This window comes from Vulpes lagopus, chromosome 5 (genome assembly GCF_018345385.1).
Source record: "Vulpes lagopus strain Blue_001 chromosome 5, ASM1834538v1, whole genome shotgun sequence".
NCBI classification, from domain to species: Eukaryota; Metazoa; Chordata; class Mammalia; order Carnivora; family Canidae; genus Vulpes; species Vulpes lagopus.
Genome location: NC_054828.1, coordinates 99341375 through 99458378, shown reverse-complemented (window position 1 = coordinate 99458378; position 117004 = coordinate 99341375). Strand labels below are relative to the sequence as shown.

Here is a 117004-nt window from a genome sequence, read left to right as displayed (position 1 = left end):
AGATCAGCTAGCTAGCTACCTCAAAAGTCACAAAGTCACTGAGGAGCAGAGCTGCTGTAAGGACTCGACTGCCACTTGGAAGGCCCAGTTAGGCAAAAACAGGTGGGGGCTGCAAACTACAGGCTCACAGTGGCCGGGGATGAGAAGACAGGAGCAGTGGGAGGAACACATGTATCCTCTAAGGGCGTCAAGGTGCCGATTAGCACTGGGCAAGTAAGCCACGTAGGAATGTGGGTCTCTCTCATGCGGCCAGCATTCTGATTTCTCCGTAGAAGTCCAGATTTTTCCTGAACTATCCCAACTTGTAAATGAGGAGCCAATTGACAACCAACAAAACACCCCTGCGTCTTCCCTTTCATTCCTCTTCCAAAAGCGAACAGGCTCTGAGGTAACCATCCAGCTCTTCGTTGCCATTCCACAGGCGAGAACTGGTCAACTAGGGGTGCGAAGGCAGGGGCTTTGCCGCTGAGGAAGAAACCTTCCGGGAGCCGGTCCTGCCAAGAGGGCAGCTGCCAGGGGCTCTGCGAAGGAATGGGACAAGCATTTGGGTGCAAAGAGGGGGCCCCGGGCGGCCCAGAACGAGGGTCTTGTTGACACGCACGGGTTCTGGAGGAGACAGTTTTCCTTCAATTATGTTATACGCAGAACTGAAACCCAAAGTAAGATACTAGTAATTCACCCCCCCACACACACTCAAACCGCTAGCTGGGTGCTTCAGTTCCCTCAACCAGAAAAGGAGCTAATTAGCACCCGTCGCCAGCACAGCTCACAGGACGGTGGCCAGAGTCCGAAGAAGCGGGTAGAAAAGCGCTTGGGTTAGGATAAGGGGCCAAGCAGGCCTACGTATCGCTACGATGCGAAGGGTCCTGGAGGCCGAAGGCCGCACTACGAGGTAGGAAGCCTAGCGCCTGAGGCCCAGAAGTCGCGGGGGGGCGGTGGCCGGAACCCGAGTCCGCGGCCACGGGACTCGCGGCCCCGGGCGCGTCGGCCCCGCCCACTCCGCCCAGAAGGCGGAAGGTAAGCGACGCTTTTTCGTCGCCGGAGAGGCGCCCCCCCACTTCCGGCGCGCGACCCGGAAGCGGAAGCGAGCTCGTCTCTTTCCCTCTCCGGTGCGCCCAACCTGCGTTGTCGCGGCCGGGAGTGAGCGGAGTGCGAGGGCTCTTGGTAGCGTGCTGTGCGGGGAGCCGAGCTCTGAGATCTCCGAGCGGCCGCGGCCATGGCGGATGTGACCGCCCGTAGCCTGCAGTACGAGTACAAGGCGGTGCGTGTGGACCCGGGGGAGAACACAGGCTGGGGAGCCTGCTGGGGAGCGGGAGGCGGAGGAAGGGAGGTTTAGACTGAAGGCCTGCAGGTGAACCACTAAAGCGGAGAGGAAACCAGATCCAGGCGAAGGTGGGAGTACAGGACGATATGAATAACCCCACTAGGGTCGAGGCGGGCGGGATGGGCTACGCTCTGCTAGGAGTGTTCGTTCTGTCCCTCGGCGCCATACCCGCCCCCTTCTGTGTCACCCCCAGCGTGCCAACACTTTTCCTGGGTGTTGGTTAACCAGCAAGGATGGTTCATGGTTCAGCTGATCGCTCTTCCTGCCTGTGCAGTTGTGTGCACTCTTTCATCTTAAGAAAATCCTTATTCCAATTGCGTTTATCAGCACTTAGTCGCTCCAGTTCTTGCTAAGTTTGATATTATCAGGTGGCATTCCTGTGATGCAGGAAGTGGCCCTACTCCTGTCAGAGGTTTGATAACGTTGTGATCTTTTCAGAACTCGAATCTTGTCCTCCAAGCTGACCGCTCTCTCATTGACCGGACCCGCCGGGATGAACCCACGGGAGAGGTGCTGTCCCTGGTTGGGAAGTTGGAGGGCACCCGGATGGGAGATAAGGCTCAACGGACCAAACCACAGATGCAGGAAGAAAGAAGAGCCAAGTGAGTACAAAGGAGAAAATGATTTTTCTTGAGATCCAAAATCTATCTTTCCTTGAGCATTTGAGCAGCGTTTTTGCTGAAATGTCTGGTGCAAGATGAGACATTAGTGTTAGGGATGGGAAAAACAGAACATGAGATTTAAAAGGTTCTTTGGCCTCAAAAAGTGTACTGAAGTGAGAAAACACTCCTCCCCCCCCCCCTGTTTTTTAAAGATTTTATTCATTTATTTGAGAGAGAGAGATACCACATGAGTGGAAAGAGGGACAGAGGGAGAGGGAGAAGCAGACTCCGCTGAGCAGGGAGTCGGATGGGGGGCTCCATCCCAGGACACTGAGATCATGACTTGAGCAGAAGGCAGACGCCCAATTGACTGAGCCACCCAGGTGCCCAGAAAACAACTTTCATAAAGATCCTATTTATTTATTTGGACAGTGAGAGCAGGGGGAGGAGCAGAGGGAGAGGGACAAGCAGACTCCATGCTGAGCACAAAGCCAGCTTAGGGCTTGATCTCAGGACTCTGAAATCATGACCTGAGACAAAATCAAGAGTTGGATGCTTAACCAACTGAGCCACCCAGACATCTGGAGAAAAGAATTTTTAGATCTTTTTCTAATGTATATGTTTCAGAGAGATTTTAATTTTCTCCACAGGATTTTCAAAACCCTTGCTATTCCCTGTCTCAGTAACTCTTTTTCTTCCATTACAAACTTCCCACTCCTACTTAATTATTACTCTGCTTTTGTCCACTTTGTACTTTGGTTGGTATGGAGTAACATTCAAGCATCTGTAGTATGAAAGAGGGTTTTGTTCTGTTTTGTTTCCTTTTGGGGGCTATATTTTAAAATTTAGAAGATCATTGAACTTTACTTCATCTTTATATTTTGAAATCCCTGACATTTCTGTCTCTTTCTCTTCTCCCACAATGAAGTCCCCAAAATTTGTAGACCCAGGGCACCTGGTGGGTCAGTGGTTGAGTGTCTGCCTTTGGTTTAGGTCGTGATCCCAGGGTTCTGGGATCAAGTCCCTCATCAGACTCCCCACTGGAAGCCTGCTTCTCCCTCTGCCTATGTCTCTGCCTCTCTCTTTGTGTCTCATGAATAAATAAATAAAATCTTAAAAAAATTCATAGACCCAGTTTTGATTATATATATATATATATTTTTTTTTTTAATTTCATTTTTAAGTAATCTCTGCACCCAACATGGGGCTTGAACCTGCAACCCCAAGATCAAGAGTCACATGCTGTATCAACTGAGCCAGCCAGGCACCCCTTGATTAGTTATATTTGAAATGAGTTAATATATCATTGGTTCTCCACTTTGCAGAGTAGGGCTTCCTTTCCAAGTTTGTTATTTGTTGGGAATCAATGGCTGTAGATTCTTTTGGAGTCTTAGTTTCTCTGGCTAGAAAAAGAAAATATGTGTGAGAATGGCAACTCAAAATTTGTTTATATAGTGTTGTCATGCTAAGTAAAAAGCGTTGTCCTTTTACAAATGAGTGAGGAGGCTGTCTCATTGCAACATTTAGAGCATCTAGTGAGAGAATCACGAAGGATTCCCTTCCTGTTACTGTGTTCCCATAAAGATGGCCATATGGGAATTATTGAGGTACAGATTCACGTTTTTAAATATTATCTATGTACCATGAAGCGAGGAGAGGAGGGTAGGCTTGATTTAGTTTTGCCTTTTGAGGGAGTAGGTTTTGCCTCTTAAACATCATGTGTCCTTTAGGCGAAGAAAGCGTGATGAGGACCGACATGACATTAATAAGATGAAGGGTTATACTCTGCTGTCTGAGGGCATCGATGAGATGGTGGGCATCATCTATAAGCCCAAGACTAAAGAGACCCGAGAGACCTATGAGGTGCTGCTCAGCTTCATCCAGGCTGCCCTTGGGGACCAGGTGAGGAAGCCAGAGGGTGAAGCTGTGTTTTGGGGACAGGAGAGAGTCACAACTGGGAGGTACCAGAAGAATCTTGTCCATGAATTTTCCTGTGTGGGCCATAGCAGTTTGTAGAAGTGGCTGTATTTACTGAACACTCAGGTGATGTGGAGTAGTGTTTTACATGCTTTCCCTTTCACTCCTTACATTAGCTCTATGACTAGGTATTGTTTTGTTCCTTTTCCATTTTACAGATGAGAGATATGAGGCAAAGAATAGATAAGTAATTTTCCCAAATCACAGAGGTAGTGTTTGGCATGGGCCACCATATGAGCCTGGGTGTTCTGTATCTGGAATCATAATCTTGCCCATTACACATATGTGATTAGATTAAGGGCCTTTATGAGTATCAGAGGCTCTGGTGAGGACGAAGAATTACCTAAAGTTTGGTGGGCTAGAGGATCGCTGAGGAGTGTCTCTCTTGCCTGGAGAAATGCACCAGACTGTTGTAGAAGCCAGGTCCTACTTCCTAGGACCACCTGTCTAATCTTTAAAAACACATGGGTCTTCTTACAGTTGTGACGTTTTTTAGTTAATAGTAATGAAAATGATCAGAACCGGGTGGTCAGGTTTTAAAGAAGTGTGGCTCTTTACATTGTATTGTTACATAAATCTGGCCAGTGATGTTCTGTGGCTTGTTCTAAACTTTTTTTTTGGCCACCAGCCCCGTGATATTCTTTGTGGGGCAGCTGATGAAGTTCTAGCTGTCCTCAAGAATGAAAAACTTCGAGACAAGGAAAGAAGAAAGGAGATTGACCTGCTGTTGGGTCAGACAGATGATACCAGATACCATGTGCTAGTGAACTTGGGCAAAAAGATCACAGACTACGGCGGAGATAAGGAAATCCAGAATATGGGTAACTGACGTATTTATGTCCGTATCATGTTAAATGGTTGCTTTTGATCTCTAAACTTGATCTTCAAGCCTCAGTCGTTAAGACTTCTCAATGTGTCCATGAGTTCCCATAACCTGTTTGGTGTTTGAGGAGTTGTGATCAGTGCATCAGAGTCCTTGGATGACAGCAGCTATTTCTTATTCTTAAGACCATTTGTATAGAACCCAGGGGAAAACTTGGGCAGAACCTGTGTGGGGCAGGGTTGGGGGGATAATCAGGTGGTTGAGCAAGGAGCACAGGGCCGTGTCCAGGGTTGGCATTTTGGAGAAGGCTTCAGCAATGGCAGTGCAGATGACTCTTGCGTTGTCTTCGCCTGTGGGTCCTCAGACCATAGAGCTATGCTCTATGTCAGGCAGTTGGGAAGGAATTACCTCCATAGTGCCTTATTTCACTAATTTACTTTTGTCTTTTTCTAATCCCTATTGCTGCAGATGACAACATTGATGAGACATACGGTGTGAATGTTCAGTTTGAGTCTGATGAGGAGGTGGGTGATAAAGCAAACAGACCCAGTCTATTTTTGTTTTTTGAAATCTTTAAGGTGAGGGGAGCACTGTGATGTAAAGAAGCTGTCTAGCTTAGGCCAGATAAATTTTATGGTGTTGTACGGGTGTCAACCTTAGCGATAAATGTTATTTTGCTAAAAATTTGCTATGGTTATCTTTAGGGATTTATTTATTTATTTTTTTAAATGATGTTTTGTGGGTGCTATACAACTGAATGCTTTTGCATTCAGTCTGATATCTTTACCTATTTTTTTTTAAGATTTTATTTATTCATGAGAGAGAGAGAGAGGCAGAGATACAGGCAGAGGGAGAAGCAGGCCCCATGCAGGGACCCCAATGCGGGACCGATCCCGGGACTCCAGGATCACGCCCTAAGTCAAAGGCAGATGCTCAACTGCTGAGCCACCCAGGCGTCCCTCTTTAGGGATTTATAAAGCAAATTTATACTTGTAAATGGAAACATATAATAATTTAAAACAATCCAAGTGGATCACCAAAAAGACAAAAAGTACAGGATCTACCTTCATTGATGGTGTATGCCACCATGTTTTACTGCATTTTATTTTATTTATTTATTTTGTTTTGTTTTACTTCATTTTAATCTTATTGTAAGAATTTTCCACTTTTTAGTACTCTCTCCTGTTGCCAGTTTCTTTCTTTCTTTCTTTTTTTTTTTTTTTTTAAGATTTTATTTATTTATTCATGAGAGACACACAGAGAGAGAGAGAGAGAGAGAGAGAGAGGCAGAGACACAGGCAGAGGGAGAAGCAGGCTCCACGCAGGGAGCCCGATGTGGGACTCTATCCCAGGACTCCAGGGTCATGCCCTGGGCCGAAGGCAGGCACTAAACCATCGAGCCACCCAGGGATCCCCTATCGCCAGTTTCAAAACATGCACATTTGCCCAAGAGAATGGGCATATTTTGTACATGGTTGTCTAAGTAATAGTTGCAGCAGCCACTGAGGTTTAGCACCTCACCAGAATTCTTGAATATAACTAAATAGGATGTGAAAATTTTTCAGAGTTGCCTTAGAGTTCTCAGTGGGTGAGTTTGGCTCAGGTAAAGTGCTGGCCTCGAAATCTCATATACTAAGACAGAAAGCAGGAGTAGCAAAAGACAGTCAGGGGAGACTCCTCCCTCCCCTCTGCCCCCCTCCCCCAACTGGGAGCACTGAGATCTGAGTTTTAGTCCTGTGTTTCAGGCAGGTCATTTTGCTTGTTTCTCTCATCTACTAAATAAGATGCCTGAAGTTGATAACTACTAAGCCGCTTTCTGCAGTGGAGTTAATAGGATTTTTTTTAAAGATTTATTTATTTTATAGAGGGAGAGGGGGAGAGAATCTCAAGCAGACCCCACACTGAGCAAGGAACCTGACACGGGGCTCAATCCCAAGACCCCGAGAGTTGGGTCTTTGGTGATTGACTGCACCAGCTGGGTGCCCCAATAGGATTTTTTTTTTTAAGAGTTTCTTTTTACATAATCTCTGCACCCACCAAGGGGTTGAACTCACAACTGTGAGATCAAGAGTTGCATGCTCTACCCACTGAGCCAGCCAGATGCTCCAGGTTTGTTGCTACTTTAAATCATAAAATCCTATTAATTAGGGGGGGCCTGGCTGGCTCAGTCGATAGAGCATTTGACTCTTGATCTTGAAGTTGTAAGTTTGAGCCCCACGTTGGGTGCAGATTACTTAAAAATAAAATATTAAAAAAAAAAAAAAGGCACCAAACTATAGAAGAGTGCTTTGCTTATAGTATTCATTCATTTATCCAATGCTTTCTAATTAAATACCTGTTTGTAATAATGACCCTGTGCTAAGTCTTGATACAGTGTGAGTGAATGTGTGAGTAGAGACAGTGGAAAGCAAGCTAAGTGGTGTCTACATCTCTGGATCACCATGTGTTTTCCCAAACAGGGTTTCTGTATTGCTCTTCTCTCCTGCTAGCTGATAGCTCTGTTTTATCATTTATCAATTGTACACATATGAGAGAGACTGTGATCCAGTTGGTTGTCATTGTGGCAGCCTAAGAGGAGAAGCAGAAGAGAGAGTAAAAGCATCTAATGAATACTTGCCAAGTGGACTTAGAGTAATGAGGTCATTTATTACATGTACTCTGGATCTGTTGGTCTCCCTACCACCAGTACCAATAAGCTGTTGGTCCAGTAAGCTGTTGGTCTCCCCACCACCAGTACCAGAGCCATTGCTCTAACCATGGAACTAATTTTAAGGGACTCAGGGGAGAGGTTCTGTGTTGATGTTAGGATCACCTCCAAATCATGAGCTGGGGTTGGGTTGTTTCTGTAGGAAGGTGATGAAGATGTGTATGGGGAAGTTCGAGAAGAGGCATCTGATGATGACATGGAAGGGGATGAGGCTGTTGTGCGCTGCACTCTTTCGGCTAATGTAAGTACAGCTTGTTCTCGCCCATTGCTGCAAGGCTAGGGGATTTCTGGGTGTAGCATTTGTTTTCTCCTGCATAGGTCCTGTTGCATATTACTGAGCTGGCCTTTAATAGGAGTCATTAGACATTCAGCGTCTTGATTTTCTTACGATTTCAATCACTCATTTTCCTTCCCAAAGGCATGTGTTGAAATGTTAGTTTGGTATGCTCCTGAATTTATTATAAGGGTTTTTTAAATTCTGGAAAGTCCTCAAAGACTGGTAGACTTCGGTGGCAAGGGGAACTCTGTTGCAGGGTGATGAGTAAGCAGTTGGGGCCAATGGAGATGTGGCGTAAGCTAAGTACCTGGTTACTTCTGTAGCTTGTGGCCTCAGGGGAACTGATGAGTTCCAAGAAGAAGGATTTGCACCCTCGGGATATTGATGCATTTTGGCTACAGCGGCAGCTCAGTCGCTTCTATGATGATGCCATTGTGTCACAGAAGAAGGCAGATGAAGTGTTGGAGATTCTGAAGGTATGGCCAAGATGTTTTGTGTTCATCATATGTATCTTAGCAGTGGGGACAGCGTATGAAGCAGATGGCTGCATCCTTAATCATGGCATTACCTTCTCTCTGTAGACAGCCAGTGATGATCGGGAATGTGAAAACCAGCTGGTTCTGCTCCTTGGTTTCAACACTTTCGATTTTATTAAAGTGTTGCGACAGCACAGGATGATGAGTGAGTATATAGTCCCTTTGGGAGCTCATTTGTGGTATATGTGCTTGCTTGTATGTTGGGGACTCATTTTTATAGCTTCAGTGCCTGTTTTAGTGAGCTTGCTTTCTACACAAACCCCCTCCTTTTCATCTTCCCCTTCTTTTGCTGTTGTTAGTTTTATATTGCACCTTACTGGCCAGTGCACAGAGTGAGGCAGAAAAGGAAAGGATCATGGGAAAGATGGAAGCTGATCCAGAGCTCTCCAAGTTCCTCTACCAGCTCCATGAGACTGAGAAGGAGGATCTGATCCGGGTAAGGGCTGGGTTAGTTTATCTGTCTGATTCCCGAACTAGAATATTTGCTTTGGAAAAGAGACACCAGTTGTAAGAGTATAGCGTTGAGGCACTTGGGTGGCTCGGTTGAGTGTCCGACTCTTGATTTCAGCTCAGGTCATGATCCCCAGATTCGTGAGATTGAACTCCATGTCAGGCTCTAAACTGAGTATGGAGTCTGCTTGGGATTCTCTCTCTTCCTTGTCCCTCTCCCAATCATGCGCACTCTTGCCCTTTCTTAAGAAAATTGTAGCATAAAGCTGAATTCATAGAAGTGAAGGTTTGAAGAAGTAAAGTATTTCTCTGAATTCTTTGAGGTTTGTCCCTAGTACAGATTAGAGTTAACACGCTCAGAGTGATGTGGTCAAGAGACTGCTAGCCTGTTGCTGTCTTCACCAGCACCATGGGCCCATCAAATGGGCCCTTGACACAATAAGTAATGGTATGTACTGAAAATGCAGGGATAGAACACATATGTTGGCTGAACATAGAACCTACACTTCTACCCTTAGGGTTAGCCCTTGGTGCTGAATTGTTGAACATCTACTTTTGAAATCCCTGTGCTATGCATTGTCCTCTTTTTTCTTTTTTAAGAGGAAAGCTTTTTTTTTTTAAGATTTTATTCATTTGAGAGAATATGTATACATGTGGGGGGAGGGGCAGAGGGAGAAGGACAAGAGACTCCCTGCTGAGCGGGGAGCTTGATGCAGGCCCCTGTCTCAGGAACCTGAGACCATGACTTGACCCAAAGTCAGATGCCTAACTGACTGAGCCAGCCAGGTGCCCCTGCATTGCCCCTTTATTTTTTTTATTTTAATTAAAAAAAAAAGGGATCCCTGGGTGGCGCAGCGGTTTGGCGCCTGCCTTTGGCCCAGGGCGCGATCCCGGAGACCCGGGATTGAATCCCACGTTGGGCTCCCGGTGCATGGAGCCTGCTTCTTCCTCTGCCTGTGTCTCTGCCTCTCTCTCTCTCTCTGTGACTATCATAAATAAATAATAAAAAAAAAATTTATTAATGAGAGACACACAGAGAGAGGCAGAGACACAGGCAGAGGGAGAAGCAGGCTCCATGCAAGGAGCCTGTTGTGGGGCTCGAACCTGGGAATCCGGGATCACGCCCTGATCCAAAGGCAGGCGCTTAACTGCTGAGCCACTCAGGTGTCCCCGTTGCCCCTTTAAAACTGCTTGCTTCCATCATTCTGGTGGTCCCGATGGCAGATGTCTGAACATAAAGGACAGTCTTTCTAGTTTGGGACTTACTGGTTAGCACCCATGAGTCAAGCTTAGTTAAGCAGAGACCAAAAGGGACCAGAACCTGCAATGGCGATGGATTGTTATTCTTTGGGCCTTTCTCTGTTACAGGAGGAAAGGTCCCGGAGAGAGCGAGTGCGTCAGTCCCGGATGGACACAGACTTGGAAACCATGGATCTGGACCAGGGTGGAGAGGTAGGTCTTGGGGTCATTTCCAAGGTGGTACTAGATGGAAAAAGCTCATTTGTTCACCTTGCTCACTTTGGGTTTTTGTTTTTCATACTCCTAGGCACTGGCTCCACGGCAGGTTCTGGACTTGGAGGACCTGGTTTTTACCCAGGGGAGCCACTTCATGGCCAATAAACGTTGTCAGCTCCCTGATGGGTCCTTCCGGCGCCAGCGCAAGGGCTATGAAGAGGTGCATGTGCCTGCTCTGAAGCCCAAGCCCTTTGGTTCTGAAGAAGTGAGTGAATTGCTTTTCTCCGTTTTCTTTGTTTTCACTTCTCTTCCAGTTTGGATTTCAACCCATTGGCCAAAATGTGATCTTGCTTCATAGTTTTTCCCTGATGTGGAAGCTGTTTCAGAGTTTTCCCACTTTGTGAGCCCAGGGGACAGTGGAGAGTGACACAAGGAGGGTGCCAGGAAGTGCAGTCCTGGCTGTCCCACAAAAACAGCTTGCTCAAGGATGCTGCCAGCAGAATGTGAATGGCGTTTTTCTCTCTCTCGTTCATTCATTCATTTTTAAAGATTTTATTTATTTATTCATGAGAGACACAGAAGGAGAGAGGCAGAGAGAGAAGCAGGCTCCATGCAGGGAGCCCAATGTGGGACTCGATCCTGGAACTCCAGGATCATGCCCCGAGCTGAAGGCAGTCGCTCAACCGCTGAGCCACCCAGGCATCCTTGTTTCTCTCTTTTAGCAACTGCTTCCAGTGGAGAAGCTCCCGAAGTATGCCCAGGCTGGATTTGAGGGCTTCAAAACATTAAATCGGATCCAGAGTAAACTCTACCGTGCTGCTCTGGAGACAGATGAGAATCTGCTGCTGTGCGCCCCTACTGTAAGCACTGCCCTGGCTGCTTTGTTCTTGTGGAAAGTGGTGTATGTTTTTGGTGGCAAGATTGTTCATCTTCACCCATATGCTACCCCCTGCCCCCCCACCGGAGTTCTTTCTTTGATGGAAGAGATGTTAAATGGTAGGATAAATTTCCCAGGACATGCTCTAGTGTCTGTTTTGGTGATAAGCCTGTGGTAGTGAGGGCAGGTAAGCAGACCTTTTCATCCTCAACTTCTGTCTTAGGGTGCAGGAAAGACCAACGTGGCCCTGATGTGCATGCTCCGAGAGATAGGGAAGCACATTAACATGGATGGCACCATCAACGTGGATGACTTCAAGATTATCTACATTGCTCCCATGCGGTCTCTAGTGCAGGAGATGGTGGGCAGTTTTGGAAAGGTAAGGGGTAGAGAGATACTGGGAGTGGGGGTTAGATCATTCCTGGGATGCCTCATCCAGTGGTTTTCTTCCACTTCAAGGTGGAACTTGACCCGAGTTCAGAGTGTTACTGGAGCAAGAATGTCTTGCACCTGTCTTGGACTTTTACAAGGATTTAGCATCTTTTTTTAATTCTTTCCATAGCAGTATTCTGTAGTTGTAATCATTGATGTTATGAAGAATTTATGAAACACTCACAAGGTGTGGTTGATAATAGATCTGGTGGTATTATTCCAGGTCCTGTTATCTACAGGTTTCCATTCCCCCTTGTGTGCAGAAGTCCCAGACATCCTCTGTCTGCTTCATTTGCCTTAGTGTGAACTTGATGTGTTTTAGATATATGCGCTTGTATGATCAATCTAATTTGTTTGATATTTCTCTGTTGGGTTGATACCTCCTTCCAGTATCCTACTCTGAGACTTCCCAAAGTGCGATAGCAAGGCCCCTTTGCAGTGTTTTTGATTGATCTGCCTCTCCTTCACCTAGCGCCTGGCCACCTATGGCATCACTGTTGCAGAATTGACTGGTGACCACCAGCTGTGCAAGGAGGAGATCAGCGCCACTCAGATCATCGTTTGCACCCCCGAGAAGTGGGACATCATTACCCGCAAGGGTGGGGAGCGCACATACACCCAGCTTGTACGGCTTATCATTCTGGTGAGCAGGGAGTACTTGGGGACATAGAGGCCAGGCCTGGTTGAGAAGGGTTTGCTGGAATTTTTGTTTGTTTTTTTAAAGATTTATTTATTAGAGAGCAAGTGACGGGAGGAGGGGGGTGTTGGGGGTGAGTTGGGGGGAGGCAGGGGGCAGATGGAGAGAATCCATACACTCTTCACTGAGTGTGGAGCCTGCCATGGGGCCTGATCTCACCACATTCCCTGAGATCATGACCTGAGTCATCCACATGCCCCTGGTTTGCTGGCTTTTATTGGTGACCATTTTTTCAGTGCTCTCCTCCAGTCACTAGCCTGTATAATGACAGCCGTTTTCAGCATTGCTGTAATGATTAAATGAGAATCTGCATCTAATTGAAATAGTTCTGAGGAGGTGCATGGTGTTTTCCACATTTCTTGCTCTTCATAGCTTTTTTTTTTTTTTAAATATCTGAAATATTTTAAAACAAATGTAAACAGACATAACTAATTGTGTCTTCCCAGGACATTAAAGGGCTTTTTTTTTTTTTTTTTTTTTTTTAATTATTAAAGGGCTTTATAAATAAATAATCCATTCTCAGACAGAGTGAGTTAAGGAATCAGGATATTGTGTTCCATACATGCAGAAGCACCCAGGCAAAAATGACTTTGAGTCTGAGTGTAGTTTCTTTAAGTTGTCTAGAGAACAGGACGGAGGTCTTGTATGTAGATTTTTAGTATCCTAGAGCAGGAGTTGGCAATCTGCAGCTACTGGTTTTGGACTATAGCCATACCCATTTATTTATGTATTGGTTACAGTTGCTTTTGTGCTGCAGTTACAGAAGTAAGTACAGTGGACTGTTGAACAACACAGGCTTGAACTCCATGGGTCCACTTATATATGGATTTTTAAAAAATAAATATAGTGCCATACTGTAAACGTGTTATTCATACTTTTTTTTTTTTTAAGATTTTATTTTTTCAATCATGAGAGACACAGAGAGGGAGGCAGAGACACAGGCAGAGGGAGAAGCAGGCTCCATGCAGGGAGCCTGACATGGGACTCGATCCCAGGTCTCCAGGATTTGCCCTAGGCTGAAGGCGGCATTAAACCTCTGAGCCACCGGGGCTGCCCATATTTATACTTTTATACTTCTAATAACATTATTTTAGTTTACTTTATTGTAAGAATACAAGTATATAATATGTATATGGAATGTGTGTTTGCCAACTGTTTATGTTATTGTAAGACTTCTGGTAAAGAGTAGGCTATTTGTAGTTAAGTTTTGGGAGAATTGAAGTTATAAGCAGATCCTCGACTATGTAGGACACCCCTAACTCCTGCATTGTACAGGGGTCAGTTCTATTTGTAGCAGAGACTGTATGGCCCACAATCCTAAAATACTGATTGTCTGGCCCCCCCCCCTTTTTTTTAAGGTTTATTTACTCAAGAGAGACACAGAGGGGGCAGAGACATAGGAAGAGGGAGAAGCAGGCTCCCTGCAGGGAGCCTGATGCAGGACTTGATCCCAGGACCTCGGGATCACAACCTGAGCGAAAGGCTGAACCACTGAGCCACCCAGGTGTCCCTGATTGGCCCTTTATGAAGTTTGCCAACCCTTGCTTTGGAGCCTCACTATTCAAAGTCTTTTATAAGTGCAGAGTCCCTGGCCCCATCCCACACCTACTGAAATATAATCTTTTTATTGATTTATTTTAAGATATTAATTAATTGATTTATTGAGAAAGAGTGTGAGCCAGGGTAGGGGCAGAGGGAGAGAGAGAGAATCTCAGACTCCACACTGAGTGCAGAGCCCCACGTTGGGCTTGATCTCTGGACCCTGAGCTCATGACCTCAGCTGGAATCAAGAATTTGGTGCTTAACTAAGCTACTCAGGTACCCCACAATCTGCTTTTTAGTAAGATCCCATGCTGCATACTGAAATTTAAGAAGCATTACCTTAGGATATGCGAGCTCATCATTTGATTCATGATATCTTTTGCAAGTACAAAGTAGTAAGGATAACTGCCCAGAGGTGAAACCTTCTTTGATATAAATATGATCTGCCTAGAAGCTTCATTTTTATTTTTTTTATTTTTATTTATTTATTTATTTTTTTTAAAGATTTATTTTTATTTATTTATGATAGTCACAGAGAGAGAGAGGCAGAGACACAGGCAGAGGAAGAAGCAGGCTCCATGCACCGGGAGCCGGACGTGGGATTCGATCCCGGGTTTCCAGGATCGTGCCCTGGGCCAAAGGCAGGTGCCAAACCGCTGCGCCACCCAGGGATCCCAGAAGCTTCATTTTTAGTAAAGAAATGTCTTTTTTTTTTTTTTTTTTTGTAAGATTTTATTTATTCATGAAAGACATAGAGGCAAAGACGCAGGTAGAGTGAGGCTCCCTGTGGGGAGCCTGATAAGGGACTTGATCCCAGGACCCTGGAATCACAACCCAAGCCAAAGGCAGATGCTCAGCCACTGAGCTACCCAAGAAATTTGTCTTTGAGTGAAGTGATGAACTCATTTACCTGAAGTATTAGATTTTCTTGCCATTAAGCATATGTTTCACTAAATTAGCAATGAAGCTCTCAGTGGTCACAGGAGAATATTTTCCAGGGTATTTCACAGTGAATGTTGTCCCACCCTTTGGGTTTCTCTTGCCTGCTCTTTTCTTCTTTATTTGGTATATGAGGTATATACCACAAAATGGGACTATTTTCAGGAAAGAGGACCACATTTTTCTAGTCCTGGAGATAATTTGTGGCCCCTTCATTCCTTAGGATGAAATCCATCTCCTCCACGATGACAGAGGTCCTGTCTTAGAAGCTTTGGTGGCCAGGGCCATCCGAAACATTGAGATGACTCAGGAGGATGTCCGACTCATTGGTCTAAGTGCTACCCTCCCCAACTATGAAGACGTGGCTACCTTCCTGCGTGTGGATCCTGCCAAGGGCCTCTTTTACTTCGACAATAGGTATGAGAGAAGATGGGAGAAATTTAACCAGGGTGACCTTACTGCTGCCCTATCCCCCTTTCAGGGAGCTTTTTTGGATTGGGTATTAGAAGGGTCTTTGGTTTCTTTCCTTTCCTCTCCTTTCCTTCCCCTTCCCCTTCCCCTTCCCTTTCCCTTTCCCTTCCCTCTCCCTCTCCCTCTCCCTCTCCCTCTCCCTCTCCCTCTCCCTCTCCCTCTCCCTCTTCCTCTCCCTCTCCCTCTCCCTCCCTTCCTTTTTCTTTCTTTTCCAAGTCCCGTATTGGGCTCCCTGCGAGGAGCCTGCTTCTCCCTCTGCTTATGTCTCTGCCTCTCTCAGCCTATATCTTTCATGAATAAATAAGATTTATTAAAGATTTCTTTAAAAAAAAGATTTTATTTACTCATGAGAGAGAGAGAGAGAGAGGCAGAGACACAGGCAGAGGGAGAAGCAGGCTCCATGCAGGGAGCCCGATATGGGACTTGATCCTGGGACTCCAGGATCATGCCTTGGGCCGAAGGCAGGTGCTAAACCACTGAGCCACACAGGTGTCCCGGTCTTTGAGTTTTGATGTGATGTGAATCTAGAAAGGAATGTCATTCCTGGGCAGCAAATATGACTGTTTATTTCCTCAGTATTCTATGCTAGAAGCCTAATATTTTTAACTGTTGAACTTCTAGCTTCCGCCCAGTGCCCCTGGAACAGACTTATGTGGGTATCACAGAGAAAAAAGCTATCAAGCGTTTCCAGATCATGAATGAAATAGTCTATGAGAAGATTATGGAACATGCTGGAAAAAATCAGGTCTGTCAATGGTTTCTTGTTGAACTCTGTTCTTGACTTTTTGTAGTGTTTTGTTTTTAAAGATTTTATTTATTTATTCATGAGAGACAGAGACACAGGCAGAGGGAGAAGCAGGCTCCATGCAGGGAGACTGATGTGGGTCTCGATCCCGGATCCTGGGATCACGCCCTGAGCCGAAGGCAGACGCTCAACTGCTGAGCCACCCAGCTGTTCTTGACTTTTTGAGTTATAATCAGGCAATATCGACAAAAATAAAAAAGAGAAGATACAACACAGATCACCAGTATTAGGAATGAAATGGGATATTACAGTAGAATCTGTATCCAGGGGAAGGATAATAAAGGAATACTATGAAAAACTTCACACGTAAGTTTGCCAACCTAGGAGAAGAAATGGGCCAGTTCCTCAAAAAGCACCATCTACTAAAACTCAGTCTAGATGAAATAGATAACCTGAATAGTCTCATAACCACTAAAGGAAATTGAGTTTGTAATTTAAAAACTCCCAAAAATGAAATCCCCAGGTGTGGATAATCAGTCCGTCTCTCTACATTATCAGGGGTCCTCCTATAAAAGATTTGGGTGGTTGACACTAGAAATGTAACCCGTGAAAATACAGATGAAAATTAAAAACTAGTGAAAGAGGGCATTTTACTAGAAAATATGGTAACAATTTTTTAATCGAACACTGTTAAGTTCACCAAGACAAAAACTAAGGAAAAGTGAAAGGTGTATAGATTTTTGTCTGATAAAAAGCATTTGCATTTAAATAAAGAGACAAATCTTTTCTTGGCACTAAATACTTGAATGACTTTCCTACCAAATGGAGACTTACTTTCTCAGTCCTTTTATAAAGGCCAGTGCCCATCATTTAATACAACATTTCAGCTGTTAATTTACAGGCATATTCCTCAGGTGGCTTAGAATTGTGTCAGGTGCCTAAACACAAATTCGCAATGGAGATTCCTGAATTTGCATCCTTATTATATTTAAACTTGGTTTCAAAGGTAGAGTACTTAGAGCTTACTTTCCCAGCTATGGGACTCTGCCACTGTGCTTTGTGGTTTTGCTTACATAAGGTCTTGCCAGCTTCTGAATCAATATACATTCCTGCCATTGCTCTTCTTCTAGACCTCGGTTTCTCACCATCCAGTAGTGTAGCCGCTGCTTCCTGTTATTGGTACCTCAGAGCCATAGAAGTGACTGTGGTAGCTGTGTCTCTTGACCGCGGCAAACTGGTTTTTCCTTAGGTGCTGGTTTTTGTCCACTCCCGGAAGGAGACTGGGAAGACGGCCAGGGCCATCCGTGACATGTGCCTGGAGAAGGACACTCTGGGTCTGTTCCTGAGAGAGGGCTCAGCCTCCACAGAAGTTCTTCGGACAGAAGCTGAGCAGTGCAAGGTGAGGAGCAACTGGCCCAGTTCTCTGTTAACTACCTGGTAACTGGTTTAATCCAAGGTAGTCCATACAGTTCTCGACTGCATCATGATGGTACTGTTTCAGACAGGTTAAGACTGAATGGCTAGGTGTGGTTATGTGGATTCAGTAAGGGGCAGGGTCTCATGTGAAGAGATCTACTTAGTCTCCATAGAGTTCCTACAGTGAAGCTCACCTAATCATCTGTTCTTTTTCTGTTCCACAGAACCTGGAGCTGAAGGATCTTCTGCCGTATGGCTTTGCTATTCATCATGCAGGCATGACCAGAGTTGACCGGACACTTGTAGAGGATCTTTTTGCTGATAAACACATTCAGGTGAGGGGGAGTAAAATGTAGGCTTTAGAAGACCTGCCTGTCAAATGCCAGATGTTTGTGCCAGTACTTTGTTTGTGGCTCAGGGAAACCAGGTCATAAGGTTGTGGTAGTACAGTGGATACAATGTTGTGCCACGTCTTCCAGGTCTTTACCTACTGCGTGAAGGAAGGTGAGTGATTTGAGAAAAGTGTCTAAGCATAACAAAGGAGGCATGTTAGTGACTGCAGGTACCTCCAAGCAGGCCTTGTAAGATTGGGACCTTGTTTTCTGTCTCAGGATAGGGTGTATTATTAATTGTCTAGTAATCTTAATGTTTAGGTTTACACTTTTGCCTTGCAAGTATCTCTAGAACCTTGAAATGTTCATTGTTGGGTAGATGAGGGGAACCCAAGGACTCTTTCCCTCTTTTTTTTTTTTTTTTTTTTTTAAGATTTTATTGATTTATTCATGAGAAATACACAGAGAGAGGCAGAGACTTAGGCAGTGGGAGAAGCAGGCTCCCTGTCGGGAGCTGGATGTGGGACTTGATCCCAGGACCCCAGGATCATGACCTGAGCCAAAGGCAGATGCTCAACCACTGAGCCACCCAGGTGTCCTGACTCTTTCTCCCTTTATTCTAGTGTTACCTTGACAAGTATGGGGCCTACCTCGGTCCTGCTAGAAGCTCTGAGGCCCTGTTTCCTAGAGGACTTGAGGATACTAACCCTCTAGTGGTAACATATGTCTGTTTTCTTTATTACTTTTCTTGTTTCTGTAGGTTTTAGTTTCCACAGCAACACTGGCTTGGGGTGTGAATCTCCCTGCCCATACAGTCATCATCAAAGGCACCCAGGTGTACAGTCCAGAGAAGGGGCGCTGGACAGAGCTAGGGGCGCTGGACATTCTGCAGGTATAGAGCCTTTGAGGTTATTTTCAGTAGAGAAAAGTATCCTGTATATAAAATGCAAGGAGGCCACAAAAGGTGGCACATGGAAGGTGGGGTTCTATGAAGTAGAGGCCTGGGAACAAATCCATAAACTCTGTGGCCACGGCCCTCTTGGTTTCCCATCTCTGACCTAGATGCTGGGACGTGCTGGAAGACCCCAATATGACACCAAAGGTGAAGGCATACTCATCACATCTCATGGGGAGCTACAGTACTACCTGTCCCTCCTCAATCAGCAACTTCCTATTGAGAGCCAGATGGTTTCAAAGTTGCCTGACATGCTTAATGCAGAAATCGTGCTGGGGAACGTCCAGAATGCCAAGGTAGGGAAGGGCTCTGCTTTTGGCACTTCTCGCTTTCTCTAGAGGAGCCAAGGTATCAGGGGGTGGATGGTCTCCGTCGGGCTATGGGCCACCAGCATCTAGGGTCCTCCAATCCTGCACCCCATATCTTCGATGTGAGCTGTCTCTCAGAAGTCTGTTAAGTCTATGGCAGACAATTCCCCTTATTAACTAAGATCTTAGGACTGTCTTTTTAATAAGGAGATGTTGAAAACCTTCAGAAGACAATGTAATACACGTTTTCATAGTCAGGAACTAATTTTTAAGTGATCTATGGGAGCTCTTCATTTGGACATCATTTCTCCATACTAAGATCCACGAGCTCTCACTTCTTGTAGGATGCAGTGAACTGGCTCGGCTATGCCTACTTGTATATCAGAATGCTCCGATCCCCAACCCTTTATGGCATCTCTCACGATGACCTCAAGGGGGATCCCCTCTTGGACCAACGCCGACTGGATCTGGTTCATACTGCTGCCTTGATGCTGGATAAGAACAATCTGGTCAAGTATGACAAGAAGACAGGTAACTTCCAGGTGAGTGGGCTGAGGGATTAAGGTAGAGGTCTCAGTAAAAGTGGCAGCCCCAGAAGATGATTTTTCAAATTGCATTCTTGATTTGGATATTGCCTGTCAATTGCCTATTGCTTGGAACAGGAGAAAAACAGATGGGATTGGACTGTGGTCTTTGAATTTAGGAACTTCTAAAATGGCAAACTAGGTCTTGCTGATGCCTGCTTTATGCACTTGTGTCGAGGTGGAAAATTCAGTTGTCTTTTCTGTGTGGGCATCAGTTCACTGGTGGCCAGTGTATTGTGCCATCTTTCTTCAGTGTGTGGGCTGGGTTCTTGTGTTGACATTGATCTGGTGGGCACCCGTTGTGCACAGTGACAGATTGCCACTTGTTAATGATACCATTGCATTGAGCGTTTCTCCATTGTAGGTGACAGAACTGGGCCGTATAGCCAGCCACTACTATATTACCAATGACACAGTACAGACCTACAACCAGCTGCTGAAGCCCACTCTGAGTGAAATTGAGCTTTTCAGAGTCTTCTCCTTGTCCTCAGAGTTTAAGAACATCACTGTGAGAGAGGTGAGTCCATGTAGCATGTTGGGACAGGTGATTGGTACTCACCATTGAGTCATCAGATGGATTCTCTCTTTGGTCACCTGGCTTTTCCTTGACCTGTTTCCTTCTTTTGGCAGGAGGAGAAGCTGGAGCTGCAAAAATTGCTGGAGAGAGTGCCCATTCCTGTGAAGGAGAGCATTGAGGAACCCAGTGCAAAGGTGAGCCCACTCCTCTGCTTGGGAGAAGGAGTGAGTGGTTTTACAATTTTCTAAAAGGTGAACCTTGAATTCAAGTATATGTTTGGTGACCTGCTCAGTTCTCCCCATTTTTGCATTCTTCTCATATGTTCAGTTTATGTGGAGTAATGATTTTTTAATGGTTGTAAATCAAGATCTGGCATGGATCCCAGAGCAAATATGATTCACTTTTTTGGATTGGACTATTCAGTGATTGGCCACCGTCTGCCCAACCTTGCTTTTTTCCAGATCAATGTGTTGCTCCAGGCCTTCATCTCGCAGCTGAAATTGGAGGGCTTTGCACTGATGGCGGACATGGTGTATGTTACACAGGTGAGAGCAGAGTGGTGCTGCCAGAGGAGACCTGAACAGCTCCCTGCCCTGTGCTTTTGTGTATTTTGGAGAAAGTAGGCCTGACTCTAGTGAGGGGGAAGGAAAGCCAAGTTTTTGCCCTTCTTGGCTCAATGGTTGATGTGTGTCTGGTATAGCCAGTCTGTTCCACTGATCATGAGCATGCAGAGAGGTGCCTCTCTTGAGAAGGCTGTAAGACAATGCTGGGGAAAGCCACAAGACATGGTATCTGCTTTCCTACAGAGAATGACTTCTCACTATGGCTGCTGGGCTCTTAATGTAAAGGAGCAAAGGGCTCTATTAGCTGTGCTTTGTCTTTACCTCTAAGGGCAAGTCACTGGCATCCTTGCTTTTGCTAGACCACTATGTGCTAAGCAAGCTGAAGCTTTAAAAAATCATGCAATGAATATTAGGTTAAGATGTACAGTGAGCTTGAGCCATACTTCTCTAACTATTCTGTGTTCAGCAAGCATCTGCTATTCAAAAGATGAAAAGTAAGTACAAACGGACTTGGTTTTTGAGTGGTGTGACTAATTGCATGAGAGTTTGAGGTGATTGAGCCACTTGTTGGGTGGCTTCATTAGGTCTGGGAATAGTGGGGACTTAACAGAGGGAATGTTTTATCTTCCTTCAGTCGGCTGGCCGGTTGATGCGTGCTATCTTTGAAATTGTCCTGAACCGAGGTTGGGCACAGCTGACAGATAAGACGCTGAACCTCTGCAAGATGATTGATAAACGCATGTAAGGGCATAGGGAGCTGGAAAGCTGGTCACCATTAATTAAGGTCTCCAGACTGAGGGTGCGGTGGGGAAGCCTTGTAGTGCTCTTATCTCTGGCCCTCACTCATGAAGAGGGAACTTTCACTTGGGTGAATGTTGAGAAGAGGGAGGGCCCTTTGGGTAGAGCCCAGGAGTGGGGAGTGGTGGCTTTCAAGTCCCATTGCGGGTGCAGTTCTGGATGCCTTCCATTAAACTACTGTGTTTGTGTGGTCCTGGCTAACCTATTGGAAGCCATGGCAAGGGCTGTCATTTGTTTCCTTCCTGGCTAGGTGGCAGTCCATGTGTCCTCTGCGCCAGTTCCGGAAACTCCCTGAGGAAGTAGTGAAGAAGATTGAGAAGAAAAACTTCCCCTTTGAACGTCTATATGACTTGAATCATAATGAAATAGGTGTGTGGGAAGCTGTCCTCCTTATCCTTACCATTCAGACATCTTTTTGAGACTTCTTGCCAGTTCTGAGGCCTTCCTCTTGTCCTGTGTTCACTGCTCACATCCCACTGAAGTAACGAGGCTAGCTTTTAGTCTTGGGGCTCTGAATCCTCTGGGCTGTACTGGGAGTGGAGGGATTGTGCCACCTGTCCTCAGGGTCTGGTCTGCAGCTGTGCCTGGCAGGCTGGGCTGCAGCCCCAGTGCTCTGCTTTCCTTCTAGGGGAGCTTATCCGCATGCCGAAGATGGGAAAGACTATCCACAAATACGTCCACCTCTTCCCCAAGTTGGAGTTGTCGGTGCATCTACAGCCAATCACACGCTCCACCCTGAAAGTGGAGCTGACCATCACGCCAGACTTCCAGTGGGATGAAAAGGTGAGACTTTGCTTGGCAGAGGGACTACTTGCAGAGTGCTCCTGAGGAGAACTGGGTTGGAGTTGTGAGTCCACGCTGGCTCATGTTCCTGTTCCTTGTGTTGCTGTTGACAGGTTCATGGGTCATCAGAAGCATTTTGGATTCTGGTGGAGGATGTGGATAGTGAGGTGATACTCCACCATGAGTATTTTCTACTCAAGGCCAAGTATGCCCAGGATGAGCACCTCATCACGTTCTTCGTGCCTGTATTTGAACCACTGCCTCCTCAGTACTTCATCCGAGTGGTGTCTGACCGCTGGCTCTGTGAGTGTGTCTCTCTGTAGTTCCATAAAGGGAGATCTTCTGGGGGAATTCTAAGGGTGTCTTGCACTTTGTGCTGGGCTGGATTTTGTGGGGTTAGAGTGATAACTGCTGTTGCCTTGGTGTTTCCAGTGTGTAGGGAGGAGCTCTGAGGGGCCATTAGGTAAAGGGGAGGACTGCTCATGCCCCCACTCATTTCTGTTCTGCAGCTTGTGAGACCCAGCTGCCGGTCTCCTTCCGGCACCTGATCCTACCAGAGAAGTACCCACCTCCAACTGAGCTTCTGGACCTGCAGCCCTTGCCCGTGTCTGCCCTGAGAAACAGTGCCTTTGAGAGCCTTTACCAGGATAAGTTTCCTTTCTTCAACCCCATCCAGACCCAAGGTAGGTGTTTCCGTCCCCAGGTGGTTGTTTCCTTTGGGGGCCTTTTAAGGTTCCCTAGAGATAGAGGTGTTCTGTGGCAGGAATGGAAGTAGAGCACTCAGGTAGATGGAGCTCATCAGTGCCTACTGTTGGAGCACAACAGGACTTCATCCTTTCTCAGTCCTTGGTTACCATTAGATTTCCTTTGCTTTTTTGCGACGTGTCATGGGAGAGGGCCAGTAGAACAAGATCTTATCTGGTGCATTGCTGTTTCTCAGGAGCTCAGATTCAGGAGGCTGGATTCGTGCCCCTGTTGCTCAAGTATTGAACCAGTGTGTGCAGCATTGACTGAGGCCCCTTTCTCCCTCATTGGTTATTTTTTTCTTCAAAGATTTGATTTATTTGACAGAGAGCCAGGGAGCACAAGCAGGGAGGAAGGACAGCGGAAGAGAGAAGCAGATTCCCCAGTGAATAGGGAGCCTGACTTGGGGCTCAATCCCAGGAGCCCCGGGATCATGACCTGTGCTGAAGGCAGATGCTTAACCAACTGAGCCACCCCGGCTCCCTACCCCCTGCCCCGCATGGTTTTAAATAACAGCCAGGTTCACAGGGTATGCAGTGATTTCTAAGTTCTTTTGGCTGAGCACATCTGGGTGTTTTCTCTTTTATGTTTTTCACCATTCCGAGGGATTTGCCATTTGTGATACTACTATTAGTATCCTGGCAACTAGGCAGGGAGAGGCACCTTGACTGAACCAGATAATAAACAGAACTTGGACTTCAACTAGTCTGAATAGCAGGATTTAGGCTTTACCTTCTTTCTTTATTAGACCATTTCTAGGGAGCATAAGAGAGGGTTGGAGACCCTCCAGAGAAAGGTAGCCAGTTCTTTTTGTTCTACATCCTGGTCCCTGAGAAGAACTGCATAGAAGCATGGGATACTTGGCCTCCTTCCATCTGCCATCCTGCCGTCGTCTCCATGCTCCCTGAACTCTTGGTCCAGGCTCTTGCTCTGTTGCTTGTGTGTGAGGGGGGAAAAAATGAGGGGAGAGGTGTGATAGGCCGACTGCTGTGAGAGGCCTAATGCCGTTCGATTGGCTGGTGGCACTTGATGGCTGACTGGCTGGCTGAGTTTCTCTGAGGAGTGGTCTGAGTCTCTTCTCTCCTCTGCTCCTGCTGCTGTACCGGCTTCCAGTGTTCAACACTGTCTACAACAGTGACGACAACGTGTTTGTGGGGGCGCCCACGGGCAGCGGAAAGACCATCTGTGCAGAATTTGCCATCCTGCGGATGCTGCTGCAGAACTCGGAGGGACGCTGTGTCTATATCACCCCCATGGAGGCGCTGGCAGAGCAGGTAGGTGGCACGGTGTTGTGTCACACGTGAATTTTTCTGGAAGCTATTTTCATCTGAGCCTGGATCAAGATTTTCTAAATCCTTGAAATGCTTGAGGTCAGTTGGGGCAAGACTCTTTGCTTTCTTTTGTTCATGTCCTCAGTGTGTCATCTTTTAAGGGTTAATGTGGGATTGTAAAGTAGTTTGAGATCGACAGATCATCAAGGCTCTCTGTTAGGCTTTTTAGCTTGTCTTGTTAGAAATGAAACGAGACCTACCCTGGCCTCATGTTTCTCTGCCCTTCCTCTCTCTGCATGCTAGGTTTACATGGACTGGTACGAGAAGTTCCAGGACAGGCTCAACAAGAAGGTGGTGCTCCTGACGGGGGAGACTAGCACAGACCTGAAGCTTCTGGGCAAGGGCAATATCATCATCAGCACCCCTGAGAAGTGGGACATCCTCTCCCGGCGGTGGAAGCAGCGCAAGAATGTCCAGAACATCAACCTCTTCGTGGTGGATGAAGTCCACCTTATCGGGGGCGAGAATGGGGTATGGCACAGGCTCAGAGCTGTGACTGCCTGAGAGGCCTTGGCATTGGGACTTAGCCTGGGGTCTGAGGCCAGAGACCAGGTGCCGCTGCTTAGAAAATTCTGCTTGTCACTTTATTCCAAAGGTACAATGTGAGACTTTTTTGGTAGTCCTCTTGAAAAGTAGTATCGCTTAGTGGAGATTGGCTGCTATGGAGGAGATGGACCCAGAGATAGGAGAGCTCCTAATTAGAAGGAAGAGTGAGGCGACCGTTTCGAGGTGGTCGGCTGTACAGGAAGGCTTACTCTGGGTGCAGGCTTGGGATGGGGGTGCTCTGTGCCTATAGTGACTCCCTCCCTGTGTTCCAGCCTGTCTTAGAAGTGATCTGCTCCCGGATGCGCTACATCTCCTCCCAGATTGAGCGACCCATTCGCATCGTGGCCCTTAGCTCCTCGCTCTCGAATGCTAAGGATGTGGCCCACTGGCTGGGGTGCAGTGCCACCTCTACCTTCAACTTCCACCCGAACGTGCGTCCCGTGCCCTTGGAGCTGCATATCCAGGTAGGACCCGTCCTCCCCGCTCCTATGTGGCCTTGTTGCAGAGGACCAGGTCTGATGCCTGTCCCTTTGTTTTCCTCGGTCTCCAGGGCTTCAACATTAGCCACACACAGACTCGCCTGCTCTCCATGGCCAAGCCCGTGTACCATGCTATCACCAAACATTCTCCCAAGAAGCCTGTCATTGTTTTTGTTCCGTCCCGAAAGCAGACCCGCCTCACTGCGATTGACATCCTCACTACGTGTGCAGCTGACATCCAGCGGCAGAGGTGGGGCGGGGAGGGGCAGGGAGGGTTGGGTCACTGAGGTTGGCTCACCATGAAGAGCCTCCTGTTCGTGAGGGTGGGGATTAGCCCCATCGGGCTAGGGGCTGGCCAGCTGCAACGGTTGGAAGGGTCTTGCCAGGGTTGGGAAGCGCTCTGAGCCGATTCAGTGTCTGTGCTGCCTAGGTTCTTGCACTGCACCGAGAAGGATCTAATCCCGTACCTGGAGAAACTAAGTGACAGCACTCTCAAGGAAACGCTGTTAAATGGGGTGGGCTACCTGCACGAGGGCCTCAGCCCCATGGAGCGACGCCTGGTGGAACAGCTCTTCAGCTCAGGTGAAGAAAATTCTTGTGGCCAGAAGGAGGTCAGATGTAAGGGTATCACAGGCGATAGATATGAAATTTTAGGACGTAGGTGATACTTTCCTCCAGCAGACTCATCATCCTCAAAATTCTTTTCTGATGAGTTTATCTATTACCTCATTTGATCCTCCCGGTAACTTTGGAATATGGGTAGAATATCATGCCTACTTGCTAGATGAGAAAACAGGCATTGTAGAGGTGGTATTACTTCAGAATCTGGTTTTCTAGACCAGGACCTCTGACTGGTAGACCTGGCTTTCCACAGATACCACTCTCACCAAGTTTGTTAGATCTTAGAGGTGTAATAAACGCTCGAGCTGAGTCTCATTTGGGTGGTCTGTGTACCACTGTCCCTTGTTGACCTATGGCATTTCACGCAGAGTATTAGCACTCTGACGCTATTTGGTGGCACTGCAGTGGAGATGCTGGCACTCTTTGATGCTTGAATCTGTGGTTTGAGGCATGCTCACAGCTCAGTCTTGCTGTACGTACTGAGCCAGCCTATGACTGAGTTGGTGTTACCACGTTCCAGTCAGCAAGGCCAGTCTGTCAAGCAGATAGCTAAGCCTAGCTTTCCCTGAGCTTGGGATTCTATTCTAGGATTATCTCATTTCCTACAAGATAGTCTCCCAAGCAGGGCAGCAGCAGCATGGAGCCACCTCTTACAGTATTGCGTTAGCCCTTGTCATGATTAGGGCTCATTCCCAGCAAACTTTGCTCTGACTTCTCAAACGAAGCACAGGATAAGGCCCTACCTGCAAAGGAGACAGATCCTCCCAGGGAGCTGGCCTGCACTCAGTCATCCTCTCCCCTCTGCCTCTCAGGGGCTATCCAGGTGGTCGTAGCTTCTCGAAGTCTCTGCTGGGGCATGAATGTGGCCGCCCACCTGGTGATCATCATGGACACCCAGTACTACAATGGCAAGATCCATGCGTGAGTCTCACTGTGCTCTGCATTAATGGGAACCTTCTCCTAAAATGAACATAACAGGGCAGCCCGGGTGGCTCAGCGGTTTAGCGCCACCTTCAGCCCAGGGCCTGGTCCTGGAGACCTGGGATCGAGTCACACATCGGGCTCCCTGCATGGAGCCTACTTCTCCCTCTGCTTGTGTCTTTCATTAATAAATAAAATCTTAAAAAAAAAAACCAAAACATAAAATGAACATAACATCTGCAGATACAGAAATTATGAAGGAAAGGTGTTAGGGAGATGAAGAGCCAGCTGAGATTCCCCCACAGCCACATACATGTCTGAGAGAGTGTTTAGTCTTAGGCCCTAGGTTCACTTTTTTTTATTTTTTTAAAGATTTTTTTTATTTATTCATGAGAGACACACAGAGAGAGAGGGGCAGAGACACAGGCAAAGGGAGAAGCAGGCTCCATGTGGGGAGTCCGATGTGGGACTCAATCCCAGGACTCCAGGATCACATCCTGGGCCGAAGGCAGGCACTAAACCTCTGAGCCACCAGGGATACCCTGTAGGCTCACTTTTGCTTCTGTGGTCATCCTGTCACATTGCAGCAAGTTGGAGAACCAGGAAGTTTGAGGTGGAGATTAGGTAGTTGTTTATCTTACAGATGGGGAAAGTGACATGATCCAAGTCACACATCTGTGTGGTAACAAGAAGTAGAAGGTTCGGTTTTCCTCAGAAAGCTTGAATGATTTAATTCTTAATTTTTTCTCAAAATGTAGATTTTTTTTTTTTCCTGGAATATTCGCTGTGGGCTTATTTTTAACATCTGAAATTCATTCTAGGTTTGGATTTAAGTCAGGTGAGTGTCTAACTCCTGAGACACAGCTGTTTGGAAAGCTTGATCTACATATTTGATCCTTTCTTAGGGAGTTACTTGCTTTTGGCATTCACTGGGTTTGTAGCTTTGGTTCAAGGACCCTGATTTGCATTCTCAACTCTTACAGTCTCAACTCTTACACTTGAAAATCACAATGATATAGAGAGAAACAAGTGAAACTAGTAACTGAGCACAGGAAGTGCTCGGGGGATAGCTGTAATTGTCCACTGTCTCCCACATTTGCGTTTTATTCTTTGGCATTGAGGGAGTCTGAGCTGCCTGAGTGCGGTCTCCATGTGGATGCCTCTTTGCCACCTTTCTTCTCCTCTGTCCCCAGGTACGTGGATTACCCCATCTACGATGTGCTTCAGATGGTGGGCCATGCCAACCGCCCACTGCAGGATGACGAGGGGCGCTGTGTCATCATGTGCCAGGGCTCTAAAAAGGTCATTCCTGGTCTCAGAGCAGATTCTTTCTTAGGTGTATTTCCTTGTTTACATTCTTCTGTTAGCTTCTGTTTCTTTTATTTTCCACATTGCTTTTATGATAAGCCTCTCGGCACATGGAATTTTGTACCCTTTGTTTTTGCTGCTGCTGACTCCACATGTTGAGGTCTTTACTTTCTGGCTGGTTCTTCATATACTGTTAGGCCTGTTTGACTTGCTCTATCCATGTTCCCATTGTAGAATGGCCAATGAGGCCAGTGGGACCAGGCATACACACCTAGTCAGTACAGTGAGTTCTTCCATTGTTGTGTTAGCTGGGTCTGTAACACAGGGCCATTCCCTGTTGATTTGCCCTTAGCCCTTTTTTGTGACCGTGTTGTCATTGACTCTTTATTGCCATCTCTCCTTTTCCAATCTACAGGATTTCTTCAAGAAGTTTTTATATGAGCCTTTGCCAGTAGAGTCCCACCTGGACCACTGTATGCATGACCACTTCAATGCCGAGATTGTTACCAAGACCATAGAGAATAAGCAGGATGCCGTGGACTACCTGACCTGGACCTTTCTGTACCGCCGCATGACACAGAACCCCAATTACTACAACCTGCAGGGTCAGTGGACTGTGGAGTGCACAGTATCCTTCTGTGGTTCTCATGGCCCTTGCCGGCCATCTCCTGGTGACTCCCTACTTCTCTCTCACCTTCACAGGCATCTCCCATCGTCACCTGTCTGACCACTTGTCAGAACTTGTGGAGCAGACCCTGAGTGACTTGGAGCAGTCCAAGTGCATCAGCATTGAAGACGAGATGGATGTGGCACCCCTGAACCTGGGCATGATTGCTGCTTACTATTACATCAACTACACCACCATTGGTGAGGGGCTGGCAGGGGCTGGTGTCTGGGGAGCCCAAGCTAAAGGAGTCTCATGCAGGGGCCTGCAGCCCAGTGGGTGAGAGGGCACAGGGCTTCTAGCATCCTGTGTGTTCATTAGAGGGATGTATCGTGGGGTAGTACAGGGGTAGGGTAGCCCAGGCAGTTAACTCTCCTCCCTGCTCCTTTTCTGCCTGCTTCTGACTCCTCCCCTTTCTCCTTATCTTTGGCTGTCAGAGCTCTTCAGCATGTCCCTGAATGCCAAGACCAAGGTGCGAGGGCTTATCGAGATCATCTCCAATGCGGCAGAGTATGAGAACATTCCCATCCGGCACCATGAAGATAACCTCCTGCGACAGGTGAGGAGGACATCGTGGATTCGGGACCACATCTTTAGAGTTGAAACTTGGCCTGTGTGCCCGGAGCATGCGGTGTTTCTGCCACCACAGGAAGACCCCAACACATCACTCACACTTCTCTGTTTTTAAGGGTTGTAGGCTTCCGGCAGCGGGTGGTACTTTGGGCCTGAGAGCTGTTCTTGGGGAGGGTCACTTGTCCATTATCAGCTCTTTATTTTTCTTCCACTCTCCAGTTGGCTCAGAAGGTCCCCCACAAGCTGAATAACCCTAAGTTCAATGACCCACATGTCAAGACCAACCTGCTTCTGCAAGCTCACCTGTCCCGCATGCAGCTGAGTGCTGAGCTGCAGTCAGATACAGAGGAAATTCTTAGCAAGGTATGGTGTGGGTGCAGGTGTGGGTATGGAGTGGAGGGGCTGGTGGTGGCCTGTGAAGTAGCAGTTCCAACCTTTCCTTCTCTTGCACTCCTATCCTGGTTCAGGCAATCAGGCTCATTCAGGCCTGTGTGGATGTCCTCTCCAGCAATGGGTGGCTTAGCCCTGCTTTGGCAGCTATGGAACTGGCCCAGATGGTAACCCAAGCCATGTGGTCCAAGGACTCCTACCTGAAACAGCTGCCACACTTCACTTCAGAGCATATTAAACGTTGCACAGACAAGGTGAGTTGGGTCTGGACCTGCATGGTTGGATGGCTGAGCCAGGTGTCCTGGGATTTGGGGGGTGGGAGGGTTGTGTTTGGGGAAGGGTGAGTCAGAGCAGGGGGGAGTTCTAATTTCTCTGAGGGTGTTACATATTGAGATGCTAGAGAGCCTGACAGTTGTACAGTTGTGAGCTGTGTTCTTTCTGAAGCTGTGTATGGATGCTCTGATGGTATAGGAAGTAAGATTAGCAGCTGTCGAGCCAAATTCCATTTGCTGTTACTCTGTGTTCTCCTTCCCTGACCTCTGAATACCCCTGCAGGGAGTGGAGAGTGTTTTTGACATCATGGAGATGGAAGATGAAGAGCGAAATGCACTGCTTCAGCTGTCTGACAGCCAGATCGCTGATGTGGCCCGCTTCTGCAACCGCTACCCTAATATTGAGCTTTCTTACGAAGTGGTGGATAAGGATAGCATCCGCAGGTGAGCCAGGGCTGGCCGGGCGCCCTGCCCCAGGGTCCCTGCTGGGCACACAGTGACAGGGCCATCCCACTGCACTACCTCGGTGCTGATGTGCTCCCCCCTCTTGTCCCCTACAGTGGTGGGCCGGTTGTGGTGCTGGTACAGCTGGAGCGGGAAGAGGAGGTCACAGGCCCTGTGATCGCACCTCTCTTTCCACAGGTAGGTCCTAGGAGCTGGACAGAAAGAAAAACCGGATGGAAAACTTCCTGAAATTTCCTTCTAGAAGATAGTTTGACAGAGCTAGCTAATTTATTTATTGATTTAGTTTTTAATTTTTATTTTATTTAAGGATTTTATTTATTTATTCATGAGAGACACACAGAGAGAGGCAGAGACACAGGCAGAGGGAGAAGCAGGCTCCATGCAGGGAGCCTGATGTGGGACTCGATCCTGGGTCTCCAGGATCAGGGCCTGGGTTGAATGCTGGCACTAAACCACTGAGCCACCTGGGGATCCCTAGCTAGCTAATTGAAACTAAATTGTCAAAAGGCATCTCAAAAATAAACAAACAAACAAAACAAAACAAAAAACCACAAAAGGCATCTCAAATGAACTCCATGTTTAAGTACTAGGATGAAGTTTCTTTTGGAAGACTTATCCATCCACTAGATCCAGAGTTCAAGGTTACATTGTCACTTGGGGAGGGAAATTTAGAGTAATGATAAGACACAAGGCTGAGAGTTTAATCTTGGGGCTATTGGTGGTTTTTTTTTTTTTTTTTTTTTTGCTTTAAAACAATTTAGGGGGCAGCTCCAGTGGCACAGTGGTTTAGCGCCATCTGCAGCCCGGGGTGTGATCCTGGAGACCCAGGATTGAGTCCCACATCAGGCTTTCTGCATGGAGCCTGCTTCTCCCTCTTCCTGTGTCTCTGCCCTCTGTCTTTGCTCTCTGAATGAATAAATAAATAAATCTTAAAAAAACAAAACAAAAAAAGAAAGCCAGGAAGTTTTTTAAAAAAATAAAAAAATTTAGGAAAAAAATAAAATAAAAAAATAATTTAGGTGAGTGGTCATTGTGGAAAACACCAGTTACACAGTATTGTCAACCCCTATGAATGTTAAGATGAATTTGTCTTTTTTTTTAAGATTTTTATAATTTATTTGAGAGAGCACCAGTGGTGTGGGGAGGGAGAGGGTGCCACCCTGCTGAGTAGGAAGCCCAATGTGGGGCTTGATCCCAGGACCCCAGGATCATGACCTGAGCAGAAGGTAAGGACTTAACTGAGCCACCCAGGTGCCTCATGAATTTGGTTTTTTGTTTTTTGTTTTTTTTTTTAGATTTTATTTATTCATGAGAAACAGAGAGAGGCAGAGACATAGGCAGAGGGAGCAGCAGGCTCCATGCAGAGAGCCTGATGCCGGAATCGAATCCAGAACTCCGGGATCATGCCCTGATTTAAAGGCAGATGCTCAACTGCTGAGCCACCTAAGCATCCCATGAATTTGTCTTTAAAGACAAATTCTCTTCCAAGATAGTTGGGCTTTTCTATGTGGTGGATCTTCTCCTTTCTCACTACCACTTAACTCCATTTCCAGTTACTTAGTACTTTATGACCAGAAAGAAAATCTGATCTTTATATGAGAATAATTGAGGACTGAAAGCAGAAACCAGAAACATTGTAATGTTTAATTTCACAAACTAGTGGTTTAAAAAATTCTGGGGAAAGAGTTCATTAAACTGGAACACCTCGACTTTCTGACCGGGGTGGCCAGTGCAAAGGCTTTTGATAGAGGCACGGCCTGCTTTGGATCCTCTTTGTTGGCAGGCTCATATCCAGGTTAACATGTTTTACTTACCTGGCACATGTGCTTTTTGCTTAAAACAGTCTCTGAGGGACTCAGCTGCCAGACCCTAGACTAGATCTCTAATAGTGGTATCTTGGACTCGTTGGCAAGCACAAATAGGAGAAGGTGTTTCGAAATAAATAAGGAGGGACACCTGGGTGGCTCAGTGGTTGAGCCGCTGCCTTTGGCTCAGGACTTGATCCCACAGTACCGGAGGGAGCCTGCCTCTCTCGGTGTCTCTCATGTCTTACATTTTTTAAAAAACAAAATAAATAAGGAAATGAGCCTAGATCAACAATAAGTTCATTAACTTAAAAACTGAGTTCATTTGACATAGCTTTTTGACAGTTTCAAAATCTACTGAATTGTCTTTCAGGAGGAAATTTTATTTCATTTTTGGGAAGAGGTTTTTTTTTAAAATATATATTTATTTTATTTTATTTATTCATAGAGACACAGAGAGAGAGAGAGGCAGAGATACAGGCAGAGGGAGAAGCAGGCTCCATGCAGGGAGCCTGACGTGGGACTCGATCCTGGGTCTGCAGGATCATGCCCTGGGCTGAAGGCAGCGCTAAACCGCTGAGCCATCGGGGCTGCCCAAGAGTTACTTATTTTAGAGCTTGTGTACAAATGGGAGAAGGGGCAGAGGGAGAGAATCTCAAGCAGACTCCTTGCTGAGTGAGGGGCCCAGTGGACACAGGTCTCAATCCCGGGGCCCTGGGATCATGACCTGAGCTGAAATCAAGAGGTGGCTGTTTAACAGACTAAGCCACCCAGCTACCCCCAAGAGGAAATTTCCTATGGCTTTCTGTATGGTTTTTTGTTTTCCTACTTTTATAACCATTTCCATGGTCTCAGGTCCGTCAAGTTTTACATGCTGAAATTCATGCCTTTTGTTCATTGCAGAAACGTGAAGAGGGCTGGTGGGTAGTGATTGGCGATGCCAAGTCCAATAGCCTCATCTCTATCAAGAGGCTGACCCTGCAGCAGAAGGCCAAGGTGAGTGAGTGCAGGCCCTAGCATTTCTTCTGATACTGGGTCAGGATGAGATTTTCCCACATGTCCATGCTCACCCTGATTTCTGCCTGCTTTCTCTAGGTGAAGCTTGACTTTGTAGCCCCAGCCACTGGTGCCCACAACTACACTCTGTATTTCATGAGTGATGCTTACATGGGCTGTGACCAGGAATACAAATTCAGCGTGGATGTGAAGGAAGCAGAGACAGACAGTGACTCAGACTGAGTCCAGAGCACATACTCTTACAAAGAGGAGAGTCGCCTCTGAATTAGGAGCATGTACCGTTTTGTGGAGACCAGGTCCTTTGGCATGAGGTCCAGCCAGTCAGTGCAGTGCTGTCCCAGCCCCTCCTGCTCCTCTGCCCTCTTACTACCTTGCCATCCAGATGTTGGATCCTTTGCTCGCTGGTCCCCTGTAGCTGTCAATCATCGACTATGTACAGCATTTTTAGGCTTGTTCTATGTAGTTCCTTTTGTTAGATCTTCTAATAAAATAACCTGGAAAAACCATTCGTCTTTGTAATGTTCCCAAATTAAAGTTTCTTTCCTCTACCTAAGGCCCTTGACTGAAAACATTTGTTTTTTTTTAGCCATTGAACTTGATTATCTGAATACTTCTAGAGGCTGGGCTGCTCTTTGGTTGGGTTCTCACCTGCAGCCTTTCCAGTCAGCGTGTAGGAAGGAGCAAGGTTAGACAGCTGTCAGATGCTTGCCCTTTTCTCCCACCCCTGCTGTTACCCAGATCTCAGCACTGCTGTAGGAACTAACGCTGAACTTGAGACTCCCAAGATCTGCAGTGTCCCCTCCAGTAAGGGGATTAAAATGCACCAGCTGGGTATGGCTCAGTGTTAGTAAACCAATTCTCTGATCTAGACCTACAAAATTTCCTCTTCAGATTCTTGCCTTCTGTTGTTTAGGAATAACCGGGCAGAAAACTGGAAGATAATTTTCAAGCGTAGTTTCTATAGGTCAGCAGTTTTCCAGTACTAGGATCTTAGGACCCCTTTTATGCCACAAAAAACTAACCGCAAAGATATTTTATCATCTTGGTTATGTCTTTTTTTTTTTTTTTTTTAAAGATTTTACTTATTTATTCATGAGAGACACAGAGAGAGAGGCAGAGACACAGACAGAGGGAGAAGCAGGCTCCATGCAGGGAGCCCTATGTGGGACTTGTTCCCAGGTCTCCAGGATCAGGCCCTGGGCTGAAGGTGGCACTAAACTGCTGAGCCACCCGGGCTGCCCATCTCGGTTATGTCTATCGATGTTTACTCTATTAAGGATTAAAATTAAAAGAATGCATTTAAAAATAACATGAAAAATACCTTCTAAAACAAATCCAGGGGGAAAACTGACCGCATTTTACAAATCTCATTAGACCATGTCTGCTCTAATGGAAGACATTCTCGGGCAACCTGGGTGGCTCAGCGGTTTAAGCACCTGCCTTCCACCCAGGGTGTGATCCTGGGGTCCCGGGATCAAGTCCCATGTCAGGCTCCCTGCATGGAGCCTGCTTCTCCCTCTGCCTGTGTATCTGCCTCTCAGGAATAAATAAATAAAATATTTAAAAAAACAAAAAAAGACGACGACGACATTCTCATAGCTGTAATTTTGCACATTATATGTTGAAGTGAAATGAAGTAAAACTATTTATACAGATACGAAGTCAGAAAAGGGTTTTTAAAGCCTTTTCAGATGATTAGCTATTTCATATTACACTACAAGTGGTAAGTTTTATTAAGGCAATGTGGAATCTGAAACTATCAAATAAGCTTGCTGTACTCTTGTGTTAAAACACTGGTCTTAGGGTACCTGGGTGGTGCAGGCACTTAAACATCTGACTTGATTTCAGAAGTTCAGGGCATGACCTCAAGGTTGTGAGATAGAGCCCCATTTTGGGCTCTACTTGGTGTGGAGTCTGTTTGAAAGTCTCTCCCTCTCCCCCCTCCCACTTGTGCTAATAAATCTTTAAAAAAACACCCTGCCTTATTCCTTTTTGAAGATTTTATTTGAGAAATAGAATGCATGATCAGGGGGGCGGGACAAGAGAGGGAGAAGCAGACTCCTTGCTGAATAAGGAGCCTGACACAACCAACTGAGCCACCCAGGAGCCCCCCACTTTATTTCTTAAGATTTTATTTATTTGGTCTTACACTTTTGACTGAATCTCTTCACCACGAATGATCTTGTAATATGCATTAGTCATTTTCCAAATGTTGCTTCACTGATTTAGGCAGATCTTCTAAATAATACATCATACAGATCACATCTGTTAATACCACCAATCTCATCAGAAGAGTCTAAGTGTTAGGAAGATGTCAAGCTCATGGTGGCAATACAAGTTTTCAAAAATTCTAATTTTTGCTTGAGGGCATTTTTTTATTGGTAACACCACCAGTTTCCCTTGAAGCAAAAGGCTCACTCCATCTATTCCTGAAAAAACCATCTGCCAATTAGCCAAGCCTAAGTAACAGAATTTGCCAGTTTTTTCACGTAAAAAAGGGGCCATCAAGACAGTTCAGCATGCAGTTCTACTACACATCTGCTTTTCGTCAAGACAGCCTAAATTCAGTGTATGGCAGAGGGCCTTATCCTGCTTCCAACTGTCGGCAGGTGAGCTGTCTTCTCAGGGGTCAAGATTTAACACAATTTTTAATTGTTCTATGCAAGACAACCCTAACCAAAGTTGCCACTGTTTTTACTGTGAGGGCCAAGCAGCGAAGACTATGAGCACTAGTATGGGGTGTCACTGCTTTGATTCCTGCCACAGCTGACTGCTGTCCCCTGACAGGCTCTCAAGACTGCACTCTGAGAGCCACTGCACTGGACATGGCCTCAGCAGTCTTTTCAAAACCTAAGGTCATGATTTCTGTGGTATATAAAATCAGGTGACGACTGTTGCTCTGGGGATGGTCTTCAAGTCAAAACCCATTTGGAAGGGACTTTCAGAAGACAACTTGAGAGACTGAAAGACTGATTAAGGAGTGATTCTCTACCTTTTAAATTATCATGCCCCTAATGAGTCTTACTAGACATCTTTTTTCTATTCGCCCAGACCACGGATGTTAATATTGGTGGTCCATTAGAGAGCCGCAAATTACGGTCTCTAAGATTTTTTTTGCTCCCCGACCTGAGAACCAATTTTCAGCCCCACTGAGAATGTATGGCCTATAGCCAATAGTAACTCCCTCTTAGGGTTCCTATCCTTCCCATTTATCTTTCAGCATTTCCAGTTGCCACTACAGCATAATGGCACAGAAGATACATGAGAGTTCCTAAGGGAAAGGAGAAACATTCTAAACCAGCCTACATTAAAAAAATTTCCTTCAATACTGACTGAATGTCTTAAATTTAAGGATTTACCCAGAAATCAGGAAGGCAGGACCTATTTCAGAAAAGGACTCACCATGGAATTCTTTTAAGTTGGGAATATCTTTATAAAATAGGATTTGGGACTCAGATGACCTATTTCTATAAAGCTTTCAATTTCTGAAAAGCTTAAGATGTATCCCCTGTACATAAAGATATGGTGACTATAAATACTATATTCACCACCACCCCTGCAAAATTTTTTAACACTGTGCTCTCAAGAAAGCAAAATCTGTGGTGTAACCACAACACACTGATGTTCCATAGCTCTTTACCATGGGCCCCATGTCAAAGGAGGGGAAGAGTGAGTGGTTCTGTGGCTCTGCACTTCTACCCAAGTCTGAATGGAAAAGAGCCAGGTTAAACAAAGGTCAAGGATGCTCCTCCAGGTCCTCTTGGGGCTGGGAAAGTCTTATGACATTTTCTGGGGAATCATAATTGTGTCCAAAGTCAAGTGGCTCAGATGCCTTCTGGTCGCTGATACTTCCAGAAGGCCACCTCCCCGTCATCACTGCAGGAGGCCAGGAGCCCCTGCTCCTTGGGGTTCCAGGCCACACAGTTGACATCCTGGGAATGGGCCTGAGGCAAGTGGGCTGTCAGGGAGAAGGTGGGCTGCTGTGGATCTGAGCTGGGATCCTCCTCAAACACACGGATGGCATCATCCCCACAAGCTGTAGCCAGGGCCCCTGTCAGCTGACACCTGGGAGGAACATGTGCATTGGTGAGTATGCAGGTGGCTCCTCCCTCTCCAATCTGGCAAATCAGGCAGAAGAGATTGGTTCTACAGTCCTTGGGCAGCTCTTCCCAACCTTCAGGCCTCAGCCACAGGTCTATTAGTGAAGAGCTTCCCTAACACAGCCACAAACACCATCCCCTAATTCTTCAAGTGCTGCCACCTAGTTTCCTCAGTCAACCCAAAAAACTCTATGATTCTGAACTGCACTTTTCTTACGTAGCGTAAGCAGCTTCTCTTATAAGTTATTCTTAACCATTTCTTTAAACAGTAACAGGTTGTTGAATTTTGCCATACTTAAGGTCACTTGTCATTCCCAAACATTTGCTAGTATAAAGCTTAGGTGCATATCAACTATTTTTATGGTTTGGATTATTTCCTATGGATAGATTCCTAGGGCCAGAATTGCCCTCTGACCACTCCTTTATGAATGGTATGGCTTCTCTACACTCCATAAGGGTAGAGTCAGGGTTACCAACCCATAAAAATCCTAACCATGAACCCAAATTCTACAATAACCTTGGATGTACGAGACTGTGTGACACCCCCCTCCCTCCAACACAAGGCTGATGCTGCCGTCACAGCCTGTGATCTTAAAGTAGGTACAGACCCGGTTCTGTAAGTCTGTTCCCTGCTCCTGAGACCCTTAGGCTGGCCAGCCCCAGGCCAGCATGGTACACAGTCTGCCTAATCTGAAGAAATGAAGGGGGCTGCTCTCTGTTTCCATGTATTCCTAAAGGTGGTAGGAGCACAGGGTTTTGTCTTCTCTAAAATCTCTCCAAACAGGTGGGTGTGGGGATGGAGGTCTTACCAAGCAACGTCGTAAATGGTCCTGGAGTGGAAGCCCGACAAAGTGCAGATACATTTCCAGCTGGGGTCAGAGCCGCTGCATGCCACCCCTGTACAACAGACTTCTCTGAGCCGAAGACAGGTCTGTGTCCGGGGGACCTCAGGGGAGGAGCTGCTAATCTGCCCTCCCTCACCCCCATCTTCAGTCATGAGTCCTCATCCTTACTGATCTGCCTTACATACTGCGGTCAGATGGATTTTTACAGCAGAATTCTAAGAAGGAAAGGTCCTGTTCCTTAAAAACTTTGCAGCAGACTATGTCTGACTAGTTAGCCTGCCTTTTAAGGCCACCAACCAGCCCACCCAGCCACCTGACCCACCTTATTACTCCCCAAATCCTTTATACCCTATGCTCCAACTAAAGGGATCATGATTCCTGGCATAAATCTAGGCTTTTGCACCTTCAATGCCTTTGCTCATGCTGGTCTGTTTCAACCCAGAATTATCTTCTCGTGTTAAAATCCTATACACACTTTCAAGTTCAGATGGAATGGCTCCTTTTCCACACAGCCATCCTTGATTCCGCCAGAACTCGCTTGGGAGCCCTCTCGTGGCACATCTCTCTTACTACTCCAGTTTGCTGTGATTTATCTCTAGGTCTTAGACCCTTAGTACACTGTAAACCTCATGAGAGAGGAGTCTCCTTTAGGTCTCAGACTGGCCACTCACCTTGCTCATTGTCTGGTAGATACTGGCGCCAGATACGCACAGTACGGTCATCACTGCAAGATGCCAAGCGCTGGCCACTGGGGTCAAAGGCCAAGCTCCACACAGTGGATTCATGGCCTTCAAGGGTGGCACAACATACCCAATCATCCTCTTCCTCCCGGTAGAGCTTTACTGTGTCGTCATAGCTGGCAGAGGCTAACAGCTGGGGGAAGGAAGGGAACTCAGCACTTGTCTATAGGGCTCAGGAAGTGCCTATAGTACCAGTGCCTCTCCCAGCTAGGACAGTCCCAGAGATCTGTCTCTATAGAGGGATTAATAACGTTTTTTCATCACAGACAGAGATCCCCATAGAAGCCAGGTTGAGGCTGAAAAGCAGAGAAAGGCTGGGTACAACTCTCCACACCAAAATTCCTTCCCACTAAGATAACTTCACCCCACTCTTACCTCCTGGCTTGGGTGCCAAACCACATGCTTGACATCCTGTGTGTGAGAGTTGAGGACGCTGACGCATTCATACTCATCTTCTTCATCAACTACGGGAAAGAAAAAGAAAGGAGCCCACGAGCTGACCTCGTCAGGGACACAGAGGGGGATGGCTGATTACTGGCTCCCAACTCCATCGAGATGGATTTAGACTCACCTTCCCAGACCCACACACTCTTATCTCGGCTGCAGGTGGCAAGAAGGTTGCCAGAAGGGGCCCAGGCCACTGACTTGACCTCATTTTCATGGCCCTCTAGAGTAGTTACACACTGTGAAAAGAGAAGAGGAACAAGAATCAAGCAACTAAGATCTCTGGTGTTCTTTGCATGGGTACAGCCCAGCTAGCCCAGATAGGCTCAGGTTCCTGAACCAGACCTGGGGAGCAAAAAGGCAACAATCCTGCTCCCATCCACCCTGGTTACCTCAAAGTCATCCTGGTTCTTTTTCCAAATGCAAGTGGTAGCATCGAAACTGGCAGAGGCCAGGTAATTGCCACACGGAGACCAGGCCACCTTCCGCACGGTGCGCTGGTGGCCTTCGGAAAGGACAGATTTGCAGATCCAGCTGTCACCTAAGAGCAAAGGACAGGCCAAGCTCTGGAGCTGGGTGCACAAGAAGGTAGAGAAGCACTATCAATCCGATGGGCAATGGGGGGATTATCTGGTCGGTGCATTTAAAAGCGGAAAGCTGTAACTACTACTTCCTCCACCTCCCCTGCAGGCATCCTTCTAAAACAACCGGAGGAGCCACCTACCTTATTTAAAACTGTCAATGGCTCCCAAATGCCCTCAGGATAAAATGTAAACTTCACATTGGGTCACAAATTACTCTGCAGATTACATTCCCACCACCCTTCTCTCCTTTTCCGGCCTCAGCAACTATCATAACTTCCTCAACAGTTCTGGCCTACTGACGTTTTTGCTTCCTCTACTCGCCAACTCCTTTACCCACAAAGTCTCTCCTAGAGTGAATAACGTCTAACTCAAGGCAGCTTCTCACTTAGCCCCTTGGCCTGTAACCTCATTCAGGGTGGGCTTGTCCCAAAGGCCGCGTACTCCCCGAGCCCAGCACCCACAGCACGCGCACGCTGAAGCCCCGGCAGCAGGGGTGGTGCAGCCAGACTGGGCCTGACCTTCGGTGCCCCAGATGCGGACTCTACGGTCACCACCGCACGACGCCAGCAGGGTTCCCGTGGGGTTCCAGGCCAAGAACCAGCACCGGGAGTCCGGGTGCGCCGGGACGCGGCCTAGCAGCACCAGCGAGTCCTTCATGGCGGCCCCCAGCAGGATGTGGAGGAGGTGGACAGAGGCGACCGCGCCGACGGCGAGTCCGGCAGTGCAAACCTCCGCGACGCCCACTCAGGCCTCGGACGGCCTTCAGTCTCCGCCGACTTCCGCCCGAGGGCCCGGGTCTTCCTGGGAACTGAAGTGCCCGCGGCTGCGACCGTGCTGCCCTCTGGGAGTTGTAGTCAATTTGCCAACCCACCCTCCACCCCGCCGGCAGCCAGTACCGTGGGACGGCCTCGAACTACCAGTCCCGTGAGGCCCTGCGCGGGGAATCGGCGGCGCGCCCAGGCTGTGACGCGCGCGGGGGACGGGGCGGGGAGCCGGAGGAGGCGGAGGCCGAGGTGAAGGAAGCCGGAAGTGGATCGGGCCCGGGTCGGCCCGGGCGTTGCGGGTTTAGGGCCTGGGATCGCTCTGCCCCAGGCAGCTGCGGAACCCGTGACGGAACGGAGCGGCGCCATACCGTCCCTGAGGCCTACTGACCGGTGAGGAACAGGGGTCGGTGTGGGGGAAGGTCCTTTCTGGCCAGAGGTCGCACCCCAGAGCACTGTTCCCAGATCCCGGATCCCGGATCCCCGCGGCCCAGCCTGCCCCCGACCCCTGGGCACTGTTTGGCCGAGATCGCGGAGCTGGGTCTCTCTCGCATCAGTAGCCGGTACCAGCCCCCCCACTCCGTTCTGCCCCCATCCTGGCCGGCTCGCAGCCCTCTCCGGGTCCCTATTCCGAACCTCCGCAGCCCCATTCCAGGGACCCCATCCCCGCCCCCCCCCCCGACTCCCTGCAGCCCTCCTGTCTGTGCTGGGCCCCAGGTCCCACCCTCTATCCTCCCGTGTGGGCCCTGACAGCGTTGTGTCGGCCTCCCCTTCTGTGAACCCAGCGCCTTGCTCTCCTCCCCGGGACAGGCAGGCTCAGCGCGCCCTGCGGAGGTCCGCGGCGACCAGCAGCGACCGCGGAGCGACGGCGGGCGGCCCCGGGCATGTACGCCCCCGGAGGCGCAGGGCTGCCCGGCGGGCGCCGGCGGAGGAGCCCGGGAGGCAGCGCTCTGCCCAAGCAGCCGGAGCGTAGCCTGGCCTCGGCTCTGCCGGGTGCCCTGTCCATCACGGCGCTGTGCACTGCCCTCGCCGAGCCTGCCTGGCTGCACATCCACGGTGGCACCTGTTCCCGCCAGGAGCTGGGGGTCTCCGACGTGCTGGGCTACGTGCACCCGGACCTGCTGAAAGGTGAGGGCGCTGCGCGCCGGCCCTCTTCTTTCTGAGCGATAGGGCCTCCTTGGCTGATAGCAGAATGTGGTGCGGGCTGGAGCAGAGATAGCCGGCCGCAGGCTCTTGGCTTGAAGGAAACAACCCCATTCCTGCCTGGTGTTCACGCCCACCAGGTGGCTCTCTTTGGGGTCTGGTCCCTCATTAATTCTGATGTTATTCAGCCAGGCACCTACTTCTCACGCCATGCTAATATGGACTGCTGCTATTTTAGGATACTGCTGGAGGAAGGGCGCTGTATGTGGGGAACAGATAAGGGTGCTAGGCATCACAATTAGCTGTCCCCCTTCTAAGGAGCGTATGGGATATAGGAAGGTTTCTTTGGGCAGCCTGATGGAGGGAGGAAGAAAACTTTTAATGTGGCTAGATTTTAAAAGATATTTTGGGAGATCCCTGGGTGGCTCGGCAGTTTAGCGCCTGCCTTCGGCCCAGGGCATGATCCTGGAGTCCTGGAATCGAGTCCCACATTCGGCTCCCTGCATGGAGCCTGCTTCTCCCTCTGCCTTTGTCTCTGCCTCTCTCTCTCTGTGTCTCTCATGAATAAATAAATAAAATATTTTAAAAAAAGATATTTTGGAGTTCTGCTATAATTGGGTTGTTGCTAGAGAAAAGGGAAGTCTGGCATTTTCAATAACCAGAAGTCAGTTCCGTTGCCACTCTCAGTAAAACAATTGGAATTTGGTTCTTGGAACCTTTCCAAGTGGGCTTGATGGAGCTAAGGTTGCTTTGTTCATCATAGTGCTTCCTAGGCAGGTAAGCAGAGGAAAGGAGAAAGGGACTGTTCTTTACTAGGCACAGAGGCAGCCGATCTAGGGGTGGGAGTGGGAGTAGGAGGCTGTCCGATGGCGTCCCATAGGTCATCTTGCCCAGCCCCATGTCCAGTAATGAAAGTAAAGGCTGTATGGTGTGAGGGCAGGACTGCACTTGCCTTGCTTCTACCAAAGAAATAGAGGACCCCAAAAAAGCCTTTAGTAACAGCAGGATTCATCACCCCCAACGTCTTTTGAATCATTTATGAAGGTCTTCATATTTCCTTCCTGAACCACCCCCTGGCTATGATGCATTCCAGATGTTTACTGCCCCACGTATCAGAAGCATTAGATATCTTCACATTGCCTCTTTAAGGATTCAGTCACAGGGATTTGGTGAAAAGGTCAAATTCCCTTCTGTGCTTTGGATTATATACCACTTTTGCAGGTCTAGTCTGATAAACCCTAACCTTGTAGCCTAATGTTACCTTTCTCTGTGAGTTATCTTGCTGTTTTGCATCTCGAGTTTTTAAGGCTTGAGGATAATTTTGTAGACAATAGGATGGGAGTGCCTGGTTTATTTCCAGATTTCACCATGATGGCCTTGGCTGGTTTGGTTCATTGAGACCCAAGTTATATACATAATGCTGGAGGCCTTGTGATGTGCAGCTTTTTGTCTGGCATGTAGCTGGTGGCAGAAAGGCCATCAAGCTTGCGTGGACTCTGGATGGTTTTTCCCTTAATACATTGCTTCTTTGGGGATCCCTGGGTGGCGCAGCGGTTTGGCGCCTGCCTTTGGCCCAGGGCGCGATCCTGGAGACCCGGGATCGAATCCCACGTCGGGCTCCCGGTACATGGAGCCTGCTTCTCCCTCTGCCTATGTCTCTGCCTCTCTCTCTCTCTCTGTATGACTATCATAAATAAATAATAAAAAAAAAAATTTAAAAAAATACATTGCTTCTTTGAAGCACAGCTGCTGCCTTTCCACCACTTCTTGCATGCAGGTGTTTGCCATCGAGCCTCTGCTGTTTCAGTGTTTCAAAAACTTGGTGTCACCTACAAACTGGGAGAGAGTTCACAGTGCTTCTCCCTTTCAAATCATTCCTGGGGAGGCTCACAAAATTTGTGTGATGGAGCGAGAGGCACTCTGATCCCATGTTCTTATTTCAGAGGTCCAGGAGGCTGTGGCTCAGAGAAGTGAAGCGATTTCTCCAGGGCCACACAGTTAGGGGCATAGCTGAGTCTACTTATATCTGTTGACTCCAGTATAAAATGATGCTTCTCACATGCTCTTTAACCTTTGTTTTACTTCAGTGTCATAGAGAATGATCTCATGAGTTTTCCACTTTGGAGTGCATCCTTGTCAAAGGCATTTGAAAAAAAAAATCTTTTTTTTTTTTTTTTTGAAAAAAAAAATCTTGATGTAGGTTCTCTTTTATTTATATATTTACCCTTTTTAAGAAGTTTTTAAAGCCAGATTTTGTCTTTTATAAAGCATGTTACTTTACCCTTTACATTACACGTACTTACGTGTTTAGGGATTTTAACCCATGGATAGTTGTGTGTGTATGTGTGTGTGTGTTTAAGATTTTATTTATGGGGGCAGTGAGGGGCAAAGGAAAGGCACAGGTGGGCTCCACACTGAGCATGGAGCCTAACACAGGGCTCAGGCCCACACCCTGAGATCATGACCTGAGCTGAAACCGAGAGTCAGACGCTCAACCGACTAAGCCACCCAGGAACCCCAACCAATAGATAGTTTCAACCTGATTTTCTGTAGCCATCTTTTTGGCTATTGCAAGCTAGGAACACGCTTAGGATGTCCATTAATAAGAGAGGTGACCGGGATCCCTGGGTGGCTCAGCGGTTTAGCGCCTGCCTTTGTCCCAGGATCGAGTCCCGCATCGGGCTCCCGGCATGGAGCCTGCTTCTCCCTCCTCTTGTGTCTCTGACTCTCTCTCTCTCTCTCTCTATGTCTATCATAAATGAATAAATAAATAAATCTTTAAAAAAAAATAGGAGAGGTGACAGTTGTACCTCACAAAGTATCACAGAAGAAGGCAAGGAATTAGGAGGTCCCTGGTTGCTTCTCTTCCTTTACTTTGTACCTGTTGGCTTTTTGCTACCCAGTGGGCCTTTAGATATGGGCTATCCTGTGCAATTATGTTGATCTTTAAGGCCTAACCCATGTCCTAACGTGGAAGCCTGGGATATTCTCTATCTCAGGAGGGAGCAGGGCTTCAGGGCACAGATCTGATGCCAGTAGATGCCACCAGAGGGAAAAACAGGCCCTACTGGGTCTCTGCGGGTTAAGGGGGGTGGGCAGGGCTGGCAGGCTTTGGAGCAGTGCCTTCTGTTTTCTCAGCCCCTGGCCTGAGTGCCAGGCATTGTGCTAAGCACACTCCACGTCTGGCTTTGGTTTCTCCTAAGTATCTTTATCTGGCAGGTATGTCCTCACCTCCACTTCACAAAGGTCTCAGGCTCAGGGTGGTCAGGTAACATGGGCTCGGAGGCACACAGCTGGTGTGCACGGTGGGGACCCCACTCTTTGCCATCACACCTTAGTGCACTCTAGGTTTCTTTTTCCTTCTGTCAGAGTTGTCCAAGGCTTATTATTTCCCCATTCTAGTGGAGATTTTCTCACAAGCCCAGCCAAAACTGCTGCTTATCCCTCATTGCCTCAATATTCCAGCTCAAGTTGGTGATCCTGAGGCAAAGCCACTCCCCCTCCTGCTGTCATCTGCAGAGCCCCAGAATGCAAATGCTGGCTGGCTCAAAAGATTTGGTCCTGAATTCTTGCCCTCCCCAGGAGGTGCCTGCTTCTCGCACAGCCCCTCACCCTGGGCCCAGGTTCAGAGATACATTCAGACTGCTGGTGGCCCTAAGCAGGGGGGGGGGCCACATAAGCGTTCCTTCTGAACCCCAATCCCTCTCTCTGATCTGCGGCCAGCAAAGGGCAGCTCTGACAACTTCAGGAAGCATCTTTGGAGAATGAGGAAGTTTGGGTTTTGAAGTCAATGAATCACAGTTGACAATAAGCCATTGGAAGTGCAAGGCCCTTCCAGGAAGGGCCAGTGTGCCTGCTGAGTGGTGACTAATGCAGCTGGCACTTCTGATGCCTGCCTTGTCAGGCCTGTCCCCAGAGTCAGGTCTGCTAGGACCATGGTAGCTGTGATGATTTCCCTCCAGGCACTAGAGGACCCTTTTGGAGTCTGATGTCAGAAGGCGGTCTGGAAGCCAGAAAGTCCCAGTGAGCTACGCAGGTGGGATGAATAAGCACTGAGAAGGATTCAGGCCATAGGGAAAGGGTCTCTAACTCACAGGGACTCCAGGGAGGGGTGAAGCGAGGGGAGATGAAAGAAAAAGAAGGGAACTGTCCAGAAGCCATTTTACCCTTCCTGCCTGCAGCCTGTTTGGGTTAGGAGTCTGTGAGGACAGTGGGCAGGTAGACAGGAAAAGCCAGGGCCTTCAAAACAAATCCAGCCCAGTGACTCACCAGTAACCTTGGGCAAAGTCAATTCCTTGGGATTCTATTACACAGCAGCTGCCTTCTTCTCTGGTGACTAGAGGGGACAGTCAGCGATCATTACCAAAATAAACAGCACAACTGGAGAATAGGATGTGTTCTCTGTCTTACCAGAGTATAGTACACTGTACCACTTGTTTGAACTTAAAATTAGGACTCTGCCCCATGTGCCATTTTTCTCCACAAATAAAATTATATATATATATATATATATATATATATAACATTTGGGCATTTCGTTTCCCTTTAGCAGCCCTCAAGGGAGTATGGATATTCAGTGCTTTCCCTGCCATACTGATGGCTGGCAGGGGGAGAGAGAAACAGACATTGAGTTCTTGACCCTAGAATAGCCTGAGCTGGGTTCTGAGCATGTCTGGGATAACTCTGCCTGGCTCCTCTGTGTGCTCTGAGACCCTTTGATGAGAGGCTGCCCAGGATGTGAGGCCGACTCCTGGTGTATCTATTATAAGCATCACTCCAAGAGAAGTTTATATTGGCTTTTCCACTAAGCCTGAGGGTTTACTCACAGCTTTGGAGTGGAGAAAGGCAGTCATGTTGAAACAAAACCCAGTTGAATTTTGGGTCAAAATCTTCTCTGTACTACATCATCACTCTGGCGGGGCAGATTCTCAGCCTGGCTTTAATGAGCTCTCTCCCTGGCCCGCACTGGCTGATGTGTGCAGACGAAGTACTGGCAGAAGGAGGAAAGGGACACCAGAGATGACACAGCTGTGGCCCAGCTGTAAGAGCCCAGTGCTGAGGGAGCATGTTAGTGGCAGTTAATATGGGCTCTTTCCTGGCATGGTGTGAGTTGACTATCAGCATACCCCTATGTACAGGGAGCAGGTGTTTGAACTTTCATTTGCTAGATGAGAGAGGAGGGCAGTTAAGTGACTTGCTCAAGGTAACACATAGTCTATGGTCCACCTAGAATTTGGTGCCGAGGCTGGTGCGTTTCTGGTGTCCCCAGTGCTTCTAAGAGCCAAACTCTAATGGCTGCAGAAGCCTAGAGCACACCAAGCAGGTTTTGTCCAGTAATTCCCAGTGTGAGTATCTTTCATGGCTTAATGATCCAAAGCTTTCTTGCCTAGAAGAGGTTTCATCCTTCCAGCTGTTCCCATAGTGAGCTCAGCAGCTGCTGGCTCCGAGGATGGCTCTGACAGCATTCATATTAACTTTTGACCCTTCATTCAAATACAGCTCTTTAGAACTTGATTGATTATCTCCATCAGGGAAAAATGAAACCACTAACTCTGGTGCTTGGTGATTCTGAGCATCATGATACAAGGGAGCCTGATGCAGGTTAGGAGGCTTCACTGTGCTGTGTGACCTGGAGGAAGTCACTTAACCTCCTGGAGCCTCTGAGTCCTGATCTGAGCTGTGTGATGAATCCCCCAGAGTGGAGTGAGGCTTAACTAAAATAACTTCTTTTTTTTTTTAAAAGTAGGCTCCATGCCCAACATGCGGCTTGAACTCACAACCCTGAGATCAAGAGTCACATGCCCCACTGACTAAGCCAGCTAGACACCCCAACTAAAATAACATTTGACCCATCTGTATGTACAGGCTATTCCTGGAGGGGTACAGCAGAAACCACCAACAATGTTTTTCTCTTGGGAGCGGCAGTTGGACATTTGGAAAGGGTGACATGTCTTCTCTGAAGTTTTTTATCATGTGCAAGTTTTCCTTAATATTGAAATAATTGTATTATGAAACATAAGAGAGGATCTCTGGGTGGCTTAGCGGTTTAGCGCCTGCCTTCGGCCCAGGGCGTGATCCTGGAGTCCTGCGATCGAGTCCCACATCTGGCTCCCTGCATGGAGCCTGCTTCTCCCTCTGCCTGTGTCTCTGCCTCTCTCTCTCTGTCTCTGTCTCTCATGAATAAATAATTAAAATCTTAAAAAAAAAAAACATAAGACACATAGGAGTGTATATAATAAACGTACATTTTTGAGGATGGTAATAAAATGAACATCCTGTACTCCCTATGCAGCTGAAGAAAGTGTCTGAAGCCCTGGTGTATTCTTTTTTTCAGTTAAAACTAATTGTTGGGGCACCTGGGTGGTACAGTTGGTTAACTTCCTACTCTTGGTTTTGGCTCAGTTTGTGATCTCAGCGTCCTGAGATTGGCCCCACATTGGGCTCCATGCTCAGTGCAGAGTCTCCTTGGGATTCTATCTCCCTCTGTCCCTCCCCACCACACTTGTGCGTTCGTGTGTGCTCCCCCCCCCCCCATAATAAGTCTTTGGAAAAAAAGTAATTGTTAAAATATAGTTGATTTTTAAGAACCACAGTTAAAGCACCACTCAGTGCCTGGCCTGAGTACTAAGTAGTACTGCTGGAATCAGAACACTGCCTACTGTAGCACAGAGTGTGATGTAAGCCATTACACCCTGCTGCTCTTAGGTTATTCTTGGAAGCACTAGAAGAACACTTTCGTCCTGCTACGTGCCCATGTGGAGCCCGAGATGAACTATCTCAGAGAGCTTTTAACAGTATTCAGCTATAGGGAGGAAACGGTGCCTACCTCTAGGAGCTTTTCTTTTAGTAAGGTCCGTGGGTTTCTAGACTTTCAGGCCACAACGCTGACTTAGGCAATGCAGGGCTGGGTTAAGTGAAGGCTGGCCCTGGTTGCTGGCAGGAAGCTTCTCGGCAGCAGATGGTTTCCCAGACTGGGTGACTGGGCCCAAAACAGATGGTTAGCTGACAAGGGAGTGACAGAGAGTTCTGGGGCAGCTTAATGGATGACCTGCAGCCAGATCGAGGCATAGGAGTCCTGTGTGGGCTCAGCCAGCATCTGCTTGGTGAATTCTAAGCCTGAGGCAGAGAATGCATGCTGTCATACAAGCCCAGAGTCTCTTGATATCTGGTCTGGTTCTTCAGTATGGGAGGCCAGACCCTCTGCCCAGGACCCAGAGATGTCAGTGTCGGTTGGTTTGAGTCTGCTTTGTGGGGTTCAGGTCCCCTCTCCAGGTTCTTGGACTTTCCAACGGTCTACCTTGCTCCAAGCCCAGAATCAGTGTTTCTTGGAATAGAAGGCTTGGCCCACCTGCATGGGAATTCACCTGGCCTGCTTGCTAAAATCCAGATTCCGAGGCCCTGCTCCAGGCCGAGAGCTCAGAATTTCTGGGGCCGGAGCACATGCTCTCAGTCAGCACCCCTGTGATTTCCATGCACCCTAGAGTGATGGCCATGACCCTACAGCCTCTCAGCCTGAGATCAGGACTCTGGAAAGGAGCCTATAGTCTAAGAACTCCCAGCCCTTTCCAAATTTTCCTAAATCAGTTGGCAACCCATGACCTAAATGAAAGAAGAACTTGCTCATGGCTTGAATAGCACCCAGGAACCCCAACCAATAGAATAGTTTCAACCTGATTTTCTGTAGCCATCTTTTTGGCTATTGCAAGCTAGGAACACGCTTAGGATGTCCATTAATAAGAGAGGTGACCGGGATCCCTGGGTGGCTCAGCGGTTTAGCGCCTGCCTTTGTCCCAGGATCGAGTCCCGCATCGGGCTCCCGGCATGGAGCCTGCTTCTCCCTCCTCTTGTGTCTCTGACTCTCTCTCTCTCTCTCTCTATGTCTATCATAAATGAATAAATAAATAAATCTTTAAAAAAAATAGGAGAGGTGACAGTTGTACCTCACAAAGTATCACAGAAGAAGGCAAGGAATTAGGAGGTCCCTGGTTGCTTCTCTTCCTTTACTTTGTACCTGTTGGCTTTTTGCTACCCAGTGGGCCTTTAGATATGGGCTATCCTGTGCAATTATGTTGATCTTTAAGGCCTAACCCATGTCCTAACGTGGAAGCCTGGGATATTCTCTATCTCAGGAGGGAGCAGGGCTTCAGGGCACAGATCTGATGCCAGTAGATGCCACCAGAGGGAAAAAACAGGCCCTACTGGGTCTCTGCGGGTTAAGGGGGGTGGGCAGGGCTGGCAGGCTTTGGAGCAGTGCCTTCTGTTTTCTCAGCCCCTGGCCTGAGTGCCAGGCATTGTGCTAAGCACACTCCACGTCTGGCTTTGGTTTCTCCTAAGTATCTTTATCTGGCAGGTATGTCCTCACCTCCACTTCACAAAGGTCTCAGGCTCAGGGTGGTCAGGTAACATGGGCTCGGAGGCACACAGCTGGTGTGCACGGTGGGGACCCCACTCTTTGCCATCACACCTTAGTGCACTCTAGGTTTCTTTTTCCTTCTGTCAGAGTTGTCCAAGGCTTATTATTTCCCCATTCTAGTGGAGATTTTCTCACAAGCCCAGCCAAAACTGCTGCTTATCCCTCAATATTCCAGCTCAAGTTGGTGATCCTGAGGCAAAGCCACTCCCCCTCCTGCTGTCATCTGCAGAGCCCCAGAATGCAAATGCTGGCTGGCTCAAAAGATTTGGTCCTGAATTCTTGCCCTCCCCAGGAGGTGCCTGCTTCTCGCACAGCCCCTCACCCTGGGCCCAGGTTCAGAGATACATTCAGACTGCTGGTGGCCCTAAGCAGGGGGGGGGCCACATAAGCGTTCCTTCTGAACCCCAATCCCTCTCTCTGATCTGCGGCCAGCAAAGGGCAGCTCTGACAACTTCAGGAAGCATCTTTGGAGAATGAGGAAGTTTGGGTTTTGAAGTCAATGAATCACAGTTGACAATAAGCCATTGGAAGTGCAAGGCCCTTCCAGGAAGGGCCAGTGTGCCTGCTGAGTGGTGACTAATGCAGCTGGCACTTCTTTTTTTTTTTTTTTTTTTTTTTTTTTTTTTTTTTTTATTTATTTATGATAGTCACAGAGAGATAGAGAGAGAGGCAGAGACACAGGCAGAGGGAGAAGCAGGCTCCATGCACCGGGAGCCCGACGTGGGATTCGATCCCGGGTCTCCAGGATCGCGCCCTGGGCCAAAGGCAGGCGCCAAACCGCTGCGCCACCCAGGGATCCCCTTTTTTTTTTTATTTTTTTTTATTTTTTTTATTTTTTTAGCAGCTGGCACTTCTGATGCCTGCCTTGTCAGGCCTGTCCCCAGAGTCAGGTCTGCTAGGACCATGGTAGCTGTGATGATTTCCCTCCAGGCACTAGAGGACCCTGTTGGAGTCTGATGTCAGAAGGCGGTCTGGAAGCCAGAAAGTCCCAGTGAGCTACGCAGGTGGGATGAATAAGCACTGAGAAGGATTCAGGCCATAGGGAAAGGGTCTCTAACTCACAGGGACTCCAGGGAGGGGTGAAGCGAGGGGAGATGAGAGAAAAAGAAGGGAACTGTCCAGAAGCCATTTTACCCTTCCTGCCTGCAGCCTGTTTGGGTTACGAGTCTGTGAGGACAGTGGGCAGGTAGACAGGAAAAGCCAGGGCCTTCAAAACAAATCCAGCCCAGTGACTCACCAGTAACCTTGGGCAAAGTCAATTCCTTGGGATTCTATTACACAGCAGCTGCCTTCTTCTCTGGTGACTAGAGGGGACAGTCAGCGATCATTACCAAAATAAACAGCACAACTGAAGAATAGGATGTGTTCTCTGTCTTACCAGAGTATAGTACACTGTACCACTTGTTTGAACTTAAAATTAGGACTCTGCCCCATGTGCCATTTTTCTCCACAAATAAAATATATATATATATATATATATATATATATATATATATATATATAACATTTGGGCATTTCGTTTCCCTTTAGCAGCCCTCAAGGGAGTGGATATTCAGTGCTTTCCCTGCCATACTGATGGCTGGCAGGGGGAGAGAGAAACAGACATTGAGTTCTTGACCCTAGAATAGCCTGAGCTGGGTTCTGAGCATGTCTGGGATAACTCTGCCTGGCTCCTCTGTGTGCTCTGAGACCCTTTGATGAGAGGCTGCCCAGGATGTGAGGCCGACTCCTGGTGTATCTATTATAAGCATCACTCCAAGAGAAGTTTATATTGGCTTTTCCACTAAGCCTGAGGGTTTACTCACAGCTTTGGAGTGGAGAAAGGCAGTCATGTTGAAACAAAACCCAGTTGAATTTTGGGTCAAAATCTTCTCTGTACTACATCATCACTCTGGCGGGGCAGATTCTCAGCCTGGCTTTAATGAGCTCTCTCCCTGGCCCGCACTGGCTGATGTGTGCAGACGAAGTACTGGCAGAAGGAGGAAAGGGACACCAGAGATGACACAGCTGTGGCCCAGCTGTAAGAGCCCAGTGCTGAGGGAGCATGTTAGTGGCAGTTAATATGGGCTCTTTCCTGGCATGGTGTGAGTTGACTATCAGCATACCCCTATGTACAGGGAGCAGGTGTTTGAACTTTCATTTGCTAGATGAGAGAGGAGGGCAGTTAAGTGACTTGCTCAAGGTAACACATAGTCTATGGTCCACCTAGAATTTGGTGCCGAGGCTGGTGCGTTTCTGGTGTCCCCAGTGCTTCTAAGAGCCAAACTCTAATGGCTGCAGAAGCCTAGAGCACACCAAGCAGGTTTTGTCCAGTAATTCCCAGTGTGAGTACCTTTCATGGCTTAATGATCCAAAGCTTTCTTGCCTAGAAGAGGTTTCATCCTTCCAGCTGTTCCCATAGTGAGCTCAGCAGCTGCTGGCTCCGAGGATGGCTCTGACAGCATTCATATTAACTTTTGACCCTTCATTCAAATACAGCTCTTTAGAACTTGATTGATTATCTCCATCAGGGAAAAATGAAACCACTAACTCTGGTGCTTGGTGATTCTGAGCATCATGATACAAGGGAGCCTGATGCAGGTTAGGAGGCTTCACTGTGCTGTGTGACCTGGAGGAAGTCACTTAACCTCCTGGAGCCTCTGAGTCCTGATCTGAGCTGTGTGATGAATCCCCCAGAGTGGAGTGAGGCTTAACTAAAATAACTTCTTTTTTTTTTTTAAAGTAGGCTCCATGCCCAACATGCGGCTTGAACTCACAACCCTGAGATCAAGAGTCACATGCCCCACTGACTAAGCCAGCTAGACACCCCAACTAAAATAACATTTGACCCATCTGTATGTACAGGCTATTCCTGGAGGGGTACAGCAGAAACCACCAACAATGTTTTTCTCTTGGGAGCGGCAGTTGGACATTTGGAAAGGGTGACATGTCTTCTCTGAAGTTTTTTATCATGTGCAAGTTTTCCTTAATATTGAAATAATTGTATTATGAAACATAAGAGAGGATCTCTGGGTGGCTTAGCGGTTTAGCGCCTGCCTTCGGCCCAGGGCGTGATCCTGGAGTCCTGCGATCGAGTCCCACATCTGGCTCCCTGCATGGAGCCTGCTTCTCCCTCTGCCTGTGTCTCTGCCTCTCTCTCTCTGTCTCTGTCTCTCATGAATAAATAATTAAAATCTTAAAAAAAAAAAACATAAGACACATAGGAGTGTATATAATAAACGTACATTTTTGAGGATGGTAATAAAATGAACATCCTGTACTCCCTATGCAGCTGAAGAAAGTGTCTGAAGCCCTGGTGTATTCTTTTTTTCAGTTAAAACTAATTGTTGGGGCACCTGGGTGGTACAGTGGTTAACTTCCTACTCTTGGTTTTGGCTCAGTTTGTGATCTCAGCGTCCTGAGATTGGCCCCACATTGGGCTCCATGCTCAGTGCAGAGTCTCCTTGGGATTCTATCTCCCTCTGTCCCTCCCCACCACACTTGTGCGTTCGTGTGTGCTCCCCCCCCCCCCCATAATAAGTCTTTGGAAAAAAAGTAATTGTTAAAATATAGTTGATTTTTAAGAACCACAGTTAAAGCACCACTCAGTGCCTGGCCTGAGTACTAAGTAGTACTGCTGGAATCAGAACACTGCCTACTGTAGCACAGAGTGTGATGTAAGCCATTACACCCTGCTGCTCTTAGGTTATTCTTGGAAGCACTAGAAGAACACTTTCGTCCTGCTACGTGCCCATGTGGAGCCCGAGATGAACTATCTCAGAGAGCTTTTAACAGTATTCAGCTATAGGGAGGAAACGGTGCCTACCTCTAGGAGCTTTTCTTTTAGTAAGGTCCGTGGGTTTCTAGACTTTCAGGCCACAACGCTGACTTAGGCAATGCAGGGCTGGGTTAAGTGAAGGCTGGCCCTGGTTGCTGGCAGGAAGCTTCTCGGCAGCAGATGGTTTCCCAGACTGGGTGACTGGGCCCAAAACAGATGGTTAGCTGACAAGGGAGTGACAGAGAGTTCTGGGGCAGCTTAATGGATGACCTGCAGCCAGATCGAGGCATAGGAGTCCTGTGTGGGCTCAGCCAGCATCTGCTTGGTGAATTCTAAGCCTGAGGCAGAGAATGCATGCTGTCATACAAGCCCAGAGTCTCTTGATATCTGGTCTGGTTCTTCAGTATGGGAGGCCAGACCCTCTGCCCAGGACCCAGAGATGTCAGTGTCGGTTGGTTTGAGTCTGCTTTGTGGGGTTCAGGTCCCCTCTCCAGGTTCTTGGACTTTCCAACGGTCTACCTTGCTCCAAGCCCAGAATCAGTGTTTCTTGGAATAGAAGGCTTGGCCCACCTGCATGGGAATTCACCTGGCCTGCTTGCTAAAATCCAGATTCCGAGGCCCTGCTCCAGGCCGAGAGCTCAGAATTTCTGGGGCCGGAGCACATGCTCTCAGTCAGCACCCCTGTGATTTCCATGCACCCTAGAGTGATGGCCATGACCCTACAGCCTCTCAGCCTGAGATCAGGACTCTGGAAAGGAGCCTATAGTCTAAGAACTCCCAGCCCTTTCCAAATTTTCCTAAATCAGTTGGCAACCCATGACCTAAATGAAAGAAGAACTTGCTCATGGCTTGAATAGACGAAGGAGAGAAAGTTAAGGCCCATTTCTTTTTATCAAAGCTTAAAATGGTTTCTTTTTGGATCAGCCTTTATTCTGTCTGTGTATCTCTGGGAGCTCTGGTAGTTTACATAGATATAGGGATCCCTGGGTGGCGCAGCGGTTTGGCGCCTGCCTTTGGCCCAGGGAGCGATCCTGGAGACCCGGGATCGAATCCCACGTCAGGCTCCCAGTGCATGGAGCCTGCTTCTCCCTCTGCCTGTGTCTCTGCCTCTCTCTCTCTCTCTCTCTCTGTGACTATCATTAAAAAAAAAAAAAAAAAAAAGTTTACATAGATATAAAACGAGACTCACAGTGTTGTCTAGATGATTTTTTTGTTGTTGTTGTTTTAAAGAAGAAAGTGTTAAAGTCTTAGAAGTTGGCTCTATATGTCTGATGTACAGTTGTCATCGGGGGTCCTCCCTTATCCACGACCCTGGGGACTCTGAATGTCGGGTCTCCTGTTTGAGCATCTTCCTTTTTCTTGATTTACTTCCTCATTTTGGTAGAGCAGGTACTCCTCGATGGCTTCACCCTCATTCTAGGAGGTATTGGGGGCTGTCAGTTTCCAAGTCTGTCAGGCTTTTGTGGTATAAACTAGTTGCTTCTTAGGTTTTTTTCTCCTTCTGGCTTACACTTGGGCGTATCTAGTCTGCTAAGTCCATTCCGAGGAAGTCTCACTCCTTTTAATTTCCAGTGTCCAGAATTTTGTTTTGCCCCTTTCCTCTTTGTGCAGATCCATGCCTTATTTTTTTTTTCTTTTGTTTTAGTAGTTTGCAGGGAGGGAGCAAACATCAATGTGAAGGTCTAGTCTACCATCTTTCCTAATTTACTTAGCAGTTTTAATTCTCTGTGGCTGTCTTGGCTCAAAAGTCAGTGGGCATTTCCTGCCAGCCTAAAGCACGCTTTAGCAGAATGTGTTAACACGTCAGGCTCATTGTCAGGGTCTTTACAAGTGGTCAGCAGAGTGTGGCAAGTCCAAGGAAATGGAGTCCTTAGAATGATTTTATTGGAAAGGGAAGAAAGACTTCAAACACATGGGAGCCTTTTTGCAGTTCACCTCCTCTGTAGGCTGGCTGGGAGCAGGAGCTGAGACTGCTCCCTCTAATACTCCTCCTGCTCCCCGGTACTGTGGTGGAGAGGGACAAACTCTTCTCAGCAGGAGGACTTCCTGTACCAGGGTGTCGCTTGGGGTCCTGAAGATTTGGTTCTTCCCCTACAGACTTCTGCATGAATCCCCAGACAGTACTGCTTCTGCGGGTCATCGCCGCCTTCTGCTTCCTGGGCATCCTGTGCAGCCTCTCTGCGTTCCTCCTAGATGTCTTTGGGCCCAAGCATCCCGCTCTGAAGATTACCCGTCGCTATGCCTTCGCCCACATCCTCACAGGTACGCTTGGGCCTGCTCACTGTGGGGAAGAAATGGCCACAGGGCCAAGGCATCCTGTCTGGAGTTGCAGATGGGGATGAAGGGGCTGCTGTGAGCAGACACATTCTAGATGCTCATTTCAGCTCTAGCCCAATGGACTGCGAGAGCAGCTTGCTTCTTTTGTTTGCATGTATGCCTGCCAGGACCACAAACCCACTCAGCCCAGCTGTAGAGAGGGAATGTTGTTAGTATTCCATAAGAAATCTTGGTGCTCTCTAAGAACTGGAGTTGAAGCTCAGCTGGGCTCAGGGGGCCCAGAATGAGCAGGGAAGGAGCCAGGGTGTTCACTATGTCTCCCCTGGAACGCATGGTCTCATCGGATTCTCTCCTTCCTGCTTCCCCGCACACCACCTTTCTGTGCTTAGATGCAGCTTCTCCCCTCCCTCATGACTGGACTGGTATGATGATTTGACTTGTGGTGGTACTGACTCCAGCCTCCACACTGTGTGACCTGGTCTATCCATTTCAAAGTACCCAGTGACTTCTAGCAGCCTGGTATCTCAATTCCAAATTCTTGAGACAGAAAGACTCTGACTGGCTCAGAAGGACTCAGGCATCTGGCCCTGGCCCTGGCCCAAGAATCTCACGGCCAGGAGAGCTCCCTATCACAGAGTCTGGGGCCAGGCAAGTTCTCTGAGAATGGGGTTTGGGGAGATAGACTACAGTTGGTTCTTTAAGCATCCTGGCTGCAGGGTGCCTACTTACTCCCCTTCTGTGCTATCTCTCTGTCCCCCAGTCCTGCAGTGTGCCACCGTCATCGGCTTTTCTTACTGGGCTTCTGAACTCATCCTGGCCCAGCAGCAGCAACATAAGAAGTACCACGGTTCCCAGGTCTATGTCACCTTTGCTGTCAGTTTCTACCTGGTGGCAGGAGCTGGTGGAGCTTCCATCCTGGCCACAGCAGCCAACCTTCTGCGCCACTACCCCACGGAGGAAGAGGAGCAGGCCCTGGAGCTGCTCTCAGAGATGGAGGAGAATGAGCCCTATCCAGCAGAGTATGAGGTCATCAACCAATTCCAGCCGCCCCCGGCCTACACACCCTAATACCAGCCAAGGGTATTCTTCTGCAGCAGCCCCTCCCCACTCTGCAGCGCCTCTCACACCCAGAGGAGCTCCTCTCCCCAGCAGGCCTCACTGGTAGGATCCTGACCATTTCACCAAACCTTCCCAGGAAAGACTCTGCGTGTAGGGTTGTTCATGTATCCCTACTCTCGAAACCTGGGATTCACTGATTTTATATAATGCACTGTTTTCCCTCTTGTCACCTTCCTGTCCCTTTGCGGTCACTAGTCGTTACCAACCAGGGATGGTCATAGAAGTTTTCTCCCTTCATGGGCCATAGCTTTGAAACTTGGACTTTCCCTGGGGAGCTGCTGACAGCGGGCACTCCCAGACAGAAGAAGCATCAGCAGATCCAAAGGGAAAGGGGACCGTGCCCTGTAGGCTCACTTCATAACAGCCAGCGTTTGTCCCCCCGCTGTAGCCCCGGCCTGATCCCCAACCCCCATTCCTTCTTGGAGCGCCACAGCAATGGGCTGCCCGCTCCATGGAATTCTCTGCACTTTAGTCTTTGGACTTCCCATCACGTGTGTTCTGGTTTTACCGGAAGAAGGAACTGCTGTGGGAAAGCAGAGCCAGTGCTCTCCCCGCCCTGCCCTCGCTTGGGTGGCTGCAGCCCAGGCCAGGAGAGCAGCAGCTGGCATGGGCCTGAGGCCCCATGGTGCCCATAAGGGATCAGCGTTGAGGGGGTGGGGCAAGTCTCCCTAGCCCCTTCACCTTTTAAAATGTGAGTGGTTTTAAAAGGAAAAAGCAAAACCAACCAACAGCAACAATACTCTTTTTAAACTAGTGACAAGACTGTTGTCAGTTTTTTTCAGACACTTAACCCATTCCTTTTGGCTCAGCAGCGTTTTGGGTCATACCTCCCCCTAAGCAGCTCCTCCCTGAACGTATCCCTGCAGAATGCAGCCTCTTCCCTTGCTCCCTTCCCCACAGTGACCCCGCTCCCTGAGCCCTTCCTGTGGAACCCAGAGCCCTGTCAGCCCTGAGGGGCTGAGGTCTGTGGCCTGGCTGGCTGGCCAGCGTGGTGCTCCTCAGGACTGTGGCACTGAGATATAACCTGGCCTCCGTGCAGGAACAGGGGCCACAGCAGGCAGGAAACTCACCACTCTCCACATAGGAACAGTAACCAGTGGGGTCCCATTGCGTGAGGTGTTAGAACCACCCTGTCAGACTAGCAGACCTGGCCATGTCCTTCAGGCTCAGTGTGTCCCCTAGACTGTGACTTGGGGCAGCAGCTTGCCGCATGCTCCTCTTCTCTTCTTGAATGTACTCTGGTGTTGCCATGTGCTACTGGCTCTTTCTTGCCCAGCCATCACTGGCTATCCCATTTGCCACACATGGCTCTGGGCCTGGCTGAATGCTCTGCCCCAAGATCTGGGGCACAAAGTGGGAGAAACTTGAGAGACCTTCAGTGTGGATCGAGATGGCCAAGCTTCTTTGGAATCAGTGTCCAGTGCTGAACTAAAAAGCAGATTGGATCCCAGTTTCCTTTCACAGGCAATAGACAGAGCAAGACTGGAGAATGGAGACCACTCTGGAATTGTGGCTAGAAAGGGACTGTCTTGTCCCTCATCCTTCTTCAGCTAGTCTGCCTGGGATGTCTGGACAGATGGCCTGTGTGGGAGGTGAAGACCATGTCTGTGCCTGAGTGAGCGGCTGCTTGGAGTTCACTGTGATGCCAAAGTGTGTCCCAGGGTGACTCTCACACTATTCCAGACTCTTCTATTAGGCAAGAAAGACTGAAGTATGATACCTGAGCACAAAGCCAAGGAGCTAAATTAAGTCTTATGTCTTTCTGTAAAATCCAAATTTGCCTTTGGCAGATCTCCAGGGTATGGCCAGCTCTCTCTGACCATGGGTATCTAAGTAGGCAGACCAAGAGACTGGGCACCAAACACGCATGCCAAAGTGACCAGTCATCTCAGACATGACCCTGTGGACTGTTCCTCGTGATTCAGAACCCACTTTTTATTAGCTCCCCATACCTCTGGCCTTTCTCTTTCCCCTGCCATCCTGACACTGATAGTTTGTCACATAAATTCCCCTGGTTGTGTTTTTTTTTTTCTAGAAAAAAAATTAAAAAGCAAAACAAATTACAAATAAGAATGTAAATGCCAACGGCTCCCTGTCATTTTTCTGTCACAATCTCCCTGATTTGGTTTGTTCCCTTCCTTTTAGAGAAGCAGGAGAAATTGATGAAGTGTGTAATTTTAAAAGGGGGGGAGGGACTTTGCATGTGCTTATTCCACCCAAGGCATTTTCACCTCTAAGACCCTCCCAATCCTGACAACTTCCACACCAGGGTCCCAAGGCTAGGAGCAGTAGATGCCTCCAGCCCAAGTCCCTGACTTCAAACCCTGAGCTCTTCTCTGCAGCTGCTGGTTAGTTGTGGAGAGAAAGCTGCTTCTGAACTCCAGCCATTGTATGAGAAGAAATATACTTCTTCAGAGCTAGGACCTGTAGAAGGAGCTATACTTTCTTTGAAACCCCAGAGAATGATTACTTACTCACAGAGAGAGGAATGTGAGTGGACACTGTAAGTTATAGAAGAGCTCTTGAGCATCCATGCCTCACATGGTCACCTACTTTCCCTTCACTCAGCCGACACACTGGGCCCCAGATAGCACAATAAAAGAGCTTAGGGCTCCCTTTGAAGAGCAGCCCATTCAGGTGTTCTTTTTTTCTTTGGAAGAGAATACATCTTTCTTGAGAGCTAGGAATGTGTTCTTTCATTTCATTTCAGACATTTACGAATGGCGCCTTGAGTTGTACATAAGGTACCATTAGGCACCACGAGAAGAAACGTGATGACCAGCGGCCCTGTCTCCAAGGATTTTATATTCTTAGTTCAGGAGATGGACTTGTTCACAAAAAGGCAGTGAAGTAAGTGGTCTAATGAACAGTCGGGGAAAGTGCGGTGCCCAGAGGGGAGGCTGGCTGTGACCTGAGTGATTATGAAAGGCTTCACGGAGGAGGAAGCATTGAGCCAGGCTTATTGTGAGAGTTTGGAGGTAGGGTGTGGAGAACTCACCCTGAAGGAATAGCTACAGCAGCACAACTAGAGGCCAGATTGTCGTGAGAGAAGAGGTTAGAAAGGTGAAAGGGGCCCATTTAAGGCACTATTAGTGGGGAATCCCGGATGGGGTTTTGAGAAGAGAAAGGGACCCAGGATTAAAGACTGCTGACAGTGTGAAGAAGGCTCAGCCTCACGCTAAGTGGAAGAGTCTGCGGGTATGGGAAACGGGAAGTGGTGTGGAGGCCTGGAAGCTGGCAGAAGGGGAAGAAGAGAGCAGTCCCTTTTGGCCCCACCAGGCCTGATGTCTCATGACATCAGGATGAGAAGATGCAGGGTGTGAAGAGCAGCATGGAGAGAATGCTGGGGAACGGAGGAAGAGGTGGTTGCATCTTGGGGAAGAGCAAGTTATTTTATTAAAATAACTAGAGAATCTTCAGCTGACCTCTTACCCACAGATGTCCACTCCATCAACCACTAAATTCACAGGTCTCAAGGTTCCGTGGGGGAGACAAAGAACTAATAAACATTTTGGTCCTTGGTTTCAAAAACCCTACAATCTTCTCCCCTGCATTTTTTTTTTTTTTTATGGGAGTGGCATTTTAATGGGCGATGGGAAGGGAGTGAATGTCTCCTCTTTGAATGGTGTACCTAAAGTAAAGGCACTTTGTTAGGAACATACTTGGAGAATTAAGATAGCAGTTCCTCACTTTGGGGAAAATGTTTGGCTTTGCTGCTGTGGCCAGGAGGAGGAGGCAGGTTCCTTGTGAGAGATTTCAGTGGTCTCAAAGCTGAAGGATTTATGTTGGCCTGTTCTGCCCACTCAGCTAAGTGGGAAAACACACAGCGGATGGTGAGGGGCTTCGTAAGATGGGTTCGAGAGATAGAAGCCCCTCACCTGGGATCCTGGGTGGCTAAGCAGTTTAGCGCCTGCCTTTGGCCCAGGGCATGATCCTGGAGACCTGGGATTGAGTCCCACATCGGGCTCCCTGCATGGAGCCTGCTTCTCCCTCTGCCTGTGTCTCTGCCTCTCTTTCTCTCTCTCTCTCTCTGTCTCTCATGAAAAAATAATAAAAAATCTTAAAAAAAAAAAAAAAAGCCCCTCATCCAAACCATATGTCTAGGTTTGGTAATGAAAAACCTTTAGAGACATCTGTGGTTCCATCTTTTTTAAGGGGTTGCATGGCTCTGAGAATGGGGCTGAAGGCACAGGGCCTACGGGCAGCCCTGTTTGGAAGCTTCCTGTTCTTTTTGTCTCTGTAGCAAAAATGGCAGCTATCCCTGTAAAGGACCTTCCCTTCATGGTTAGGTCTGACTAGACACTAGCTCAGCCCTTCATGTTGGTTTTACCATCCTCTTGGGGTTCTCCCACCTGGATTTCTAGTGCCATCATTATTGGCAGGGAGTTTCCTTCTGAAATAACCTTGGGGTGATGAGTGGTTTTGTTTTAAAAAAGGGGAAGGCTGTCCCTGATTGATTCTTTCCCACCAGTTTGCTGCGTTGTGCTCTAGTAGAGTGGTGAGAGAAATTTGTGCATATGTTCACTTGAACCCACTATTATGTAGACAGGCTTTGTCTTGTTTTTTACATTATAAATTTATTAGGGCCAGGGGGTCATATTTTTTTTTATGCAGTGTTCACTCACCAAATACAATGAACACAATGTGCTTTTGAAGGATGCAAATTTATTAACATATACAATCCTTGCCTTGAGGGCCTTCCAGTCCAGCTGTCAGGAAAGAGGAGATCTTTAAGGCAGAGACCTGAGAAGGGTACTTGATGCCCCTTGAGACTATAATGGTCTAGGAAGGCTTCATGAAGGGGAAGAGACTTAAAGAATGAGTAGGCTGTCATGAGAGAATAATAAGTGTGAAAGCAGGAAAGAAAGAGACAGGCTTTGGGGAACAAGTTAGTGTTTTGAGCAGTGGCGATAACCCACTGGAAGGGAGTGATAAGGTGGATGGACCCAGCCCCTGAGGTCCCAGAATGCAAAGGTATTGTCCAAATACTTAAAGCTGTAGGATACAGAGCTCTTAACACAGAACTATCTTAAGTAGAATTTATTGTTTCCCATAACTGAAAAGGTGACTTGGCTGGATCCAGGTGCTCAGATGATGATGTCAAGACATCATCTTTGTGTGTGTGCGTGTTGTTCTGCTCATGAGCTCAGGCAGTCTCTCCCCAAAGGTAGTGAAGATGGCCAACAGCAACCCTAGGCTCACACTAATCTCTTGTTTAAGGACTGGGATGTCTCTTTTATCCAAAGGATTTTGCTGTGGTTCTGGAAGAGTTTGACCTGAAATGTTTTTGGCCTGGTGGTTTCATATAGAACCCTATCCTTGATGACAAAAACAGATGCTTTCATGAATTATTCTAGGTTGTGAATGAGGGGAAGTTGCCTGCTAGGAAAAGATTGCAAATGTGGATGAGTATAAGGATGAATGTTGTTAACACTTTCCATTCTGAATAACAGATGAACAGAGCTTTGGGTTATAGGCAATTACTGCTACCTCTTGGCTTGACAGTTGGCATCCAGGGTTTGCAACAGACTCAGACAACTTACTTTTCAAGTACTTGGGGAAAAGGGGCCAAGGCATGGGCATCAAAGCCTAATTAACTCATGGTGGGCCCATTTAACTTTCTGGGGAATACCTATCCTCAGGTGTAATGCCTGAGAAATGATTTTTACATATGTTGCTAAGTCAATATATGGGTGCTTCCTAATTTCATCAGATCCCCAAATTGGGAGATGATGTCCAGTGTAGGACCTAGAGCCTGCGTAAGGAAGGTCAGGTAAGAGGGCAAGGACATCTGCTAAGGGATATCCGAGAAAAGCAGCTGGAGGGGGAGTATGCAGTGCTCATAGCACTTTGAGCTTGATGAGAGTCTTTTTCAAGCTGGGTTCCCTGGGCAGCAGACTGAGAGGTGAAGATTAGCATGTAAGGTATTTAGGGTGCTCTCATGTTCAACACCTATGGAGGAAGGGAAGGAAGTAGTCTTGGTCACAGGGAGAAGGTAGGGTGGAAAGTCATCTCCACAAAGACCTTAGCTGACTCCCCAAAGTTCTGAGGCTGGGATGGCCTTTTGAATTGTCCAGAATTGGGGTGGGGAGACCAGGCCTTTATATGCTAGCTTGTCAGTCATCATAAACTTGCTGTCCCCAGATAGGAAGGTGTTCCCTGGGGTGAGTAAGCTCTATCATCTGAGGGAAAATTCCTGAAAAGGGCTGGTAACTAAGGGTTGTTTGGCAGCAATACTCAATGTAGCTAGAGGCAAGAAGCCCTTCAGTCCTGAAGGTGGACCTGGATGGCATATCATAGTGTCCAATATTCCTTAGGCCTACTACTCAGATCACTTTTTTATTTAAGTTTTGGGAGCAGCTTGATTTTTCTGGGGGAAGTGGATGGTTAATGGAATGAGCCACATTTCCTACTACTATAGCTGGTCTTGAGGCCTCAACTGATATCATCATCTTCCTTCCTCTACCATCCATTTTAGATGCTTCTCACCCTCAGGAAGCACCTCTGCTGAGTGCTTGGTCACCATGTCCTTTTCAGGCCATGGCTGCTACACTTCTCTGTTTTCTATAAAAATTGAGCAAGGGTGTAACAGACAGCCAGCAGGACTGTTTGGGTGCCAAAAACATCTTCCTCTTTGCTCCCATTGTGTAACTGCAGCCTTCGCTCTTCCTGATAATCAGGGTCAATTACTGCTGCCAGGATGGTGATTCCTGCTTCTTGCCCGCTGGTCCCTTGGCATGAAGAGCCCAAAGTGCTCCATGGCACTTATAAATTAAAGTGCAATGGGATTTTTGCTATAACTTTTGATGAAAATACTTGCACTTTGGGAACCAGGACCTCAAAACTCTCAAAGCTCAGAGCTGCAGTGACAGAAATACCCAATGGAATCACTGGGCTTAATGGTAAGTGAAGTCACTCCTACCTCTAACCTTTGCTCCCTGGGCCTATCTATGCTTATTGGGACATAGCACCATATTGACTGTTGACAGAATGTACACTGTGCCATGGAAGGTGGTACCCCATCCTTAGTTGGCAGCATCTCTGTGCTGGAACCTCAGCTATGCCTTCACAAGCCATTCCTTCTGTTCTTGTTGGCATCTGGATGGTTCAGAATGTGATATGGCCAGTGGATCCCATGGTCATGTGCACTGTCATGCCTCCTTTGCTGTGCAGTGGGTCCTTTAATCTGATACAGTGTTATCTGGGATCCTAGGTCAGTGGGTCAAACACTCAGTCAACACTGAAGATATTGGTGCTGGCTGAGGCCCTGCAAGTGGAAGAGGCAAACTACACCTAGAACGTGGCAAATTCCAGCTAACATAAATTGATGCCATTTCCAGGATGGAAAGTATCTAATGTAGTAGATATTTAGCACTTAGTTGCTCTCCTTGAGAAATACTGCCATTTGGGGGGCTCAGCATTGGATTCATTGCCACAAGCCTGGGCATTCAGCAGTGGCATCAGCTTCTGTGAGTGGGAGCCCATGCTCTTGCGTCCACGTATTACTCCCATCCCTGCTACCGTGGCTACTCCATTTACATGCCCATTGTACTGGTACTGAGGTAGCTGGTCACATCTGGCTGACATCAATTGGTGAGTCATTCTTTCTACTTGGTTGTTTAGTGCCTCTTTCATGGTAAATACTCTCTGGTGGGCATCTGCATACTTCAACCCTCTCTCCCAGACCTTCTCGTCCTTCATCTTTCTCATCTTTCTCCTAGCAGGTCCCCAATCAAACAGCCAAGCCAACTGCCAGTGCCATAAGTCTGTGTATATTCTATAGCTACATTTCTTTCCACACAAAGTGAATGGCCAGGTGTACCCACTGAGAAGATTTATCTATTGGGAGAATTACCCTGGCCAGTCTTTCAAGATCACCTCAACGTAAGGCTATAGTACAGCCACAGTTCATTTTCTGCTTGCACCCACAAACCATTCTGACCAACTGCAAATCAAGTATTGCTTTTTTCCTTCCTTTGTCAGCTGGTCATAAAGGGACCCCATTTCCTATTGCAGCCATACCTATGAGCTGATGGAGAGACACTGGTCCACAAATGGTAGGGGATATGGATGTCTAGGCCACCTAGTTTACTTGTGCCTCTGATCCTGTTCATACCCAATTCTGGATGTACTACTTCCATCTTACTAGGAATTATTGCTGGGCCTACTCAACTTTGGTGGGTCTGAACGGCAGAACCTAACTTACAAGCTCATGATGAAGAATTTGGGTCAATTTGTTCTGGGTATACACAAGCAAAAGCAGTTTGTTGATAATATATTGGGAGGTCAGGCTACAGAATGCTGTTAGGGCCTAGACAAAAAAGTAGAAGAGAGAATGGTGTGGAAGAAACTGATTTATAAAATTCTAAAAAGGAAGAATTGGCAAGTGGGTACAGAAACGGAGGTAGCAAGCATATTTATGCCATCCTTTAAAAAAACAAAATCAGGGGATCCCTGGGTGGCGCAGCAGTTTGGCGCCTGCCTTTGGCCCAGGGCGCGATCCTGGAGACCCGGGATCGAATCCCACATCGGGCTCCTGGTGCATGGAGCCTGCTTCTCCCTTTGCCTGTGTCTCTGTCTCTCTCTTTCTCTCTCTCTGTGACTATCATGAATAAATAAAAAAAATAAAATAAATAAAAAAAAAAAAAAAAAAAAAAACAAAATCAGGGACACCCGGGTGGCTCAGTGGTTGAACATCTGCCTTCGGCTCCGTGTGATCCTGGAGTTCCGGGGATCTAGTCCTCCTCCCCTCCCTCCCTGCACTGGGCTCCCCATAGGGAGCCTGCTTCTCCCTCTGCCTATGTCTCTGCCTCTTTGTCTCCCTCTGCCTATGTCTCTGCCTCTCTGTGTCTCTCGTGAATACATTAATCTTTAAAAACAAAAACAAAAAAATAAAATCATAAGTGCTACAGGAAAAAAAAAAGTGGTATCTGGAAAGAGGAATTCAAAGTCTTTTTTTTTTTTTTTTTTTTAAGATTTTATGTATGTATTCATGAGAGACAGGCAGAGGAAGAAGCAGGCTCCATGCAATGAGCCCGATGTGGGACCTGATCCTGGGACTCCAGGATCACACCCTGAGCCAAAGGCAGACGCAACCGCTGAGCCACCCAGGTGTCCCTAAAAATCTTTTTTTTTTTTTTTCAAAGCTTTTTTGAAGATGGACTTGTGTTTATGTACTGAAGGAAAAGAGGCGTAGAGATGGAGAAAAATGGCCAGATTAGAGGGGCTTGGCTGGAGTTCCTGAGAATACATTTTGATAAAACAAAAACAGAAATAAAACAAACGAGTACAAGTGCTAAGCTTTTAATCAAGGGAAGCAAGACAGTAGGAAAGTTCATCTTCTTTCCCCATACCTCCCTCCTGGCCATCACTGAAAAAAGCCTGACTGATCAAAGCTTCAAATACTATTTTCTGTTGTATTCCCCTTCTCCTTACTTGCTTTCAAGGAAAACTAAATATCAATACGAATTCACAGAGTAAAATCAGACAGTCTGGATAGATCTAAATTTCAGCTTCTAGTAAAGCTTAATTTTTTTCTTTTTGGAGAAACACCGTTTATTAAGAACATCTACAACTGCTCAAATAGCTACAGTTAAATTTCTAAATGCACTGTGTTGGAATGAGCACAACCCCTTTTGTTCAAGACATCCTTTTACAGTATTTTTTTTCTTGTCCCTAAGGCACTTAATATGGATGTAAAAAAATTAAGGAAACAATTTAGTGTAAGGTTTTCCTACTAGACCTCCAACAGTTTGATTTTAATGAGATTGGGTACAGAATAATAATAGTTTAATGTCCTTCATCGGTGGTGCAAGTAGGTTTCAGGAAACCTGTTCACCCTTCCGCTGGCACCTTTGAGTCAAAGGGAATGGGACAGCCACCAGTCGAACTGGCATTCTGCTACCCTTTTACCACGAGGCTTCCTCATTTCCGGCCTGCGACAGGCCACCTGCCCACCTAGGTCTCGGTAAAGTGTCCTGGGCTCTAAGGATGCCACGACGGCCCGCTCTAGCGAGTGCTGACGCCCACCCTCGGAGCCCGGCTCTGTACCGTGAGTAATTGGGGCGCTTCCGCGAGAGCCAGCCCGGGAGAGATGGACGAAGGTCTCGACGGTAGCTACTTCTGGGCTTCCGCAGGGTCTCCCACTCACCAAGGCGTCCACACCGTCCAGCCCCCACCCACTCCCTCAACCTGGACACCCTCAGCACCCGGCAGAGACAATGCTGAGACCCCACTCCGCTCTTCATTCAAATTACTGAAAGACACGACGCTCTCCCGTCTCTCGGACCAACTGAGCACCGCGCAGGAACCTAACTGGCATTTGGTGGCACCCCTCAGCGGGGTGGGGCCGGGTGGCCGGAAGATGATGGCGGCGGCGGCGGCAGGGTCTGCGGGTCACTCTGTGAGGCGCCCTTGACTGGCTCTCTGCGGCGCCACCTACCTTGCTAGCTTAGGGGTCCGGCACGCTGCGTGGAGGGGCGGGAAGGAGCGGTGACGAGCCCTTGGCAGCGCCAATCAGCACCGAGGAGTCCGGGCCGCGCCCAATCAGGGCCCCGGCGTCCGTGCAGGGGGTAGGTTGTAGGCGGGCAGCGCATGTGGTGGACACGGAACACCCGGGACCTCACCTGCTGCAGCAGCTGGGCCGCCCACCTCACTGCTTCTCAGGAGCTCTCCAGCACGAACCCTGGCGCCAGCTTGAGGACGCCAAGGAGGCAGGGGGGGCCAACAGGGCTGACCGGCCGCCGGCCCACCGGGCTCGCGGCCCGAGCCTAGGAACGCCCCTTGCAGCGGTTGCGGGGCCACCCCCGCGGCTGTGCCATGACCGACTCTCTCCGCAGAGGGGATTCTTCCTCAGCGGTTGCTGCAGAGATAGATGGAAAGCCTGTTAGACCGTGAGAGGAGTTCGGGGCCGGCCAGTTAGGGGCACTGGGCGTCAGGCCGCCCGCGCTTCCCGGGATCGTTCCTTCGGCCCCGTGAGGGAGGCCTAGTTGGCCTCCGGGCGCGCGGCGGGCGCAGGGGGCGGGGCAAGGGGGTCCGGCCGGGGCGCGCGCAGGCATGTTCCTGCGGAGGCCGCCGGCCCTGGCCGCCTGGCTGGCGGGCGCGGCGGCGGCTGGGCGCGCAGGGGGCGCGGGGCGGGGGCCTGCTCGCTCTGCTGGCCAATCAGTGCCGCTTTGTGACGGGCCTGCGCGTGCGGCGCGCGCAGCAGATCGCGCAGCTGTACGGCCGCCTCTACTCGGAGAGCTCGCGCCGCGTCCTCCTCGGACGCCTCTGGCGCCGGCTGCGCGGCCGCCCTGGCCATGCCTCTGCCTTGATGGCGGCGCTCGCGGGCGTGTTCGTGTGGGACGAGGAGAGGATCCAGGAGGAGGAGTTGCAGAGGTGAGACCGGAGGCGAGGTGGTTCGGGTTCGCTGGGGCTGGGGCGGGGGCCGGTCCGGTCCGGAGGGTGGCACGTCGAACCCTGGGGCCTGCCTTTTGGCTCGGTGTCTCCCGTTTACCCGGTGGTACTTGGAAGTGGCGGTGCGGTAACTTGATCCTGTTTTAGCAGACCACGTTTTTTTTATTTTTATTTTTATTTTTTTATTGCCTCTTAATTTCACGTGTCGGGTTAGAAATAACGAAGTATAGGTTAGTGTAGGAGGGAAGACTTTGAATAGAGGGCATGACACGGAAGAAATAACGTTGTAAAAAATAAATAAGGTGTTGAAGGCATGTAACCTTTTGTTCACGAGATCTTTTAACTCCTCCCGAAAGGTGCAAGCTCAAAGCAATGTTTAAATTTGACCTAAGGGTATGATTATGCAATTACAAAATACTTCGTTCCAAATGGGATTTCACGAGAAACGCCAGGAGAGTTCTTTTGTTACCGTGACTCTTGTGGCAGAATAATGAGGCTGGAAGGGGTTTGTCTTCCTCAGACAAACCAGGAGCCCCCAGACATTTTAACCTGCAAAAATTAGGTCAATTTTCTGCTGCTTTAGCTAGAACTTAGGGAATACTGTTTCATTAGGCTCTGAAATCACGCTGTCATCATCATCAAAACTTCTGTGTGAAAAAATGCAGTACCACTGATTGAATTTGTTAATATATGGTTTTAAATCTGAGCCCGTAACAGTTTTCAAGTAATCTTAGGGATTTAGCTCTGATTTGATTTAGCTTTCACTTCACAGTATCTCTGATTTTCCTAAACTGCTCTCCCTCTCTCCCTTAAATTTTTGTTTCCCAATAAAACTTTATTTACAAAAATAGATGCTTGGCCCTAGACTGTGGTTTTGATTCCTACATTAGTATAAGAAAATTTCCTAGTCACTGAATGTCCACCTTGAGGATATAAATGCAATTTAAAATTATAACAGCAATCTTATTCACAAAAATGTTAAGCTAATAAAGGATGATAGGTAGTTTGCCTAATTTCTGTTAGTATTCTGTTGTAGCTTGTCCGTTGGTCTAATGAAACAGTCTCAGGTATGAGAAATTAATTTATGGAAGGAAAACTTTTAAATTAAGAAATTAACAACTGGTTGAGTTTGAGATTTGATCAATTAACTGCTTGATTTCGTGAGATGATATACTCATGTTCCACAGTAGTCATATTTGAAAGGAAAATTCCCAGTTGGATCTATTTAGGAAAGAGAAAGACCAGAAAAGGGCAAATTATTTGATGCAAAAGAGAGGGGAGATGTTTTGGGGTGGAAATTTAGGGGCCTAGATGGTAGATGACATTCTTTGGCCTACTTCATGTATTTTTATGGACAATATATCCTGGAGCCTCGGTTTAGTAGGTCTTCCATTAGTGGGAACCAGAGAAGAAAACAAGGTAAAAGATGAATGTGATAAACATTTGAGCCAGTAGTCACTACTCACTGAGGCAGACAGAGAGACCAGTTGACCAGGCCCTGTATTCATTCTGTTTTCCTCTCTATCTTCTTTGGGCTGTCTCTGAAACCTGGGGACAGTTGAAACATTTTTGATTCTAATCCAACTCCTGAAGAGGTATTGCTGTTAACTCACTTGGGAATTTCATAAACTTAGACTTAAGGTCAGTCAGAACACTTAAGATGCTTTTTTGGCCCTCCAGAGTTGTTATTTAGTAAAGGCTTTCATTTAGCACTTCATTTTCCAGTTCATGCCTGAATTCAGTCATATACTTAAAACTTGACGAAGGTATCCATTTTGAGGATTTTTTAAAAATGTTTGTTGTCTTGCTATAGAGACAAATACTCTGCACAACTACATCTTGTTTGTAAAGTGGTTCTGTAGATTTCTCATATTTCTAATATTTTGTATTTTATTTTATTGAATAAAGTATTCTGGATTCGGGTTAACTTTCTTTGTTAAGTGTTCAGTTTGCTTTAAAGGAGCCACTGCTGAGTTTTGTCATAGATAGTTTAGTACATCTTAGATTTTGTTTGCTCTAGTGAAGGGATATTGAGTGGCTTCCATAATGGAGTACAGTTGAATGTGCCTCGGGACAAGTACATTTTTTTTCATTGTATAGTGGAAGAAGAGCATGATTGTCCCATGGCCCCTAAATCACAGCATTTGGTTCTTCTTGTGCTGTTTCTGTACCATCTTGTTCTTGTATTCTCTTTGAATGTGTGGTTTAACGTGGTATGTGTTTTTTTCTTATATTATTTAAGTTTCTATTTAGAAGGAAAAGGACTAACCTTGCTTTCAGTTCTCTTGTGCTTAAGAACATCTTAACAAATAGAATCTCATTTTTCTAGCAACAACAAGAAAATTTGAGAAAAAGAAGTAACTTGTACAAAGTGATTTTGACTAACGGGGGGGCCAGGTGCAGAAATCAGGTCTTTTAAATGCTTGGTCTAGGGATCCCTGGGTGGCGCAGCGGTTTGGCGCCTGCCTTTGGCCCGGGGCACGATCCTGGAGACCCGGGATCGAATCCCACGTCGGGCTCCCGGTGCATGGAGCCTGTTTCTCCCTCTGCCTGTCTCTGCCTCTCTCTCTCTCTCTCTCTGTGACTATCATGAATAAATAAATAAAATCTTTAAAAAAAAAAAAATAAATAAAATAAATGCTTGGTCTAGCGTTTTTACCCAATTGGTTTCATTTATACAAGTCAAACAAAATAACTTTTCAATCACTGTTTTTGGTGTAGAATCACTTATTCTGTGAGCCCACAGCAGATCTTATGGAAAAATACAGTAGTAATTTTTTATTGCTTTGGAACATTAAAAAAAAAATTACGGGAACAAAAAGAGGAAGGAAGTTAAGAAATATGAAAGGCTAGGGGAAAATGTTCCATTAACCCCTCCTCTGTTTAAAAAAGTTACAGTCCATTGCTCCAGAAATTTGAGTAAATAAGTGCCAGTAAAGTTTCATAAAGAAAATTGTTCAGTTTCCTAGTTTTGTTTCTCAAAGCACTTAGAACAATTTTAACTTTTCAGTATTAGATATATGATTAACAAAAAGTCCTTTTTATTTTTGTTACTGTCACTTGAAGATTTCTTTTTACTGACATACCGTTCTTAGATGATCAGAACTACGTAAAATTTTATTTGAATTTTTTGACATTGTCTTCATTATTTTACCATTAACCAGTTGGCTCAGAATTGCCAAGTGAATCAGCTGATGTCTTATATTTCTTTTGTCTCTTGACAGTTATAATAAAAGTCTTTGACTTTAACAGTAATTTGGAATTTATGGAAGGGGTTATATGAAATGCAGTTTGGTTTTTGGTTTTGTTTTTTACTGAAATTACTAATTACAGGAATGGCTTCATTTGAATAATCTTGGACCTTTGTATCAAACTCTACTGAGGGCAGGACCTCCTACATTAGCCAAATCTGGTTATACTTATTACTTTGTTTTAATAGTTTTATGCCTTCAGTTTTCATACCTCTCAGCCCAGCCTTTTTCATCTGTTGAAATGACTTTAGTTTTGGAGAAAGAGAAGCATTGGCTGTCTTTTCTTGATCCTCTTACTAATCTGCTGTTACTATTTTGGGAATAATCTCTTTTGTCCTTTCTTACTACTTGTTAAGTCTCTTAAATAACAAAGTTTAGACACCCACCCTGTCCAAACAAGATTTGGCACAGCAGGCTAAAGAGATGTATGGTGAGAGGTTTTCCTTCCTTCACATATATGATAGAGACTTTGGGCACCTGTGTGCTAATTATGTCTGCATGTCAGCATTTCGAAGTTGAGATCTTTCAGAGATTGTTGAATATGGGGGCAAGAATCATTTGCATTTCATGCTGCAGTCTTGCACCAGCATTTAGATGGTGCTATTTCAAGAATGAATGTCGTGCCTTCACACGACATTTTTCTCCTCCTCTGGAGACTTAGTCTCATAATTTTAATCAAGGCCACCTAGTGACCTTTAATTAAATAGGAGAGGTTGATTAAGCAATGGATCAGAAGCTCTGTACCACCTTAGACGGCCATTAAAAATATTGCATATAGTCATATAGTTTAATTTTCTTGAAGTCTTATTACAGTGTAATTTTATGAGCTTCTGATGTACTTTTAATAAGGCATTTCTGCCCTTCATTTTGTAATAAGAATGACATTCACAGGTGGTGCTTAATTTTTATTGAAGAATGCCTTGCTAGTCCAGAAAAGTGTCATAACTGGTTCTCTGTATGCCTGAATTGTTCTCTGAGCAAGTCTAGCTGTGGTTTTGCTTTTGCTTTCTCCTGAAAGATCTTATTGTCTACTATAAAGTTCCTTCCCCATTTCTGTGCGTTTGCAGTGGTAGAAGCGAATCCTGTCTTGTAATTTTTAATTCAAATTAAACATTAGAAAATATAGTTAAACTTTTTTCATCAGGACATCAGTATAAATTATACTGGCTAGGGTTCTTAACTTAAGCCAAAAGACATTGATCAAAGGGATTAATTAAAGGTGTTAGGTTACTCAGGGCATTGACAAGAAGGTCAGAATACAGGTTGGCCAAGACCTGCTGTAGGAATAATCTCCTTAGGGCAGTGTTGCTGTTTGTTGTTGTTGTTGTTTTTTTTTTTTTAATAAGATTTTATTTATTTATTCGTGAGAGACACACAGAGGGAGGCAGAGACATAGGTGGAGGGAGAAGCAGGCTCCATGCAGGGAGCCTGATGTGGGACTCGATCCCGGGGCTCCAGGATCACCCCCTGAGCTGAAGGCAGATGGTTAACTGCTGAGCCACCCAGGCATCCCTGGTTTTGTTTTCCCTGGATTGATTGCACTGTTGGACACTCAGCTCCTTCAAGATCATGGAGAATAATCTCCAAAAGATCTTGTGCCTTTTATTATTTCCTCATGATTCATATCCTCTACTAGAAGTATCTAATTAACCTCACTTAAATTAGGTGTCGTGCTCTAACTGCTAGGACTTGAGAGGGGGCTCTATCCCACCTACTTGGGATTCTCTCAAATATGAAAAGATTTTGGGCTGTCCAAACAACAAAATGTTCCCTATATAAATATTTTTATCTAAGTACAAAGTTTAAAATTCAGAAATGGAATTTTAGAGGTAATAGAAACCTTCAGGAAATAATGTCTTAACTTTATAGGTGGAAAAGGGAGGGCTTTACAGGTAAGATGATTTGCATAAGATCACATAGCCAATTGGGAGAGCCAGGACTGGAACACAGATCTTTACAGTCATCATCACTTTGGATTGCTCTGAACTTTTCATTGTGGGTTACCAATATAACTTTGAATTTTTGAGTTTTAAAGTAATGTACTAATGTTGTCTTTTAATAAGAATTTGAATTGTTGGGACCTACTTTCATACTTACTTAATTTATTCAGTAAACATTTGAGTGCCTGGTGTTTACCAGGTACTTGCTAGGATCTGATTCTGGGATATTAGGGGATTCATAGTTTAGTAAGGAATGCAGATATAAAGATAAGGTAAGCATAATATAATAGAATATGTATCTGCGTAGGAATAGAAGTAAATGTATATGGTTAACTCTGCCTGAAAGTTAACCTTGAACCTTATGTTTTTTGAAGGTTAAAGAGGAGTGGGCATTTCAGACAAAATGTATTAGTAGTTGGTATTTTCTTCAGTCTTGAAGAGCAGAAGCGTTGTATATGATACAGAGGGCCAACTTTCTTTCCTATCCACTATTTAGAAGTTAAGGGGAAAGTACAATCTATGGGGTTTTTTTGTTTGTTTTTGTTTTTAAGCTTTTATGTATTTGAGAGCAAGGATGTGCATGCATGTGCATGCACAAGGGTGTGGACAGAGGGAGAGGAAGAAAGAATGTTAACCAGGTTCCACATTCAGCGAGGAGCCCATGTGGGACTTGATCTCAGGACCCTGAGATCATGACCTGAGCTGAAATCAAGAGTCCAGTTCTTAACCAACTAAGCCACTCAGGCACCTCTGAAACATTTTATAATTTTTTAAACATGCCTTGTTGGTGCCTAGGTGGCTCAGTCAATTAAGCCAACTCTCCCTCTGCCCACCTCCTCACACTCTCTCTTTAAAAAAAAAAAAAAAACTTAAAATGTTTCAGTTATATAAAAAGACTTTAATGTGAATGTTACAAATGCAGTTAGATATTTTTAAAAGATATTTATTTTAGAAGGAAATAGAGAGCACCCAGGTGAAAGAATCCTAAGCAGACTGTCCACTCTGGCAGAGCCCCCACAGAGCTCCCATCTCAGGATGCTGAGGTCATGACCTTAGCTAAAACCAGGAGTTGGTTTCTTAACCAACTAAGCCACCCAAGAACCCCCAAATACAATTGTGTTTAAGAAATAAAATATTATAGTTAAAGCCTCCTCTATACCCTTGTCCAGTTGAAATCTCCTATGTCTCCCAGATTATCTATCTCAATTTGTTGCATTTCATTCCTTTCTATGTCTTTATAAATATATATATGTCCCTAAATGATACATAATGACACAAAAGTATATACATGGTATTATCTTAAATGTTTTAAAGCTTTATGCTGTTCAGAACAAAATACTAACAGGTGGAATTCTGTAACATATAAAAAGGAACAGGAACAGTGGCATTTATTTCAGGAGAGTATGGTTAGTTCATCATATAAAAATGATGTTGTAGTAAACACTACAACATGCTAATAGAATAAAGGACAAAAAACCCCACATGATCATCTCAGTACATGGAGAAAAACTTTTGACAGTTCAGTCTCCTTTCATGATAAAATAAAAGTTTCAACAACTAGGGATAGAAGGAAACTTCCTCAATTTGGTAAGGGGCATCTACAAAAAACACAGCTAACATAGCTTTGTTTTGTTTTGTTTTGTTTTTGCTAACACATAGTTTAATGGTGAAAGCCTGAAAGCTTTTCCCCTAATATCAGGAATAAGACAAAGATGTGTGCTCTTATCACTTCCCTTCAACATTGCATTCCATGTCCTTGCTGAAAACTACAAAAGATGATTGCAAGAAACTTTAAAGCATATAAATGAGAAAATCTCTGTTCATTTGTTGGAAGACAATATTGTAAAGATAACAGTACTAATCAAACTTATTTATAAATTCAACACAATCGCTATCAGAATCTTAGCACACTACCTTGTGCAAATCGACAAGCTAATCCTAATACTTACATGGAAATGGAAAAGACCTGAATTGGTCAAAACTGTCTTGAAAAAGGACATCAAGTTGGGGGACTGACTCTTCCTGATTTGAAAACTTGCTACTAAGCTATACTAGTTCAGATGATATGGTACTAGCATAAGGATAGATATTTAAGAAATTTAAATTGTTGGAATAAAATTGAGAATTTAGAAAAACCTTTATTTTTTTAAAAAAAGATTTTATTTATTTGTTTATGAGAGGCACAGAAAGAGGCAGACGCAGAGGGAGAGGCAGGCTCCATGCGGGGAACCTGATGTGGGACTTGATCCCAGGACCATGGGATCACACCCTGAGCCAAAGGCAGACAGACACTCAACTGCTAAGTCACCCAGGTGTCCCAAGAACAGTCTTCATTTTTTTTTTCTTTAAAATATTTATTTATTCATGAGAGACCGAGAGAGAGAGAGAGAGAGAGAGAGAGAGAGAAGCAGGCTCCATGCAGGAACCCGACACGGGATTCAATCCAGGGAGCCTGGGATCATGCTCTGAGTCAAAGGCAGACGCTCAACCGTTGAGCCACCCAGACTCAAATGGCACTGGGGCAAGTAGAAATGCACATGCAAAATGTTTAGATCCCCTACCTCACACCACATACAAAAATGAACTCTAAATGGATCAAACTGTTAACTAATACTAAAACTCTTAAAAGAGGAGAACCTGGGTGGCTCAGTGATTGAGTGTCTGCCTCCGGCTCTGGGCATAATCCTGGGGTCCTGGGATTGAGTCTCCCATCGGGCTCCTCACAGGGAGCCTGCTTCACCCTCTGCCTATGTCTCTGCCTCTCTCTTTGTCTGTCATGAATAAATAAATAAAATCTTAAGAAATTCTTAGAAGAAAATATAGTCATAAGTCCTTATGACTTTAGATTAGGAAATGTGATGGTTTCTTAGCTGTAACACAAGAAACATAAGCACTCAAAGAAAATGTAGATGAATTAGACTTCATCAAAATTAAAGACTTGTTTATCAAAGGTCACTATCAAAAAAGTGAAAAGACAACGCACAGAATGAGAAAAAAATATTTTTTAAAGATTTTATTTACTTATTCATGAAAAACACACAGAGAGAAGCAGAGACACAGGCAGAGGATGAAGCAGGCTCCATGCAGGAAGCCCAGTGTGGGACTCGATCTCGGGACTCTAGGATCACGCCCTGAGCCAACCACTGAGCCACCCAGGCATCCCAAGAGAAAATATTTATAAATCATATCTGATAAGGGACCATTATTCAGAATATATAAACACTCTTACAATTTTAGTAATAAAAAGACAATCCAATTTAAAAATAGGCAAAGATTTCAATAGATATTTCTCCAAAGAAAATACACAGATGGCCAATAAGCACTGGAAAATATGCCAGCGTCATTAGTCACTGGTGAAATACAAATCAAAGACCACAATGAGATCTACTTCTCACACCCACTAGAACTGCTAGAATCAGAAAGATAGTTATTGTCTAATAACAAGTGTTGGCAAGGATCTGAAGCAGTTGGAACCCTTATACATTGTTGGTTTGACTATAAAATGGTGCAGCTGCTTTGGAAAATATTTTGGCACTTCCTCAAAAGGCTAAACAGTTGCCATCACCCAGCCGATCCACTCCTAGGAACCTACTCAAGAGAACTGAAAACCTGTGTCTACATGAAAACTGGTAACACAAATGTTCATAGCATTATTATTCATAATGGCCAAAAAGTAAAAACAACCTAAATGCCCATCACCTGATGAATGGATAAACAAAATATGATATATCCATTCAGTGAAATAGTCAAAAAAAGAAGGAACAAAGTGTATACCATGAATCAACCTTGAAAAATATGCTAAGACACTAGACTATATATTATATAATTCTCTTTATATGAATTGTCCAAAATAGGCAAGTTCATAGAGACAAAATAGATTAGTTGGTGTCAGAGGTTTATGGGGAGACACGACTGGGGAGTGACTGCTAATGAGTATAGGTTTTGCGGGGTGGGGGGATGATGAAAATCATGTTTGTTTATTCATGAGAGGCAGAGATATAGGCAGAAGAAGCAGGCTCCACGCAGGGAGCTCGATGTGGGACTCGGTCCCAGGACCCCAGGATCACAACCTGAGCCAAAGGCAAAAGCTCAACCACCGAGCCACCCAGGCATCCCTAAACGCATACCATTTTTATATAATTCATTGTGTGGACATTTCATTTCACGAGATTGACTACAGCCACCTGTACCTTTTGTTTTTCTCCTTTGCAGATCTATTGATGAGATGAAACGGTTGGAGGAAATGTCACATATGTTTCAGCGCTCTGGAGTTGAACGCCACCCTCCAGAACCAAAATCCCAGACAGAAGGGACTGAAGATTCAGGGGGCAAAGAACAGCCATGGGAAATGGTGATGGATAAGAAACACTTCAAGCTCTGGCGGCGTCCTATTACAGGCACCCACCTTTACCAGTACAGAGGTGAGCCCAACTTGGCTGCCTTGCAGGTGTGTTCTGTGATGTCCTTTCCCAGATGTGCAGGACTTTTGTTCTTCATACTCTCTAAACCTTTTGTTCTGGTTGTTGCTCAGAAAATTTGCCATGGTTTCCTGTTTTTTGTTTTTGTTTTTCTCCCAGATGATAAGCATCTCAGTGTCTTCATTACTATTCTTTGCTGTAGGTTGTCTTTGTCTTACTTTGCTCCCCCAATGTGACGTCTAGTTTCTGAATCTGCCTTTAAATTCTGTTAGTACTCTAAAATTGAAATACAGTTAAGTGATAGAAATAAGGTGAGCGATGAAGGTGTGGCAACATCTCTTGTTCTTTCTTGACATTCTAGTTTTTGGAACCTACACAGATGTGACACCCCGGCAGTTCTTCAATGTTCAGGTGAGTAAATTTTTCTTCCCAGTTTTGGAGCTTCTAAGCCTAGAAATCCACTTACCACTGTCCACATGAATAATTTCTTCAACTCAGAAGACATTGGCTTCAGTACACCCATCTATCTTTGTACCCTTCATCTCAATGTCAGATAGCATCTGGGTAAACATTGGACTTTGTGCAGTGGGGATGAGATCAATTCTGTCCTCTCATAGGGCTATTGGGAAGATTAAATATAGGGATGTATTTGAGTGCTTTAGTATATTTTATAAGGGTTTATAGTTATTTTTTCCCCAAATAGTTTAAGGGTAAATTACATATGTGGCCCTTTATTCCAGAATCCTTCAATGTATATTTCCTTTTTTTTTTTTTTTTAATTTTTATTTACTTATGATAGTCACACACACAGAGAAAGAGGCAGAGACACAGGCAGAGGGAGAAACAGGCTCCATGCACCGGGAGCCCGACGTGGGATTCGATCCCGGGTCTCCAGGATCGCGCCCTGGGCCAAAGGCAGGCGCTAAACCGCTGCGCCACCCAGGGATCCCCAATATATATCCATGGTATCATTATCAAAGTTTATAAATTTAACATGTTGCATGCAGCTCTTAGGTTATAACCTTCTGTTTGTATTCTGGTTTTTTATCTGTTGACCCAGTGATGTCCTTTATAGCATATTCCTTTTCAGTACAGATCCAGTCAGGATTTAGTAATCTGGAACATCCCCAGTGAAGATATTTTTATTTAGTAAAGATGAAGAGTATCTATTCAAAGACTCTTTCCTCCTTGGGGAGAAATGAATGAAAAGGGGAGATGGGATCATCCAGAGTTTTATAAAAAAAATTATTTTCCTTCCTGGATTGTTCACTGTTTTGTCAGGCTTTCACTAGTAAGATGTAAGTGCACACTTTCCCCCACACACTGAATTTATATTGAAGTTTTGTTGGGTTTGGATGTGTACGATATGTCTAATTTGAAATTCCCTACTTACTAGTCAATGCTGAAATTAAAAACTATGATACTTGTATTTCTTTGTGTGAGGTATCTGCTCATACTTTTGGGCTTTTTGTCTGTTTAAAACTTTTTTATTTATTTATTTTTTATTTTTTTTTAAGATTTTATTTACTCATGAGAGACACAGGCAGAGGGAGAAGCAGGCTTCCCGTGGGGAGCCCGATGTGGAACTTGATCCCGGGTCTCCAGGATCAGGCCCTGGGCTGAAGACAGGCGCCCAACCGCTGAGCCACCCAGGCGCCCCTGTTTAAAACTTTAAAAAAAATTGTTTTGCCCTTACACATTTATATCATTATCTATTGTATTTTTCCCAGACATATCTATCACAATATTTTTTTTTCTTAAATTTTTCTTTGTCTTATTTTTTAATAAGATTATATTTTCAAGGTATAATGCTATGGGCCTATAACAAAGGATTTTTTTTTTTTTTTTTAGATTTTATTTATTTATTCATGAGAGACACAGAGAGAGAGCAAGGCAGAGACACAGGCGGAGGGAGAAGCAGGTTCCATGCAGGGCCCAATGTGGGACTTGATCCGGGGACTCCAGGATCACGCCCTGCGCCAAAGGCAGACGCTGAACCGCTGAGCCACTCGGGCTGCCCCTAACAAAGGATTTTAAAAGACTTACCTGTAGTAAACACAGCCGTATCTTTCATACTTTGCTGCTTTTAGGTCAGGTTACTGTTTCAGAATAAGGTCCTTGGGTCAGAGGTCCAAGCATCTGGAGAAGTCTTCTGCAGCTTTGTTTTGGATTTCTTGGGTCTTCCATAGTCTTTTCTCTTTCTGCAGCTGGATACAGAGTATAGAAAAAAGTGGGATGCCCTGGTAATCAAGCTGGAAGTAATTGAGAGGGATGTGGTTAGTGGCTCTGAGGTTCTTCACTGGGTAACCCATTTTCCTGTGAGTATTTTTACTACTCTTCTTACTTTCATCACATCCGTGTGGGGCAGAACACTAATTCTGCCTATTCTTTGCTTTAGTACCCAATGTACTCCCGGGATTATGTTTATGTTCGACGGTATAGCGTGGATCAGGAAAACAACGTGATGGTGTTGGTGTCACGGTATGTGTAGTTACCTGTGGCTCCTGCTGAGTTCCTTTAGCTGTGTCTTTCATATATGTCTGGTGGGAGTTTACATGTTTTAAGTGCTATTATGAGTGATACTAGGACCCCATCCATCCCAACTAGAACATGAATGGGCTATGACTGGTGACCATAGTCTAGGAAGATTGAAGGGATATAAGCTTTTCTTTTTTTTGGGGCGGGGGGGGCGTTATAAGCTTTTCATTAAGCTTTTTGTTTAGTTCCTTAAGTTGATAATTAAAAAAAAAAGAAAGAAAGAAATGCTCTCTTCTTCAACGTGAAGCCTAGAAAGCCAGGAATCACCAAAGAAACTCACTTTGTTTTTAGAACTTAGTTTTATTCATTCATTTTAGTGACTCCTGTTTTAAAAATTAGAGCCAGCTTTTTAGCTCTCATGCTGTTTTTTTGTTTTTTGTTTTTTTTAAACATGTAGACATTTACTAAGAGTTTCCTTAATTTTTCTCCTTACCAGTGCTGTGGAGCACCCTAGTGTTCCAGAGTCTCCAGAATTTGTAAGGGTCAGATCATATGAATCCCAGATGGTTATCCGTCCCCACAAGTCATTTGATGAGGTGAGTTTTAAGTCATTGAAGAGATGATGTGTAGTGGCTTTGGAATTTTCTCAAGGAATGCCTTTTGTCTGAACTGGGAAGGGCAGTGGTTCTCAAACTCAGCATGCATCAGAGTCCACTGGAGCTTGATAACATTGCTGGGGTATGGCCCAAGAATTCTCATTTGTGAGAAGTTCCCAGGTGAAGCTGATGCTCCTGGTTTGGGAACCACTGCTTTAGGGTGATATGCCTAGATCTCCCAGGACAAAGTACTAATGACCCACTGGCTCCTGTTTGTGTGAGAGACAAAAGACAATGGTCTGTCCTTAGCATTCTTTTTTTTTTTTTTTTTAGATTTTATTTTTATTTATTCATGAGAGACACATACAGAGAGAGGCAGAGACATATAGGCAGAGGGAGAAGCAGGCCCCCTGCAAGGAGCTCAGTGCAGGACTCCATCCCAGGACTCTAGGATCATGACCTGAGCCAAAGGCAGATGCTCAACCACTGAGCCACCCAGGTGCCCCCTTAGCATTCTTTAGGAACTGAGGGGAGCACCTTTTCCATCAAAATTTCACCAGTGGGCAGAACACTTAAAACCTTTCTGGAATTGTTTCCTTATCTGTAAAATGGGAGGGTTAGACTAATGCTCTCAGCCTTCTTTAAAATTCTGTGACCTTTCTTTGAGAAGAATATATTTTTCAGCTTAGGAAGTGTTTTTTGTTGTTGTTTTAGCCAAATCTCTATTGAGTTTTCATATTGATTCCAGTGGTTGCTGTTTTTAGTTGTATTTCACTTTATAATTAAAGGCTTTGTTTCTCCCTGTTATTTTTGTTTTTGAGCTGTATGAGCTGTGTGCCTTAGTGTGGTTTTGTTTTCAACAAGTTGTTCTATTTATACTGCCTGAAATGGGACTTTAAATATGACAGAAATAGTGGCTTATTTCAGTCAATGTGGTGTTTGCCTCTTTTTTTAATTGGGAGATCTGTGTATTTACTTGCGTACTATTTTTAGAGCAGCATTTTTTCAAACCTTGGATTGCTACCCATTAGTGGAAAACAAAATTAATTTAGTCCGTTGTGTGTGATCAGTTTAAAAAAAGAAAAAGAATACATAGATAGAAATCATCTGAGTGTAAGCATATTTTATGAGACTTTAGTTACATAAGTATATATGAATGTGTGTGTAGGAGGCTGAGAGAGAACTGGTTGCAATGTAAAAAGGATTATTTACAGTGTATTAAAGATGTTTGAAAGTCCTGTTTTAGAAGATAGGAAGAAGCAAGGCTCTACTGTCCATGGCTAATCCCCTTTAGGAAGGGGAGCCTGGATCAGGCTGAAGACAGTATGGGAGGCAGACTTAGGCCTCACTTTTTTCCTTTTATGCTTTTGAAATCTGAACGTTGTCCATATGTTTCCTATTTGAAAAAAACTTACTTGAGTTCCAGCATTGCTGCCTTTAGAAACTGACCATGAAGCAGCTAAGGCATTGTTTAGCACCAAAGTGTGTTGCCTCTAGTAGGGACTCAATAAATAATTTCTTTCAGGGCAGCCTGGGTGGCTCAGCGGTTTAGTGCTGCCTTCAGCCCAGAGCGTGATCCTGAAGACCCGGGATCGAATCCCATGTCAGGTTCCCTGCATGGAGCCTGCTTCTCCCTCTGCCTATGTCTCTGCCTGCCTGCCTGCCTGCCTCCCTCCCTCCCTCTCTCTCTCTCTCCCTCCCTCCCTTTGTGTGTGTGTGTATCTCATGAATAATAAATAAAATTTATTTATTTTCTTTCTCAGCCTCCTACACACACATTCATATATACTTATGTAACTAAAGTCTCATAAAATATGCTTACACTCAGATGATTTCTATCTATGTATTCTTTTTTTTTTAATTGGTCACATACAATGGACTAAATTAATTTTGTTTTCCACTAATGGGTATTTCTTTTTTCCATTAATGGGTTTCTTTTTTAAAAAATAATTTCTTCCAGCTGAGATGGGGGAACAATTATGTATATTTTCTCAGTATATTTGTGGCGAGGTCTTATGAAAAAGGTAAGATTTGAGTTGGGTCTTGAGAAAAGGCAGACTGGATAGAGGAGAAAATAGGAAGTGTCCTGGAGGCAGAGGACATGGTTTATCAAAGAGGAAGACAAGAATGAGCCATGAATGTGTTCAGAGACTCACCATTTAGAAAGGAAGATTGAGATTAGGGAGGAGTCATAAATTACATTAACTGTGTACAGAGTACTTGAAAACCAGGCAGCTGCATTTGTACTGCTAGATGAAAAGTAGAGCCTTGAGCCAAGGTATAGTATTTTATTTGGTTTTACTTTTTATTATGGAAAATTTGAAATGTGTGTAAAAGATAGAGAAGTAGAAAGAATGGTATCATGAATCTCCTGTATCCATCCCCAGGTCCAGCAGTGATCAACTCATGGCCAAACTTGTTTTATCTATATCCTTTCTTGTCACTTTTCCTACTCTCCTGATTATTTTGAAGCAGTTTCTAGCTTTGCTATGAAAGAACCCATAGAAGAATTCTTTAGATACTTCAGTGTTTATCTCAAAAAGAATAGAGATTTTTGAAAACATAACTTAGTGTCCTAATAATCTCTAGTAACAAAAAATCTAGTTAAGAGTTTGAATTTTCCTGATAGTCTATGGATTTTTTTTGTAGTTGGGTTTGAGCCAGGACCCAGATATAATCCAGACATGAAATTTGTTCATACTCTCTCGAGTCTTTTGAAGTCAGTTTCCTCTCTCTCTCTCTCTTTTTTTCTTTTTTCTTTTTTTGCCATTGTATTTGTTGAAAAAGCAGGGTTCTTAGTTGTGGATTTTGGTGATTGCATCTCCATAGTATCCATAGTGTCATTCAGCATGTTCTTTTGTCTCCCCATCCTTTATTTCCTGGGTATTGGTAGTTCCTATTCAAACCTGAGGCTTAAACAGATTTGGGTTGGTTGGTTGTTTTGGGCAAAACCACTTTATTAGAAGGCAAGTGGTGTCTGTTGAATTTAGAAATGATTGGTTATTACTCAGATTCATTCTTTCTTTAGGGGTATAACAAAATGCCGATTTTGTAATTCCTTCATTATTTCTTCATTTATTTCCACTTACTAGTTAAAATACATTATGGAAAAATTTTCTCACCGTTTGTTTTCCTATAGTTTACATAGGAAAGGGAACTAAGTAAGAGAAATGGTTGATTTGTTTCTTTTACTTATGAGTTTCAAAATAATGAATTGGTTCTTTCAACTATGGATCCTCTGGTTTAAAACAAAGATTAAGTTTTTGTTTTTGTTTTTTTTTGGTTTTGTTTTTTTTTTTATTCATGATAGTCACAGAGAGAGAGAGAGGCAGAGGCAGAGGGAGAAGCAGGCTCCATGCAGGGAGCCCGACGTGGGATTTGATCCCGGGTCTCCAGGATCGTGCCCTGGGCCAAAGGCAGGCGCCAAACCGCCGCGCCACCCAGGGATCCCTTGTTTTTGTTTTTAAACACATACCATTATTCTTTGCTATAGAAGAACTGATAGAAGACTTACATAGATATTTCAGTTTTTAACAAGTTTGGTTAGTTTTAATCCATTATAATTATTCTTAGGGATACTTAAATTGTCCCAGTTTTGGCCATTAGGAGTCCTCTTAGTTGTCTTGAGTCCCTTTGATTTGACTTCAGGGGTTCTTTTGTTTTCTGGCTTCATAAGATGTTCCAGGTTCATCTTACGTAGTTTTAGCTATAAGCCTGGAAATTAGCATTTCTTTTGGGAGCCCTAGTTCCTTTTAAGAAAATGTCTTGTAAATACCAGGATTTGGTGGAACATACCAACTCTTGATCTCAGGATTGTAAATTCAAGCGCCATGTTGGGAGTAGAGATTGCTAAAAATCAAATCTTTTGGGGCGCCTAGGTGGCTTAGTTGATTAAGTGTCCGACTGTTGATATGATCTCAGAGTCATGAGATTTAGCTCTGTGTCGGACTCTGTGCTCAGCAAAGAGTCTACTTGAGAGATTATCTCTCCCTCTCTCTCAAATAAATACATCTTAAAAAATAAAATGAAATAAAATAAATCTTTAAAAATAAATACCAGAATTTGGCTTCTAGGTGTAATCATAGCTTTTGGCTTGCTCATTGTTTTTAGGCCTTTTCAGAAGCTAGAACTAAGTAATAAATGTTACTTATTTGTTTCAAAGGTAAATCCAAAGTGCACTTGAATACTTTAAATTCCTATTTCAGAGTGGAGAATTTTTATATTTATCATCTTTTCCTGTGCTGGAAAATTCAGCTCTCACTTTATCACCCTGAACATAACTACTCATTTGCTTTAACCTGAAATACACGTACACCAACCTCAGAATAATACCACCAAGATCACCAGTGATGTGGTGACTTAAAGTTTGTATTTTTTTTTATCCTTAAGTTGTGTCCACAGTGTACAAAATACTGAGTTTTAAAGTTACTTGAAGGGCAGCCTGAGTGGCTCAGCAGTTTAGCGCCACCTTCAGCACAGGGCGTGATCCTGGACACCCAGGATCGAGTCCCCCTGCGTGGAGCCTGCTTCTCCCTCTGCCTGTGTCTCTCTCTCTCTCTCCTCTCTGTGTTTCTCATGAATAAGTAAATAAAGTCTTTAAAAAACAAACAAACCTGGAATCTGATAAAAAAAATAATAAAGTTACTTGAAATAGGTGCTCTTTTTGTTTTTCCTACTGACTCAGTTCATAGTTAAATTCCTTGTTTTCTATTGTACTTTTGATTTTTAGATCCTGCTTTTTTTTTTTTTTTTTTTTAGATTTTACTTATTTATTCATGAGAGATACAGAGAGAGGGGCAGAAGGAGAAGCAGGCTCCCTGTGGGGAACCTGATGTGGGACTTGATCCCAGGACCCCAGGATCACACCCTGAGCCAAAGGCAGATGCTCAACCACTGAGCCACCCAGGCATCCCTAGATACCACTTTTTTAAATTTAATTTTGCTTTATTAGATTATGAAAAAAATTGTGCTTCCAAAGTCAAATTTATAAGAACTATTCAGAGTCATTTTGCTTATTATATTCCTGTTCCTTCCATTCAGTTCCTTCCTTTTTCCAGTGGATAATCATTGTTTTTGGGTTTCCTTTTTTAAAATATAAGCAGTGGTGGGTGAGTGAGAACCTGACTCCCCAATCCAAGTGTTTTATGGGAAGAGTGAAGTCTTTTATATGTATTAACTCGTTTAGTCTTACAGCCAACCTTCGGGTAGATACTGTTCCATTTCCACTGTACAGATTTTACCTCTCTCCTCTCTTTACTTCCATAGTATTCAGTCTGTCTCTGTTGTGGCATCCAGTCTATTAATTGAAAGCTCTGAGGGCAGGGACTAGCACATTTTTGTGTGCTCTACAGCACCTAGCACAGTGCCAGACATGAAGACATTTAGACATATATTGAATAAATGAATAAAATATTAAAACATTCAGGGGGAAAAAAAAAAGATGGACTTTGGAGTAAAAGCATGGGAATTTAAAGTTATAGTTCAACCATCTGGAGTTGTGACCCGTCTCCTTTGAAAAGGGCAGACATAAAAGTGGTTACCTCTTACCCCCGTTGGGAGGAGCATAATTGGTTCAGATCTCTGTAAGGATCAGGGGCACCTGGAAATCTCCTGAATCCCCTGTCCTTCACCGTAATAGGCAATGAGAGGGCTGAGCCAAAGAATGAGTGCTTAGGCCCTGCAGTCAGAATCAAGGGTTCATCTTGGCTGTCATTGAGTATGTAGGTGACCTTGGACAAAGTTACTTAACTTTGTGCTCAGTTTCCTCCTCTGTAAAATGGAGTGGCAATACCTACATTAAAGGATTGTTGCAAGTTAGAAGCAGTTCCTGGCACACCGTTAAGTGCTCTATAAATGTTTGCAGTTACTAGTCATAGTAGTAGTAGAGTTATACCATTTTGATAAAGATTAAGACCTGTAAACATTTGGGAGTATGTGTTGGGAATTTCAAGACCACCCCACATTTGAAAATTCACTAGAAGGACTCCAGTCTCAGCATATAGTTATACTCATTACTAAGATGTATCATAGTCATGTAGTAAGGGTACACAGCAGCATCATGAGGGAAGAGACAGAGTCTGTAGGAATCCATGTGTAGGCTTCCTCTTGCTTACTCACTCTCCTGTAAGAGGTCACACAGAGCACATTCTCCTTCCAGCAGCAAAAATATAGCAACATGTATATGATGTTTCTGCCCAGAGAAGCCCATTGGAGGCTCTGTACCCAAGATTTTTTATTGGGATTTGGTCACATAGGGATCCTCTCCATAGCACATACCAAAATTCTAGATGCGCCAGAAAGAAAGCAAGTATTTAGCATAAACTGGATGTAGTGTTTGTACGAACAGACGACACAGGGAGCCTCTCTACCAGTTAACTGTCGACTGGGAATACTCTGGGAGCCAAATTCCCAAACACCACCTGAGGGTCAGCCTTGCAAGCTGGCCTTTCTACAGATAGCGACCTATGCAGTTTTCAGTATTAACTCTTGCACAGGGTAAAAAAATGGCACCAGAATGAGATCATGATTATTCTGTGGTATTGGATGTGGAAGCTCTGGTGAGTAATTCAAGTATCACTGTTTTTGCTGTTTTTTCTTTTCCAGAATGGCTTTGACTACTTGTTGACATACAGTGACAATCCCCAGACTGTGTTTCCTCGCTACTGTGTTAGTTGGATGGTTTCCAGTGGTGAGTGGGTACTTGTATACAGGGCCTGGAACCTGGGTTGATCACTTTGTTTCTCTCTAGCTCTTAATGGCAAGCAAGAGGATTAGTGCTTGTCTCATGGGAACACTATTAGAGAAATTAAACATCCTTCAAAATCTATTCTTGAATATTATGAAGATAGTGAAGCCTCCAACTGGGGTTTGGAGGGATGAAAATTGGGGAGTCCCAGAAAACATGTGTCTAGAAGGGAGTTTTAAGAAGAACATTTGCTAAATTCCTCAAACACAGACTGTGTACCTTAATGCATTTAACATTTTTTCTTTTTTTAGATAGTGTTGGAGGCCATAAAATCTAGGGTAGAAAATGTGGTCGTTATAGGACAGTAATCTGGAAGAAGGGGCCACCACGTGTCTTGACAAAGGCTACACATCACAGCTATAACTGCCATCTTTTCTTTCCAATTCCTTTCTTTAAAAAGCATTCTGACATGATTTTCTTCTGCTTTTCTATAGACAGCTTCTGATTCCTCAGGAGAATGGAGAGAAGATTAAGTGTTTCTCTTTGGTACTTAAATAAAATTGGCAAATAATAGGCTATGCTACTGATAACTGAATTTAATCACCTAAAAGCCTTTTGGGATTTATGTGGCTTGATTGGTACCCTTTTCAAAGGATCTCAGAGGTCATGGCTTCTTTTCACTCCCCAAACATTTTGGGAGGCAACTATCACTCAACAGGTTGTCAATCAGGTTGTAATCTCTATAAGAAGGAATTGGCTCCCTGCCATGAAAGAAATAGGGCTTTCTAATTTTGAGCCTACTTTTGGTTTATATTTTAGCCTACCCAGATTTCCCTCTCTCCAACCAGGCATGCCAGATTTCCTGGAGAAACTGCACATGGCCACTTTGAAAGCCAAGAACATGGAGATCAAAGTAAAGGACTACATCTCGTCCAAGCCTCTGGAAACGAGTAGTGAAGCCAAGGCTACCACCCCGTCTTCTGAGCGGAAAAATGAGGGTAGTTGTGGCCCTGCCCGGATCGAATATGCTTGAAGGGCTTTGGGATAAGGAGGGACAGGCTACTTCTAGCCCTGTCTTGGTCCCTTTTCTGCTACAGAATGGGAACACATATTAGAAGGCATCTGCTGTAACCACCAGTGCAAGATAACTCAGTAACTGGTGTCCAATTTCATTCAGAGCCCTTGTTGCTCTTTATCAAAACAGAAGAAGGAGGCATCCATGGGGGCGTTGTCATATTCTCAGGCCAAGCATTTTGCGATTCAGTATTTCACTGAGCTAATCTGGAACAAGCCTCTCACCTCAGGCCAGAAGAAGACAACTTCTTTTTGCTTCCTCTGAGTAGTTTCCTCTGCCAACATTCCAGTTCCCACCATCGGTTCTGCAGCACTTGGGATTTCCTTCAGTTCTGGAGGTCCAACTGGAAAGTGCAGTTGGCTGGTTGAGTCTTCAGTGAGGGGTCATTGGGAATGCTCTTGGTAACTGTCCTAGTGTTGAATGGATGTGAACTGTTGCTTGGCAGTGTAAGTGCCTTGTCCTCACCCTGCTTCTGTCTTTAGGGACATCAAGTTTGTACCAAGAAATTTCTCTCTGTCTCCCAAATACCACCCCATTGACTCGCCCTACCCAAAGCAGTTTCCTTTGCATTGGCCAGTTCTGTATTCATGCACTATATTTGGATCATCGCCTCGCCTCCTTCCTTAGCTCATCCACCAAGAACACTGGGAAATGAGTCCTTTTAGATGGTAGCTTTCGGTGTCATCAATGTTTTGATAGAGTTAGTGGCGATACTTAAAACATCACACTTAGGGTTTTTTTTTTTTTTAACCTTTGTGTCAAAAAGTAGGAATTGGAAGTGGAATAGGATTTCTCCATAGTCCCACTCTATAGAAAACACAGTTTTGATTCAGGCATTATTTTTCACACTTCAGATTTGACTGGATGCTGAAGACTTGTCCATCTTGGAAGGCTAAAGGCAGAGGAATGGGGGTTGCGCCACTCCCTTGGAGCTCTCAGAGCAGTAGACAAGTCGTGTGAACAGATAGATGTAATCTTGCCCTAAATACTAATATAATGGGGGTGTGGTTTATGTGACCCCTTGTTCCTCTGCAAAGTTTTTCTTCCTCTCTTCAGAGTTAAAATGAAAGCAAACTATGCTGTTGGGATAAAGTCACAATCAGATGGTATCAGTTTGGCCTGGCTGATTTTGCTTTGGTTTTGCTGCAATCTGACAGGAGAATAGGGATCAAGTTTTAAATAACTCCCACCTCTTTTTTTCCCTAGAATGTAAATGGATGGATTCTTCCCTTTTTTCCCCACTTGCTACCCTTTTGTGTTGAAAGGGAGATCTAAACTTCAGACTAACTCAAACCCCTCAACATTTTTGTTGCCTGTTAAGTTTTGTGCCAAGGATATAACTGCCCCCATGTTTCGTGTCTTGCCTTCTCTCAGTGATTGGCAGAACAGAGACATATGTTGAGTAGTCCCAGCTTTTCATTGATCATTTGTCTCTTCTCATCCCCAGGACTTGACAGAAGCCAGGGAAAGGTTCCTGGGTTATGTCTGAACATACCTGTGATTGTTGGGGTATGGATGGGTGTGGGCAAGAGTGTATGAATGCACAGGCGTTAAGGAGCTGTGTGTTGCTCATGTTCTGATTTTTGCAACTCGACTCTGTGCTTGGAGTCGGTCTGTACAATTATTATGTCATTGTAATGATTTCACTTCTAACTGTGACATTTTTATCAAATGTGTGAATAAATATATAAAGATTGGTACAAAAGAGTGTTTGTCTTTGGACATATGGTGGGAAATCTTGTATATTGAGCTGCTTGTTTCTTCCTGTTCGGAAAGTTGAAGAGTATTTCTACATAGGGCTGGCACATGAAAGTAGCAGGGTGTGGTCTTCCTTGGTAGGGGCTGACACACAACTAACCACCTTGCCTTGACCATGAGCCCTTTCTAGATGACCAGTTTGGCAACTGAAAACAAACCATCTATTTCTACTTCCTTGTCTTGATCTACTAACCCATATCCTTTGCTTTTAAAGAAGGATCAACTTGAGGAAACCGTGTTTGAGCTTTGCTGACACTGAAACTTGGGAGGGAGCAAGGAAAGACAGAGAAGATTTGAGCATGCCAGGTCTAGTGTAGGAGGCAGACCAGGGCCCTGGCTGGAGAGGGAGGGTGGTGAGCTCAAGCCCCACTTAGCTTGGTGGGAAGGCAGTTTTGCTAGAGTGTCAGTTTGTTGCAAGGCAATTGATATGTTAGAGACACTTTAGAGCATCACCTAGGTTTTGAGTTTATGTGTGATTCTGCCTGTGGGAAACAATAGGTGAATACAAATGTACACCTGAACTGTTAAAACTCTTTTCTCTAGATTGTTCTATAAGATGATCACTGGAAAGCCATCTCTACTTGTAGACTACTTGTTAGATGTGTGTTTATGGGTGCCCATGCATCTGTATAATCTTAAATTTGGGAAGTTGGTGGTTCTGGCCTCTGCTGTGTTGCAGAGGCCCCCTACATGTGACATCCCTGGTGTGGTTCTCTAGGCGCTGTATTAACACTTCCACTGAGAAGCACCTGTTCTTACTGAGCAACATTTCCATTGTTGGACAGTTCTTTCAGGAAGTTCTGTACATTGAGACCAAATGTGCCACCTCAGCGTCTACCCATGAGTCAAGTGGGTCAAGCCCTGTCTTTGGAGCGACACGAGGAAAATGTTTTCATGGGATAATACTTCACATTTTTGAAGACCGTGCTCGTGTGACCCTAACCTTTTCCCAGGCTTCATGTCACCAGCAGCTTCAAAAGTCCTTCCAACTCTTTATTTTGAAAAATTTCATATATATTGAAACATTGAAAGTAATAATAAAACCTTGTATACCCTTTCCCTACCTTTGCTGGTTGTTAAACTTGCTATGGTGTATGCTTTGTCTTTATAAATAGACTTTGCTGTGGACTGAACTGTGTCTCCTTAAAATTCATATGCTGAAGTCCTAAAGCCCCAATGTGAGTTTTAGAGATGGGGCCTCTGGGAGGGGATTAGATTTAGATGAGGGTGTGAGAGTGAAGCCCTCACTGATGGGATTAGTCCCCTTAGAAGAAATGCCAGAAGTTTGCTTGTTCTCCCTCTACTATTGGGAGGAAACAGGTAGCTATTGCAAGCCAGGGACAGTGTTTCACCAGGGAACAGAATTGGGCAGCATCTTGATCTTGGACTTTCAGCCTCCAAAACTGTAAAAAATAAAGTTATGTTTAAGTGATCCAGTCTGTGGTATTTTGTTATGGTAGCCTGAGTACTTTTCATGACCTTTTGAAAATAAGTTGCAAACATCAGGATATTTCCCCTCTGAACAGGTGTATGTTAATGCTTTTTTATGATATAATAAAGATTTCTTTGTAACCATACTAAGTAGCACATAAATAGCATATCTAATTTTTAAAAATGATTTATATTTATTTGAGAGTACAAGCAGGAGGGGCAGAGGGAGAGCGTTTTAAGCAGATCACACTGAATATGGAGCCCAATGTAGGGCTCGATCTCACAACCCTGAGGTCACTACCTGAGCTGATACCAAGAGTCAGATGCTTAATGGACTACACCACCCAGGCATCCTTTAATATCTAGTAATTCAGTCCATATTAAAATTTCCCCAGGTGTCCCCCAAATGACTTAACAGCACACTGCCCCCCCCCCCTCTCCAATCCAGGATCCAATTCAGTATCCTGTATTGTGTTGGTAGCTAAGTAGGTAAGTCAACAGTAGCCTGCCTGTTTGTAGCTTCTTGGGTGCTTCTGGTAGTATGGTGCAGTGCAGTGGTTCTTAAACTTGACTTCCTGGGAGCTTTGAAAACTCCCATGCCATGGTCTCACCCCAGAACGATTATATCAGAATTGGTGAGGGTGTAAGTATTGAATGTTAATGCAATCAGATTTTTAAAACAGGCTACAATCTCAATCTGTACACTTTAAAAACAAGCTGAGGTGTTAATAATTTGTCACCAGTCTTGTCACTCTGTTGGCTTACGTAGGGCTTGGGATCAGCTAATAATAGCCACCATTACTGAGCACTTGTGCTGGACACCATGCTTCATGCTTTCATGCAGGACCTCGTTTCATCCTATCAAAGCACTGTGAGTGTGTAGCTATCCTTGTTCTATAAGCAAGGAAATGGTATCAGATATTAAGGAATTCTCTTGCTCAGGGCCATACAGGAAGTAACAGCCAGGGTGCAGATCTAGCTTTGACCTCTCCAAAGACTCATAGCAGCATGTCTTCACACTTAGGTTTCTCATAAGTACTGTCATGCTAGATTCCTTCCCAGGGTGATTGACTTGGAACCTGGAACATAGGTTTTCTTTTTATCCATTCTTGTTAAATTTTGTGTGTTTTATATGGTTTAAGCCTCCTTCTTAACCTGCTAGCTCCACATCCAATTGCTAATTAGTGGTGCTTTTTCTATGAGTATCAGAAACAAGTGTTTTTTCCCTAAAAACTTTGGGATATATACCACTGCCATGACACATGGGTTGATATAAAGGGATAGGGTGGTTTGCTTGGGGACATCTTGAGGTAGCAACCAGTCTCAGCATGGTAGAACAGGAATCTGGGAATTGCTTTCAGAATGAAAATCTGAGAACTCTGATTTCTAATAAACTTGAAAGAGTAAGAAATTACAGCATGTGGATGGAAGTGATCTTTAAAAAAATTTTTTTTAAGATTTTAAGTAATCTCAACTCAGGGCTTGATCCCAGGACCCCCAGATCATTACCTGAGCCAAAATCAAGAGTCAGCTGCTTAACCAGTAGAGCCACTCAGGCGCCCCTGGAAGTGATCTTAATGTAAAATATATATTTGTTCCTACAAACCTCTGGCTACTTGATAGAGCATTATTCCAAAAGAACTGCTAGGCCACACACTGTCACAGTTGCTGGTTTTTTTGTTTTTTGTTTTTGTTTTTTTGAGATTTTATTCATGAGAGACACAGAGGCAGAGACATGGGCAGAGGAAGAAGCAGGCTCCTTGCAAGAAGCCCAATGTGGTACTCAATCCTGGACTCCGGAATGACAACCAGAGCCAAAGGCAGACGCTCAACCTCTGAACCACCCAGGCATCCCTGTCACAGTTGCTTTTAATAATCTCATGGTTAAAAAAAAAAAAAAAAAAAAAAAAAAATCTCATGGTTGATTCTGATCCACAAATGTCCTTAAAATTTTTTTGGATAACAGAAATGACCTAATGTTAGTATCTCCTTTTAAAAGCCTAAGCATACCTAAAAAGGTAGGGTGGGTGATTCAAAGTAGTAATATTGATGTTTTGAAGTTTATGCATTTTATCATATCCTAAGACTGCTGTGTGAGAGTTAGGATTATCTTCAACCTCGAGGAACAGAAACCCACAATATGAAACAAAACTAATGTTTTCTTGTGAACATCGCCAGTCGAGGGCTGGTAACTTTGCAGTCTTTCCAGACCCAGGCTCCTGCTATCTTGTTCCACCTTCAACATCTATTGCATCTGAATCTCTGAGGGTGAGACCCAAGCATTGTGTTATTATTTCTGTCATTGTTTTTCCTTAAATGTGCCCAGCACTAGACCTGATTCCGTTTGTTGGCAGATGAGTACCATGAGGGCAGGGACTGTGCTCATTGCCTGCTGAGTCCCCAGTGCCCCTGCCATCTTGTCTGTGTTTTGCTAGTGGGAAAGAGGGTAGGGGAAAGGAGAATGTCCCTTCCCTTGAGGACACTTGCCAGAATGCCACACTGTTTCTGCTTACAGATGAGTGGCCAAAACTTCATCAAAAGACCATACCCAGCTATTGAGAAATAATCTATACTTGGAGCAAGCATGTACCTAGTTAAAATTCAGAGGTAATTTTGCTGAGGAAGGAGAGGATGGAAATAAGGGACAACTGGCAGGCTTTGCCAAATTATAGCTAAAACATACTCACTTCAAAGACTGGATTCAGTTAAGGCAAAAAGTGCCAGTGGATATTCTGGTTTGCTAGGGCTGTCATACCAACCACAAAGTGAGTGGTGTGAATAACAGAAATGTATTATCTTATGGTTTTGAAGGCTGGAAGTCCGGGATCAAAGTGTCCTTTCTGAGGGCTGTACAGGAAAATCTGTTCCAGGCCTCTCTCCCAGCTTCTGGTGCTTGGTGGCAGTCTGTGGCATTCTGTGGCTTTGGGTACATCCATCCCAATCTCTGCCTTCACATTCACGTGGTGTTCTCCCTGTGTGTGCATGTCTACATCCAAATTTTCCCTTTTTGTAAGGGTACCAGTCTACCAGTCATACTGGATTAGAGGCCCACTGGGTTCAGTCTAACCTCATCTTTAAAAAAAAAAAAAAGATTTTAAGTAATCTCTATACCCAACATGGGGCTCAAACTCAACCCCAAGATCAAGAGTCATGCTCTACGGACTGAGCCAACCAGGCGCCCCTAGTATTAACCTCATCTTAACCTAATTAATCACATCTGCAATGACACTGTTTTGAAATATAAGGTCACATTCTGTGGTCTGGGGGCTAGGACTTAAACATATGATTTCTGATGGGACACAATTTAATCTATAACAGGGAAATCACAGAGAACCCCGTTTGAGGATGACTTGTCAAAAAAATGGCCTGGTTGAGTCCAGAAAGGCTTCCGGGCCTGGCCTGGTCACCTGTCCTGTAGCTTCCCTGTGGCGGCAGCAGGGGGCAGGGCTGCACCGCCCTGCCGGGAGCCTCTTCTCAGTTTGCCCTTGACTGCCGGATGGATTTTACATCTCACAAAAACCGACAGTTAAATGTGGTTCTATTTGGGCACTGCTACCCCTCCCTCAAAGCTTGGATGGACATCAAGTCCTGTGAATAAATGAGAGAGGAAGTGGGTCGGATGACTGCAACCTGTATGGGTGTATATAGTAGGTTGGTAGGAAGAAGAGGCTGAGCACAAGTGGGAGATCCACAGGCTCCATGCCTGGTGCCCAGGGGTTTGTGCATGGGACACAGAAGGAGGTGGCGACAAAGAGGCAGCAGCTTTGATTTGCTGCCTCCTCCCCAGCAGTCTGTCTGCTCCTGGTGGCCAGTCCAGCTCCAGTCTAAGGACGTAAGTCAGCACCACGAGGGCTGCCTAGGGCTGGTCAGCTAAGCTGAGGCCCCAATTCTCTTGTTATAATTCCGAAATTTCCTAGTATAACTATTTTATTTTTATTTAAAAATTTTAATTCCGGTTAGTTAGCATACAGTGTCATATTAGTTTCATCTTGTTATAATTCTTTCTTTACTGTATTTCTGCACAGATGAAAGAAGGCATGATATTCAGCAAGAAATCGTTGAAGACCCACTATGTCTGATGACTTTCAAAAGATTTATGAAGCAGCTGGGGAGTGGACACTGAAGTCCATGGAATTAAATAGTTTGGCCCTGGGGACCAAAGGAGTGTCCGTTCTGTGTGGGGAGGCCAGGCCAGGCCAGGGTGAAGTGGGACTCCATTCACAAGATCTGCCAACAGTCTGGAACCTATGTGTCATGCTGATTCATCACTGAGAACGTGCTTGACACTCTTTCGGATTCTTGCCTTCATATTCTTTTGTTTCCCGAAGTAATAATTATGTGATTAAAAAGGTAAAGCATTTATTTTATACATAAAACTATAAAGAAAAATTACTTGTTATCCTTACATGCCAGAGAATGTGTCTTTTTTCTATCCTTATATCTGTATATAACATTTTTCTTGAAGTTTTATCTAAGCATCTTTTTTTTTTTTTTAAAGATTTTATGTATCTATTCATGAGAGACACAGAGAGAGAGGCAGAGACATGGGCAGAGGGCTCCTGCAGGGAGCCTGATGTGGGACTTGATCCTGGGACCCCGGGATCACTACCTGAGCCAAAGGCAGATGGTCAACCATGAGCCACCAGGTTCCCCTTATCTAAGCATTTGTGCACATAGTTTAAAAACTCACATAGTTCTTATTAAGCTTGTTGAGAAATCCTCTACCCATTTCCCCTCCCAGGACCACCAGTATCACAGGGATTATATTAGCATTTTCTTCCAGGTCTCTAAATAATATGCTACTATCACCATATATAAACTTTTCATTTTAGGCATTATATGAAAACTCTCTTCCTCCTCCCTCCGCCACCCTTCCCATCCCCTCATCTCCCAAAGAAGTTATATCAAATTTTAGTTACAGCATTACTTAGCATTTAAATTGTTCTGAGCATGGAAATGGTATTCACAGGTGACCAGACACTACGACCACTTCTTTCTCGCACACCTCATTATTTTTGCCTAGACAGAGTACTTGGTTTCTCACCTGCTTTGTTTGTTGTATTTTTTTTTAAGATTTTATTTATTTGAGAGAGCAAGAGAGGGGACAATGGTAGGGGTTGGGGAGCACAGAGGGAGAAGCAAGGTCCCTGCTGAGCAGGGATGTGGGGCTCCATCCCAGGACCCTGGGATCATGATCAGAGCCAAAGGTAGACACTTAACCTACTGAGCCATCCAAGGGCCCCCCTTTGTTGTGTTCTTATCACAAATTCAGCCCTACCCTCTGTGACATCTGGGAGCTCTTGATATCCATCCAGAGTAGGTATTAAAAGCTTCTCCTCCCAGGAGAGGGAGGTACAGCCTCTGATGCTCACCTGGAACTGGAAGGTCTCCCTTCCCTTTCCTCAAGGATTCCTTCCATGTCCATCCCCTGTTCTCTGCATCCCATTCTTCCTCAGGCTTAGTTTATTTTCCTCCATGATCGTCCAAGGAGAAAGGGTACACAAGAGGTACAATTTTTCAGATCCTCACATAGCTGTATAATTCAGCTGAGCACAATAAGACCTGCTGGCAGTAGTTTTTCTTTAGAATCTTGGCCAAATTGGAAGATGTTTTGATTCCTGATCTTTTATCTGTGATGTGTAGCCTCCCTGGGCCTCCAGCCCCCAAGCCTGTGAGATCTCTTTGTTTCTGGTATGACTTGTTTTTACCTATTGTGCCATCATTGGGCCCTCATTTGTAAATTCCTGTCTTTCAACTCTGGATAATTTTCTTGAATTATCTCATTTTCCCTCTTCTCTCTTTTGGCCCTTCTGCTATTCAAGTGGCCGATCACCTGAATGGCCTCTCACATTCTTTTTTTTTTCTTTCTCTTGTTTTCCATCCATTGGTCTTCTTGCTCTATTTTCTGAAAGTTTCCCGCATCTTGTCTCTACTACTGACTAGCAATTCATTTTTTTGTTTCACCCTAAGCCATTTACAGTTTTGTGCATCTGCTTTCCAGTTCACAAAACAGTTTTCCTGTCCTTCCTCTTTCCCCTTGACTGTGTAGGGTTTGCCTTAAACTTTGCTTCCTTTAATTGTTGTTGAAGTGGGGTTTCAGGAGGGAGCCAAAGTTAACCTGTGTTTTCTTTTTTTTTTTATAACTTTTTTTTAAAGATTTTATTTATCTATCCATGAGACACACACACACACACACAGAGAGACAGAGAGACAAAGAGAGAGAGAGAGAGGCAGAGACACAGGCAGAGGTAGAAGCAGGCTCCATGCTGGGAGCCCGACATGGGACTCCATCCCAGTTTCCAGGATGAAGCCCTGGGCTGAAGGCGGCGCTAAACCGCTGAGCCACCCCGGCTGCCCTAACCTGTGTTTTCAGTCTGACATCTGCCTGGGTCTGCTTCTATTTGTTTCTTCATATAGTTTATTCCTCCAACTTTATTGAAGCATAATCAAAGTGCAATTACCTGCATCTATTTAAAACGTACCATTGAATCAATTTTGACATGTATATATACCTGTGACATCATCACAATTAAGATAATGAATATTTTGCCATCATTTCATCATCTACAAAATTTCTTTGTGCCCCTTTGTGACTCTCCCTTACCCCTGTCCCCAGGCAACACTACTCTGCTTCCTGTCTCCATCAAATAACTAACTTATTCTACGATTTTATATAAATGGAATCATATAGGATGTACCATTTTTACCTATGGCTTCTTTCATTCAGGGTAACAATCCTTGATTTGTCCATGTTGCATTTATCAATGGTTTGTTCCTTTGTATTGCTAAGTATTATCCCATGGAATGGATATACCATAGTTTGTTAACTCGTTCACCTACTGAGAGACATTTGGATTGTTTCCAGCTTTTGGTTACTACAGATAGAGTTGCCATAAACATATATGTACCAGTCTTTGTGTGACTGTTTTTGAGGTTTTTGTTTTAAATAAATACCTAGGAGTAGAATGGCTGAGTCACATGCATATGGTGGGTGTATGTTAAAATATTTGCAGGTAACTGCCAAACTGTTTTCCAAAGTGATTGTGACATTTTACATTCCCACCAGCAGTGTATGAGAGTTTTGGTTGCTTCATCTTGTTGCTAAAACTTGTTATGGCCAGTCTTCTCATTATACTTTTGAAAAAATTGAAATATAATTAACATAAAATATCCTATTTATTTTGGGTGTACATCATAGTGATTTGATGATGTTTATACATTATGAAATGATCCCCACAATAAGTCTAGTGACCATAGAAAGTTATTGCAATATTTTTTTAAAAAAATTTATTAAAAATAAATAAATAAATAAATAAAAATTTTATTTATTGGGCAGCCCGGGTGGCATGGCGGTTTGGTGCTGCCTTCGGCCCAGGGGTGATCCTGGGGAACCGGGATTGGGTCCCGCATCAGGCTCCCTGCGTGGAGTCTGCTTCTCCCTTTGCCTGTGTCTCTGCCCCCCTCTCTCTCTCTCTCATGAATAAATAAATATTTTTAAAAATTATTTATTTATTCATGAGAGACACAGAGAGAGGCAGAGAGAGAGAAGCAGACTCTCCACAGGGAGCCTGATGTAGGACTCGATCCCAGGACCAAGGGATCATGCCCTGAGCCAAAGACAAACGCTCAACCACTGAGCCACCCAGGCGTCCCTAAAGTTATTGCAATAACTTTATTGCAATTATTGGTTATATTCCATATGCTCTACATTATATCCCCATGACTTATTTATTTTATAACTGAACATTTGCTACTCTTAATCCCCTTCACCTATTTTGCCACCCCAACACCCTCATACTTCCCCACTCTGGTAACCACTAGTTTATTTCCTATATGTGTAAGTCTGTTCCTGTTTTGTTTTGTTTGTTCATTTGTTTTGTTTTTAAGGTTCTACATATAAGTGAAATCACTCACTATTTGTCTCTCTCTGTCTAACTTAATTCACTTAGCATAATAGCCTCTAGGTCCATCCATGTTGTCACTCATTATATTTTAATTTGCATTTCCATAATGACTAATGATGTTTAGCATTTTTATGTGCTTATTGGCATTCATAAATCTTCTGTGGTGTTGTTTGAAATCTTTTGTTAATTTTTATTGGGTTGTTTGTGTTCAATCATACCATAAGAGTTTTTACAATGTACAAATCTTATTTTTTTCTCCTCTTTTAAAATATTGAGTCATCATTCACATGCCATAAAATTCACCCTATCAAAAAGTACAATTTAGTGGTTTTCAGCATATTCACAAAGTTGTGCAACCATCACCCCTATCTAATTACAGGCATCTTCATTGCCCATCCCACCCCTGCAAATCCCCAGACCCATTAGCAATCACTACCTCATCCCTCCTCCTAGTCCCTGACTGCCATTAATCCACTTTCTGGCTCTATGGAACATTTGATGTAAATGAAATCATATAACATATAGTCTTTTTGAGTGGCTTTTTTCCCTTAGCAGAATGTTTACAAGGTTCATCCATGCTGTAGCATTTATCAGTACTTCATTCCTTTTCATGATTGTATAGTATTCTACTGTACAGATATACTGCATTTTGTTCATCCATTTATCATTTGCTGAACACTTGAGTTTTTTCCACTTTTTGACCATTATGAATAATTCCATTATGAACATTCAATTTTAAGTTTTCGTATGGACATATGTTTAAAAAACTCTCTTAATTATATACATAGGACTAGAATTAATGGGTTATACAGTAACTCTCTGTTTATCTTTGAGTTATTGCCAAATTGTTTTCCAAAGGAACTGTACCATTTTACATTCACACTGACAAGTTATGAGGGTTCCAATTTCTGCACATCCTCAATACTTGTTATTGTTTTTTCATTCTAGCCATCCCAGTGGGTATGAAGTGGTATCTCACTGTGGTTTTGGTTTGCACTTCCCCAATGAATAATGATGGTGGGCATCTTTTCATGTGCTTATTGGCCATTTGTAGATCTTCTTCAGAGGAATGTCTATTCAATACCTTAAAAATTGGATTTGGGGGGCACCTGGGTGGTTCAGTTGGTTAGGCATCTGCTTTCGGCTCAGGTCATGATCCAGAGCTCCTGGGATCGAGTCCCTGCATGGAGCTCCCTGCTTGGCGAGTAGTCTGTTTCTCCCTCTCCCTCTGCCTGCTGCTCCCCCTACTTGTGCTCTCATACATGTTCTCTCTCTCTGTCAAATAAATAAATCAATCTTTAAAAAATTGAATTATTTATCATTTTATTGTTGAGTTGTATATTTGAGATGCAAGTCCTTTGATATACATGTTGGGGCTGTTGTCTCCCTGTCTGTGGCTTGCCTTTTTTTTTTTTTATTTGTCTTTTGTTTTTTTAACAGTATCTTTCAAAGAGCACAAGTTTATAATTTTGATGAAGTCCGACTTATTAATTTTTTTCCTTTTGTGTTTTGTGCTTTTATGTTTTTTTAAAGATTTTATTTTTTTATTTGAGAGAGCATGAGCAGGAAGGAAGGGCACAGGGAGAGAGAGAAGCACACTTCCCACTGAGCAGGCAGCCCAGTGTGGGACTCAATCCCAGGACCCTGGAATCATGACCTGAGCCAAGGGCAGATGCTTAATTAATTGAGCCACTCAGGTTCCCTTGTGCTTTTATGTTCTAAGAAAGCTTTGCCTGACACAAGGATAGGAGTTTTCTCCTATGTTTCCTTCTAGACACTTTATAGTTTTAGGTGTTACATTTAGGTTCATGATCTGTGGAAGTTAATTTTTATATATGGTGTGAGGTAAGATTCACATTTGATATTATGGATATTTCCAATTATTCTTTGTTCTATATTATTACATATGTATCATCACTACAGATTTTAAAAAATTTTTTTTCTATTTATTCATGAGAGACACAGACAGAGAGAGAGAGAGGCAGAGACACAGGCAGAGGGAGAAGCAGGCTTCATACAGGGAGCCCGACACGGGACTTGATCCCAGGACTCCAGAATCATGCCCTAGGCGGAAGGCAGGCACTCAACTGCTGAGCTGCCCAGGGATCCCCATCACTACAGATTATTATTTTGTGTTTCATATGAGGCAGAATGGTAGTGTCATTTCCCTTCCTTCCTATTTTTTTTCCTCCTCACCCTATCTTACCCTATCTTACATCTCTTACAGACAATGTTTTTCTGATTTTTGTCTTTTGTGCTTATCTTTCTTTAAGAGTGAAGATACAATGAGATTTTGCCAATGAAGTGTATTTTTAAAAAATATATTTTATTTATTTGAGGAGAGAGAAGACAGAGAACATGAGCAGGAAGGAGAGGGAGAAGCAGGCTCACTGCTGATCCCAAGATCCTGGGACCATGACCTGAGCTGAAGGTTAACTGACTGAGCCATCCAGGTGCCCCTGGAGTATATTTTTTGACTAAATATCACCACATTTCTTTCCTTATATCCTTGCCAATACTTGGTATTCTCTAAATTTTTTTTTGTATTCTCTAATTTTTATTCTTTATTTTTATTTTGCTAATCTGGATGGTGTAAAGATGGATATCTCATAGCTTTATTTTTGAGTTATCTAAGTGCTAGGGAGTTTAAATATTTCTTTTCATTTCCTTCCTTCCTTCCTTCCTTCCATCCTCCCTCCCTCCCCCCTCTTTCTCTCTCTTTCTCTCTTTTTCTTTTTTTTTTTTTAATTTTTATTTATTTATGACAGTCACAGAGAGAGAGAGAGAGGCAGAGACACAGGCAGAGGGAGAAGCAGGATCCATGCACCGGGAGCCCGACGTGGGATTCGATCCCGGGTCTCCAGGATCGCGCCCTGGGCCAAAGGCAGGCGCCAAACCACTGCGCCACCCAGGGATCCCTTTCTCTCTCTTTCTTTTCTTTCTTTTCTTTCTTTTCTTTTCTTTTCTTTCTTTTCTTTCTTTTCTTTTCTTTTCTTTCTTTCTTTCTTTCTTTCTTTCTTTCTTTCTTTCTTTCTCTCCTTTCTTTCTTCTTTCTTTCTTTCTTTCTTGCACATGAGTACCAAAGAGGGGCAGAAGGAAAGGGAGTGAGATAATTTTAAGCAGGTTTTACACCCAGCATGAAGCCAGACGTGTGACTTGTTCTCACAACCCTGAGATCATGACCTGAGCAGAAATCAAGAGTCGGATCTTTCGACTGAGCCACCCAGGTGTCCTAAGTATTTCTTTATATACTTGTTACCCATTCAGATTTCCCTTATACAAATTGCCTATTATGGCTATATCCATTTTTCTATTGATACTTATCTATAATTCCTTTATTTTTCTTCTGAATTTACAAAAATTCCTTGTATATGCTCAATTAGGATTTTTAATAGTTTATTTATGAAACAAAATATAATACATATACAATAACTGTTGTGTTATAGACATTGCAAACATTCGCTCCTAATGTGTCATTCATCTAGTAACTCTGTCTATGATGTTGTTTATCGAGCTGAGATCTATACCTTTTATATGGTCAAATCCATAATTTTTTCAACTATGATCTGTGCTTTTAAAATCTTTATTCCCGGGATCCCTGGGTGGCGCAGCGGTTTGGCGCCTGCCTTCAGCCCAGGGTGTGATCCTGGAGACCCTGGATCGAGTCCCACGTCGGGCTCCCAGTGCATGGAGCCTGCTTCTCCCTCTGACTGTGTCTCTGCCCCCTCCCTCTCTCTCTCTCTCTCTCTCTGTGTGTGTGACTATCATAAATAAATAAAAATTAAAAAAAAAAAAATTTATTCCCGGGCAGCCCCGGTGGTGCAGCTGTTTAGCGCCACCTACAGCCCAGGGCGTGATCCTGGAGACCCTGGATCGAGTCCCATGCCCATGTCAGGCTCTCTGATGCCTGCTTCTCCCTCTGCCTGTGTCTCTGCCTCTCTCTCTCTGTCTCTATGAATAAATAAATAAAATATTTTTAAAAAATTATTTTTAAAAAATAAAATCTTTATTCCCTCAAAGTAAAAAAGATGCCCTCCTACATACTTATGTCTTAGCTTTATAGTTTAACCTTTTATATTTAGGTATTTACTCCATTAGATAGGAGTTGTGAGGTAGGGATTCCAATCTTGCTTTGTCCATCCTGGTTTACCAGTTTCAGGTTCTTTTCTTTTTTAAAGATTTATTTATTTATTTATTTTAGGGGGCGAGGGAAGGGTAGAGGGAGAACAAGAGAGAAAATCTCAAGCAGACTTTCTGTTGAGCACAGACCCTGAGATCATGGCCTGAGATGAAATCAAGAGTCTGGTATTTAACGGACAGAGCCACCCAGGCACCCCTCCATTTTCACGTTCTAACCACAGCTAGCCCAGTAGCTGGGCAGCCAAGAAGCAGGAGAGGGTCATGAGGATCAGGGGACCCCTGAGTGTGAAAGGAAGACAAGGACACATTATGGTGGTTTTCTCCAGCAGCATTTAGCTAACAAGGCTAAGAGCTGGATTGAGATAATATTAGTTTTTTTTTTTTTTCCCAGGTGTCAGGTTTGAAAGGACAAAGAAAGAAGGGAGTTCAGGATTTGGCAGGGGGCAGGAGGAGTTAACATGATAAATCAGGAAGTGCTGTGGACAGAAGCAAGTATCTTTGGTTCCTGTGGGTAGGTGCTTGAGACATGGGGGCATGCTTAGGTGATGATAAATGAAAAAACAACCACGAAGCCAAGTGTGTGGGCAGTAACAGTGCCCAAATGTGAGAGGAGGGGTTTCCTCCGCCCCCTCCACCCTTGTTGAACTTAGCCCAGACCAGGGTAGACTGGTGACGGCAGTCAAAGTTAGGGCCAGTGGTAGCTGCTCTTCCGTATGGGAAAAGTTGGGCTGTCCCCAAGGCACTGGCCCTTAGGCCAGATAGGAGAGGACCCGTCACTGTCCAGGATCCATAGGAGTGGGGTGAACAGGCTGCACATGACTAATTGTCTAAAGGCTAAGGAGAAGCTCAGGCCCCAGATGGTGGGGGGTGACAGGAAGCAGAAGGGTTTAATAGATCTAGATGTGAGATGGAGGCTGGGGGACAGAGGAGCAGGGCCACAGGGAGTGGGTTTGTCCCAGTGAAACAAATGTGGAGCTTTCCAGCAAAAGGCAGGATAACTGGGTTATGGTGCACAACCATCCTACCATGCCTACCACTGAACACATTAATGAAGGTTCAGAGCTTGCTTACAGACCTCTCTCATGTCTTTGCACTGCCTAGAGAATAAGGGATCCTCCCCAGCAAAAAGGCAAAGGAAGAGAGCAAGACTAGAAAAATCCCAATGGGATTCCCAGGCCAGAATTGACATTTCATTGTCTGGAATGGGTGGTGTGGCTCTGCCCTACTGAGGGAGGGCTGAGGAGGGCAGGGCTCTGTGCATCTGGCAGGGGGTGTCTGGAGACACATCCACCACAGGAAGTGTGGTGCTATGTTCCCTGTCAGGACTGGCCTCCTCCTGGACCTGCCTGGCTTCCAGCCCCTGGACTTGCCCTGCAAGGAGAGATGTTGATGACAGGAGAGGTTACAGTGGCTCTGGGAGGGCTGCCCTCCACTGCCAGACTGGGGAGGACCAGCAGGTGAGGGGAAGGGAGAGGAGGAGTGGGGCAGGGCCTCCATGTGTGAGAATGGGCAGGCAGGGCACACTGCCTGGGGCTTCCTACCAGGCCCTGTGGGGCTAACAGTCTTGCTTTCAGTACTGAATTTCCCTACCTGCCCTTTCTCACCAAGCATATTCATTGCAAAGGGCTCACAACTAGGGAGGGAGTAACTCCAAAAACGAACCAAGGTGGTTCACTGTCTTCTCCCTTCTTTTCTGCTTGTTCTCAGTTTTCTATAGTGTTGATTGATTTCAGTGACAACTAGGGAAAATAGCAACTGTTGTGTGATAAATGAGTGCGGGATGTGTGTGCGTGTGGTGGACAAGGTTTCTGTCTTGGGGGGACAAAGGACTTGGGGTCTCAAGGGCACAGAGTGGGTATCTTTGTTGCTGGCTTTCACTAGTGGGTACCCCCCCTTGGATTTTCTTCTGGTAGCTGAGGAAAGTGAGGCTCAGGTCATGTCCGGGCCTTGCCCAAGGTCACAGGTGTGTTGGTGGGAGAACCTGCCTTGGAGCCCAGCCTCCTGGCTCTGATGACCCTGACTCTTGCTGCTTCCCCTACACTTTGATCCTGTTCTGAGCTGAGTCTGCCCCTTGAGACAGTGGACACATTAAGACTATTCATTCAGGAGGGCAGAGTCCTTCAAGTGCATCAAGTGCAAATTCCTTCAAGCCCCCAGGAGTTGAAAACAAGAAGCCTGTGCTCCTAGAACACCCAGGAAAGGCCACGTGAAAACCCAGCAGGCGGGGGTGGGGGCCCAAGGCTTGGGGCCCAGGGTGTCAGAGGGGTGGAAACAGGATGTGAGCAGAAAGGGGCCGTGAGAAGCAAGGTGGCTCCCAGCACAGGCGGCCACCTGGTACAGCATGTTCTGAGCCACGGAAAAAAGACCCTGGGCTGCGTGGGCGTCATCACATCCTGCTCCCCGAAGGCCTCCACCTCCCCACCCCCCAACCTCCCCTCCCCCGCCCTGCCTGGCTCCCATCCAGGGCAGAAGCCGACCACTGGGTGAGGGGGCAAGTGAAAGGACAGGAATGTTGCCTTTTGGAGAGATGGGGATTAAATCTCCCCAGCCACTCCAGGGAGGCCTCCTGCCCAAGAGTGAAACCAAACATGAAGGAAGAACAAGGCAAATAGCTCGCTTGTCTATCCAGTAAACATGATGTGGGATCTGCTCTGCCCAGGCTTTAGCTAAGAGTAGGCAAAGTAAAGCTGCCAAGACCCGTTACCTGACTTCAGGGAGGCCCAAGTGTTGGGAGGGTCTTCTGATGGGGCTCATGAAGGGTAGGGGTGAGCCTGGGCTCTGGAAGAGGCGCTTGGTTCAGCTTGAGGATCTGGGAAGGCTTCCTGGAGGAGGTGATGCCTAAGGGAATTCTTGAGGGAGGGGCCTGGGAGGGGTGGATAAAGGCATCCCAGGCAGGGTCAGCTAGCACAGGGGCTGGGGCACACCTGGCTTGAGATGTGTGCATCGGGGTCACGGGGGGCCTCTTTTAGCCCACCTGACCAGAGTGTACCCGCTTGGCCTACTCAGGGCCTGCAATCTCCTCTCTGGTCTGGCCCCTTCTCAGCACTAACACTGGCATTCTTTTCCCTTGTCAGAGCAACTCCCAGGCCCGCATCCCTGCAGCAGACCTCGGGGCCCCTTCCCCTCACAATCCACTTGAGGAAGACTCCTAGATGGTTGCTTCCCAGCCTGGCCCAAGTGGATGTTGCCCCTGCAGCTCTTACCACACCACCATCCACCTTGGGGTGGTTTAGCACTTTTCCTTGGTTTGTAACCAGCCTTTTTCTCCAAGAGTGTTTTCACACATATTTATGTTTATATAGAGCATAGAGCTTTCTCTTTTTTTTTTATAAAAATAGTATCCTCCCATAGGCCCTTATTTGTAACTCCTCTTTTTCTGCTTGTTCTGTCTCGGTGTGTGTAGATTGGCCTCATTCATCTTTTACAGATGCTTGGTAGAACTGTAAAAATTGTGTATTCCATTTTCCCTCCAGCAACAGATGTTGCTGGATTGGAAATCTTTGTACAGTTCTCTTTCCAGAGTAGTACCCAGAGGAGAGGTTTGGGGGTCAAAGGGCATCTGCTTTCAACATCTGAATAGGTCTTGCCAAATTGCACTCCACCACCACCCCCGTCCCCTGCCAAAGAATACCAGTGCACACTCCCACCAAAAGGGCACAAGTTTATCCGCCAGCCCTTTGGGGACTGAATGCTTGCCAACCCACTGAGCGAATAACACCATCACATTGTTCCTGTGGGTGCAACCTAGGGGTGGTGTGTTTGCTGGACACTTGCATCCCTTGACCTGAGAATCCTATGTTGCTCTTCTTTGCCCCTTTTTCTATTGTGTTCTTTGTCTTTTTCTTATTCAGTTTTGAAGGGCCTCACGTCTTTGTTTTTCCTTCCCCATACTCCCTTTCCTCCCTGTTTATTATTTTCTGTGACTGCCATCTAACATGCTACGTGTTTCCTTCTTTCTCGCCCCTCTCTCCCCTCTCCATGAGATGTAAGAACTGGGAGGGCAGGGACTTTGTCATTTCTTTAATGTGTCCTGCACCCAGGACAGTAGCCTGGTACAGAATGGCACCACTAAATTAATTGTCCTATGAATGAATGAGTGAATAATGACCTTTTATCTGTTGTTTTTTTTTTAACTGTTTTCTCCATGTCTGTCACTTACTCTTTACCTTTGTTTATGGTGAGTCCGATCAGACGGAAAGAAAATTAATTTATGTGAGTTTGAATCTATCAATTCTTTCATATGGGGTTTTCATGTTCTGCATTTTGCTTATGGCTTTTTAAGCTATAAACATATTGTGGTGTGTATTTTCCCTAACTCTTGCATATTTTGGTCTTAGTTTAAGTGATTTATTCCACATGGTATGTATTTTTGTGCATATGAGATGTGGATCAAAATTTTTGAAAAAGTAGATAGCCAGCTGTACTATTGCTGTCTGTGAAAGAGTCCAGTCTTTGCTCTGTTGGTTTGAGATGCCATTGCCTCTAAGTAAGCTTTTGTTGTTTTGTGTTTTTTATTTATTTTTAATTTATGATAGTCACACAGAGAGAGAGAGAGAGAGAGGCAAAGACATAGGCAGAGGGAGAGAAGCAGGCTCCATGCACCAGGAGCCCGACGTGGGATTCGATCCCAGGTCTCCAGGATCGCGCCCTGGGCCAAAGGCAGACGCTAAACCACTGTGCCACCCAGGGATCCCTGTTTTGTGTTTTTAAAAAAGATTTTATTTACTTATTCATGAGAGACATAGACAGAAAGAGGCAGAGACATAGGCAGAGAGAGAAGCAGGCTCCCTGCAAGGGGGAGGCTGACAAGGGACTCAATGCCAGGACCCTAGGATCATGGCCTGAGCCGAAGGCAGACGCTCAACCACTGAGCCACCCAGATGCCACTAAGTGGGCTTTTGGACCTTCTAATCGGTTCCATTGCTCCATCTACGTATTTCTGTGACAGAATCACACTTTAAAAAACCGCTAGACTTTAATAATTTATTTTTATATCAAGTGGGACAAGTCCTTGCTCTTTGTTCTTTTTTTTTAAATTTAATTTATTTATTCATGAGAGACACACAGAAAGAGAGAGAGAGATTGGCAGACACAGGCAGAGGGAGAAGCAGGCTCCATGCAGGGTGCCTGACGTGGGACTCTATCCCGGGTCTCCAGGATCACACCCTGGGCTGAAGGTGGCGCTAAACCGCTGAGCCCCTCAGGTGTTCCTGTCCTTAATTTTCAAAAATTTCTTTGCTATTTTTATTCATTTTTCTCTTTTACATGAATCTGGAAACCGGCTTGTCAGGTCCCATTAAAATATCTCATGATTTTGGTTGGGTCGTAATGCATGTATAGATCCAGTCAGCTAGGACTCCACATCTTTATGTCGAATGCTCGTGATGGGGCATGCCATACTTCTCTGTATACTTAACTCTATCATGTCCTTCAACCAAATTTTACGGCTATCTTCTTGTAGGTCTGTATATTCCTGTTAAGCTCGTTTCTTGGGATCTTAGAGTTTTTGTTAATGTTTTGAATGGCAAAACTCTATTACAGGTTCCCATTAGTTTTTGTTTTTTGTTTTGTTTTTTTGTTTGGGTTTTGTGTGTGTGTGTGTGTGTGTGTGTGTGTGTGTGTGTGTGTGTAGGGAAGCAATGATTGCTGTATGATGGTCTTGTCTCTGGTTACCTTATTGATTTCCCCTTATAAAGTGCTAATATTTGTCAGATGATTCTCTTAGAGTCTTCTGACAGGTAGTCATATTTTCTACAGATAACAATGGTTTATGTTCTTCTTATACATCTCTTTCTTGTCCCATTGAAAGGCCAGGACCCCCAAAACTCAGCCCAGCAGCTGTTCAGGTAGGCTAGCTTGTCTTGTTCTTCCTTCTAGGAGAATGACCCTGCAACTTCACTATTAAGTATGATGTTTGCTAGACTTAAGAAGCCTCCTATTTTTCTATTTCTAATATTCTAAGAATACTATTTTTCTATTTTCTTGAATGAGTATTCATGGTATCCATTTTTGGGGGGCACCTGAGTGGCTCAGTTGGTTAAGTGCCTGACTCTTGGTTTTAGCTCATGTCATGATCTCAGGATTGTGAGATTAATATTGAGATCGAGCTCATATTGGGCTCTGCTCTCAGTGGGGAGTTTGCTCTCTCCCTCCCCCATGCCTCCCCCCCCCACAGTGAATAAATAAATCTTTTAAAAAAATGTTATCAGTTTTTTGACAAGCTTGGTTGGTGTAGTAGAGCCTGGGATTTTAGCTGGGCATATGGCCGCTGAGGATAAGGAAGGTCTTCCTCATGGTTAGATGTGGCCCAGGTCTGGCCACTGGGTCACGAGTCTGTTGTTCCATAGTTCTTTACATTATTTACACATGCACAGCACTTCATGTGCCTTTCCGGAAGGCAACTCATTCAATTTCCACAACAGCCAGGCAGGCAGGCGAGGGGGCGCTGCTCTGGCACCTTCCAGGGAGGCGGCTGAGGCTGACTCAGTAGCCACAACTCCAAGAGGGGGCTGCCCAGCTAGGGCTCACTGGGAAGGGGAAGGTGCCTCATTGTAGCTATGCTAGCGGTTTCTGTTTCCCTTATTTGATGGAGGCTGTGGGATCTCCTCCCCACTGAGCCCTGTCACCTGCATAGATCCAGTCTGAGGGAGCAACCCTGGCCCCCCATGGGGTCGAGGCATTAGGGAGCCTGGCCTGGCTTCACCTCCAACCCTCAAAGTTTCCAGGCTTCCCGGCTGCTCCATGTTCCCCAGACCCATGTGGCCACCCCAGCGCTCTAGATGCTCCAGTACCCATTCCCTCCATGGCCAGGATGTAGTAACCTCCAGCTCTGAGGCTCTGGATGGGGAAGTGGGAGACGACCAAGGACCAGCCCAGCAGCTCCCCTGGGACCTGGGACCTGCCCCCGACCCTGCCCCACAGGAACCACGGCTGTCAGCTGTCCTATGTCTCATTGCTCAGCACAGTTCCTGCAGGAGGCTTCTTGGGGGAGCCCTCCAGGGACTGTGGTTGCCCTAGAGGCAAGAGAGTTTCCGTCAAGAAGTGGAAGGAAGGGAGTGCTGTTCTAGGAGGCTTACACAGGACCTGTCCTCTACCCTATCCAGCCCCTTGCTCTAGTCTGCACCCCGCAGGACTCCCTTCCCATCTTTGCACCTGTTCCCTCACCTGTACATTAGGGCTGATGGAAACCCCTGGGATGAGGCCTGGGTGAGGCAAAGCAGGGAAAGCAAGGCAAGAGGCACAGAACTTTGCACCTACTTCCTGGGTTCCAGTTCCACACCTGGTGCTGAGGGCAGAGACACAGAGAGCAACCTCACTGGGAAAGGAAGGGCGGACAACCACCTTAAGCACACTGGAAACAATCCCTCAACCTCGGTTTTTTCATCTGCAAAGTGGGGAGAAGTAGTTCCCACTTTTATTTAAAAAATTTTGGGGGGACGCCTGGGTGGCTCAGTGGATGAGCATCTGCCTTTGGCCCAGGGCATGATCCTGGAGATCTGGGATCGAGTCCCACGTCTGGTTCCCTGCATGGAGCCTGCTTCTCCCTCTGCCTGTGTCTCTGCCTCTCTCTCTCTCTGTGTCTCTCATGAATAAATAAATAAAATCTTTAAAAAAATTTTTTTTTAAGGATTTATTTATGTGAGAGAGAGCGAGAGCTCATGCACAATGGGGGGAAGGGCAGAGGGAGAGGGAGAGAGAATCTCAAGCAGACTCCCCAATGAGTGCTGAGCCCACCTCAGGACTCTATCTCACCACCCTGAGATCATGGCCTGAGCCGAAATCCAGGATCGAATGCTTAATGGATTGAGTCACCTAGGCACCCTCCCATCCCTTAAAGTGACATAAAACTAATGAGAAATGTGATAAAGTATAGCTAATGCATGGTAGGTCCACAATAAGTGTGAACTTGAAAACATTGCCAAGTGGTTCTTGCTTTCAGCCAGCATGAGGCAGTACCCAGATGCCTGGGGCTACAGGAACAGAGCTGAGGAAGCCCTTGGGGTCTTGGGGTCTCCAGTGGACCAACAGAAGGCAGGCTCTGGGCTTCTTTTAGGGCTGGTTTGGCCTCCAGGACATGGGGAAGGTTGACAGCATCTGGGTAGCCCCATGGCTGGGCCCATTAGCAATAGACATTCTGGACTAAAGTCTGAGGCCTGGGCCTGGTGGGTGAAGGGCGCAGGGAAGTAACATTCTGGTACATGGGGAAGCCACCAAAAATCTTGTTCTACCTGGTGAGCATCCTGTGCTGGAAAGAACCATCTAGTTCATGTTTGCCATCCCCCTGCCTCAGCAGCCCTGCCATGGGCCTCAGTCCCCATATAGAAAGATGTCCCCAGGCTCTTGGGCAACTTCCCTATGCCAGCGAAGTTCTGCATTCTGACCTTGGCTGACCTCAGAGTGCTGGCTTCCTCTCACTCCTTCAGGGACAAGTGCCCCAGGCTGGGGATGGTCCTGACCCCAACACCAGGGAGTGGTGGCCGTGCTCCTCCTCTGGCCGCAGGTCAGGGCAGGCTCCCAGAGACACTGGGCCCAAGAGGAAATCCTTGGGGTGGGGTGCAGTGGTGGATACAGGGTGGATTGGGGGGTCATGGTGAGGCCTAAAGGCCAGGCCTGGGAGTGGGGACTGGGCCATCAGTGTCTGCGGTCTCTGAGCTGAAAGAGGTGAGCTCCAGATTCCGGCCAGGTGCTGTCAGTAAGGGCCCCCAGACTTCCAGTCCAAGAGAGGAGGCTGCAGACGGTGTCTGTGGGGATAGTTAATAAGAAGGGCTGAGGGCAGGACAAAGCTAGGACGTGGGGGAGGGGGGAGTGGAGGAGGAGGAGGGAGAGGAGAAGAAAGTGAGAGCAGGGGAGGAGACAGGAGGGAGAAGGCAGAGGGGTTGGTGTCCTCCCAAAGGTCGGCCATTCCAGCTGCTGCATGAGATGCCTCCCAGGGCACTGCTCTCTGGCCCTGCTCTGGGTCCTCTGGGGTCTGGGTGACCGCAGCACACCCTCTGGCCCTCCTTGGTGTGTGCCTTCCTTACCCTCAGCACTAGAGCAGCATGGGGAGCCTCTAGCCACCGGATTTCTAGCCTAACCTCTGTCTCTGGGGCTGCACCCGGGGGCCCATGGCCTTGTAACAGCCTCCTGCTCTTTCTCACTCGGCCCCATTGCTGGGTGATCTTGCGGCCTTAGCCAGCCAGCCCCACGATGGCAGGAACATTGGGCATTTGGGCCTACCTGGCCCCTGCAGGTAGCTGGCCCCTACAGGTAACTACTGATGACCTGCCTGGCCTAGCCTCCAGGGGCCTTTCCTGTGTTAGACTAAATCCGAGATCTACCTCTGTCCCTGGGGAAACTGAGGCAGGCACTCCTTGCTGAGTCCCTGCTCTGCATGAGTCAGGCTGGGGACAGGGCCAGCAGCTACCTCCTGGAAAGAAGCAGGAATAGCAAGGTTAACCTTTCTTGGTTGGGATGCTCAAAAATGACCTGCCAAGACTATGGAGAATATGGCCAGGCCTGGCCACTTGGACAGTCTATGTAGTCTTCTCTCTGAAGCAGGGGTTCCTGGCCTGGTAGTGGATGGGATCTATGGCATTGTGTCAATGGGGATGACAGCAAAACCCAGCTCATAGTGAAGTGTCCCTGTGGCACCCAGCACAGTGCCTGAGACCCAGGGGACCCCATACCCCTGTATTTGCAAAGTCAAAGATTCATATGAGCCATCTTGTTCAGCCCTGAGATCCCTAGGGTGGCCTCTCCTCCACAGAACAGCAATGATGATGGGGAGCTCAGACCTTACAAGGTGTGTGTGTGTGTGTGTGTGTGTGTGTGTGTGTGTATGTGTGTGTGTGTATGTGTGAGATTCCACAGGGCTGAGGCCAGGCCCCAAGAAATGACCCTGCATGAAACCCCCAGCAGTCCAAGAGCCAGCTTCTTTCTGGGGCAGCCCAGACATGACGGGGTGGCTGTGCAGGGAAGGGGACAGTCACACACACACCGCCCCCAACCCCCCCGGAGCTGTCTGAGTGAGAAGTGGACTGGGAGCCTTGGATCTTGGCTGCAAAATGTTTCCAGCTAAACAGGATAGGATGCTGGTGGGCAGAGGCAACCCTTCGGTGGGGCCTGGGCTGGTGGTAAGGAGTGAGACAGTGTTGGGGGGGCCCTGGGGCCAGGGCTGGGTCTTGGGGTCTTGGGGGCGGGACTGCTCACAGAGGAGTCTCTGTGGGCTGTCGTGGAGCTAGGGAGGCCACATCCTGGGGGGTTGTTCAAGTGTCTGTGCGCGATGGGAAGGTGCTTGGGTTTGATCATGTGTGATGGCATGTGACACCATGTGTACAAGGGCAGGTATGTGAGTGCATGACTGTAGGCACACACGCATGCGCATGGCCCTCTCTGGATGTCCAGGGGCAACTCCACAAACAGTGATAGCTTCAGCTTTTCTTCAAGGGCAGCATAATCCTGTCCGTGGCCTTGATCCACCTAATCCTCTCCAGGCACTTCCTCTCGGGCATCCACCCCCAGGCCATCTGTGCTGCTACAGCCAGCCCCGGGCCCAGGGCACTGCTGCTGCCCTGTCTCCCCCAGCCCCCCGGATCCTCTCTGGCTGTGGCCTAGTCAGCCTCCCTTCTCTGCCCTTCCCCTCACACGTGCCGAGTAAGCCGCTCTCTTCCAGACCATATACCAAGTCGGGATGTGATGAGCACACACCACGGCTGGCTCCTGGGTCCCCTGGCTGGGGGAGCAGGTGCCCAGGCAGGGCTTGGGGGCCAGAGGGAGGAGAGGAAGGCCCAGCCTCATCTTGTCCTTAGTCAGCCATCCACCCCTCCGCTCGGCCCAGATCCGGGAGCCCTCCACCACGGCTCTGTCTACAGTCTCTGCTGCTTCTCCCCGCACCCAATCTGGGCCCTTCTCCATCTCCAGCACCGCAGGTGCAACCAGGTCCCTGAGCCACCTTGGCAGCCCCTCATGGCTCCCTGCGCGGGTTACACGGACTCTTCCACTCATATGCTGGCGGGTTTACTCTCCAGAATCATTCTCTGCTTTGGAGATTGAGGGCACGTCTTCTGGTCTGGAGCAGGGAGGTCAAGGGGAGAGGCCTCGCAGGCCCCATCCTGACACTGACCGCTGCTCAACATTGTGGATTTTCAACTTCCTATGTCATCAACTTCTTGTTGGAGGGCCAGCTGGGGGCACAGGGACAAGCTGACATTATCTACAGAGATGCGGCAAGTCCCCTTGGTGACCTGGGCATCCTGCACCCTCCAGGGATTTATACCTGAGCCAGAAGATAGCAGTGTGACCCCTAAAAAGAGCCAGGTCCTCTTGGACGGTGGATTGTGTGGCCAGAGCCCCAGCAGAGAGGGCTTTGGGCAAGGGTGGGAGGCAGGTAGGAAGAGCCTGCATGGGCGAGGATCTGGATTCTGAAGACAGGACGGAGGGATACAAGATCGCGAGTTCGAACTCTGGCTCTACCATCTACCAACTATGACGGTTTGGGTAAATTAGCCTCTTGGCGCCTTGCTACCCTGTTTGTATTTGGGGTGCCAGTCATTCCTGACTCTTAGGGGTGTCTGAGGTTTCAAGGTGATAACTCCTATAAAGGTTTCGGGACTAGGCACATGGCAGTCAGTATTAGTTTTTGTAGCTGTCTTTATGAAGAAAGATGAGACAAGAGGCATGTGCTGGTGGAAGGGGTGGCCGTGCAGACTGTCTCAGACAGGGTCACGGGGTGGAGGTGTGTGAAAACCCAGGTTCCAATCCCAGGGTTCCTTCGTATAAGTACCGCGCGCTAACCGGTTGCGCCACTGGAGCGGCAATCCCAGGGTTCCTAATTGTGGGCTGTGTGACTTGGGTTCCACCCCCAAACCCCTCTGGGCCTGGGTTTCCCTGTCTGCAAAGCGAGGGTAACAATGCCATTCCCCTAGCCCTTGGATGCTTAGGGCTAGATGCCATAATGCTTAGGAGGCACCCAGCCCAGTGCTAGTGACTGCTATTGTTTAATGAAAGCACAGAGAGGTCAATTCACTTATCCAAGGCCCCACAGCGAGGAAACAACCCTGCTGTGTTTGCACCAAGGCAACGTGACTCCAGAGCCCCTAAGGCTCACTGATCACACCACTGCCATTGCCCTGCTCCTGCTGGTGTTAACTGGTCTCCAGGGGAGTGGGCCAGCCTGGTCTTTGGTGGTGGTCAAGGTGCAGTGGTGACAGGTGGGAAGGAGCCGTCTCTGGCTTCTCTGGGCCTCCAGACCCCCTTGTCACCCCTCACATTGCGCTGGGCTTTGGCTGTGGGGCAGCCCCAGGAATCCTCTTGTCCCAGAGTCAGGCACCCTGGGGTCACAGTGTGGTCACAGTGTGGTCACATTTCTGAGAATCCCTCGCCTCTTGCCTAACTGTTCCCACTGGTGACAGAGCTCTCCCTTAGCACCCACTTCTTCCCTTCTTGGCTACTGTATCCTAAGCTAGGGGCACATCTGGCCAACAGGGTGGGAATGGAACCATTTTTCTGCTGCAGCAGCCATGGGCTG

The 117004-nt window shown here is 45.9% G+C and overlaps 4 protein-coding genes across 4 annotated transcripts; 3 read left to right on the top strand and 1 right to left on the bottom strand.

Annotated features, from left to right (window-relative positions):
* The first annotated feature begins 1088 nt into the window (after positions 1 to 1088).
* SNRNP200 (small nuclear ribonucleoprotein U5 subunit 200) lies at positions 1089 to 33752 on the top strand. Its single transcript, XM_041756047.1, has 45 exons — positions 1089 to 1261; positions 1763 to 1926; positions 3657 to 3828; positions 4532 to 4724; positions 5195 to 5250; positions 7576 to 7674; positions 8034 to 8186; positions 8292 to 8391; positions 8546 to 8682; positions 10065 to 10148; positions 10243 to 10416; positions 10874 to 11011; positions 11252 to 11407; positions 11933 to 12103; positions 14862 to 15055; positions 15731 to 15854; positions 17104 to 17253; positions 17495 to 17605; positions 18363 to 18494; positions 18665 to 18853; positions 19210 to 19407; positions 19814 to 19966; positions 20080 to 20160; positions 20428 to 20511; positions 21164 to 21270; positions 21578 to 21696; positions 21956 to 22110; positions 22224 to 22413; positions 22620 to 22793; positions 23968 to 24128; positions 24429 to 24656; positions 25004 to 25195; positions 25282 to 25460; positions 25641 to 25792; positions 26644 to 26752; positions 27946 to 28054; positions 28476 to 28665; positions 28763 to 28927; positions 29162 to 29283; positions 29517 to 29660; positions 29765 to 29941; positions 30243 to 30403; positions 30520 to 30601; positions 33133 to 33225; positions 33325 to 33752. The coding sequence occupies exons 1-45, from the start codon at positions 1217 to 1219 to the stop codon at positions 33466 to 33468; spliced, it is 6411 nt and encodes a 2136-aa protein (XP_041611981.1). The 5' UTR covers positions 1089 to 1216; the 3' UTR covers positions 33469 to 33752.
* A 1479-nt stretch (positions 33753 to 35231) lies between these two features.
* Positions 35232 to 40759, bottom strand: CIAO1 (cytosolic iron-sulfur assembly component 1). Its single transcript, XM_041756049.1, has 7 exons — positions 40478 to 40759; positions 39768 to 39916; positions 39503 to 39614; positions 39307 to 39395; positions 38863 to 39064; positions 38156 to 38243; positions 35232 to 37311 (listed from the first exon to the last, which is right to left on the bottom strand). Exons 1-7 carry the CDS (start codon positions 40614 to 40616, stop codon positions 37071 to 37073), a joined length of 1020 nt encoding a protein of 339 aa, XP_041611983.1. The 5' UTR covers positions 40617 to 40759; the 3' UTR covers positions 35232 to 37070.
* A 195-nt stretch (positions 40760 to 40954) lies between these two features.
* TMEM127 (transmembrane protein 127) lies at positions 40955 to 59508 on the top strand. The gene is made up of 4 exons (XM_041756050.1): positions 40955 to 41113; positions 41531 to 41848; positions 56131 to 56295; positions 57071 to 59508. Exons 2-4 carry the CDS (start codon positions 41605 to 41607, stop codon positions 57376 to 57378), a joined length of 717 nt encoding a protein of 238 aa, XP_041611984.1. The 5' UTR covers positions 40955 to 41113; positions 41531 to 41604; the 3' UTR covers positions 57379 to 59508.
* An 8009-nt stretch (positions 59509 to 67517) lies between these two features.
* STARD7 (StAR related lipid transfer domain containing 7) lies at positions 67518 to 92456 on the top strand. The gene is given in 9 exon segments (XM_041756048.1): positions 67518 to 68550; positions 68552 to 68805; positions 78227 to 78435; positions 78794 to 78843; positions 80640 to 80750; positions 80831 to 80913; positions 81407 to 81506; positions 88110 to 88194; positions 89040 to 92456. Coding segments are annotated over 9 exon segments (1143 nt in total). The 5' UTR covers positions 67518 to 68484; the 3' UTR covers positions 89225 to 92456.
* The last annotated feature ends 24548 nt before the right edge of the window (positions 92457 to 117004 follow it).

Bases quoted from the DNA above. Each gene is read 5' to 3' on its own strand.
- SNRNP200 (XM_041756047.1), top strand. From the start codon at position 1,217: ATGGCGGATGTGACCGCCCGTAGCCTGCAGTACGAGTACAAGGCG. The intron at 3,829-4,531 runs GTGAGGAAGCCA...TTTGGCCACCAG, and splicing joins AGGCTGCCCTTGGGGACCAG to CCCCGTGATATTCTTTGTGG. The intron at 4,725-5,194 runs GTAACTGACGTA...CTATTGCTGCAG, and splicing joins TAAGGAAATCCAGAATATGG to ATGACAACATTGATGAGACA.
- CIAO1 (XM_041756049.1), bottom strand. From the start codon at position 40,616: ATGAAGGACTCGCTGGTGCTGCTAGGCCGCGTCCCGGCGCACCCGGAC. The intron at 39,917-40,477 runs GTCAGGCCCAGT...CTTTGCTCTTAG, and splicing joins CCGCATCTGGGGCACCGAAG to GTGACAGCTGGATCTGCAAA. The intron at 39,065-39,306 runs GTAAGAGTGGGG...TCCTTCCCCCAG, and splicing joins TTTGGCACCCAAGCCAGGAG to CTGTTAGCCTCTGCCAGCTA.
- TMEM127 (XM_041756050.1), top strand. From the start codon at position 41,605: ATGTACGCCCCCGGAGGCGCAGGGCTGCCCGGCGGGCGCCGGCGGAGG. The intron at 41,849-56,130 runs GTGAGGGCGCTG...CTTCCCCTACAG, and splicing joins GCACCCGGACCTGCTGAAAG to ACTTCTGCATGAATCCCCAG. The intron at 56,296-57,070 runs GTACGCTTGGGC...TCTGTCCCCCAG, and splicing joins CTTCGCCCACATCCTCACAG to TCCTGCAGTGTGCCACCGTC.